The sequence below is a fragment of the Hyperoodon ampullatus genome (genome assembly GCF_949752795.1).
Source record: "Hyperoodon ampullatus genome assembly, chromosome: 17".
Classification (NCBI taxonomy): Eukaryota; Metazoa; Chordata; class Mammalia; order Artiodactyla; family Ziphiidae; genus Hyperoodon; species Hyperoodon ampullatus.
Window position 1 is genome coordinate 41,322,183 of NC_136930.1, and position 143,880 is coordinate 41,466,062.

The window sequence follows — 143,880 nt, forward strand, 5'->3', positions numbered from 1 at the left end:
CAGAAGTGTGCACACCTATGAACTGTGCTCTGACACAAGTCCTAAATATGAAATCACCTCTATAGACACAGAGAGTCTGCAGAACATTGTGTGTCCCAAAAGAAAAGACTTGTGTAAAAGAATCTGCATGTTGGGAAATGAAAAGGGCTGCATTTCTTAAAGAAGCTATTTTTCCCCATTGTTATTTAGCAAAGTGTTATGCTTACGACAGAAAAAAAAAACGAGGTTTTGGGAGAAAATTTGCAGAGCAGCAGACAAGCAGGTGAAAGCAAGGATGACACAGAGAGACGGGGATGTTCTCTCTGTTTCTGAAGATAACAGAGTTCTGGAGACAAGCCATTCCTGGGCGGTTTACAGAGGGAACAGCAAAACATCATCTTTGCAAGATTTAGCTTGAGCACCAGAGACAAAGGTTTTATTTCTGATAATTCTCTTGCATATATATAGAAACAGGAGAGGCAGGAAGAGGGGGCGACTATACCTCCCCCTCCTCGCGGCTTTGTGCTGCGCCCGCCTTGTGGGTGTTGATGGCTGACGTAGAGGTTAAAAGCGACTTCTGGGAGGTTACCTGACGACATTTTGACGTTACAGAGAATGGAGGTGATGCGTCTTTGTGGGAATTAAGATATTGGGGCCAATTATAAAAATAAACCTGCCTTAAAGGGAAAAAAAAGAAAAGCCAAGGTTTTAAACCCTCGGTGTTGATGGATCCCCCTTCTCTCTCTCAGGAGAGGCCTGAAATTAGTGTCTGGGACACAGAGACATTCCTTCACTCTGGCGTTTCTGGCCCGGATCAGGCGATAATGAGATTCCCTGAGAGATTTGGATTTCACTCCAACAACTCAATCCAGTTTGATAAACATTCCTGGAGTGAGTGCTGGGGGCCTGGCACGTCTCTGGACACTCAGAACACAATGTTCTCTTGGTTTCTGCCTGCAGGGAGCATGCAGTTTGGTGAGAGAGAGAACGCATGTGCTCTAATAACTGGAAGACAAAGAGGGGTGAGACCCTGTGGAGGCGTGTATGTGTGTGTGTCTGTGCGTGTGTGTAGAGGGTGCATGGGGAGTGATGTGGGGAGTCTTCACACCAGCCCTTGGAACGTGGTACCATTTAGCTCTGACGGGGAGGGGCACAGACTAAGGCACATGGGAGCTCACTCAGCATTGCCTGAGCAGCTGACCCCTGATGGGAAGTGCACAGAAAGGTTGGGAAGGAGGCTGGAACCATGGCCAAGGCCACCCTGCAGCAGCAACACCTGACTTCCCTTGGCCACCAGAAGCCCCCGCATAAGCACCAGCTGAGGAAGCTGCATCTTGCAGTTGGGCCATGGCTGATGGGAGTGGGAGAGGGTGGAAGGCGACACAACAGTTTGCAGTGGTGGGCATGGCTCAGGGATGGGGGCTTGGCCCTGCGGGGTCTCCCACAGCACCCAGGCAACAGCGGCCGGGCAGCTGCCTGAGGGAGAAGGAAACCACGGTCATCAGCAGTGGCTGCACTACTGTTCGCTCTCCTGTTCAATATCTCTCTGCCTTGGGCTGGAATCACACCAAGTGCTTTCCATGTGGAGCCTAGAGTTGGGGAGCCCGGACTGACAGCCCAGCTCACCCCTCTGGCAAGTTTCTTGTCTTCTTTCATCTCAGCCTCCTTATCCAGAAAGTAAATCAAATAATGACAAAGACTGGTTGGCACATTCTGTATGTCAGGCGGGTAGTTTCTGAGCTGGGCTGTTAGCCATGAAGCTGTCCTGCCTCGTGCCACCCTGCTGGGGTGTAAGGAGGGTAGAGGGAGGTCATGAGGGCCAGGGAATTAGCACCTGGCACACAGGGACTCCTCAGTGTATGTTACTGTTATGGACTGAAAGTTTTTGTCCCTGCCTGCCACCCTCCCATTTGTATGTTGAAGCCCTAACCCCCAGGGTGATGGTATTTGAAGACGAGGCTTTTGGGAGTTAATTCAGGTTAGATGAGGCCACGAGGGTGGGGCCCTTATGATGGGATTAGTGCCCTTCTAAGGAGAGACACCAGAGTGCTTGCTGGCACTCTTTCCACGCTCACACAAAGAGGAGGCCATGTGAGCACACAGCAAGATGGTGCCACCTACACACCAAGAGAAGAGGCCTCAGAATGAAATGTACCTCACTGACATCCTGATCTTGAACTTCCAAGCCTCTAGAACTATGAGAAATAAGTATCTGTTGTTTAAGCAGCCCAGTCAATGATATTTTGTGAGGGCAGCCCAAGCCAACAAAGACAGTTACCTAACTTAATCTTGAATCCCCAGGTCAATATCATTAGACCCACATTCCAGGTGAAAAACAGGGGCAGAGGAAGTTTAAATAATGAGATCTGGGCAACACAGCTACACAAGCTCCAGTTCTAGCTCAGGCTTGGAACCAGAGACCCAAGTACCCCAACTCGGGGAGATGACTTGATGTCACAAAAATAATGTGCTAATTGGCTTCCAAGAGAGCTTCCAATGACCTTTACCCCCAGGTATTCATACCTTATGTAGCCCCTCTCCACACTGAATCAGGGCTGGCCTGTGTGGTGAATAGACAATGGTAGAAGTGACGATGGATGACTTCCAAGGCTATGTCAAAGAGGCATTGCAGCTTCTGCTTTGGTCCTAGGATCACCTGCTCTGGAGGAAGCCAGATTCCATGCCAGGAAGAGACTCATGCAGTCCTGTGGAGAGGCCTACATGGGCAGGAGCAGAGACCCCAGGCCAACAGCCCAGCACCAATTTGCCAGTCATGTGTGTGAACTACTTTGGAAGTGGACCCTCCAATCCCAGCCAAGCCTTCAGATAGTTGCAGCCTTGCCTGGAACCCAACTGTAACTTCATGAGAGAGTCTGAGCCAGAATTGTCCAGCCAAACGGCTCCTAAATTCCCTACGCACAGAAATGATGAGAGAGAATGGATGGCTCTTGGTGTTTAAGTGTCTAAGCTTTAGAGTGATTTGTTATGCAACATTAGCTAACTAATACAGACAGGACTCAAAGGGTAGACTTTCAGACATTAAGACCCTTCCTAGAACTGAGCTGCCCACTCTTGCAGCAAGGCTGATGCCATGTGGTCTGGGAGCATTTTAAAATCACCTTGCTGCCACCTGTGCTCCATGTTGTTGCCTCACTGCTAGCCCTCCCCTTCATGGCCTCGGTGTTGCTCTGCGCTCCCCACGCCTGGGTGTTGCCAGTGTTCCTTGGTGGCTGCTCCAGTGCCCAGCACTGCCAGCACAGTCGGCTCTGCTTGCTGTCAGCATTCTGCCCCCTGCCCCCAGGCCAGCTGGTTTGGGTGAGGAACACAAGGCAGCAGATGACTTTCCTCCTGAGTCCCTCAGGGTCTCCATCATGGGCCACGACTCTTTTGGAATAAAGGACTGAGATCAACGGGATCTTCTGTCTGGAATCTGGAGGGCAGGGCCGCAAATGTTGACACATTTTTAAACATCTTACAAGAGAAATGAGTTTGTGCTGCTCCTAAGATGTTCTAAGCAGAAGAAACTACCCAACCAGACAGCCAGGGCCTGGGGGCAGGGGCCATGTGACATTTCTCCCTTTCTCTCTTTTGTTCATTTGTTCATTCATTCCTTCAACCATGACTTGTAAGTCCTAAGCACTGGTGAGCTGGCAGGAACAAAACAGTAATCCCTGCCCTCAGGGGAGCTTACATTCTGGTTGGGGAAGTGGACAATAACCAAAATAAGTAAAATAGATTCTGTTGAATATTTGCTAGCAAGAGGTTCTGTGAGGAAATGCAAGAAGAGAAGGAGAGAGCAAGTCAGGAGGTGGCTGCAGTTTCAGTTGGCAAGTCAGGAAGGCGTCACTGAGCAGGTGACATCAGGTAAAGGCCTATGGGAGGCGAGGGCTGAGTCCAGTGATTCCAAGGGGAGGAATGTCCTAGGCAGAGGAGCAGTCAGTGCAGGGGCCTTGAGGTGCAAGTGTCAGGAGTTTTCAAGAGACAGCAAGTGGCCTGTATGGCTGGAGCAGTGTGAACAAGCAGGGGAGTCGTGGGGACAGGCCACGGGGGCAGGGGGAGGGCACACACTGCAGCTCTTGGTCATAGGTGTGTACACTTCTTGCCCTGAGCAGCCCGGGGAGGGGGGCGGGCTGGTGTCTCAAGCACCAGAGCCTGTTATTGCAGAGGCCCCCTGCCTGAGTTTGCTTCCCCTCATGTCCCTGGTGGCTCTAAAGCTCCAGTCCCCATCCACTCAGGCAGGGCCTTCAACTCCTCCCTCCCAAGGGGACATCAGGTGTATATATACACCAGGCTCTTAGCCAGGGTCGCAGGTGCACAGGCCCTGTCCCGGACATGCACTCCCTGAGGGCCAGTTGGAGGAGCCTCACCACTGCTCTGTTGCTGCAGCCCCACGTGGGAGCATCATGTGGTGGCCGCTGAGTCCGTGTAACCCTGGGAGCTGGAGAAACACAGGATCCATGCAGGCAAGGGAGAGAGGCCACCTGCCTTTGTCAGTGACAACTTTGGCAACTCTGTGCACAAGCCACGCTACCATGGGACCCAGGTAACCTAGTCTCCCGACCCAGCAGCATTCCCGGGGCTTGGCGCTCACCTATCTGAGCATCATAGCCAGAAGCCAGGACCTGCTCACACTTATCCTTCTTTTGCCCAACGTGATCTCCGTCCTCCTTTTCAATACAAAAAGTCCTGGATTCTGGTGGGGTTGGAGGTGATGGAGTGCTGTCAACACTTGCAGCGTCCGAGGGCCAGCTGGCCAGATGCCCCCGGATCTCTCCCTTGGCCATTGGCGTTACTGCCCTCTGAGATCCTGTCCATTCTCTTTCCTCTTGTCACACTGCATGTCCCCATGACTGGTTTGCACCTCTTGGAAGGTGGCTACTGGGTCCTGTTCTCCTCTGTATGTCCTTCTTGTTTCTTCAGCGCCTACAAGTGTTTTGGGCCCTGGCGGACCTTCAATTTAATGTTTAATCTTGGAGTCACGTAATAGGTGCTTGGTCACTTCTGGATATAGCCAGAGACAAATTTGTCAGATTATCTTCGACACACTGGGTGTTCTCTTTGTGTGCTTGTGGTTTGCACATTATACATGTCATGTGGATGCCGATGACAACATGGTCTCCACGTCCCTTTCCTAAGCAATTTTCAAGCTGGGCTGTTATCCTTGTGGCTCTGGTCTCCTTGCTGTTGTTTTCTTCTTTATTTCTCAGATCTCATCTGAGATAAATCTTCAAGCCCTCCACCCATCCTTGAGCTGGTCTATGACTCACCAAGTCCCATCCTTGAGAATAAACAGGCTGTCCCAGCTCTCCCGTCTCCACCCTCCATGACCCAGCGCTCTCTCTCCAGCAATGATGGACCTTTACTGCAGCGATGGGTCGGGGTTTGGTCTTGAGTTGGCGACGTTATTAAAAACAGATTTAGTAATGTTCAAAACAGTGAGTCCCCCTGTCCAGTAATGGTTCATCATAGTCATAAAGCTAAACGGGACGATTAGGCGTCAACTGATCTCTGCTTTTAAAAGGCATGACCACACCTACGTCATTCCAGAGAGAAGGAATTATCTTTTACTTGTTATTTTTTAAAGACCTCCAGAGAGAGCTCAGCCTCCTGCAGAAAAGCACTCCGGTGATACAGTGTTCCCTAGGCCACGCTGGGCTGAGTGTGCAAGCGATGTGCACACTCCGGGGTTTCTGTGACCTTTCCTGTCCCCACTACTCGCCCTCTGCCCCCTTCTGCAGGCACAGGGTCTGAGACAAGGCAGCAGCCGAGAGCGGAGAACAGAGAAGGGGGGGAACAGCTGGGCGTGTGAAAAGGCTGCAGGCTTTGGTGCCTGGATTCAATACCACCTACCATTGACTTGCTCTGTGACCTGAGGCGAGGCTGATTAGAATCCCTGAGACTCGGTCCCCTCGTCTGTGACAGGGGGAGTAATAACTGGTACTTTGCAATGCTGTGAGGCTGGAAGTAATATATGTACAATGCCTCTTCCCATAGTAGCTGCTCCACAAATGCCTACTCGTATTGGGGATAGAGAAAAATGATGCCTGGGTGAGGCAGTGGAGACATTTGGAATTTGTGGTCTGCATGGACACACTTCAGTCAGGGGTGAATCCTCCTGTGAGTCTCCACTGCTCACAGCACAGGGCTCCCAGGGAAATCCTGAGGCTGCCTGCTGAGCTGGAAGGGGTGCTGGTCCCATGGGCATCCTGGGTACTTCCAGCTGACTGGCCAGTGCATACTTGCCCCAGGTTGTGGAGGTCATGGGCCCACATCTGTGGGTTCTGTGGGGGGTGATACACGTTGCCTGACTTGATGAGAAGCAACCTGTCCCTGTGCTGTTGGTTTCCATGGCAGCACAGGGAAGAGCAGCCAAGCAACCAGGCAGTTATGCTTAAAAAAAAAAAAAAAAAAAGCTTGATTTGGGAACCTAGTGACTGTCATTGCTCTGTGTATGCAAAATACAGAGATTCGATTATGAAACAAATGTTTATTCAGAATCTACCACATACCAGACACATGGGATATATCAGTGAGCATAACAGAGATCCCTGTTCTTAAGGAGCTCACAATGTAGCAGGTAAGGGTGGAGAGGCAGACAATGAACAATAAGCGTGAGAAATACATACGTTGTAGAGTGTTTTAGGAGGTGAGCCATGATATGAAGAGAAAGAGGTATGGGGAACTAACAGTGCTGGGTGGAGGTGGGGTGGTTTGCAATATGAAATAAGGTGGTCAGAGTAGGCCTCCTTAAGGAGGTAACACTTGAGCAAAGACTTCGGTTTCAGGAATTAGCCTGGCAGAGAGACAGCAGCATGTGCAAAGGCCCTGAGGCAGGAGTGTGCAGTGGCGGGGGGGATCAAGGAGTAGGGAGGACGCAGGAGGGGGCCCTCGGGGCAGAGAGGTTGTGGACATCAGACCACATCAGGTCATCTGACTTGGGCTTTTCTACTGAATGGCCAGTTAGAAGTCTATGGTGATGATCCAGTGGGAGATGATGGTGGAGGCAGTGGAGGTAGAGATGAGTCCAGTGAATAAAGAGTTGTAGTTGAATAGGAGAAATGGGACGACACACAGATGACTGTGACCCAAAGTGGAATAACCCGAGAGTTGCACACACACACAAATCAAAATCAAACCAAATCAAATATAGAAGGGATTCTAAGGAGGGAAGGAGCACATCTGGCTGATAAAGTCATAAAAGTCTTCAAGAATGAAGGATGGATAGATTCCATCTGGGAGCAGGTCCGGGAGGGCAATGAGGGCAGGCGCTGCATCTGGGCAAAGCATGAAGGTGGGAAAGGTAGGGACAGATCAGGCCTTTTTCCATCTATGCTTCCTCTCCTGCCTTCGCCGGCCCCCACCCCAGAGCAAGCACAGAGCATGCAGGGCAGCAGAGAGAGTGGAGACAACAGGGCTGACCAGTGGGGAAGCTGGGGTGGTATTTCAGGTGGGAAGTAGGGAGGATCTAAAGCAAGGGCTGCAGCTGGGGGTCTGGGGAGACGGGAAAGGTGGGATGCTGACTGTCGAGTGACTGGCTGTCGGCCAAGCTTGGAGTCGGAGGTGGCCCTGAGGCCCAGCTGGGAGTAGGGAGCACAGGGGTGCCACTCAAAGGAGTAGGTGGTGGAGAAAAGAGGAGACGAGAGAGGCAAAGGCTTTGCCTTTAAACACACTGACAGCAAGATGTCTGGGGGGCAGTGGTCAGGCAGGGGCTGAAATGCCAGTCAAGGAGTTGTGACCACACTTGGCTCTCCGTTGATTTGCACTGATCTGTTTTGTTGGGGGCTCCCAGGATCAGTGGAGAGACTGCAGGATGAGGTTGGGAAAAGAGGCAGTGAAACCAAATGGCTGGACCTACGGCCAAGGTCAGGCTTCTGGCAAATGCTGGATGGCGTCGCTGGCGCCTTTACAACTAGATGTTGGATGCTGCCCCTGCTGGTGGCAAAAGAATACATTTTAAACAGGCCCGTGCTCCAGACTCAACATTCTGGGAGGAAGTGTCAACTGCCAGGGCTTGGGGACAAGGGGTCTTGCTTTTCAGCTTCCAGGGTGTGGGAAGGGTCTGCTTCCCCACAAGGTTCTCACCATGGTCGATTCCCCAGTCACAGCACATGGGGCACATGCTGGGGGCTGAGGGAGACAAAAGTCCCTGTGTCGGTTTGCTAGGGCTGCTGTAACAAAGGACCACTGGGGGCATTAAGTCAGGAATGTATTGTCTCATAGTTCTGGAGTCTAGGAGTCCGAGGTCAAGGTGTGGGCAGAGTTGGCTGCCTCTGAGGGCCGTGAGGGAGCCTCTGTTGCATGCCTCTCGCCCAGCTCCCAGTAGCCTCAGGCGTTCATTCCTAGACTTGGAGATGGCTGTCTTCTCTCTGTGTCTTCACACTGTCTTCCCTCTGTGCATCTCTTTGTGTCTAAATTTCCTGTTTTTATAAGGACACCAGTCATACTGGATCAGGGCCCATGCTAATAACCTCATTTTTAACTTGACTACCTCTGTCAAGACCCTATTTCCAAATAAAGTCCCATTTTGAGGTAGCAGGGCTTAGGACGTGAATGTATCTTTTGGTGGGGGGGACACGATTCAGCCCATGACAGTCCCCTGCAGTAGCATGTTGGTTTGACTTTTTGTAACTTCAGTTCACTTCTCAAGAACAGGATGGTTTTCTTTTTTTTTTTTTTTTTTTTTTTGCGGTACGTGGGCCTCTCACTGTTGTGGCCTCTCCCGTTGCGGAGCACAGGCTCCGGACGCGCAGGCTCAGCGGCCATGGCTCACGGGCCCAGCCGCTCCGCGGCATGTGGGATCTTCCCGGACCGGGGCACGAACCCGCGTTCTCTGCATCGGCAGGCGGCCTCTCAACCACTGCGCCACCAGGGAAGCCCCAGGATGGTTTTCATCCTGATGGTTTTAGGAAGATATTTGTGTAATTGTCAATTTTTAAATTACGGAAATTAAATAAATCTGCTTTGCTGTTTCAATCATTCATAAGAATCAGTTAACAAGCTTCGGTTTGCTCTCAGAAATTTCTGTTGATAGGTTGGAGATTCAATGCGCTGCTTGCGGAGTGTCCCTGGCCGTGGGATAAATGTTTTTTCCATTATTAACTTTATTGTTGTGGTGCAAAAATCAGTCAGGACAGTGGGGCTGTTCTCACTGCTTTTGGACGGAGAAAACATTTTCAGCAAGTGGGCTGCATCAAGGGGCCGAATACCAATTTACAGCAGAGACCCGTCACCCCAGGCCCACCCGGGGGTGGCTGCTTCACCAGTCAGACCTTCTCCCCACACGTATTTGATGTCCCCGTGGTTTCCAGAAAAGACTCAAGTCGCACATGTGTTCAGCCTGACGTCTGGGTGCCTCTGCTGCAGCCATCTGGATTAGCTTTTCCCGTCTGGTCACCTGCGCCTTTGCTGTTGACTCCACTGTCTCGGGAGCATTCTTCTGAAGGCGGATGTAGGGCCTTGGTGGTGCCAGATCTCAAGTTCCCTCTTTCTGCTGTCCCTTTACATGTGTCATCTGCTTTTTCTTCCACATCTTCCCTCTGGGCCCAGCAGGCCAGGGAAAAAGAGCTCTGCTTTATAAACAGGAAAATGGGGCATCAGAGGCAGACAAGCACCCAGCAATTGGCATCCCTCTAAACAGGGAGAGAAAAGGGAGATTTGGGAATGGACCGGGCAACCCCCCAAATAAACATACGTGCAACTAAAGGAAGGGAAATGGCAACAGGGGAGGAAAAAACTCCTCACTTTCAGTGTTCTTTGGAGGGGGCTCCGTGCCCAGATGTCCAGCGGGGCCCCTGGCCCGGGTGGAGAGCAGCAGTGCTGAGTAAACAGGAAACGCCAGGAATCTATTTTTATTTGGTGCTGTCTTTACTTTCCCTTGTTTCAGTGGAAAATGAGTCTGCATTCCACAGACTTCTGAGTGCCCAACAAATAGAAGCGGAGACAGTGCCAAGGCTAAGGTTCCTCTGCGCTGGTTTGGACCCGGTTCTCCTTTGCGGCGACCTTGGAAGGCTCGGCCTGGCAGGAAGCAGGTGGCTTGCTTTAGAGAAGACCCGAGGGAGGCAGCGGAGAGCGCCTGCGCCCGTGACAGATTTCTGTCCGCTCTGCAGCAGCCTGCTTCCCATCAGCCGTTGACAAGGGTCAGCCCCGCTCCTGGCCGGACACCATCTCCGGGGCTGACAGCGGAGGCGGCCACGCCACTGGGAGAGGATGGCCGTGGCTGCAAGGTCTGTGAGGACACCCAAACGGTTCCTGGAGGCCGAGCGAACTTGGCCTAGGGGTGAGGCCAGATACGGGGCTGCAGTGGGCTGGGGGGTGCTGGGCGGAGGGCGGGTGATGCATTGCGGGGTTTTGCCCTAAGGCCCACCTGCTCAGATCTGCAGGCCCTGGAGACAGAGTCGAGGAATGAGGTATTTAAAGGGCTCTTTCGTGGTTGAGCTCCCTGGTTTTTTCCCCTGTCTGTGACTGGGGGTGACTGATCTCTCTCTCCACGTTGAGACGGCTTCACGTGTGTCTCCAGCTCCCCACGGCATCCCTTTCTTCAGCCCCTCTCTCACTCAGCAGATGCCTCGGACATCCTTAAATCACCACATTTCAGGATTACTACACCTTTAAAAAAACAACAAGGGGAGCTTCCCTGTGGTGCAGTGGTTAAGAATCCGCCTGCCAGTGCAGGGGACACAGGTTCGATCCCTGGTCTGGGAAGATCCCACATGCCACGGAACAGCTAAGCCCCTGCGCCACAACTCCTGAGCCTGCGCTCTAGAGCCTGCAAGCCACAACTACTGAACCCATGTGCCACAACTACTGAAGCCCGTGTGCCTAGAGCCCGTTCTGCAACAAGAGAAGCCACCGCAGTGAGAAGCCCGCGCACCGCAACGAACAGTCCCCACTCTCCGCAACTAGAGAAAAGCCCACGCGCAGCAACGAAGACCCAATGCAGCCAAAAATAGATAAATAAAAACAAAAACAAAAAACAAAGTTATGATGTCATCAAGCCTGGGATCTACCAGGGACTTCAGGTCATTTTCTTGGGCCCACCTTCTTCTGCCTCCTGTCTGAAGACTCCCATTGAACGGGTCTGCATTATAATTTGAATACTCAAAAGAATGTCCTCTTGGTTTTCATGAAGCGTTTCTCCAGTGGGCTCATCCTTTCCCTTTCTGTGCCAGCAGCCCCATCTAACGCATATCTTTTGGAAACTCAGTGAGCCCTGGGAAGTCAGGTTCTGGTGGTGGCCAGGCACAGATATGCTCTGCAGCCAGCTGGGAAGGGCTTGGCTGGTGTTTAAGTGTGCTCACAAGTGGAGGTGAGCCTCAACACACCTGGGCCTTCCCGACACAGGCCTGGACCTTGGCTCTCTCTTGGTCAGCCCCTCCTGAGTCTCTGCTTCTCTTGCAGGATCTGCTTACTTGCCTTCCTCTGCTAGCAGATTTGGCTCTTAGCTCTTTTACTCCACGATTCCCTCTCCCCTATAACTTTAATTTACTAATAACCGGGGCTGGCTCATGGCCCTTAGCTGTCATTCTACCTTCACACCTTTCTAGGGAGCCTTCCAGCTTCAGCTCCCACTCCTAACTCCTTGGCTCTCTCCACATCGCCCAATTCAGGCTCTGGAGGGCGCGGCTCTGGTTGACCCAGCTCATCCTCTTCTGGGCACAGCTTTTATGCCCACAGGCCATCTCAGTGGTCACTGTCTAGCCTACGACCCTGTTGCACTTGGTCATCTCTCATAGGACCTGATGTGCCACAAATGCAAAACTTGAATTCGATCATTATTTCTTTTATTTTATTTTATTTTTTTTGCGGTATGTGGGCCTCGCGCTGTCGTGGCCTCTCCCGTTGCGGAGCACAGGCTCTGGACGCGCAGGCTCAACGGCCATGGCTCACGGGCCCAGCCACTCCGCGGCACGTGGGATCTTCCCGGACCGGAGCACGAACCCGCATCCCCTGCATCGGCAGGTGGGCTCTCAACCACTGCGCCACCAGGGAAGCCCGATCATTATTTCTTTTTTTTTTTTTTTGCGGTACGCGGGCCTCTCACTGTTGTGGCCTCTCCCGTTGCGGAGCACAGGCTCGGGACCCGCAGGCTCAGTGGCCATGGCTCACGGGCCCAGCCGCTCCGCGGCATGCGGGATCCTCCCGGACCGGAGCACGAACCCGCATCCCCTGCATCGGCAGGCAGACTCTCGACCACTGCGCCACCAGGGAAGCCCCGGATCATTATTTCTTGAATGTTTATTATGCCATCTGATGTCACTCGTGAATGACTAAGAAAGATACAGGGGAAATGTCTTTAAATTCTGATAGGTGAGCTTTTGAAAAGACACCGATGATGTCCTTAGGTCCACCCCACACCCCCAGAAATTAAGTTAGTGCCATCAATTTACTTCCCAAATCAAGTCCAAATTCTCGAGTCTCTATCAGAGCTGGCCACTCAAGGCCTTCTTAGCTGCCTTTCTAGTCCTATCAATCTGTCTTCCTCTTCATGTGACCCGCATTCCAGATGTTTCCCAAGCTTGCCTTGAGCTATTCAGCTTCTCTTTTGCTCACAGGTTTCCTCTAATGTCCAAATTCTACATGTGCTTCAAAGGCCAGCTCAATACCTGTGTTCCTTTCCTGTGGTTGTCCCAACAAATTACCAGTGGGTGGCTTAAAACAACAGAAGTATATTCTCTCACAGTTCTAGAGGCCAGAGCTGAAGTCAAGGTGTCAGCAGGGCTGCGCTCCCTTCAAAGGCTCCAGGGGAGAATCCTTCCTTACCTCTTCCGGTTTCTGGAGGCTCTAAGCGTTCCTTGGCTTGTGGCTTCAGGCTGTACGCTCTGTCTCTGTCTTCATGTGGCCTTCCCCTTTGGGTGTTTGTGTCTTTTCTGTTTCTTACAAGGATCCTCGTCTTTAGATTCAGGGACCACCCAGGTAATCTGGGATGATATCATCTCAAAATTCTTAATTTAATTACATCTGCAAAGATCCTTTTCCTAAATAAGCTCACATTCATAGGTTCTAGGAGTTAGGAGGTGGACATATGTTTTCAGGGTTGGGGGCCCCATTTGATCCACTACAATCCCCAATTCCCTTGGAAGACTGTCACCTAGCCAAAAGTGACCCTTCTCCCTCTTGGGCTCCCATGCCCTTTATTCAAGACTCTTAAGGCCCTTTGACATTCTACTGTGCAGTTTAGATATTTTGGTACTAGTGGTAAGGGTGTGGGTTGCAGAGGTGTCCTGGGTTCAAATCCCAGCTCTGCCACCTGCCAGCTGAATGGCACTTGTCAAGTTATCTAACTCCTCTTGCCAGGGTCAGGATGCTGTGAGGCGCCTGGGGTACACAGTTTAAGGGGGTCCTTGTTCACAGGGCCTGCAGGTGCAGGGTTGGCCCTCTCTCTAGCCTGAGGGCGAGATTCCCATGAGCTTCCTTACATTTCGTGCCCTAGGTGCCGCTCTTGTCTTACCCTAGTCCCTGCCCTGCCTCCTGCCCTGGTTTTTAAGTCTGTAAAGTAGAGATAGTGACCTCCCTGAGAGAGAGAGAGATTATGAGGACTAAATGAACGGCAGAATTAAAAGACTTACACAGTAAGGGCTCAACAGATGAAAGCTATCAGTTCTCTGACCAGACAGTAAGTTCCTGAAGACCTAGCCTTCATGTCTAATTTGTTTTTATATTTCTAATAACTTGAAACATATTACATTGAAAATAGTATGTGATCAATTATGTTTGAGTACATTAATGCGTATTTGCTGTTTGAGGCATGTGGTAATTGGGTTAGTGTCTATAACCAGGCAGGCAATTCAAGCTTCAAGTCCCTAGATCAAACGTTCCTGAACTGATTCATTTCCTTTAGTTTAGTGTTTAGAAGGTTTAGGTGAGGTGCTTTGGACAGAAGGAGCAGAACCCAAGACTCAGAAGGTTTTCGAGGCTGGTTTTCAAATGAGAACCACGAAGGAAGAGGCTCCAACAGCAGGCTGCGTGCATGCTGGAAGGATGAGCTTGTGTCTGGATAGCAGCAGCTCAAATGTGCAAAGTGGCTTGTGTCCATGCATGCTGGTCCTTCAGGAATGGATGGGCTCCTTCTCCGTTATGCATTTGCCAGCTCCCTGGGAAGCAGATTCTTTCCTGGAACACGGAGGCTATCTTGCATCTTGCCTGGAACTCTGTGAAACTCCAGCTGCGTGCACCCCAAAACACCACATTTATTTGATATTGGGATTGATATTCCTCTTTTACATTGCGGTTGGGACTCATTAACTCTCAATAAGGACCGACACTGAAGGCGGAGTTTCCTCCCTTTGTAGCCAAAAAAAAAAAAAAAAAAAAAATGTTTCCTTGGATGGGCCACAGCTCCTGTAACTGATTTGCTCTCCTGGCACAGGACAGCATGTTGTGTGGTACCCTGAGGCTGGTGAGAAAGGGGAGAGACTCAAGAATTCCTGGGTGGGAAGGTTCTTCCCTGCATTTACCACAATTACTAAAACACTACATTTAATAGCCCAAGACTGGTCTATATTTGCATGGAAACCACATATATGTGGAATTTTATTTTTTTTTACTTCAAGATGGCCATAATAAGAGCCAGACGGTTGATGAGTCTAACAATTAGAAGCAGCTTCTAAATTCCCCACACAGTCATGTTGGGTTCAATTCTGAGATCTTGCTCTAAAAGTTCAAACTGTGTGGTGTTTATCTAGCAACCTCACTAAAGCACTCATATTGGCTAGTGCCAGACATGTGCATTAGGTTTGCAGTTGCCCAGTTCAAGGACTGCTCTATAACCAGCCTTGGAATTTAAATAAAGCAGTCTGGAAGGGTGTTGGAAAGGTTCATTTTAATAACTGGTTATATTTACGTCCATAATATCACTATTAAATTGGCAAGCAGGAGGCAGCCTTCGGTGTGGCCGAGTGTATATAGTCACCACCCCTGGATGAGCTGTGTGCTTTGAAACAAGGAGCATAAAGAAGTTCTTGGCTTCAGGAATTTGGCTCAATGCTTCTATCCACTTGAGCCATGTCCACCATTGCACCTGCTTCTTCTGGAGCCAGACTTACACATTATCACCATTATTCTTCAATAGCACTGAAACTGCACTAATCTATGAAATCTGTCTCTTCCCTTTCTTTCTCTGCCACAAACTTGAATCTCCAGGAGCTTGTGGGAATGGGTTGGGGGGGGTTGAAAACTACATTCTGGAATCACTGCTTGAGACATTTTTTTATTATATTTTTTCCAAGTGATTCTGGTGACGAAAGTAGTATAGTTACAGGGCAAGCAAACACTGAAACTGATAACAATCAGATGGTAAGGACCTCTGCTTTAATCTGCTACATGAGAGGTAACTGCTACTCATTTCTGAGGCAATTATCCACTTAAGAGTGTGGGATTGGAGAGGCCCGTCCGATATAGTTAGTGGTGCTCATAAAAGAACTGCTACCTTCAACAGAGAAGAATTTGGGCACCAGTGATGAACTCATTGCTTTCATTTGTATCTTACGTAAGCAACAAGATCCTAATGTAAATATCAAGACATGGCTAACACCCCCATTGTATCCAGTTTGTTTTTTGAACTCTTGAATGCCCAAGAAATAAAGAAGCAGCAGCACGGCAAGGGCAGAGGAGTCTAGACCAAGGGTTGGAAAACTATAGCCCACCAACTGGCCACCTCCTTCTGTAAATAAAATTTTACTGACACCAGCCACGCTCATTTGTTTATATACTGTCTATGGCTGCTTTCATGCTACAATGGCAGAGTTGAGTGGTTGCCACAGACACTGTATGGCCAACAAACCCCAAAATATTTACTCTCTGTGTCGTTACAGGAAGAGTTTGCAGACCCCCTGGTCTAGACAGTCAGATGAGTCAAGTGTTGGCTAAAGGTCCCCAACTCACAATGCCAAGAGAAGGGCAAGGTTGGCTTTGGTTGTTGTCGCGCAGTGTGTAATTTAAAAAATCTTTACAAGTCAGTACAAGTAAATCTCCTATTCACCTTACCTTGGAGACGCAATATGGAAAGTAAAATTAGGTCTGAATATATTTTATATGTTACCTAAACTCCTGAAGCATTGCTGGATTGTGCAAATGTGCATGTCAATGTCATTTCTTACAACTATTAAAAGAAGCAAATGTTGGCGACCACTAAAGTATTGGCATTATGCAAAATTCTACAACGTGCAAGACCACGTGCTATAGCTATAAATATAGTCCCACTTCAAGTAAAACTCTTCTAATTATTTTCCAAATTTTTGAAACCAGTTTTAAGAGTCACCAGAAATCTGTAGTTTAAGGCACCAGACACATTTCTTAGCTGAGCCTTCCAATGCCAACATGTTGGACCAAGTTCAGTAAAACATGCCATAAATTATATGACTATGTTATTTGAATTAATGGGACGCTTTCCACAATGGCAGGAATTGTTACCAGGAGTTCAAAAGCCAGACATGGGCTCTAGATTATTATTCATACATTGGTGATGGATTTGAATCTCACCTTTGTGGCCCGGTTTGGTTGGTCTGGTCAGGAATGCAGGTCATGACAGAGAACAAAGATAAAAGACCCAAAGCAGTTAAGACTATAGTTTCAATAGTTCTGAGTTATACAACCAAACAAATGCAGGACAATTAGCTGGAATAATATTGGACTGGCCTGTCAGAAGTCATCTGAAGGTTTTGAAATGTCATTAAGGAGGGGGCTTATTATTTGGTGTTGGTGATAATGAAAGCTAGCTCTTTTCTTCTCATTTAAATATTAGGAGATCATAAATAATAACAGATATGATTATGGACTCTACCTGCAAATGTATCTTAGTAGCTATGTCACTATGGCAGCGGAAGAGCCATTCGGGGTATGGTAGCACCTGGGTTTCCTCCCTAGACTTAGGTTGGACCCCTTGGCTGTGTTCTATATCTACAGATTTAAAAAGGCTGAAATCCAGTTCTCTAATCATAACTGTTCTTTTACCTAGAAGAATTTTATTCTAAAGCTTGAAGTAATGCCTTGAGGAAGAAACAGTGTTAGTGAAAATACCACTAAGAATTTAAATGTGATTTTTGAGACGTGTTAAAAGTTAAAACATAAAAACCCACTCGATAAATTATAAGATCTAAACAAATAAAGGCATAGTAAATGAAGTATATGTATATGTATACTATATGAAGTATATAGTATATGAAGTTTGTCTTCAGTTTCAATTCAAGTATAATAGGATCATACAGCTGAAGAAAACATCACCATTCTATTACATTTTTATTTAAAAAATTGGTACTAATTCTTAAATTTTTCCTTTCTTAAGCTTAAAAAAGTCCACCAGTCAAGGTCTTTTGATTTTGGTATACCCCATCATAGAATGGGGTATAAATTCTAATTTAAAGACACCCTTAATTTTCAAAGGATATTTGTGATAGGGCTAGTTTTCAGAAAAGATGATTCACCACTCAATTTGGGAATAGGAAGGTGAAATGTTTTGGGGGAGGCTCATAAAAGGTGTCTCAGGAAAAATGAATGCTCTCAAACCTTTGGTTTAGGAGCGAGGTGCTGGGGCTAAAGTGTCCCCTTAAAACAAAGCAACTGACCTTGCAAGCTGTATGGGAAAAGCAACCGATGTGTTCTGCAGCCAAATCGTGAACGCACATTTTTGTGTGACATTCCTGCTTCGCCAGCCAGGCTCTAATTAAGATCTAGCCAGTTCGATGATCACTAGGGAGAGGTCCAGGGTGTGGGGAACACTTCAAATCACATTCCATGAAAACATTAGACTGTCAAAGCTTAGGAAGGCCCTGATAGTCCATAGACATGGAGGTGGCGTAAAGGACTGAAACAAATGGGAGCACATGTCAGCATAAAATAGCTGCTGACACAAATTGAACATGTGCAATTTTTTAAAAGGTGGTGTCGAATAACAGGCCAGCAGCCATCCCTCTCGGCATTTCAGACCTCTTTCTTCTCTCCACTTGGGCTCTTTGTGGAGTCACTTCCATTAGGCAAAGTTCCGTAGGATAAGCCGTTTGAATCTGGTTGTATTTTGTCCAACGTTTGTTTCCCTGTGGAGATAATAATCACAAAGAATCTTTTGAGCTCTTTCAGCAGAATAAGTCTTAATAATTTCTCCTCTATCTAGGCCACATTTTATTCCCTTTAAAAAATACTAGGTGGTCACCCTCTAAATAGAAGAGATAAAAGTCAAGGAAGAAAGGCCCACGGAACTCCACCCCCCTTGATGTGTGATCATTGCTGTCCACATGACCGAGCTGTCTCCCACCCAGGGTCTACCATGCTGAGCACGGAAATCAGGTTGGATCAGCCAGGAGATTAACATGAAGCATGCACTCATCTCCAAACCTCTCTCCCCAGTGTTCTGTCTCCTTGTCCATGTTTAGTCTAATGCATATAACAACAGAGAAAAACAGTCTTTCATAGTGGCTTCTAAAGCTGTTACTGATCCTATGTATGGGGCTGTGTGAAATGAAAAATAGAGTTAAAAAGAAGTAAACTTTATTCCCTACCAAAGAACCCCTAACCATACAAGGCATCTCTAACATACACCCTTGCCACGAATGCCAATTCTTGCACTGAGTGCTCTTAGCTGATAAGATGGCTCGAATGGGAAAGAGAACACAGAACTCATAGGGCCATATTTTCTCAGTCGTAGGGATGAGGCTTTAATGGTTTTTGCTTCAGAGGCTTGGTCCTAGCAGAATGGTGGAGGAAGCTGTGAGAACATCACTGCTCCTTGTCTAGAAACCTATAGGTCACCCCAGATCCCTAGCAAAACTGGAGATTGTTGGGGGTGGTGAGCAGGGGAGGAGGTGGGGACACTGCAGCCTGTTTCCTTTGTTCTGGTTATGGCTTGTGTTGTCTACGTGACAGAAGCTAGTTAGTCTCAGTGAGAGTGGAGAGCTGGGACAGCGATGCATCCGCTATGGATGAATGAGGTAAGGAAGAGGGGAAGAAGCTCACATTCAGGTGGTCGAGAAGAACGTCTCTCTTGGCCCTACAGTGCACAGGCCACCTCCGTCTGAGCACCTGACTTTCTGGCCTTAGATGTTCCCTGAAAGGCTCTCCAAGCAGCAAGGGTCTGTTCTTGCCACTCCTACTCCTTTCCCTACCCTTTTCCAACTTAAAGAAACCTAAAAAGGAAATTCGCAACATCATCCAAATCAAGAAAACAGGATCAGTTCCTTTCCTAACCCCAGGGTTCTGTGCAAAGCCGATAGTCAAGTAAATGATTATTAACATTTACAGTTAAACTGTCACCTCTGGTTTCATCATTAAATGTACATGTTTTTGAGGGTAAGAATTATGTTTTATATTAATTTAACACCCCCAATCATACCAGCAATGATTAATTTATAAGGATAAAATTTTCTATTTTAAATTAAGGAATATTCAGTTTTACCAGGGACATGTCCAAAATCAATGTAAGACTGTGGCAGATGTTCCTTTCCTCGATTTCTTGTGACCAAAACCACACCAAGGAATGATAGAAAACACCTGTAAGAATAATGGTAACAAACAACACAAGATCACTGAAAGAACACACAGTGTTAAATAACTGAATTCCATATTCTACAGGATGACATATATTCCACCGGTTTTATTCTTTCTGTTTCTCATGGTAAGCTGCCTAGAACTTGTCTTAATTGCTACAGCCAATAATATTTGTCCCCAGAACCAAGACCTGGGCAGCTTCCAATAAGTCTCTGCTTCAGGTTTTTACCATCTGGAGGCTAATTTAGGCTCTAAACCCTTTGGGTAGACACTAGGTCTCATTTTCTATCCATGCATGCCCAGACTCATTACTGGCATGCAACACGAGCAAAAAATAATTTATTCTTTAATTTTCTAAGATATTTTGTTGTCCTTGGCCATAAGAATAGTCATAGTTTCCAGATCCCAGGAGTTTAGCCTCGCCCAAAAATCTTATGAGATTGAATTCTCAAGATAGATGATTTTCTACACTGAAAATAGTCTGGGCTCAAGTTTGCATAACAATGGTCATGCAGGATACCACATCAAGAAGCAACTAAGTATTCATAGAGTGCCAGCTGGAACCAATGGAAGAATTGATACATTGGCGATATTCTGTCAAAGTTCTGCTCTCTGTTTGCCAGAATGCCAGCAGTGACTGTCCTCCAAATCTCTAGGCAGGGTTAAAGCTGGGCACCCAGACACAAGAGAGGGATGGCACCAATCTGATGTTATTAGGTCCAAAGGTAGGGATCTGCCCCAGTCTTGGTCTTTTGTTCTAGGTGATCCTAGAGGCATCTGTGGTTCCCTGATTGAGATCTAACCTAGGGGTTCCCAAGGGTGGGGCAGGTCTGAGAGAGTCTAAAAATGTGGAGTAGCTACAAGGGCCAGTGGATTTACCTTGACTTTGGCTGGAAGAGAAAATCCCCAATGTTTCAGAACCCTCAGAGAGATACTTAAATCACAGAGACACTGAGCCCTGGGTAGGGTGTTAAGTTGAAAAATATGTTTCTTTTAGGAGCTCGGGGAACTGATGTTTCTTATATAATTTTCCAATTTTCTATGCTTCAGGTACAATGCCAAAAACCTCACATAAAAGTAATAGGATTTCACATACCTTACTTCTGAGACATTTACTCACCCAAAAAGATATATAAATATAGTGAGAAAAGCTGCACCAAGGAATTCCTGATAAAATATGATACCTACCATAGAAATAGAAGATAACATTAGTTTTAGGGTAAGAATATCTACAATAGCTACATATTGTTTTTCAAATTAATATATTATTTTTTCTAAGTATAGTTACCCTTAAAATGCACATCCTGTAGTTTAAAAATATTTGCATGCCATACTAACATTTTCAGTGATTCCAAAAGAACACAGATTTGTAGACTTTATATAATGTAAGTATCATGATTAAAAAATCTGCACCATTCACATAGCTTTTGCCAACAGAAATTCCTTATCCAGTCCAAGATTTGTCCCCCTGGCATGTGCAAGAAAACAAAACTCGAGTGATATTTCCCACCCACAGTTTTAAGCCTGGGGTCAGCAAGCCTGACCTGTGCATCTGGGTGGACTCTGGGCCTTTGACACAGCACTCGCACTTCCGGCCAGATGCTCCCCATGCTGTCAGTCTTGGCAACACCCTGCGGTTTGTGGGTCTGGCACATGCTCATTCAGGCAGTGGAAGTTGCTGATGTGCTACCCCAGCTCCATTACTCACTGCCAACCCCTCTCCCATCTCCTTCTGGGTGAAGGGAAATGTGGATGTGTCCTTTACTCTGATGAGATTTTCTTCTCTCCTTGTTAGTCTCAATGATTTCCTCTTGGGCTATGGTCCCAAAGCCTTTGTAGAGTTTTTACTAAATAAGTTATCTTTAAATTATATACTACTTGGAATCAAATTTGTGTGTGTGTGGTGTTAGCCTTGCTACCCTGTGGACAAGTATTTATTGAGAGTCCTAAGTGCCAGCCACTGCTTAGGTGATGCAGATACCACAGGGAACAAGACAGGGGCTTTCTCAGTCTGAAGTCTATCTCCTCACCTAGAGGATAAACTTCCTACAGGAATAAGCCATGTCCCATTCTGATGAATATTTGTTGAATGAATCAACACTTCTGAAGCAGTTTTCCATGTTATTACACATTTCCTTGTGATCATTTAATGTTTTCTTGTTATTCTGAGCTGGTGCCCCATAATATTCATTTCTTGAAGGACATTTTAAATTGTTTCAGATGTTTTGCTTTTGTAAAGTGTCAATAAACTTCTCTACATATTTTTTTCCCAGTATTTTAGGATTTTTTGTTGTTGTCGCTTTAAGAGGAATTTCTGTTAAAACAGAGCAAAAACTAAAAAAAGTGTAGTAAAATACACATAACATAAAATTTACCATCTTAAACATTTTAAAGTTTACAGTGCAGTTGTGTTAAGTATACAGTCGTCACTCAGTACCCACAGGATTTGGTTGTAGGACCCCTCCGTGGATACCAAAATCTGAGGATGCTCAAGTCCCTTACATAAAATGGCATAATATTTGCATATAACCTACACACATCCTCCACAAATATTTAAATCATCTCTAGATTACTTATAATACCTAATACAGCGTAAATGCTATGTGAATAGCTGCTATCATGAGGCATATTAAATTTTTGCTTTTTGGAACTTTCTGGTATTTTTGGAGGGGAGGGGATATTTTCTATCCACTGTTGGTTATATCCACAGATGCAGAACTGTTGATATAGAGGGCCAACTATATTCATATTGTTGTGCAACCAATCTTCAGAACTTTTTATCTTGTAAAACTGAAACTCTATACCCATTAAACAACTTCCCCATTTCTGCCTCCCGCCAGCCCCTGGCAATCACCACTCTACTTTCCATTTCTGTAAGTTTGACTACTCTGGATACCTCATATAAGTGGAATCATACAGTATTTGTCCTTTTGTGACTGGCTTGTTTCACTTAGCATAATGTCCTCAAGGTTCATCCATGTTGTAGCATGTATCAAAAATTCTTTCCTTTTGATGGCTGAATAATATTCCATTGTATGTATACACCACATATTCTTTATCCATTCATCTGTCAATTTATGTTGCTTCTGACATTTGGCTACTGTGAATAATGCTGCTATGAACCTAGGTGTACAAATATCTGTTTGAGTCCCTGCTTTCAATTCTTTTGGACATATACCCAGAAGTAGAATTGCTGGATCATACGGTAATTCTATGCTTAATTTTTTGAGGAACTGCCATAGTGGCTACACCATTTTACATTCCCACTAACAGTGCACAAGGGTTCCAATTTCTTCATATACTTGCCAACACGTTATTTTATTTATTTATTTGCTAGTAGTCATCCTAATGGGTGTGAAGTGGTTTTGGTTTGCATTTTCCTAATGATTAGTGATGTTGAACATCTTTTCATGTGCTTGTTGGCCAAGCACAAGTACATCTTCTTTGAAGAAATGTCTTAATCAAGTCCTTTGCCCATTTTTAAATTGGGTTATTTGTTTTTTGTTTTTGAGTTGTAGGATCAAAGAGTAGAAACATTTTTAAGGCTCTTGATAAAAACTATGACACTCAGTTCTAGGAGGGCGGTACCATGGTACCCGGCTCCACGAGACTGCCTGCAACACTTCAGCCTTGTCAGCATTGATTACTGAGATAAAAAGAGCAAAACAAAAGCTTTACTAATTTAGCAGGCAAAATACGGTATCTCATTTTCGTTTCAAGCTATATTTTTTGATGGGGGCAAAGAGGAGAAGTAAGTCAAGAAGCTTCACCTCCATTCCACACTTCAGTAACATCAGGTGAACTATTATCACTCCCAGAAAGTTCCAGCTTCCCTGATTCATCAATTACTTGGTGTGCTAAGTATTCAGATCCAGCCCTGTTGGTCCTCCTATAAAACCTTCTTTTCAGGGGAACTACATGTTTTACACATCTTTAGCACAGTCATCTTAATTACTATGCTGTATGTCACGCCTATAAATGTTTTTGGCCTTGCTCTTTTCCTTTTTCAATATTTCTGGGGCACACAAGTGTACAATCTTTTGTTACTTTCTTTTGTCAACAAACATAAAATGCTAAAAAAAATTAGATGTTTCCGGATAAAATCTTTCTCTTTAAAAGTATGTTTCAATTTTGGGAAACAGAAAATGCATTAATTACATTAAAAAATTGCCCCTTGGCAGTCACCCTGTTTGCCATGAAATAAAAAAGATGTGTCCATTAGGCAACAGATAATACCTAATTACCTTCCAAATACATAAACTTTGCATTGGGAAATGAAGTCCCAATATGACAAGGTAGTAAATACATCTAATAAGCCAATGAACTAAGGTATACCAGTACCAAACTTACCAATGATATACCTGAATCTACTGTATTTTTGTTTGGACCAAATTTCAAATTTATACTTTTTTAACACTATTGTGTCTGATATATTTTAAAAATTAATCATAGAAAGAAAAAAACTACAATAGTAGAAAAATAGAGGCCAGAACAGCAAAGGTAGTAGTTTCTATTCTCATCTGTCTGGCCTTCCCTGGAACACTGGATTCAATTTTGGACCCCTCTCTCTGATGCAGGTGGTGAGGACCAGGGAGGGAAGAGTTCATCGAACTGGGGATGTTTGGTCCAGAGACAGGACACAAGAGGACCTGCGCTTTGATTATCAGAAGGGCTGGCAAGGAGAAGACTCCAGAAAGCAGAACTAAGATGAGCATCTGGAATTCACAGGGAGGCTTATTTCAGTTCCAATACAGGGGACTACTTTCTAATAATTAGAGCTCTCCAAATTATTAGAGTGATTCAAACCAGGACTGAACTGTCTCGGGAGACAGAGAGCACTGGAGAACATTCACACAAAGTAGAATAACCTCTCCTAGAGGACGTTATGGAGGAAGTTCAGACACTGGGTGGTAGCTAGGAGGATGTGGGTTATACATTCCTTATAACTAAAATATTCCTCGGTTTTCTCATTACTCTGAGGGAGACCTCATTTATGCTTGTTATGGGGATAGAATCACCTCAGTGTAGAAAGCCAAAACTCACCTGCAATAATGGCACTGATTGTAAAGAAAGTATGGTTAATGGGCACCACCGTCGCTGTATTGTAGAGTTTTGTGGCTTGATTCAGGAGCCTAGAGCAGAAGGCACTTACTGAAGCTCTGTCTTTAAGAGACGCTCAAAAATAAGTTAACAATAACATCGAGAAATGCATGTTCTTTAGCTACAACTACAAAGGGAAAGGAAGTGCAGTAAAAGGGCATTTCCAATCAGCAGTCATAGCTTATATGCATCTGATGTATGAGATCAGATGTCAGGTTTTACGGTCTGTTTAAACCAACAACAGTAACAATGAAAAGCAATTAATCATATTTGGAGGCCACAGAAGTTTGAGTTGGAAGCGATTCAAGCTGCTGGACCAGTATCACACTGGGGCTGATTCATTAGGATAGACTTTAGAACCTGTTAAATATCATATCTGGGGAATGGTGTAGCTATCCCTTGACATGCCACGTGCCAAGAAAGAAGATGGAGAAGTAAAGGAATGTTTAATGTTTCAAAAACAATGCTCAGCCCTCCAGCTGCAGAGCACATGTGGGAGCTCAGCTTCCCACTTTGGCCGCCAACATGGTTCAGGTTCCCACAACTGCACTGTGCAGCCCTGTCAGGGACTAGACCTTTGCTGAAGCAGTGCATTGCATTGACATCACCTGGGCACTTTAAAAAGCACTAATGTTTAGGTCTTATTCTAGAGCAATTGAAAAAAAAAATTGTGAGTAGAGCCCAAGTGTTCCTCTATGTGTGTGTGTACATGCATGTACACACACATGCATGTACACCGGCATGTAAGTATATATGTGCATGTATACATATATGTACAAACAAACCTCCTCAGGTAATGAATTGTAATGGGAAGCCAGGGCTGAGAACCATGGTTCTACAGTTCTAGTGTGGTCACATAGTTCTAGGGTGAGAAGTGCAGGGACTGAAACAAGGGTGATAGGAATGTAGTTTACCTTCAGTTGTATCTGGCTTTTAAATTCGTGAAGCAGAGTTTAAAGATAATGATGCTAATCACTAAATTCTGAAAGCTATTGTAACTGTACCGATTAATTCAGAAGAGAGATGAAACAGAACAGTTTCATGATTCAAGCGTTAGATACACACTTGGTCTTATAAACAAACAAAAGAAACAGTTTGTTTATGACAAATGAAACAGTGACAGAACATTGCATTTCTCCTGTAACACACTCCTTGTAACAGGGTCCATGTTCAACCCGTAACAATTAGACTTGACTTCTAGCACCTAAGGAAGGAGCTGCTCTCTTCCAAAATTTGGGCTTTGATTTCCTGGCTGGCACTGGGCTGGTGCTCAGTTTTGGGGTAAACAGAAAACTTTCTGGTGGACTCAGGAGAACCTAGCAGCAAAGGCAAAATCATGATGTGAAATGGAGGGGAAGAGATTGGAGCAGGTGGAGGTGGGGGGAGAGAAGAGCAGAAATTAAAAATGTTCCATATCACCACTGTGAGGTCCCAAGAGAAATGTAAAACAATCATTCTGCAATCCCGTGGGTGCAAAGAAAATTCTGGCTAAAGATGCAAAGTTTTGGGGAAAGGATTTCCCTCCCGGCCAAATGTCTGGTTTTGTCCATCTCTGGGCAATTAATGAGTATGAGCTAAGAAATGAAGGTGAAGGGTTCATGTATTTCCTATATTTAGAATGAAATCCTGGATGTGGACCTGCCCCTTTGATTTATTGCTAATGACAACCTGTGTGCGATGGATATTAATTACAAGCAGAAGAGCATCAGGAAAGTATCAAAGTGCACTTAGCTGGATTATGGCCACACTTTAGAACTCACAAAACATGAAGGCAATGCTTCGTAAAAACTTATTATTGGATGTGAAGGATAAAGCCAGGGATATTGGCTGAGGATAAGCATAGACCCCTCACCCTTAGAAATCAGTTGCATCTAATTTTAATTATCATCTGAGGCCAATAAAGATTAATGGTCATAAAAGCACAGGAATGTTGAAAGAGCAGTGAGTATGTAAGAGCTAACTTACTTGACTTGGAAAACACAAGATGCTATCATGATGATAAACATGATATAGAAGATGGGATAAGTTAGTTGCATTTTATCCGTCACAGAAAAAGCGATCATGCCTGAGACAGCTTTTACTGAAATAACAGTCAATGAGGCTGAAAAAGAAAACACAAAACACAAATAAAATACATACCTTTGATAGAATTACAAATAAGTATCTTTACTTTACATGGTAGAGTAGTAAATACCCCTATTATGCTTTAAGAATGAAGACTGCCCTGAGAGGTGGAGGGTAGGTTGTGATGCCAGCCAAGTAGTAGTACTGTTGCTCAAGCTGTGGCCTTTCCATTTGCTTAAATCAGCTAAAGATCTGCTGTGTGACTGAGTGCTTATCTTTGGAGCAAGATGCTTATTTTCCAGCCCTCACTGTTGAAAGGATGCTGTGGAGGCTATAATTACTAGTAGATGGGAAAGGAAGAAAATAATGAAGGGAGGAGATAAGAAAAGGCAGATTGCCCATGTGACATTAATGGGAAAATAACTATAAAAGTATACTGAAAAAATTTAAAGCCAAATAGATGAGAAGACTGGAAAGTGAAAAGCAACTCACTCCATGAGTTTACTAAGAGTTGTACTAAGTCTACGTATGAGCCCTTTTGTTAGTAAACGCCTAGAAGTTTTCATTAAAAATATTTTTTGACAAGGGAGTTAATAGTAAGCAGGACAGAGTTGTGTATTCATTTCTCAGAGTCGACCCTAAATCTAAGATTTACACAAGCAATGTCTGTTTATTTTCTATGCTAAAGTGGAACTTATCACTATGAGAACAAGTTCCTCATATGTTTCAAACAGCAATGAGGAAAAAGTGATTTGATAAGGTTATGTTAGAATGAAAGCAAGGAAGAATTTTCTGGAAACACAGTGTTTCTGTAGGAAGAAGAGAGTTTTCTTTTTGTCTTAGGTCTCTTGAAACTATTGTTGCATATAATTCCATAATTTAGCTGAAACCCACAGAAAGTTAAAAAATAATTTTTACATGAAATCAAATATCTGTAAGTCAAAGGCAGTGTGAAGAAGAAATACTATCTTTGATCTACTTGGTCGTAATATATCTGAGCTTTATTCCTTTTAGCTTTTGAAAAGGATATATATATATATATATATATATATATATATATATATATATATATATATATATATAATGTTTAAAATAGCAGGTGATGGCCAACTAGGAAAAGCCTAGTTTTCCAAAAACTAAAAATATACTTTGACTTGAAGGATACCAGGGCGTACTTCCAAATTAGGCATTTTCTTTCTGTTAAAAGTCATAATTAACAGAGGAGACCAGGTGATAAATTCTAAAAACAAACTCCCAGTCTGAACAAAGAGGCCCTTACAGCTGGGCCCTTCTTCACCTTAAATGTTTTTTGACTTGGTCATTTTACATATTTTCTATAGATTATGAAAATAGTCATATTTTAGCTAATCTAGAAATGTAAAATACCTATAGACATGTATGTCACTTGGTGGTTTAAGTTTATAAGGTTAGCTCTTGAGGGACCTTGATTTCCTCCTAAGCACTTGGCTTGGAATTAGAGCACAATGTGGTGATGGGCTTGTGGTCTGAACAGCCAGGTTTCCAAAAGAGATCATTCACGGAGAAAGAGTTGAACACACTGTTTCCTTCGCCTCAGAACCTCAGGGTAGCAAAGGCCACCTAATTCAACCACCATCTGATGTTAAATTTACTTAAATACAAAACAAAAACAAAACTAGAATTCTTTATTAAACAGCTAAACCAACTATCAGTTGCTAGAGTTAATCACTATATTTTCAAAGCATGCACAATCACCACCTGATTAATCACTGTTTATTGTATTTCTAAGCTGGTGTTGAGTACTTCTAAATTTTTTTGAGGGTGGGGGTGGTTAATGAGGATGGGTGGGAATACCAAATTGTAATGCAGTATCATTCTAATGCTGTAGATATAAAAGTAGAAAGTACTTACATATGCACAGAAAAAATGGCTAGAAGAAACTACATCAAGATACTATTAGTGGCTATCTCTAGGCAATGGGATTATGAATAAACTTTAAACTCATTTTTTTAAACTATAAAAAGTATACATGCCCACTTACAAAAATTTGGAAAATGCAGAAAAGTCTGGAAAGAAAAATAAAAATCACCTGTAATCTCAACACTCATCCCCAAATCATTTTTAACATTTGAGACTCTTTGTAGTTATTTTTCTATCGCTAAGCACAAATATATTATAACATGTGAATCATACAGTATATACTACTTAGGAACCAATTTTCCATCACCATTAAGTATTTTCTATGCCAGTAATTATTCTTCTAAAGTATGATTTTTATTGGCTGGAGAGTAAGCCTTTGTATGAATGGGAATGCCTTTTGGGAATTCCTTACTCTTGGATATTTTGATTGTATCCATTTTTTTGGTATTAAAAATGAAACTGTGATGAATGTCCTTGAATACAAATCTTTGTATATCATTCTGCCAATTTCTGTAGGAAAATCACCTAAAGGGCAATTACTGTGTTGACAGCCACTGTTCTTCTGAAATCTATTGGTAAACTATCTTCTACAGAGGACCAGACACACTCCCATAATATCATGCTGCAGTGCTCAATTATATGAATTTTTATATTTTATATTAAAATATTTTATATTTTCTTGTTGTCTTTCTCTGTTTTCTTAATTCTCAGCAGTAGACATGTATTATTTTCATCATTATAACAGTACGATTTTTGCCCAACATTAATTATGCTGACCCATGTTTAAAAGTCAGCCTTCTCAGTTTATTCCTAGTTCTTCCTCAGAACTGATTCTTGGGTTTATTTATTGATCCATTGCTTTTCTGCTTTCTATTTCATTAATTTTTGCCTTTATCTTTACTAATTGATCCTTTCTGCTTGCCTCAGCTTTATTTCTGTGCTTTTTTCCCCTAACTTCTTGAGTTGAGTACTTACTTGACTTACATTTAAAGCAATGAATTTCCTTCTGAATATAGCATTAGTCATAAACTATAGGTTTAATATTAAGTGTTTTCATAATAATTTAAAAAATATATGCTGTAATGAAATCGTGGTTTCTGCTTTGGCCCAGCTGCAGTTTAAGCATAGTGTTTAACATTCCCAGGTGGTACGGTTTTAGTGGTTCTATTTTTGTTATTATTTTCTGTTTTTATTTCACTGTGATCTGAAAATGTGGTCTGTACTATTTCAACTTCCTGGAATTTATCAAAAATTTCTTTGTGGCCAATTATAAGATCAGCTTTTGTAAATGTTACACAGGCACTTGAAAGAAGGTGTATTCTCTGCTTTCTGGATTTAGAGTTCAACATTAGAGCTGCCAGATCAAAATTAAGCATTCAGTTTCTCTAATTTTACATATTTTTCTGTCTCCTTATTTCCATGAGCTAAGAGAAGTCTCCTACTCCTCTTATATTTATGCTAATGTAGTTTCTGAAATAGCTGCTGCCCAGTCTACTGAGGGCCCCTGTCCCCTGATGCCTCCTCCTTCCAAGCCCCAGTCCTACCCTGATTAGCAACTAAATACCAATAGGGGAGCCTCCAGGATCCTCTGTTGCATTTAGTGCTTCTGTCTTGATTTTAACTTAGATGGTAATATAGTGACCTTCTGCTTTCTTTTACTTTCAATCTGAGTTACCTCGTTTAGATGAAATTTATGTATGAAGTCAAAATATCTCACAACCAGCAGAGGCCAGTCAGAAAGGGTGCTGTTTCAATAACCCTTATAGAGCTAAACCAGAGGAAACTGGCTGAATCCAATTTCACAATCTTTTTCAAAATCAATATGGGAATTTTTCTGAAGTACAATTTGGAAATATTTCTTTTTTACTTGGTAAACTTACCCCATTTACATTTATGATCAAAGCTGATATGTATGGTCTTAATTCTGTTATCTTACTTTCCTATTTAAAATTTCCTTTATTTTCAATATTTTCCTACATAATGTGCATCTTTTCTCTTAGTTTGCTTTTGTTCTCCCTACCTGGTAATTTGGAAGAAAAAAATATAAAATTTCTTTTCTGTTCTTTTGATCAACCACATACCTGAACATGTTCTAGAGTAAATTTGTTTCTATAAGTAACTATCACAAATGCAACTCTTCCAATTCAAAGGAGAGTTGATGAAATGAAGAAATGAAACCTCCAGCACCTCATGAACATGGGAACTGCAGCTGCCTCAAAGGTATAAATACAATGTACAAAGTTAGAGTAAACAACATGTGATGGATGGGTCATCTTAGGCAAAGAAAGAATTATAAATAAATTTTTGAAAAGGGAATTTCCCAAATGATTAGTGAGATCTCCTAGTGTTGATATATATATATATATATATGTATTTATGTATATGTATATGTGTGAGAGAGAGATACAGAGGAGTGGGGAGGGAGAATAGATTTAAAAATATATAGAGGGCTTATGTAAGCATCAGTTTTCAAATCTTATAAGATGCCTCTGGAAAAAAAGGAAATGGGTAGTTAAACAATGAATGAAAGAAATGTTGTATTCAAGAAAAATCATACTGCTCACATTTGTTTCATATTAGCCATGTTTTAAAGTTTTTTATTTTTCTAAATGTAAACAGGATAGGCCTAGATAACTTCTGATACAAAAGTTTCATTTAGGTTTATTCATTTGTTTCTCTTTTAATATTCTTCAATTATTTACTAAGAAAAAAATCCCCAAATTGTCAGAGAGCAAATAAAATGATCAAGAAGTAAAAATCCTTAAATATATTTAAAATTAAACATATATCAATTGCAGCAATGGACATGAAAAGTATAATTTGCATAACTGAGACTCAGTTTCTATAGATCAGAATTGAAAAGTAGAAACAATGAGAAAAAATAGAATGCTCAAATATTTTCCTTTAAACTCTTTTATGACTCAGCATGGCTAGATTAGATAATGAGAAAACAAAAAATATCCTTACCTAGAAGTGCCACCAGGGTTAGCAGAATCACAATGTGTTTTATTCCTTTTCTTTTATGGAAATATAGGAGAATGCAGAAAATTAGTATTTCTAAAATCTAGAAATGAAAAAATGAAAAAGAGTAAAGTGTAAATTATTCTATACGAAGTCTTCAGAATGTCACACTTCTCTTTTTGATTTTTGCAACAACTATCATATGAGGGTTGAGGATGACTGGAGCTCCTAAAGACAATTATAAATATATGAGAACAGCATAAGGAGCCTTAGTGATCCAGACCCAGAGTTCTAACGTCACCTACATGGCAATAATGCCCAAATCTAGATCTCCAGTCCTGACCTCCCAACTCCAGTCTCATTTATCCAGTTGTCTACCAGACATTTTCACATGCTTTTTTTTTTTTTTTTTTTTTTTTGGCTGCGTTGGGTCTTTGCTGCACATGGGCTTTCTCTAGTTGTGGTGCCCAGGCTTCTCACTGTGGTGGCTTCTCTTGTTGTGGAGCATGGGCTCTAGGCACGCAGGCTTCAGTAGTTGTGGCATGTGGGCTCAGTAGTGTGGCTCAAGGGCTCTAGAGCACAGGCTTAGTAGTTGTGGTGCACAGGCTTAGTTGCTCCACAGCATGTGGGATCTTCCCGGACCAGGGCTCAAGCCTGTGTCCCTTGCATTGGCAGGCAGATTTTTAACCACTGGGTCACAGAGAAGTCTGACACATGCATAACAGCCATAACACACGAATATGGGCAACACTTAACTCTTTTTTTTTTTTTTTTTGGCTGCATCGTGTGGCATGCAGGATATTAGTTCCTCGACCAGGGATCGAACCTGTGTCCCCTGCAGTGGAAGCGCAGAGTCTTAAACACTGGACTACCAGGGAAGTCCCAACACTTAACTCTTTATTTATTTATTTTTTTGGCTGCGTTGGGTCTTCATTGCTGCACACGGGCTTTCTCTAGTTTTGGCGAGCGGGGGCTACTCTTCCTTGCGGTGCACAGACTTCTCATTGTGGTGGCTTCTCTTGTTGTGGAGCACAGGCTCTAGATGCACAGGCTTCAGTAGTTGTGGCGCACGGGCTTAGCTGCTCCGTGGCATGTGGAATCTTCCTGGACCAGGGATTGAACCCGTGTCCCCTGCACTGGCAGGTGGATTCTGTACCACTGCACCACCAGGGAAGTCCCCAACACTTAACTCTTGGTGGCCTACCTTCCCTACCTGTTCCTCCTGGGCCTCCACCCCATCAGGAGATGGCATCACCTCGTGCCCTGCTGCACAAGCTGAAAATTCCTCCTTTTCCCTCATTCCTCGCCGCCCTCTCTGACTAGTGCAACAGCTTCTACTTTATCTCTGATTTGACTTTTGCCTCTTTACAATCCAGACATTCAGCAGCAAGAAGAGTCATTTAAAAATACAATTTGGGGGCTTCCCTGGTGGCGCAGTGGTTGAGAGTCCGCCTGCTGATGCAGGGGACGCGGGTTCATGCCCCGGTCCGGGAAGATCCCACATGTCGCGGAGCAGCTGGGCCCGTGAGCCGTGGCCGCTGAGCCTGCGCGTCTGGAGCCTGTGCTCCACAACAGGAGAGGCCACAACAGTGAGAGGCCCGCGTACCGCAAAAAAAAAAAAAAAAAAAATACAATTTGGATAATGAAATATTTCACTAATAGAGAGTATATATGAATATACATATCAGGTATTTACAGTAATGTGACAAGTACGATTGTGCCCTCTACTCAACCTGAGAAACAGAACCCATCAATCCTGTGAAGTCTCTCGTTCCCAATTGCACTCTCCTCCTCCTGCAACCTCCCCAGGAACCGCTACATTGAGTTTTGTGTTTACCATTCATTTTCTTTATACTTTATCACATTTCTACGTATCCCCAAATGACGCCGTTTATTTTTGCACACTTGTTCTTTATACAAGTGGAATTATACTTGCTTTCACTCGCTTGCTTTTTTTTCACTGTGCATTATGTTTATGAGATTCATCCAGGATGATACATGTAGTAAAAATAGAAATTAGATCTAGTCATTCCTTTGCTTAAACGTCCCAGCACGTTAAGAATAAGCTCTGCTCTCCCTCCTGGATTACAAAGTCCCAGTTAACTTCTGGGACCTCATCATCTTGTACGGCTGGCTCCTGGACGGTCCAACCTGCACCAGCCACAAATGGCCTAGCCCTCCCCGCCAACCCCTGCCACCCCGCTGAGTCCTTTGAGGTCCTCAGATTGCTCAGCTTTGGGACCTTTGCACTAAGAGTTTGCCCTGCCTGGAATGCTCTTTCCCTGAGCTATTGTTTGCACAATGACTCCTAGTCACTCAGCTCCCCAGACAGATCTTCCCAGATCGTTCTGATCTCACAGAGCCACCCAGTCATCCCATCACAACCCCGACTTCAGGTGGCTACTGTGGAGTATTTTATCATGACCTGTTCGTGTGGTTATGTGTTTCTTGTCTGTTTCCCACTAGCACATCTGCTCTATGAGAACAGGGACCTTTTCTGCCTCCAGTGCCTGGAATACTGTTGGTCACTCAATAAGTATTTTTCTAATTAATGAGTAAATCACACCTCAAATTTATTATGAACTTGCCAAAAAACAAGCCTCATGTCTAATAAACTGAGTGTTCAATAAGTATTAACTGACTGAATGTCTAAAAATTTACTACCTTTAAGAAAACTAGTATAATTTTGAGTTCTCAATTTTATTTTTGTTTTAGCTTTTTTTTCTTTTTTGTAGTCCTTAAGATAACCTGAAGCATAGCTTTTTTTTTCTCCCCCCAAAGAGACAGTATCTCTGGACTGAAATCATAAATATGAATGTTTACATTGGACAAATGAAAATACCAGCATTAATTTTTTTCTTAAAAATGACTAGAGTTAGGGACTTCACTACTTTCAGGGCTGCATTTTACTTATGGAGCCGTAAATAAACATGTCTCTTCTGTTCTAACTCAAGGTTTTTCTTGTTGGTTTGTTTCTCCCTTTAATCCTCTGTGGGCATGGAAAGCAGCAGGACCACATCTTCCTCATTTAAAAACCGTTTCATCTAATATGGAAGATTAACTCATCCCTTAGTCTTTTCTTTTCCTGGCAAATTAAACCAATCATTTTAACTCTTCCTTATAGCACTTATTTGCCAGACCTTTAATTTAATCAAGTCGTGCTACAAAAGCTATTCAACTCCTATCTCTTTGCTTTCCTGAAAGCTGCCATCGAAACCGAAACATCCCTCTCGGCTTGGTCTCCCCTCCACCACAGTTGTCCATTTCTCATGTGATACAATTACAGACAGCTCCCAGCAGCTTTCGGGACCACTGTGTTTGTGGCTGGAGGGAAGAAAGCTCTTCCTGCACTAAGGCACAGAGCATGTTAGCTAAATCTGTTAGCATGCTAATTATTAACATTTTGGGGGGGGATGATGGTAATTATCAGTTTTGAAAATCATGTATGACTTTTTTTTACAAACTCTATCTCTGTGGCTTCAGATCTATAAAACATGAGTTTCTATTATTCACAGAATGACTGCAGTTGCCCTGGGTTCTGTCCTGTGGCAAGAGATCACGGAGCTCCCAGGAATAAAATATTCAAGCAGCATGAGTTAATGTTAATTTTTTCTTTTCTAGTAACATTTTCTCTCCTCTCTGAAAAAATCAATATCAAAGAAGCTGTGACTTCTGCAGGTTGTTGCGACCCAGGAAGAGGCTGCTTTGCTGATTGCTATCTCAGAGGCCAGAAATAATAACAGTACCTAGTGCATGCCTGCCACATGCTTTACTTGTACTAATTCATTGAATCCTCACAACAACCTCAGGAGGTGGGCACTATTACTGTCCTCATTTTACAGATGGGGAAACCAAGGCTCAGAAGGGTTAAGTGGTACAGCTCTGGAAGGCAAAATTATGCCCCTCCTCCCACCCCAAGACGTCCACGTCCTAATCTCTGAAACTTGTGTGTATGATACTTTACACAGCAAAGGGGCTTTGCAGATGTGATTAAGGCTATGGACCTTGAGATGTGGAGATTATCCTGGATTATCCGAGTGGGCCCAGTGTAGTCACAAGGGTCCTTAAAAGCAGAGAACCTTCCCAGCTGTGGTCAAAGAGAGATGTAACATGAGAAAGACCCAAGTCAAAGAATGCTGGCTGCCTCTAGAAGCTGGAAAAGGCAAGGAAACAGATTCTCCCCAAGGGGCGCTCGCAAGGAATACAGCTCTGCTAATACCTTGATTTTAGTCCATGAGACCTGTGTTGGACTTCTGACCTTCAAAACTGTAAGAAAATTAATTTGTGTTGTTTTAAGCCACTAAGTTTGTGACAATCTGTTATGGAAACAATAGGAAACTAATTCAGGTTTGGGTACCTGAAGTCTTTCCAGAGGAACAAAATTTTCAGGATGAGTTTTCTGAATTATTCTGGGTTTTCTGGATTCATTCTCCAATTTGATTTAAAGGCATGCATCACCCTGTTTTCAGTGGTAAAAAGAGCACTAGCAGTCCATGGGATCATGTGACAAAAGAGATACACAAAATTTCATCACTGGAAATCCTAGTCTTACTACCAGAATCTGAGCCTGTGTTCACCTCCTTTTCTCTCACCGAGTTCTTTCTGAAAGTATAGCTTTTGATATAGCTGCCTTGTCCAAAAGAAATGAGCTCTGCAAAGGTTCTCTCTAAGGCCAAGCCTGGACAAAGGTCTGATACTCGGAGGTCAGCTTGTATTAATTCTGCTTGGAGAGCTGTGTGGGGAAATGAACTGGAGTGTGCACCCCAGAAGTGGATGACCCGGTTTTGAATTCTGGCTCTGCCACTTAGTATTTAAGTGACCTTAGACAAGCTACTGAACCTCCCTAACTCAGTTTCTCCATCTGCCAATGTCTAGGGCTGTTGCACAGATGAAGGACAGAACATGGTTGGAGTGGGCATAGGGCTCAGACTGCTCAGTGAGGTTGGCTACTGCGGCCGCAAAGTGTATCCTAGCGCAGACCTGCGAGTGTTACTTACATGCAGACAACAAAGCAGATGAACCTCATGCAACAGACACGGAGGCTTTGTACACACATAGTTTTCTCCCTTCAGATTTTAACACCTGCTGGTGGGTGCTTGAAGCAACTTTTGCCAGAAAGGCCAACTTAATAGTCGGCTTCGGGGTGGAGAATTACACCAATCGACAGGCTGGGTCCCTGCTTCGGCTGATTTAATTTTTGGTCCAGTGGAGAGGAAATGAGCACCATGCAGATTATTTTGTAAAGGATTCTGTGTTCACAAGAGAGGTTTCCATCTGAATAGTCTATGGGGAAATCTGGGTGGGCAAAACAGCCACAGTCAAGCCTGCCAAAGAACCCGAACTAACTGAGGCTCAGAGCCATGTTTCCTCATGTGGGTTCTGCAGAGGCATTAATAGTTGCTACTCAACAAAAGGCCCTTCAAGAAAAGGGCCTCGTGGTCATATAAGCCTGGGCAGGGCAGGAGTAACAAGGTTAAGCCTGTCTCTTTCCTAAAGGACTTCTAGTTTTTAACTTGCTGATGGAGATGATGAATTTCTCAGGGGGCCATGTATGTTTTATAGCATCTCTCCAAGCTAGTTTGACCTTGCAAACTTGATTGCTCTTTGTTTTTTGGCAAACAGCAGGTGGGAAAGTCTGTTTTAGTGGGTGAGCAAAGGACACTTCATTCCTCTCTGGCCAGTAGACACCAGGCTCCTCAAATCCTCTTCCTGCCCAAAAGAGTCCCAGCTCAGAGGATAGGCTCCTGGGCCTTGCTTCTGAGGCTTTGACTTCATGTAAGCCTTAAAGGGAAAATGGATATTGACCTGGGACAGGTCAACACATGATACAAGGAGATGCTATTAACTAGTCTGTAATATGACTTTACAATCCCTTTTTGAGACATGTAAAATTTATTCAGACTTAAAATATTTTTATTCATTTTATTAGTTATTTGATCAGTCCCAAAAGGCAGTTCAGGTGTTGCATTTATACTTGGTGTAATACAAAAACTGTTAGATGAATGTACTTCAAAGAATCGTCTTAATTACTGTAATTATGATCTTTGCAATTATGGTTTGCAGAAAAAGCACAGAATCTGCGATGTTGAAGGATTAAATATTAATTACGTAGATGTTTAACAGATTTAAACCAAACCTCAGCTCAAGATCTTAGTATGTAATTGATAACTTCTAGAGTCTTTAGAGATGCAACATATAATGGATTAAATTCCAAACTGAGATAAACTGAGATAATATAGATCTATCCCCCTAAGAGTCTAATGCCAATAGTGCTATCCAAATGTGACTTTATTAAGGGTTTATTTTATGCTATCTTATAAATATCTGGAATTATTTACATTTTTGGCAACATTTACTTTCAAGTATACTTTCATTATTTTACAGGAATATGGGTCTCTCCCAGGACTATAAAATTCCTGCTTCAGGAATTCTCCTCTGTATTCTAGGTGGCTAATAAGTTGAATGAATTGTGAATAAATGAATGAATTAAGAGCTAACTTTGGAAAGTGGAAAAATGCAATTAATTTCAGAGTACTTTTTTCATGGAACTATAAGGTTTAAAAAGGTAGTTTTGTTCTTTTAAAATGTTTTCTATGGTGTTAAAACGATATAAAATACATCATCATCAAACAATGCTGTTTATTCCAGGAAATAAGTCTTGATGCATCTTTAATCTCCAAAGGATTCAGCTCAGGCTTTTAATTTTCTGGTCACAGACTCTGTGACCCTTTTCTTACTGGATGAAGAATTTGTTTTGCTTATAGGCAAAGAATAATAATGTGTTGGTAGGACATCAAGTCTAGACTATCATGAAATGCTCAATGAGCCCTTCTAGTGCTTAGATTTGATTGATGAAAGCCTTAATAGTTAAAGGACTGGGTATGGTGGACAAGTAGAAAGATAAAATAGGGGAGGGGGAGACACAAAGTATGACGGACCTGAGGAAACCTACTCTGAATTGGGAAGACCAACCCTAAAGTTTGATGGAGGGCGGAGGTAAGGGGAACCTTCCAATTTAAGAGAGGAGGGAGTTTAGGGGAAAAGATATTGAGTTCAGTTTCTGAGATGTTACTTTTGCAGAATCTATGGAACATCCAAGCAGGAACGAGTAGTAAGTAGACAGATGAGAACATAGCTTTGCAGCTTAGAAGAGATCTGGGAAGGAGATGCAGGTCTGGATTTGGAAGTCTTTCTAAAGAATGATGGTGGTGGAGTGGGCAATGAGATCACCCTAGAAAACCCTGGACGAGTTTGCAGCACAAATAGATAAAGAGTGGATGGCAGAAGAGAAGAAGTTACCTACCAAGAGCCTGGGATGGACTGATCAGAGAGGAAGAAGAGAAACAGGGAAAACAAACCAAGGAAGCCCGGGAAGAGAGAGATGCAAGGAGAAGAGAGTGGACCATCAGGAAGTGCTGCACAAGGCTCAAGAAGAATAAGGACCAAAAAAAGCAATTCCACTTGGTAATTCGTGGGGAGGGGTCTACTAGCTTAGGACGAGTGAGGAGTGACTAGGAGCTGAGAAAGTGGAGGGGGATAAATCTTTGGTGGTGTTTAGAAGGGAAATAGGATAGTTTATTAAAGGGAGTGTAGAGTATGAGGAATGTTTCTAAACAGTGTCTCTGTTGAGTAAGAGAAAGAAGTACAGTGAGAAACTATAAAAAGAAAAACCCTATAAACACTTGTGTCCCAGTGGTCAGAATTGTATATCAGAGATGGTAAAATAATAGGATTCTTGTCATACGACTAGGAAGGGCCACACCATAGTGTGATACCATGCAGTTCCTGCTGTAATATCCTGAGTTATATCACACTGAGAGCAAAGTTCGCCATGTCTCTGCAAATGCCAATGTCACACGTTTAAATAATAGGTATACAGCAGGATCATACTATTTTACCTGTTCTAATGGCAGAGCACTGGACCAGATAGTTTTTTGAGGTCACTTCTAACCCTAAAAATGTTTGACTCTGTGTGCTTTGATTATTTTTATTGAATTCACAACTCTTGATATTTTACCAATTCGGCTCTTGGTTAAATGCTCATTTAGACAATCCCAGTTTTCTTCTTACTGCCTGCCCTTCCTAGAATATTCTTATTCTCCAATCTAAACTGACTTCCATAACAAGTTACATACCAACCATTTCAATCACATTCTCTGTACCAGGGGTCCCCAGCCCGCGGGCCTCAGACCTCTACCGGTCTGCACAGCAGGAGGTGAGTGGTACGAGAGGGAGCGGAGGTTCATCTGCCGCTCCCCATCGCTCCCCATCATTGCATTACTGCCTGAACCACACCCCCACACCCCGCTCCGTGGAAAAATTGTCTTCCACGAAACGGGCCCCTGGTGCCAAAAAGTTTGGGGACCACTGCTCTATACCCACCGGATACAGCCATTGCATCAAATAAAATATCCCAATTAGTGGCTTCCAATTTCTACATCAGCTCATTCCGTTCTTTCTTTTACACATCTCTCAGTATTGTCCTACCCGCTGTCTGCTTCTCCTAAGACAGACTACTGCATGGGTCTCAAAGAAAGCTTTTTTTTTTTTTTTTTTTTTTGCGGTACGCGGGCCTCTCACTATTGTGGCCTCTCCCGTTGCAGAGCACAGGCTCCGGAAGCGCAGGCTCAGCGGCCATGGCTCACGGGCCCAGCCGCTCTGCGGAATGTGGGATCTTCCCGGACCGGGGCACGAACCGGTGTCCCCTGCATCGGCAGGCGGACTCTCAACCACTGCGCCACCAGGGAAGCCCAGAAAGCTTTTTTGAAGGGAATACCTATCTTGGATAAAATTCAGTGAAGTAAAATGTGTCTTCAGGTACTTTCCTTTGACCTGGGAAGAGAGTTTTTTTGTTCGTTTGTTTTTACTCTGAATTGTCCTAAAATATGTTGCTCTGGAATTTGCCGGATTAAACTCCATTAAATTGTGGAAATTGTTCCAGTGATAGGTCACCCCCAAGGACAGAATACCTGGGAAATGGGGGTGCTTTTATTGCTGATTTAGTGTTTGAAATACTTTAGTACTGGTCAAATATATTTACATTTTAATGAGATATTAATGCTGAGAAGAAAAGATTATATTAGTTTTCCAGCATCTGCGTGTACCAGTGGTCTAGATAATACTGCCTCTGTAACAGTAAAATTTTTAGAATTCTTACCCCGTAGGTCATGAACTGCCAGCCAACAACGTAATACTGTACTGTTCTTGCAGAGATATCCTGAGTTATATTTGGAGCAAAGTTCACCAATAAATATGTTCCTGCAAATGCCAGTGTCATACCTTTAAATAAAATTGAAAAGACAAACAAGTTGAAAGGGACATTTAAGCCTTTTTGTTTATGTAAACATTTCCTATAGACTAAGCATTACTTGTAAAGGTCCATGTCTATTAAAATACGATTCATCAAACCATCCCCAGATAGCATCATGCATTCACCTGACGGCATTACCTATAAAGGGGGATAAGGGCTAGGGAATGGATGTGGTAGGACATAAATTCTGATTTTTCTCTGTTGTTCCAGATGAATCCTGGCTTCTTCAGAGAAGCTTTCCTCAAAGATGGGGAAGATCAGAACGCGTGCATATGGAGACATGAAAACACATCCAACCTGGCTGTTTGTTTCCACGTGGACCAGTAAGTACACGATGAAGCTAGATCCATCTAGATCTAGATGGCAGAGCCCAGAGAGTGGGGAAATCCATCACCTGATGATGATCTACTCTGCACCTAGTCATCTTTGGGTCCTTTACACACACAAACTTAGGTATTTTACACTTTGAAACTCTGGTAAATGAATACCTTAATCATTGCCATTTATTGGAGTCCTTTTAGCAGAAATAACGAAGGTGAAAGATGACTCTGCTGTAAGATTTATTTGATCCAATTTAAAATCTAGAATTCCAGGGATAGCTTGGTAAAATACCACATAGTAAACCTATGTAGGAATGTGTTACTGTCATCACCTTAACGTTACTTATACTGTAATAATGGAGGAAGGGAATGTGTGGGGGAGGAGTGGCCACAGAAGAAGGGGACTTGCCTTCCAAATAACATGGAAAACTGCTTATTTATTAATAATTAACAGCCTGAGAAAAACTGGTTTATGTAGCATTTTCTGGATAGCACACATGAAAACATAATTCAACCTGTTTCACCATTGAGGTCAGCATTGTTGTGTATATAATTTACAACCAGCATTCACTCCAACCTGAAACAATTTGGTGTGTCTATAAAATCTCACAATTGGAAGACATCAATTTCCTGTTGCTCTTAACCAAATGACTTAGAGTTTTTTTTTTTTTTTTTTTTTTTTTTTTTTGCGGTACGCGGGCCTCTCACTGTTGTGGCCTCTCCCGTTGCGGAGCACAGGCTCCGGACGCGCAGGCTCAGCAGCCATGGCTCACGGGCCCAGCCGCTCCGCGGCACATGGGATCCTCCCGGACCGGGGCACGAACCCGTATCCCCTGCATCGGCAGGCGGACTCTCAACCACTGCGCCACCAGGGAGGCCCTAGAGTTTTGAACTCTAGTTTCTGAGACTTCATTTGATTTTTTACACAAGCTGGACAATAGCTATTCATGGTATTGTAGGAGCTATAAAATAAGCTTAATCTAATGCAACGATTTATTCTGTAATACTTTGTGAAGACAGAAATCATATACACAATTTAAAAGCTATTTTCTAATGAGAATTTTTAAAAAGAAAACAATATACATTATTAAGCATTTCAATGAAAGGAAAATAATAAAAACCATACATAAGAACCTGGACAAAATTATTGGTCAGCTCTGTCCTTTCTTTGGAAAAAAAAAAAAGGTCTTATAAGATAATTGTTCAATATTACATTTCTAGGAAGAAGGAATTTAAAAAAACACTTTTCTAAACTTGGTATAGTAAAGTAGAATAAACGCATTGAATACAATTTCAAAGTCTCAGAGACTTCCAATTTACTTTTGTGAAATCCAGATTTCTTATCTATACTGAGTTCCTCTGCCAGTCATTTCTTTATCTCATCTAACTGTATCTAGTGTCAATTAAATTTCTTTTTTAGAACATTTAGTTTTGAATGGGTAACACACGCGTACCACACAAGAGGGATCAGTGAAAAGTTAAATCTCTCTCACACCCTTGGGGTTCACTAGGTCCCCTCCTCAAAGTTAGCTACTGCTGCTGGTTCCTGAGGTTTTCTTTTCAGATATGTTTTAGGCAGGTGTGTGTCAGAGTGCATGTGTTTTTTTTTTTTTTTTTTTTTTTTGCGGTACACGGGCCTCTCCCCGTTGCGGCCTCTCCCGTTGCGGAGCACAGGCTCCGGACACGCAGGCTCAGTGGCCATGGCTCACGGGCCCAGCCGCTCCGTGGCATGTGGGATCTCCCCGGACCGGGGCACGAACCCGTGTCCCGTGCATCGGCAGGCGGACTCTCAGCCACTGTGCCACCAGGGAAGCCCTGTGTTTTGGTTTTTTATGCAAATGATAGTAGCATATTATACACATTTTTCTGTATTTTGCTTTTTTTCTACTTAACAGAACATCTTTGGAGAATGTTTCACATCATTATATGTAGGGCGGCCTCATTCTTTCAGAGTCTGCATAGTATTCCATTTTGTGGAGGCAGTGTTATTTCCAATATGGTCTCTGTTTCACATCCTGACACATCCCTCCCTGTTTCACATCTGCTTCCACATTTGCATACTGTGCCCATTTCCACCAATGTAGGTCTTCACTGCATTCCAAAACTCCTTAAAAACAAATAACATGACTGACGGTTTTACAATTATCCTTTCAAAGTGCTTTTTCACATGTATTATCTCATCTGTACCTCATGTCACTGCAAGACTAGTGAGTAACTCCGTGGCAGCTCAGGAGGTCATACATTCTTTCTTCTTAATAATTTTAATTTCAGCAACTTCCGACATTTACAAAGGCAGTTCTGGATAGCTGCTACCTGCCATTTGCTTGTTTCTTTGGCGTCATTTTTATTTTTCTGTGTGATTTACTCTCTGCTTCATGAGTCATGTGCACATTAACGTAAGTGTTTAAAAGTGTCGAAGGTAGCCATTAGCAAGTCCTTCAATAAATTTCTGTAGAATATATTTGCATCCCACCTTTTTCTAAAATTGGCATGAAACATCAGTTCCTGTTATTTTTATTTCAGTAAAGCCACAGATATTCCCTCTTTTGAAAGGCACAGATTTCTGACTTAGAAAACTTGCTAGTTTAACTTTTGTTGGCCCATTTGACCAAAGGAGTACTCTGGAAGTATAAGATCCTAAAGGAAAGAAAGCAGCACTTGACATGCCCTTGGCCCAGGGAAATGGTTAAATGTCAGGTCAAGACTTGGATAGGAGAAGTCTAATCCAAGCTGAGACTAGCTCCACAGAATTCAAATTTCACTGCTACTGTTAGCTGGAAGGGCCCAGGCAAGTTGTTTATCCCTCTGTGATGCAGTGTCCTCATTTCTAGGTACAAATTAACTTATCATACCAGCTAGACTCCAGGAATTTGGCTCTGTAAGTGGCTTTGCAATGTTTGAAAGCTCATCTGGAGACCTGATGTGACAAAGGACCCTGGGACAGATCCAACTTAGGATGCTGACTGCCAAGGGTCAAAGACCATCTGAGTCAAGCTTCAAACTTAATCCAAACTTGTATCTCTAATATTGTAGTCTAGGGATGACCAGGGACTGTCCCTGGGGCTGTCTCTACAGGGTTAACAACTCAATTTGAGAATAGAAGGGCAGGATAGGAAGGACTTGGCTGGCATCTCCTGACTGCCTAGTGAAGACTTCTCTCCACTGGTCTTAAAGGAAGGCAAAAGAAAGCAAAAGACATAACTGAGATAACACAGAGAAGAAGAAACACTACCAGCACTATGTTTGCTACCCACTGCTAACCTCAGGGAACTGGTGCACAAAGCACCAAGAGCTGGCTATTGGAGGGGACCAAAGGTGGAGCAGTCAGGCAGCAGTGGGTAAGCTGCAGGTGGGGGTCAACCATGGGATGCTGGATACGACCCACGATACAGGGATGTGGCCTCATCTACCACCCTCATGCCCAGACCTGCAGCAAATACATTTTCTCATCAAATATGACTCAAGTCACATAAAAGTCTATAATGATCTGATGGGAGTTTCAGATTTAGCTTGATACAGTACACAAGTATTAATAAAATCTCTTCCTATAAACTTGTCATATGTACAAAGCAGGGAAACAAACTCATCCCTGCTCTTTATAGTAGATAGACTAGGTATCCTGGGAGGGCAAGGGAAGGTATCATTCTTTTTAAGTGATGTTCTTAAAACTATAGATTTCATAGACAATTGTGGCTGACATGAGAGTTATATTATGATCACCGTCATACAGAAATGTGATGATAAGAACTATAATAGTAATAGCTAATACTTAGCACAATTCTAAATGCTTTATACACATATAATAATTCTTACAAAAAAAGCCTGCAAAAAATAACTATACCACCATGTTACTATACTAACATATACTATATGTATATTATGTATTATATAATACATAACATTGGATACTGTTCAAGTATTACTAGCCACATTTGACACAGGAGAAAATTGAAGGAGAAAATTGAGTCACAGAGGGAATAACTCTCTTGTCTGGGATTTTCTAGCTAAGTGGAGAGCTTGCATTGGAACCTAGGTAACTTATTCTCAGTGATTACACTCTTCTACCTCTTGTATGCACAATGGACCGGAGTTGATGAACGGACAACTCACGGCTGTCCTTCACATCGTAGTCTCAGCGAGTGGCACCCAGGAGTTGTACTGAGCATAACCTGAGGCTGGATGAAGCATCCCCACTGGGGATAGAAGGAACTGACTCCTCCTGGCAGTGGTCCCTGGGGCCCCTGACTGGCCCCGAGGTTCCTTTAGAAAAGCGTCTCCAAACTGGTGTTCCCTAGAACCCAGTTTCATAAGATGGACCCTCCACCAAAAAAGGTCTCAAGTCAAATCTATTTGGAAAGAGGTGAGTTAAACCAACTTAAATAGTTCTTTTACTGGAAGACCCCTGAGACCCTCAATGTGTTAGTGTTCATTGTGAAGCTCCTTAGGGAGGATATGGCTGTAATATTTTCTAAACATATTTGACCATTTATATCATCCTGAAGTAGTGTTTTGAGGAATGTTTTATACTCTGAGAAATGCCTGACATTTAACTGGATCCAGCTGTGAGAATGCAGCCTCTGTTTCAAGAGGCTACTGAAGTTCTGTTGCAAAAGTCTCCTATAGATACTTGTGGACTGAAGTTGAAATATAAAAGCGGTGGAAGGGAAAACAGCCTAGAATCAGGCTTCTTCTTATGCTTCTGTTCACCAGCATCTCCAACCTGCTGAGTTCCTCACCTGTGCAAGCCTTGGATTCTAGGGTCTACTTGCACAGTTCTTCCTCAACTGACATCTGGTTTCCCAGCCCACCCTTCTCCTTAAGTAAAACCTGAAATCTCCTTTAATTTTGTCCTCACTCTCCGGCTCAATGCCAGCTAGTGTTAACTGCCTTTTAGCTAGCTTCTAGAATCTGGCTTGACCTGACTTCTGGTAGCCTTAAGAGTTTTAAAAATTCAGCTAACCTGATGTCAACCAACACTGCTGGCTGGTTCTCTTGGAGCCTGAAATATGCCTCCTGATCAATGGGGGTCCAGCTATTGCTTTTGTGGGTTACCAGGAGTCACAGCATAAACTGGACCTTTTAACACCAAAGGATGCCTTCCCCTCAGTACAATCTTTCCAGATTACCCAGGCTGAAGGCAGCTAAATCCTGAAGGAGCCTTGGATTGGGAAGTCTCAATAATATAGTGAATCCAAATAGTTCTGAATCTAGCATCAGAAAGTCTACCTTTCTTGAGGCAACTTTAAGACCAAATAGCCAATCTGTCCTCTCAACCAGAAATGATGGTTTGTTTGGCTAGATCTGTATTCTAGATACTGGCTTCAAACCAAGCTGACCTCTGGTGTGGGAGTAGGAAGGAAGGAGGTGGTCTTTGTCTCACTATTAATCTCTTAACATTCTATCTGGGGAAACCATTTATAGGTGACTTGAAATAATCAAGTTACTGGTCTCTGGAGAGTGCTGATGAATTGACTATAATTTTTCTTTTTATGATGACGCTATCTGGATTAAATCAACTAGGATCTCACAGACTATTAGATTCAGTATTTTTGATGACTAAGGGAGAAGAGGGGGAAAATACTATAGTTTTGGCTGCTTGAAGGGGAGAGAGATTTGGTGCTTTTTAGAGGAAAAATAATCATTAAAATAATTTAAAATTATTAATCCACTAAGAATCAGAGCACAGTCCAAAGCCTGTCATTGAGTTAATAATAGTTGGCGATTCCTTTCAGACATAGCTTTTGTGAGGTCATTTTTTGAGGCTAGTGCTGAAATGCTTCATAGCCACAGAGCAACATTTGGCAATAAATTAATTCAGCTTGTTTCCACATGGTCCAAAAAAATCTTCATTTGTTCCATCATGAAAAACAAACTTTCATTTGCTTGAAGCAGGGAAAAGTAAATGATTTTCTTTTGCATATTTTGACGATTTAGTTTTTAGCATGCTTATACATTAATCTTTCAAAAAATGCCATTAACTACTCTTTTCCCTGTTTGATTTTAGTCCCTGTAAAGAAAAAAAAGAACATTTTTAGCTTTTAACGGAAAGAGCCAAATTTTCTCAAGGCAACAGCAATACAGGCCCAAAGAAAATACAGGTGACTTAACACATTACTGAGTACGGTTGGGGAAATGTCCTTCCCCAAGCACGAAATGGCTTATTACATCTCAGATCATGATAATTGTATGATATTGCTGTTGGAAACATGGGTATGGAATCGGTGACTAAATCCTTTCTTATTCCTGTGACTCTAGATTCAAGAACTGATCACTTTTAATTACTGTATGAAACAAATGTGACATCAGATATATCCCTGCTCAAAAAGCATTAAGTTAAAAGGCTAAAAAAACTCAACCAGAGTTGTGCGAAATGTTACCTGGATTGCTAAAGTTCGTTGGAATATCCTAATCAAGGTTTCCTCTCATGAACCAGTAGCGATGGGTGGTGGTGTTAGTAACAAGGATAATAATAGCTGACATTATTGAGGACTTATTACATGACAGACCCTGTTCTCAGAGATTTATATACATGAGCTCATTTAATCCTATGAGGTAGGTAATACTTCATTTTAAGGTTGAGGAAATGAGGCTTAATTAAAGAGACTAAGTAACTTAGCAAAGGTCACATAGCTCTCTGACACTAGAGACTTACCCTCACCCATTATGCTATAGTTAAATCAGGCTGCCATTATTAGAACACTGGTCCACCACTGACTAATTATTTGACCTTGGTTAAGTTATTTAACCTAAGTATCAGTTCTATAAATGGATTGCTCCTACATTTAAATGAGGTGGTTCATGTAAAACACAGTACCTGAAAGGGGTAAATATTTAATAAATGTTGACTGTTATTAAAGTAAGAGAAATTAGCAAAGAATCAAAGAATTAATAGAGGTTTTTGTTTGCGTATTTTTTTGTTATATGTGTATGTGTGTGTGTTTCCTATTTCTTATGTTTTAGTATTACCTCTTGGTAATGAAGTTGATCACAGAAATAATACCAATTGTATTAACAGGGCTTTACATTTCTCAGAGTGCTTGTATCAATTATCCAGTGAGACCCTTAAACCAGTCTTCTTGGGGCTTCCCTGGCAGTCCAAGATTCCACGCTTCCACTGCAGGGGGTGCGGCTTCCATCCATGGTTGGGGAACTAAGATTCCGCATGCTGCGTGCCACGTGCCAAAAATTAAAAAACAAAAAACAACCAACCCCCTCCCCCCAAAACAGTCGTCTATATTTGTCAGCAAACTGAAGCTTAGAGAAGTTAAGTAATACGTTGGCCACACAGTTGATAGCAGAAGTTGAATACAGATTTGAACCCTTGAGAGTGAGTTTAATTTATATCCTTTGATGTCGAGCTAGTATACTGCTTTTAGCAACGTTTAGTTGATCGGGTTTTCTAAGTATAAAATCAAATCATTGGGGCTTCCCTGGTGGCGCAGTGGTTGAGAGTCCGCCTGCCGGTGCAGGGGACACGGGTTTGTGCCCCGGTCCGGGAAGATCCCACATGCCGCGGAGCGGCTGGGCCTGTGAGCCATGGCCGCTGAGCCTGCGCGTCCGGAGCCTGTGCTCCGCAACAGGAGAGGCCACAACAGTGAGAGGCCCGTGTACCGAAAAAAAAAAAAAAAAAATCAAATCATTGGCACCTATTGATACTTCTGTTTCTTCACTTTCTATAGTTATGACTTTCCTTAATTTTTTTCCTAATCCTCATTGGCAGTGGTTGTAGTACAGTATTACATAGAAACTTGCCTTACTTTTTTGTACCTTTGTCAACACTTCTCGTGTTATTCCCTCTGTATGTCGTTCTCCAAATGCTTGGATGTGGCCCATGTCTGTCCTATTCAGCTGTCAGAACTGATTCAAATGGTACCTCTGCTGTAGAAAATTCTCTCTGAGCTTCCCAGCTAGAGTAATCTCTCTTTATTCTAAACCAGTGGTTCTCAACTGGAGGCAATTTTGCCCCCCAGGGGAGATTTGACAGTGTTTGAAGTCATTTTTGGTAGTCATAACTGGGGCAAAGTGTGCTACTGGCATCTACTGGGTAAAGGTCAAAAGGGATGCTGCTGAACACCCTACAGTGCATGGGACAGCCCCCTAGGATGAAGAATTATCCAGCCTAAAATATTAGTAGTGCTGAGGTTAAGAAACCCTGCTCTAAACTAAAGGCTCAAGGCATTATGATACATATTATCTTCTGCTTTTAAAAAATGTGTTCTTGTATATAGTTTATCATTGACTGTATTATCTGAAGGCAGGGATTCTGTCTTAATCATCTTTTCATCACAAGGGTTCACGATAATTGGCAAGTTTTCCTCTACATCCATCTGTATTACCTCATTAAATACCTTACATTTATTTAAACATTAACCAACCATTAACTACAAAAGATGACATATGTTAGATTAAATGATTTAAAGTTTCCCTAAGACATTTGATAAATGAGAAACATAATGTAGGATCTAATTGTTTTAATCTATAAAACTCAGGCATTGCTCATTCTTATTTCTGATTCCACACAACTTCCCCAAATGAGTCCATAAACATAATATGAAAAAAGAGTACAGAAAAATGATATATTTGAATTCACATATGAATGCATTTGGAAAAACATTTTAACCATGAAAATTTGACAATGTTGACTAAAAACTCTACTAGCAGAATCAAACCAAGGAGGAAAAAGAAAAAGTGAAAACTCTTTCAAGACACTAGGCTCAAGGGAAACATGATCAGGGAAACAAATGTTCAACATACCAACACTGGTGTCACATTTAAGCTCAAAATTTTTTAAAAATGATCTCTTTGGAACCGAGTAGACATAGATTTATTTAAAGTTTCTAAAGTATTATACTCATTATCATATGTCAGCAGTAATTCAGACAGGATTTTGTCAAGGAAGAAAATATGAAGCTCTATAATTCTTCTCACTAATGATATTTCCAACTAGAGGTAGAAGATACAATCAATATGTGATGGCTTTGCCATATAGCGGAAATCTTTTACAGCCAGGAAGGCTACTGTGATTTTCCATTAATAGCTGTATTTCTAAATAAAATTTTGTAGATCAACATTCTATGTTACTTTTGGAAAGGGCTAAATAGAAATTAGGCAGTTATTTGGTGTATCTAATTTTTGTATGTGGTTTTCATTTTTATGTAGTACTTTCATACAACAATCTATCAAATATGTCCTATGAAGTGGAATACTCTATTAGGTAACACAGATGTTTTCTTGGATTTTATTATGTTCATAAAAATTTCGTAACAGTCATAATAATAATACTGTAAAATAATGATTTACTGTGGTCAATGGCATGGGCAGAGGGTATAATGAAGGTGCACGTATTTCTTGTCAAAGAGCAGATGGCAGTTCCAAGATAGAATAATGTTCGCCTCTAGATGAGACTATATCCATTTCAGTAATTTGTTTCCTGTTTTTAAAACACATATTTTTATTGCATAGGATTATTTATTTCCTCATCAAGCAGTGTTTTAATTACATGAATTAAATAATTACTTACCTAGTAAATCTGAGGCTCTCAAATTTTCTTTCAGAAACATAACAGAAATAATGGCACTACCTAGAAAGAAAATGGCCATTAGTGGTGTTTCCAAATATAAAAACATATATTATGCAATGCCATTTGAAAGGAGTGGTAGTCTTGGCCTGACGAGCTGTGTCCTGGTCAGAGACACCTGGTGGCTGGGGCTGTGAAGATGGCCTCTTGCCCCTCATGGTTGAGGATTCATGGAAATTGGCCTGGTTTACAATGAACCTATGACAGTGACTGGGATAGTGCATGGTATACAGTGAGGGCTTAATAAGAGTTTACTAAATGAATGAATGTAGAGAAGAGGAAGGAAGGAAGGAAGGAAGGAAGGGAAAGGCAGAAAGAGATAGAAGGGAAGGAAAGAAGAAAGGATGAAAAGGAGGAAGTCTTAACTTTAAATATATTCCAAACGGAAACATTATTTCCCATCATCTCCTCCCATAATCCCTATTCCAGTGGTACCTCTATTGAGCACCAGGATCCTAAGACTCCTCCTGGTATCCCCTCTCCTTCACACCACACATCCAACAGGCTCCTGGGTCTGTTAAGTCTGGATTTCACTGTCTCTCAAGTCCATCCCCTCTTCACTCCCTTGTCATGGTTCAGGTCAGCTTCACCTCAGGCTTAGACGGTTAAAGTAGCTTCCCTCTGGAGCCTCCCATTTCACTACCACTTCCCCGCAGCACTAGGAGTCATATTTCTAAAATGGAAATCTAATGTAAAACCACAGCTTTAAAACCTGTTAATGGCTTCTAGCCACCCAGAGACAAAGGCCAAACTACTAAGCATGACATTCAAAGAAAACCATGATTTTACTCCTGACAATTTCCTTGCCACATTTGCCCTCGATCTCTTTTATATTCTATGTCCACTCTTACTAAAATAATCATAATTCCCAGAACCCCCATTGAGTTTCATGCTAAAGGACTTTTATACAAGCTATTCCCTGGGCAACTCTGCCTCCATCTTTTCACCCAACTCTAGACTCAAGCATCACCTCTGGATTCCTCCTGACTGAGTGGACCACTCCACCCATATGTGTGATTACCCCTTATAATATATAACTTTTTTGTTACACTTAGGATTTTTTTTGTCTGTCTCCTACAAAAGGTTGTCAGTTCCTTTTACTCTGAGATATGCCTTATTCTTTGAAGATCTCCCATGTGTAGTTAGTGCTCAGCACATAAATAAAAGTGTTGATGGGATCTCCTGCATTTGCTGACCCTTGTGATGTTGAAGACCCTCTTTCCCATTATTGAGGCTACTGAAACCTCAGCCTCACAACTGTGCCATGACCTACTGCTATGGCCTCAGGTGTGTGTGGGGTAAGTTGAATCTGAGCTGTTCCTCTTAATGAGTCATGAGTAGAGGCAAGGGAAGATCCAAATTTGCAATAATACGAAAACAAAAAACAAAAACCCACAACATTATTTGTATTTTAAATATTTGACAAAAACTATTAGTTGAATTTCTTATTTTTTTTAAAGCAAAAATACAGAAAGAAAAACCATTATAAAATAATTTCATCATCTAGGCAAGAACCACAGTTAATATGTTTGTGTGTTTATTTCCCTCTGGTTGAGATCAAACTGTAAGGCAAAATTTCTTTTCTCAGTTTCCTCAGTTACTATATTACCATTTGCCATGTCATTAAAAATTCTTCATAGATATAATTTTAATGAATCTGAATTATGATACATTAAATCAGTTAAGCTTGAATGTAACTATATCTGGTGCTCTGGCAATTGATTTAAAACAAAATAAAAAAATCCACGTCAGAACACTCATTCAAGATAAGCTGGAATCCACATATGTTTTTTCCATCTTTTTTTCAACCTAGCTCTCTCTCATTCAAGTTGAGCAATGTCCTTGCAAATTTTTCCTGAGCAGGTTATTTATAGGAATGGGGGCTTCACACAAAATAAACAGAGCATGGGAAATGTCCACCAAGCATGAGTTTATTGTGTGGCATGGCTTTAAAACATTAAAGCAATATTTTCTGAAGATAAATTAATGTATAGACATGTAGCCCGTTACATTAAGAATTGAGTTTGGGACAAGCATAAAAATGTATGATAAATTTCTATTTCAGATTTGGACCAAATAATTCATGGAAACTAATTTCACATATTAGAGCATTAGAAAAGGTATAAAAATCAAGACCTCACTCCCAACTCCATTACTGACTTCCTGTGTAATTAGGTAAGGAATGTTTTCAAGTGGAGGGAGATAGATTAACAACAAAAAATAGGTGAAGTATCATTACACTAACACATACCAAACGCATTCCATTATAACAATACTTGAAGTGACCATTTCACAGCAAAGGATTCCAGTAAGAAGGTAGACATTGCTTACATGGAATAAGGAAATTTTAGAGCTAATAGCAGACAGAGAGATAATCTACTCTAGGTTCTAAACTTTATAATTGGGAAACTGAGGTCCAAAGAAACTGATCCATTCATCTAACAAACATTTATATTACAGCACAGCTGGAACCAGCATGCATATTTCCTCATTCCAGTCCAGAGCTCTTTCTAGTACACGACACTCCATTTCTCCCTTGGAGTAAGAAAGGCATCATTTTCCTTCTCTTCTTGTTGCTAAGCCACCATCTCATAAATAATTTCACTTTCAGAAGGAAGAGGGAAGTATGTTATGTAGGAGATAATTTCACTGCTGAAAGCAAAAAGGACATGACTGGTAACAATAAACTTGAAATATACCATAAGCATCAAATTATATCAATTGCCATAAAATAGAGTTTTATGAAACATAAATACGCTACCTTTACTTTCTGAAAGAATTTGTATGTCTGATGCATTTTTTTTAAGTTTTAAGAGAACGTGATTTTCTACAAAATTTTTAGATAAGAGAATAAGTTTATCTATCAAAGAAAGTAATAAAAAAGAACATTCTATTAAGGTACATCTACTTATAACTCATTTACCTTGTGAAACATGGTTAAAATGAGAGCTGTGCTGAGAAAAAGACAGCTTCTGAGCAACAGCTAATAACATTACTTCTAAGAACAGAAGTAAATTTTTTAAATGAGAAAAAATAAATAAACTGAAGTGCTCCCATATATATTTGCAATCAGAGATCTGTCAAACTCAACCCTGTCTAGTTGTTGCTACATCAGCAACCAATGCCTAATAAACATGTACAAGGGGGGAAAAACTATTACACTTTTATTCCTATAGTAAAATTTAATATTTAAAAATAGAGTATTTCAAGATCAATAGTTCAAAAGCATTAAAACAGAACACACTTGTAACTTATTAAACTATAGTTTACCACTGAGCACTAACTTCAGCACTCAGAGTTTGGTGTACATTTTTTTTTTTTTTTTTTTTTTTTTGCGGTACGCGGGCCTCTCACTGTTGTGGCCTCTCCCGTTGCGGAGCACAGGCTCCGGACGTGCAGGCTCAGCGGCCATGGCTCACGGGCCCAACCGCTCCGCGGCATGTGGGATCTTCCCGGACCGGGGCACGAACCCGTGTCCCCTGCATCGGCAGGCGGACTCTCAACCACTGCGCCACCAGGGAAGCCCTTGTGTACATTTTTGACTGCAGGCATATTTGGGCAGAGGTTCATGAATCCTTTTCCATCCTGGCCTTCACAGGACATGGGTCTACACAGAAAGTGCTCCCAGACACTAGTCTATACAGCATGATCCTGGACACTGGAGTTAAATTCGTTCCACAGTGAACACAGTGACTCCAGAGGCATTGTGACCACAATGATCATAATGCATTAAAAAAAAAAAGGTAAAAGGTAGCATATGAAAGATAACATACCAAAATTCAAACAGTGGTTATGGGGAAAAATATATAGTAGGGGGACTTCCCTGGTGGTCCAGTGGTAAAGAACCCGCCTTCCAATGCAGGGGACACAGGTTCGATCCCTGGTTGGGTAACTAAGATCCCACATGCCATGGGGCAACTAAGCCCGCGCGCCACAACTACTGAGCCCGCGAGCCTCAACTAGAGAGCCGGTGTGCCGCAAACTACAAAGCCCACGCACCCTGGTGTCCGTGCGCCACAACTAGATAGAAGCCTGTGCACCACAACAAAGAGCCCAAGCCGTGATGAAAGATCCCACATGCCTCAATGAAGACCCTGCATGCCGCAACTAGACCTGATGCAGCCCGCCCCCCCAAAAGAAAGTAAATAAATAAATATAAAAAAAGAAAGAAATGATCAATTAAAAAAATATAGTAGGAATACTACTGTAAGAGGAAAGGACAAAAAAGTTTCTTCTAGTATTTTCTTTGGTTCAAAAGAGTGTGTCCATGGGGCAGTGTATTAAGGTAGTCACTTGGCCTTCATCATAATACTTTATGGTCAGGAGAATCTCAACAGCAATTATAATGGACTGACTCCTACTGGTGAGTCATCTATACTCTTTTCAGCCATTAAATGTCACTTGGTTTAACAACCAGAATGGAGACGATTTCCTGTCAAGGTTGATACAAGGAAACTTACACTTGGGCATTCTGATTCGGATTTCTAGATGAAAACAGATAGAGGCCTAGCAAGATCCCCGTGGCTTCAGCTGAACGAGGTTCAGGCATGGGGGAGGCGCCAGTCCCAAGGGTAGACATGTGCCCTGATGTTGAGCTCCCTAATGCTTCCTGATCTACGTAGGAATAAGCCTTAGTTTGTTCTTCATTCACCTCCACTCTGACATCACAAGAGCTGGCTGTAATTATGGAAGAGTTACTTACCTTAATGTGGCATATGAGAATTCAGATAGGATGTACAAACTTGATTTAGATTATCTTCTGTAATAGCTACTAATGGGGATTAGTAAACCAGAAGTTAAGCATCAACTTTCTATATGTTAGCAATTAAACTCAAGGGTAGACTTTTACACGTGAGTTTAGATTTTTGTGTCTGTAGAATAACAGGTAAATTGGCATTCCTTTTTTCAATTTTCAACATTAAGATATATGTGCACATTTTACTTAAATTCCCTTTCTCCCCAAATAATAATTTTTTTTATTAAAGGTTTAAGAGCACAAAAGAGACTTCAGTAACTATTTAAATGTGTTATGGTATGGCTATTTTTAAATGATTTTGTTCACATTTATTTACTTCCCTCCATTTTTTACCCTTTTATGACCACTTCTAAAAAGACAAATTTAATCCAAAGTTTAAAAAATCAATTACACTTTACTTAAATGTGATTATGGATATGATATTCTTATCTGATAAAGCTGGAAAGAAAAAAACCTTTGGTCCACAGGTCACAAACTCAAATGCCTCCAGGGGCCAGTTAGGTAATCCTCTAAAGAAGAAAGAATAATGAGGGTGGTGGGCTGTAGCGATGAGGGGCTGTGGAGCCGTGGTGACCTGGCGTGCACAAGATCATTGAAAGGCGGCAGCCAGAATTCAGCCCTAGCCAACTGCAAGTCCAGTGTTACCAAATCTGATACTTTAAGACAAAAATCCAGTTTTTGTGTATCACTATCCAATTTTTAAACATGGGAAATTAATTTGTATTTTTAAAATACATTCTTTGAGCCAAACAAAACACAACAGTGGCCAGATCTGGTCTACAGGCCACCAGCTTGTAAACTCTGATCTAGTCCGCAAATGAAAATTTCATCAATTTTTCCTGCCTGAATATTCAATTTATTGTTTAACCTCTATGATCTGAAGAGAAAGTAGGGTATATGTTTATAATATAGGAAAGTAGAAGACAAAGTAGGAAAGAAAGCACTCTTTTATAAAAAGAAGAACCCATGACATGAAAAGAACATATTTATATAATACTACAAACAGATACTCACATGTAAATATCTGGCTTGTGGTTTCTGACCACTTATAATGGCAACTTTATTGTACTGCTGAAAAGCAAACCACAAAAGCACTTTCATGTCAGTCACAATCAAGCTTCAAGCACATGGACACGCTGAGTGTGCTCACGGGCTCAATCAACTCTAGCCGTTTTGAGGTACTGACTTCTCCAAAATGACCGTTCCCCGTTAGTTGTAGAATTGGAGGGGAAAAGTATGTCAATTACAGTGAATTCCACAGAATTAGGATTTGAAAATCTGAGGATGTGACACTTTGAAAAATGTTTCTTTATAGAGAGAAAAGTTGTCCTACCATCCATACTGGCAGGAATGAAAGTGTCCAGTAATTCATGTTAATTAAAAAATAGCTAGAGGGTGTGGAGAAAAAGGAAGCCTCCTACCCTCCTACACTGTTGATGGGAATGTAAATTGGTACAGTCACTACGGAGAACAGTATGGAGGTTCCTTAAAAACTAAAAATAGAGTTGCCATGTGATCCAGCAATCCCACTCCTGGGCATACTTCCAGACGAAACTATAATTCAAAGAGATACGTGTATACCCATGTTCATAGCAGCACTATTCACAACAGACAAGATGTGGAAGCAACCTAAATGTCCATCAACAGAGGAATGGATAAAGAAGATGTGGTATATATATACAATGGAATATTACTCAGCCATAGAAAGAATGAAATAATGCCATTTGCAGCAACATAGATGGACCTAGAGATTATCAAATTAAGTGAAGTAAATCAGAAACAGAAAGACAAATATTGTATGTTATCACTTATTTGTGGAATCTAAAAAAAATGATACAAATGAAATTATTTGTGAAACAGAAATAGATTCACAGACATAGAAAACAAACAAAGGAATAGCAGGGGGCAGGGGGTAGAAGAGATAAATTAGGAGTTTGGGATTAACATGTACACACTACTATATATAAAACAGGTAAACAACAAGGACCTACTGTATAGCACAAGGAACTATACTCAATATCTTGTAATAACCTATAATGGAAAAGAGTCTGAAAAAAATACGTATATATTATATATATATAACTAAATCTCTTTGCTGTACACTTGAAATTAACACAACAATGTAAATTAACTATACCTCAATTTTAAAAAAGGGAAAAAATTGCTATTGTCATTTATTGAAGATAATGAAATTGTAGGTAAAGTGCATAATTTCAAATGAGGAAATTTGCCTGGATTAAGAACAATAATCTTTTTTAAAAAATAAATTTATTTATTTATTTACTTTCGGCTGCGTTGGGTCTTCCTTGTTTTCTCTAGTTGCAGCAAGTGGGGCCTACTCTTCGTTGTGGTGTGCGGGTTTCTCATTGCAGTGGCTTCTCCTTGTTGTGGAGCACGGGCTCTAGGTGTACGGGCTTCAGTAGTTGTGGCTCGTGGGCTCTAGAGCGCAGGCTTCGTAGTTGTGGAGCATGGGCTTAGTTGCTCTGCAGCATGTGGGATCTTCCCGGACCAGGGCTCGAACCTGTATCCCCTGCACTGGCAGGCGGATTCTTAACCACTGTGCCACCAGGGAAGCCCAATCTTTTCTTTTCTACATTTTTCTTGACGTACATTAGTGATTAAATTGAAAGGAGTCCAAAAAAGTAAAAATACTGTCACTGACAGGATTAACTCTGTATTATAAATGTAATAGTGCATTACATCATCATTAGCAATTTCTTTAGAAATACTCTGTGGCGTTCTCCAAAAATAAGGATGGGTGGAAAAGATGTTTCAAATAAAGTTTTTTAGGTTTTAGGAATGCTTTCAGCTGAGAGTGCATGAGCAGACACAAAATGAGAACTTCAGAGATTTATTTCACACATCTTATTTAGGCTGGTTTTGAGACAAATGTGCTAAGGCAGACAACCCAGCAAGCCACTGAGAAAAGGGATATTTTCTGCATATTTCCAACATTAAAATAAACGTCCATGTAAAGTGCCACTATCACAGGCAGCCCGTGAGGTTTAGAGCTCCAGTGACTTCATCCAGGCTGGCATCAAGCACAGGGCGCTAAAGGACTGAGAGAATCCACAGCATCGAGGTTTGTGGAACACTACAGGTCACTTGCTCATTGGCCTGTTTATGTTTTCTCTCATTTGTTTCTAATAAAAATCTTGGAGACCAAAGTTTCTGCTTGAGATGACTTCTCTGGAATTCCAAAAGGCCTCACCAGGGCTTTCTGGCTGTGCTATGACCATCATTTAATGGAATACAGACACATTTCAGCTTACAGCTTTGTAATGGCACACAGAAATACACGAAACAATGTATATTCCACATCATGAATTTCAATTTGAGCAAAAGCCAGCATGTTAGGGAAAATGAGAGATGGAAAAGACTTACCAGTCATCTGCCTCATTCTCACAGTGCAGTCAGCTTTCCAGCCTTAATTCAAATTAGCCCAGTCACAGGGTGACTACTTCTCTTAGGAAAGTATTCCAGGGCCAAGGAGACCTTCACTGCTATTAATTTTATCATTCCATATAAAATTCCAAGTGATTGATCTCATATAATTCATCTCAAATTTAACCTACTTATTACTCACTTCTATTCATCTGAGCAGTAATTAAGTAAAATAACAAGGTTGTATGTTTCATACAGTACCTGGCAAGGTGGATGCTCATTCAATATTAGTTTCTTATCTTTAACTATTTCTAAACTGTTGCCTGAATTTAACTTGGAAAAAGGTGATATATTCTCTGAACTCTTTTCTAATTACTTTAAATCAATATACTCAGAGGCATAGAACTGAAAAATGTCCATCACATTTTTTTTGTTTTTTTTATAAATTTATTTATTTATTTTTGACTGGGTTGGATCTTTGTTGCTGCACGGGCTTTCTCTAGTTGCGGTGAGCAGGGGCTGCTCTTCGTTGCGGTGCATGGGCTTCTCATTGCCGTGGCTTCTCTTGTTGTGGAGCATGGGTTCTAGGCACGCGGGCTTCAGTAGTTGTGGCACATGGGCTCAGTAGTTGTGGCTCATGGGCTTAGCTGCTCTGTGGCATGTGGGATCTTCCCGGACCAGGGCTTGAACCCATGTGCCCTGCATTGGCAGGCAGATCTTAACCACTGCACCACCAGGGAAGTCCTCTATTATGTTTTATTTCTCCCACCCTCCCTGCCCCTGCAATAATCTCCCGTCATATCCCATTCCTTTGCCACCCCTAGCCAAGTCAGTTTTATGCTGACAAAGGTCTACCATGAACCTCTTTTAATTTTTTGTGGCTTCAACTCTTTGGATTGTTGATAACTTTATTATTTTTAATCATCTCAATGTTGACGCATAGCACAGATCACAGTGATGGGGATGAACAGAAAAATGAAAACATTAAATGTAAAGTCATGCTTTGTAGATACACAAATAATATAACTCAACCCCCCAAAGGACAAGTTTATAAACCTTTAAATATTTACAGGAATGAGTATTCACAAGTTCTTTTCAATGAAATGTTTAGCCATTGTGCTTCATTGGGAATTGAAATCTTTTAAACAACACCCTAGAACAGAACAGAACCCTTCTCATCCAGCATCCTAGAACAGAGCATCCTAGAATGCCCAATCCTCATTTTATCAAAATTCAAACTCAAACCAATTCTGTGAGGTTGTATTGTGTGATTTCCTGCACCATGCTCTCCTGGAAAGAGCAGACAGCAGGCACACACAGTCACTAGTCTCCTGGGTCTCAGCTGAATGGCCAGAATGCATTAAATATGTCATTGTGAACATGATGAGAGTTGCCAAAGGGGAAGTATAGGATCAAGACTGCTACATGCAGTTGAGCAGGTTGTGCACTGCACAAATACACTACACCTGAGGGGGTATCACCCACATGTCAGATCTTGGTGACTTGTATAGTTCTCAGGACAATTTTCTGACAGATGGCACCAGAGTGTCCTGCTCTAATGAAATTATTGTATTATGATAATTTGCAGGCAGACAGACAGAAATAGAGTATCATGAGAAAGGATGCCTTTTTCTAATTCACAAAAAGGCACCAAATAGCTGAGCAGAGGGCCCGTGTAGGGTGCTTAGGGAGCGGAGAATAAGCCTGTTTAATTTAGTGTAGAAGCCCAGAAAGGCCTCCTGGGGAAGTGGGACAGGAAAGATTAGCAGTAGTTTAAAATTTTATTACAAACTCCTCAGAATACCCAACTTATTTCTTTTTATTGGATTTCTGGTATAATAACTAGTTTCTCAGAAAACACTTTCTCAAATTGCAGTTAGACCTGAAAGCCTCTCTGAAGTTAATTAGCAAGTGAACAAAAGTGCTTTGAAGCCAGAGCAAGAAGACAGAAAGTTGCACGCATGTCTCAGACTGCTATGTTTTTCCTTGGACAAATTTCTGTGTCTGTTTTTTAAATGTATTTGGTATTGGTAGGTTATTTGGAAGTTTTGGTATTTTCCAACACGTTTTGGTGGGGAATATGTGGAGAAGTCAAAGGGTAAATGCTGCTTAACGGCTGAACAAATGAGCTGTGAAGAGCCTACATTTCTGCTCCCTGAGAATTAATTACTGCATGGATAAGAACAATAAAAAGCATTTCTTGAAGTGGTTCATCCATTTTCGATAATTTAACCACCAGCTACCTTCAGGGCCATGGAAGTAAACTCCGTTATAAAGAATAAAGTATTGGACTTCCCTGGTGGTGCAGTGGTTAAGAATCCGCCTGCCAATGCAGGGTACACAGGTTCGAGCCCTGGCCCAGGAAGATCCTACATGCTGCAAAGCAACTAAGCCCGTGCGCCACAACTACTGAGCCTGCGCTCTAGAGCCCATGAGCCACAACTACTGAAGGCCGCGCGCCTAGAACCCGAGCTCCCCAAGAAGAGAAGCCATTGCAATGAGAAGCCCGTGCACCGCAACAAGGGGTCGCCCCCGTTTGCCGCAACTAGAGAAAGCCTTCGCGCAGCAACGAAGACCCAATGCAGCCAAAAATAAATAAATTCAAAAAAAGAATAAAGTACTTTGTTTCTTTTTAATAATGATTATAAATCACAGTGACAATGGCTAGTTGTCACTGCACTATGTATCCAACACTGCACTATGTATCCTACACCGTTCTTTTTTTTTTTTTTTTTGCGGTACGCGGGCTTCTCACTGCTGTGGCCTCTCCCGTTGCGGAGCACAGGCTCCGTGGCCATGGCTCACGGGCCCAGCCGCTCCGCGGCATGTGGGATCTTCCCAGGCCAGGGTACGAACCCGCGTCCCCTGCATCGGCAGGCGGACTCGCAACCACTGCGCCACCAGGGAATCCCTCCTACACCGTTCTTAAGTGTTTGTGTTTACTCAATTCTTCCCCATGACAACTTCTGAGGTAAGAACTATTTTTTTCTCCACTTTACAGATTAGGGAGCTGAGGCATATACCCATTTAAATAACTTGCCCAAGGTCGCAGAGCTTTCCAGGGGCAGAACTGAGACCTGAAGGCTGGCAGTGTGGTCTTAGAGCTTGCACTCTTCACCATTCTACTGCCCTGTAGAAGAGTATCCAGCCGAGGCTTTAGACGAAATTGAAAAACCATCCCTTAAGCTTTCTTAATTAATGGAAAAACAAACACAAGTCAACATCTAGAATTAATCATACTGCCAGCATATAACCAGCATTTTAGTCAGAATAAGCTTTTGTCCTATTACTCACTGAGGAAGCCCTTCAGTGAGAAAAAGAGCGTAAAAGTATAAGGTGATACAAGGATACAAGGGCTCTGATCCTCTTTCTCCAAAAGCTGGGCCCAGGCTTGGGAATTCAGATCCGCCTATACACCAGGATCACTCCCCATTATCCACCCCCCACTGCAGGCACCAGCCAGTTATCTACCCTGTTTGAGTCTCTAGGATGCTGTGACTGCTTGTGAGCATTGCTTGAAGAACTCTAAAGGGTTTTCTGCAAAACTGTTGTCCCTTGAGATACTTCTTATAAAGGCACCTTGTGGACAATAGGTTTGGGAAAGCTGGCTTACTGCATCTGCCTCTGAAAGACTGACAGCATGCCTGGGCCCATCCCAGGGCCTCAAGAAGTCCTCCACTAACAAAACCTGTGTCACATTTTAAATCCAATATTGCGGAAACCTGTTTGCTTACAGAATTCTTTGTTTCTTAGAACACCTATGAGACCATCAGTAAAACTAGTGCTTGAGAAATGCTGTCTCCTGGTAAGCGTGTCAGTGTAGAGCAGCAGGCCACACAGACAGAGGGAAAGAAAGAATAGAAAGGGAGATGGTTCAAGGCAGGAACGTGGGTAGAGTGCGAACTGAAATATCCATGGTGCTTACTGTAGTGTTAGTCCTAAAAAAAAAAAAAAAGACAAAAAAAAAAAATCTGTTCCACTGAAGTGTACAAAGGGAGGAGGAATTTTGATTATGTAAGACAAAACAGTGGGACTGACAATATTAGCAGCCTGGATGTAGTGAGATGGTGACTCACACAATTTATCCTTACTTCTGGAGAGGAGAAAAGGAACACAGTGTGTTGGTATGAATCAGGCTGCCCAAGGAGAATGAGGAAAATGGAAGAAAGTTCCTTAACTCAGACTTAAGAGCTAAAACTTTTAAAAAACTGTTCTGGACTTCAGTTTTCTTCCTTTCTTATTTTTTTTCCTTTTCAAAATTTGAAAGCCAGGAAAGAATATGCAATCTCTCATGCAACATTGCAACAGACATTATCTTTAAAAAAAAAAAAAATTCAAAGAAAGGTTTGATTTCTTTCTTGAAGCTCCCAAGAAGTAATAGGGAAAATAAAATTTCTAGCTCAGTAAAGTGTAGACACGCTTCTCCCTCATCTGTAGACATAGCCATAAGATAATGTATTTATTAAAAAATACTGTCCCTTTTGCTTCAAGTTTTCTAGAGTTTCTAGAATCTTTATAAAGAATTATAAAAGTGGTAGGGGGTTGTTCTGGGGAAAATTCTCAATCACCAGCATCCCTCACCCACCCACAGCATTGCACAGTGACCTAAATTCAGTGCAAGAGTGCTGTGAGAATATTATGTATGAGCATATATTACTGTTTGCAAAGATTGTAAAGCAGGAAACAATTTGTGTTTGAGGCTATAAGTTTACTTCTTGGAATCATTTTAAATGGGCAGAGAGGGAGGTTGCTAAAAATGTTCTAAAGTTGAAACATTAATCCAGGCTAGGAGCAGACAAAGAAAAATGATCTGTAGCATTGAGAAAAGCCCATCTCCAAGTTTGAAGGTGGGTGGACTGCTCCCTGCCCCCAGGGAGTTTGGGGAGGACAGGTCACTGTCCAAGGGGAAGGTGGTTAAACTTAAAACTTCCCGTTATTAATGAGAGTTTTGAGCAAGTCATGCCAAAATGAACAGCTTCACAGGCGTCTTCATTGAAGGTCTGTGACGAGTATCAAGGCTGGCCCGTCATCTCTGGCAATTTCCGAATTCTCACTTCAGGTCCCAAGAGGTCTGGCTAATATTTCATTTCTGTGAGATCGCTGATCTTTATAATAAATCTAGCACATCCCCCTTTCTTTGTGTTAGTTGGAATGGCTCTTTTCTTCTCATTCCCAGAAAAAAAGTTTTCCCAGGACTGGGGGACTAGAGATAAATGGAGAATTTCAGTAAAATGTGGCTCACACACTCAGCCCTCCCGCCCCAGGCATCTGTTTGATCTGCACGGACACTTTTGTCTTTGGATATTGCATGGAAACTGAGCATGAAGCAGAATAAGAAAAGAAACGAAAGATCAGCTCTAAACAGATACTCACTGTGAAAAATAATACAACATTTTCAGAACAATTGGGGCCTGTAGAGGTCCCAAGGTGACAATGTGACAATACCTTTTATCTATTATTTCTCAAATTTTGAGAAGAAAAAAGTATCCAGAATGTCCATGTATGCAGTATGTGCGGTAGTAAATAGAAGATAAGATATCCTCAAATTGCTGATTTTATCTGAATGTTAAAAATGTCAAATGAACAAAAAAAAGAAAAAAAAGTCAAATGATTACATAAATTGTGTGCCTATTCAGAGTAGGGTGATTTTAACTGAACAATAAGATATTTTAAATTATTAAGAAGGGGAAACTACTTTCAAAATGAAATAAAATTCTCTTTGAGTATACATTATTTCAGTTTAAACTATGCTTTTTTTTTTAAGACTATCATATAATTTTTAGGAGAAATATTACAACTGGGATATGTGGGTGCACATTATGCTTGATCTAGTTGCTACCAGACAATAGCCATCAACTTGTTTCTATGTCAATGAAGATTCCAAATTCACAGAAACTTAGAAACATGCTGTTTCCATAGCAGCAGATAAAGGGTGAAACGCAAAAGATTTTATTGATTTTAACATGGCTTAGAGAATTTGTTCTCTTTTTTAGCAGTAATTTTTGCTTTTTTTTTTTTTTTAGTCTTTACCAACATCTCATATTTTCTTTTCTAAATGTATTTAGTAAGTCATATAAATTTTGAAAGTAGGATAATTGTGACATTACTGTAAAATTACACATTCTTTCTTTTTTAAAATTTATTTATTTGTTTTTTTCTTTTTTTTAAGTTTTGGCTTTGTTGGCTCTTTGTTGCTGTGCGCAAGCTTTCTCCAGTTGTGGCAAGCAGAGGCTACTCTTCTTTGTGGTGCGCGGGCTTCTCTTGTTGCGGAGCACAGGCTCCAGGCGCACGGGCTTCAGTAGTTGTGGCACACGGGCTCAAGCTGTTGTGGCTCGCAGGCTCTAGAGCGCAGGCTTAGTAGTTGTGGCGCACAGGCTCAGTTGCTCCATGGCATGTGGGATCTTCCCGGACCAGGGATTGAACCCGTGTCCCCTGCATTGGCAGGCGGATCCTTAACCACTGCACCACCAGGGAAACCCTAAAATTACACATTCTTATAGTAACGTAGAATAACCAATATTGAATTCTCTTTTTTTTAACATCTTTATTGGAGTATAATTGCTTCACATTGTTGTGTTTGTTTCTGCTTTATCACAAAGTGAATCAGTTATACATATACATATATCCTCATATCTCTTCCCTCTTGCATCTCCCTCCCTCCCACCCTCCCTATCCCACCCCTCTAGGTGGTCACAAAGCACCGAGCTGATTTCCCTGTGCTATGCGGCTGCTTCCCACTAACTACCTATTTTACATTTGGTAGTTTATATATGCCCATGCCACTCTCTCACTTCGTCCCAGCTTACCCTTCCCCCTCTCCGTGTCCTTAAGTCTATTCTCTATGTCTGCGTCTTTATTCCTGTCCTACCCCTAGGTTTCTCAGAACCTTTTTTTTTTTTTAGATTCCATATATATGTGCTAGCATACGGTATTTGCTTTTCTCTTTCTGACTTACTTCACTCTGTATGACAGATTCTAGGTCCATCCACCTCACTACAAATAACTCAATTTTGTTTCTTTTTATAGGTGAGTAATATTCCATTGCATATATGTGCCACATCTTCTTTATCCATTCATCTGTCGATGGACACTTAGGTTGCTTCCATGTCCTGGCTATTGTAAATAGTGCTACAATGAACATTGTGGTACGTGACTCTTCTTGAGTTATGGTTTTCTCAGGGTATATGCCCAGTAGTGGGATGGCTGGGCCATATGGTAGTTCTATTTTTAGTTTTTTAAGGAATCTCCATAGTGTTCTCCAGAGTGGCTGTATCAATTTCCATTCCCACCAACAGTGCAAGAAGGTTCCCTTTTCGCCACACCCTTTCCAGCATTTATTGTTTGTAGATTTTTTTGATGGTGGCCATTCTGACCGGTGTGAGGTGATACCTCACTGTAGTTTTGATTTGCATTTCTCTAATAATTAGTGATGTTGAGCATCCTTTCATGTGTTTGTTGGCAATCTGTATATCTTCTTTGGAGAAATGTCTATTTAGGTCTTCTGCCCATTTTTGGATTGGGTTGTTTGTTTTTTTGATATTGAGCTGCATGAGCTGCTTGTATATTTTGGAGATTTTTCCTTTGTCAGTTGCTTCATTTGCAAATATTTTCTCCCATTATGAGGATTGTCTTTTCGTCTTGTTTATGGTTCCTTTGTTGTGCAAAAGCTTTAAAGTTTCATTAGGTCCCATTTGTTTGTTTTTATTTCTAATTCTTAATGTAAAAGAGATGCTAAACTATGGATCAGGCATCAAGGACTCTAACTACGTGTAATGTCAGTTTAGCATATGAATAAAACATAACATGTTATTACAAATGCTTTAAGATAATTCATTATTGATTAAAAAGTATAACATTTTCTGCTACTGTTAATTTCATTTATTAAGGCTCAGACACTGGGAATCAGGCTTTTAAACATAGATGTTACAGCTACAAAATGCAAGTTTCTTTGTGGTTAATGTGGCACCATGACAATGAATAACTGAAATTGGTAGTATAATTGTTCCAAGTTAACATGCTAAGAAAACAGGAAGCGACTTTTTTCTTTTGTGCGTGTGTTGTTTAAGTTGTATTTTTTTTTTGCCAACTATTTTGATCTCTTAAAATTTCTATTTGTCAAAACACAGAAAAATGGCTCACCTGTAACAGACATACAGCCTAATGGAGCAATGAGAGTAATGGGGGCAAATCCATAGGCTGCAAAGTTTCCTGTCTCTCCCACAGCCATCAGTACGCCGCCACCCCACCACAGCACGCTCTTGAAGTACGGCCTTGGGTGTTCTTGGTGCGCCAACTGAAGATGCGAATATTTCTGGAAGTACACCACGATGTAAATAAGAAAATATTTCCACCCAACCAAAACTTGCCTTGAAATTTTTGGTCCTATAAAATTGCTTCATGGCTTTTAAATTTATTTGCAGATTATTATAGAGCAATTATTATGGTTTTCTGTTTGTTCCAAACATATTAACAGAAGTGAATCATACTGCTATAGCATTTTATAGTTTAAAGGGCCTTCTCACATATTGCTTAATTCTCATAACAACTCTGTGAAGTAAATATCATTGTTACTATCTAAAGACGGAGTGTGTGTTAAGGAGTTAAGTGACTTTTTAGTCCACCACACCAAAATACTTCTTTTAGATTGTCAGAAAAATTCAAATGCTGAAATAAAGATAATAAGTTACTAAAGAAACACGTTTGGAAAAGGGATTCAAATCTATGAGTCAAAGTTGCTACCACAATAAACATAACAGGGCAGAAAGCTCTGGTAGCAGAGGGATGGGGGAACTCATTTATATCTGGTTTGAGTATTTCTTTGTATTGGAAATGTATGAATTCCTGAAAAACTGGCCATTAAATAAAGCTCTATTTTCCTATTGATTTTATGATAACTGAACTTACTTCCTTAAGAAGTATGTACATTTCTAGATTACCTTAAAATCTTTTCTTTAAAATTTTTAAAAAATTTCAGAAGTTATTTAGAAAATAATAAAAGTACTATAAGAAAATGTAGAACATTAAAATACATCTTGGCTTATGCCAAGATATGAACATCTTTTTAAGTGTGATACAAATTCACAGGTGCCTGGTCTGGGGTACACAATACTATTAAGAGGCTCACAAAACATTTAACTTCTTTTAAAATCAGAAGACGAAAAAAGATGGACACAATCTAGCCTGGATTATATTTGTCTTTATATCAATGAGGTCATAAGATATACTTTCTTTAATGGAGGAGGAAGTCCAAGAAGGCAAAAGTGCCTGAGGCTCACTGAAGTCATAATGTGTCCCTGGATCAAACTACAGAGTTAGAAAAATAAGCTTCTTCTTACCTGAATATTTAGGGAAATGCTGATTACCAAGTTTCCTAAAATGGCCAGCAAAACTCCAAAAAGGTGAATCTATAAAAGAAAATTTTTTTAAATGGTACTTTAAATAGTACTTGTAAGATATTTACCAAAAAAATTATGAAAATTTAAGTTGATACATTCATTCATTTGTTCATTCATTCAGCAAATATTTACTTAGCACCCATTTGCCAGGGTCATTTGGAATATGCATAATGGTTTTATTAGGATTAATTTTTCACTTTAGTCAAATATTATTTTTTATAACTAGTTCAGTCCTTTACTGAATTCCCTAGATATGTGCTTCATTCACTAAAATAAACAATCAGGTTCTGACTTTTTCCCACTAAGATGCTTCTATTTATCCTGTCTGCCAATTTCCTCAGCAACCTCTCTGATTGGGGTGTTCATTGCCTCAAGTATGGACTATATAATTATTTCTGTTCTCCCTCTCTTCTTTCTCTTAAGATATTCTGGAAGGCTGTGGTATGAAAGAAAGATCATTGGCTTTGGGGTTAAAGGATGAACCTGAGATTCAGATCTGCTATTTTCTAATGGGCGACACTGAGTAAGTTATTTCAGCTCCCCAGCCTCAGTAAACAGGGGATGTTGGATAAGATGTTTCCAAAAATCCCTTTATCTCTAAACTGCTATGAACCTCACTGGAGACAGACTAAATTTTCCCACTACTCTGCTGGTCAAGAACCCACAATGTCTCTCTACAGCCAACTATATTAAATACAAAACTACTGTACCAGCTCCCCATAGTCGGTCCTCATCCTGACCATCCAATTGTCCACAGCACATTTTAATGTGCTCCCTCTACCTTGGGTACCTGGCTCCTGACTTCTCCAGTCAGATGTCATACTTTTTCTCATGTAATTCCTCTCACCCAGACAGAGTATCTTCTTTTCTCAGCCCATTTCAATCAGACCTCACCCTCCTGGCCATCGGAGCTCTACCTCCTTACGACCTTCTCAGACACCACAGCCCATCTTTACTTTCTCAGACTCTAAACGGTGAACATCCCTATTTCTTCTTTTATATTGTCAGTTGTATCATTAGGCTCTATACATAGACAGCAAATTCTCTGAGGGAAGGGAATCATGTCTAAGACTTCCATTGGGTTTTCTACATCATCTACTATACAAAATGAGGGGTTTAAAAAAATACTTGCTTGAGAAAGTATAGAGTGGTTTAAAACAAGAACTACAGAGGTTAAAAAATTAGTTCTGACACATTGCCCAAGATCTTTACTATAGATAGCATATGTATTATTTGATGACTTCAAAAGATGCATATTCTGTTCCTATCTAGGTACAAAGATGTAATATCTTCTAGCAGTAAAAATTAGCAATGATAGAAGGGCTCTTCCCCCTTCTTCTTCTACAGTACATAACTTCTAGCTAGCCTCAAATTCCAAGGAGTTATTTGAATTTCAAATGAACATTACAACCACAAGGAACCCTTTTCAGAATGCAAAATGTCTTTGAAGTTTTAGAACTTCATTATATGTGCTGAAGTGAAATTCAGTATTTCTAAAAAATGAAGCAGAAAAGTTGAAAACCCATTTAATAGTTGACATATAATATCCATAGTCTTTAATCAGTTAAGAATTTTCTTTTCCTAATAAAAGCAGTTGGCAATAATTTTGATCACTATTCCTCATGGGGAACAATTGTATCATAATATAATGTGCTATTTCCATGCTTTCGATTTACAATTGACTGCATTTGGCAGTAATCAGGAAAATAAAAATTCAGAAGAAGTTTGGGATTGAATGGATAATTATGAAATCTTCTATAATTATAAAAGTAAATTGTTGAATAGAAATAAGTTACTTCAAAATTCTTTAAATGATTCACTGAGTAGTTTAAACACCACCAGGCCAAGTGTTTAGAAATTGGTTAGCAGGATTTCACAATGATTTCTTGGATACGACATGAAAAGCACAGGCAACAGAAGAAAAAATAGATAAGCTGGACTTTATCAAGATTAAAACCTTTTGTGCACCAAAGGACACTATTAGCAGAGTGAAAGGCAACCCACACAATGGGAGAAAATATTTGCAAATCATATATCTGATAAAGATTGATATCTAGAATATATCAAGAACCCCTACAACTCAACAACAAAAAAATAAACAATGCAACTGAAAAATGGTCAAAGAACTCAAATAGACTTTTCTTCAAAGAAGATATATAAATGGCCAATAGGCACATGAAAAGATGCTCAATAGCACTAATCATTAGGGAAATGCAAATCAAAACCACAATAAGCTACCACTTCACACCCATTAGGAGAGCTACAATTTAAAAAAAAAACAGAAAATAACAAGTGTTGGTAAGGATGTGGAGAAATTGAAACACTAGTTCATTGTTGGTGGGAATGTAAAATGGTACAGCTGCTGATCTCATAACATATGCAAAAATTAACTCAAAATTAACCAAAAGACCTAAATGTAGGAGCCAAAACTATAAAATTCTCAGAAGAAAACATAAGTGTAAATCTTTGTGACCTTGGATTTGGCCATGGATTCCCATAGATAAGACATCAAAAGTGTAAGCAACAAAGAAAAAATAATTGGACCTCATCAATATTAAAAAACTTTCTGTTTCAAAGGACACTATCAAGGAAAGTGAAAAGATAATCCACAAAATGGGAGAAAATATTTGGAAATCATATATCTGACAAGGGACTTATACCTAGACTATATAAAGAACACTTACAACGCAATAATAAAAAGACAAATGACCCAATTAAAAATGGGCAAAGGATCTGAATAGACATTTCTCCAAAGAAGACAAATGGTTAACAAGTATATTGAAAAGATGTTCAACATCACTAGTCATCAGGGATTGCAAACCCAAACCACAGTGATATACCACTTCATACAAAATAATATAGCTATAATCAAGAAGTCAGATAATAACAAGTGTTAGTAAGGATGTAGATAAATCAGAACCCTCAAACACTGCTCATGGAAATATATAATGGTGTAACCACTTTGGAAAACAGTCTGGAAGTTCTTCAAAAACGTAAGCATGGAATTTCCATTTGACTCAGCAATTCCATGCCAAGGTATATATCCAAGAGAAACGAAAATATATATCCACACAAAAACTTGTACACAAATTTACATACCAGTATTGTTCATATGACAGCTAAAGGCTGGAGGTAATGATTGTACAACTCAGTGAACTGTACAGTTTAAATGAGTGGATTATATGATATGTGAATTATATTTCAATAAGTTGTTATACAAAATTAATTTTAAAAACACAAAGCATTTACATCTTTTTTTTTTTTGCCCGAAGAAATAAAATGTTACAAATGTAACTAGCTCTATTTCAGTCTCTTCTTCCTCCCAGAGATGTGACTTTTTTTTCTGAAGTTGATACAAATATATTTCTTTCTTTCCTCGATTAATTTTTATTATCTATTTTGTTTACTCAGCTTTTCTTTTTTACATCTTCTTCGTTTGGACTCTTAACTCATTAGCTTTTTCTGTTTCTTTCTATCATGCAAATAGGGCTTTACATTTCCCTCTAAGTACACCCTCTGTTTTAGCTGCCTGCACAGTTTTGGCATGTACAGTTTTCATTTGCATTTAGTTCTAAATATTTTCTGATTATCTCATCATTTTTATCTGAGCCTTATATTATTCAGAGATGTGTTTTTTAATATTTCTAAATGAATGGGGTGCTGATTATCACTTTATTACTAATTTCTAATTTTACTGAGTTGTGGGCAGAAAATACACTGTGTGTATATTAACATTTGCTTTTGACCTATTATATAGTGTAAATTGGAATTTGTTTTGTGACCTGCTGGTGTAAGGTCAAGTTTATAAGTGTTCCATGTATGTTTGAAAATAAAGTATTTAAATGTTGAGTTAATACATTTTATATATCCTTCCTATCTATCTATCCATTCATCTATCTCCATTAAGTCATTGTTCAAATCTTTGATATTCTTACTAAATTTTGGATTGCTTTGTCTATCAATTGCCTAGGGAGCTATGTTAAAAATCTACTCAAACATGTATTTATATATTTTAAGACTATAGTCCTAGGTGTATACAGGATCAGGATTGTTTTATCTTCCCAGCTAATTGTTCCTTTTTGTAAATTTTATTTTTATTTATTTATTTACTTATGTTTATTTTTTATTTATTTTTTCTTATTAGTCATCCATTTTATACACATCAGTGTACACATGTCAATCCCAATCTCCCAGTTCATCACACCACCACCACCACCACCCGTAATTTTTCCTTTTATCATTAGGTTTTTTCTTTAAAATCTATTTTAGCTGATATTACTGTAGCTGCTTTCTTTTGATATTTGCTACTTTCCACATCACTTTAACATTTCTGCATCATTTTAGCCAAGTCTCTTATATATAGAAAATAACTAGATTAAAAAAATCCTGAGACTTTGTGTCAGATGGGGAGGTTAGTCCATTTTGTTTATTGTGATTATAAATATATTTTCCTTTATTTCTATCTTTTTTGTGTTTGTAGTTATCTTGCTTTTTCTTTGCTTTCTAGTTTCTCTTTTCCTGAATCCTGTTGAAATGATTGAGTTTTCTTTATTCTTTTCTTTCCCCTACTCTTCTGGCTAGGAAGTTACACATCTTATTTATAGTCTTTCAGTAATTACTGTTAAATGTTTTTAATTTTGAAATAATTATGGACTCACAGTAGGTTGCAAAGAAATGTCCAGGTAGGTCCATGCACTCTTCCCCCAGTCCTCCCCTTGATGTTAGCATCTTACACAACTACAATCCAACATCTATGGTTCTCTCTATTCTCTCCACGTGGAACTCCTCTTACAAGTATGTTGGACTTTTTAATTCTTGTTTCCTAAAATAGCTCTCATATTTTCCAACTCTTTATCTCTTTGTACTGAGTTATGGATAATTTCCTCAGATCTATCTTCAAGTTTAGCTTTTCTGGCCTCCTTTTGAATTGAGTCTTTATACATGCCTATCAGTACATATATTAAACTGTACTATAATTATGTTTTACAAGTGCATTTCCCCTCTAGACTATAAACTCCTTGAGGGCAGAGCTATGACTTATCAACTCATCTTTGTAACCCTAATGACTAGTAGAGGCCTTTGGCACAGAGAAGTTGTTTATTAAATGCTACTTGAACTGAAATAGTCTCAGATTGATTATACACTGTCTAGAAATAGTAAATTTTGACCTTTGGCCCTAGGAAGATGACAAACAGTATTTTATAATCAACTGGGGTTTGAATACAGCAAACACTCTGTTTTGTGAGAGAACAAGCTTGTCCCAGAATTCAGATTTCAACAATTAAGTGTCCACTAGTGTGCAATAGAAAGCTGCCTGCTGGGGCTTCCCTGGTGGCACAGTGGTTAAGATTCTGCCTGCCAGTGCAAGGGACACGGGTTCGAGCCCTGGTTTGGGAAGATCCCACATGCCGCAGAGCAACTAAGCCTGTGAGCCACAACTACTCAGCCTGTGCTCTAGAGCCTGTGAGCCACAACTACTGAGCTCGCCTGCTACAACTACTGAAGCCTCTGAGCCCAGAGCCCATGCTCCACAACAAGAGAAGCCACCGCAATAAGAAGCCCATGCACCGCAATGAAGAGTAGCCCCTGCTCGCCGCAACTAGAGAAAGCCCGCACACAGCAACAAAGACCCAACACAGCCAAAAATAAATAAATAAAAGAAAGTTGCCTGTTGACCTTTTTTTTTTTTTTTTTGCTGCGTTGGGTCTTTGTTGCTGCGTGTGGGCTTTCTCTAGTTGCGGCGAGCGGGGGCTAATCTTCATTGCAGTGGCTTCTCTTGTTGCAGAGCACGGGCTCTAGGCACGTAGGCTTCAGTAGTTGCAGCATGCGGGCTCAGTAGTTGTGGCTCGAGGGCTCTAGAACACAGGCTCAGTAGTTGTGGCACAGGCTTAGATGCTCTGCGGCATGTGGGATCTTCCCAGACCAGGGCTCAAACCCGTGTCTCCTGCGTTGGCAGGCGGATTCTTAACTACTGTGCCACCAGGGAAGCCCCTGACTTTTAAAATCTAGTGAATTCATATATACTAAAAAACCAGAAATATATAGGTATAAAGCAGGTGTCAGAAACAGTTTCCTGCTAATAGGGACATACCTCATTTTCTTGTGCTTCACTTTATTGCACCTTGCAGATACTGCATTTTATACAAATTGAAGGTTTGTGGCAACCCTACATCAAGCAAGTCTATCAGCGTCATTTTTCCAACAGCATTTGCTCACTTTGTGTCTCTGTGTCACATTTTGGTAATTCTTGCAATATTTCAAACTTTTTCATTATGACAGTATTTGTTACGGTGATCTGTGATCAGTGATCTTTGACGGTTCTATTGCAAAAAGATTATGACACATTGAAGGCTCAGATGATGGTTAGCATTTCTTAGCAATAGAGTGTCTTTTAATCAATATACATTGTTTTTTTAGACATGATGCAATATGCCATATAATTGCACATTTAACAGACTACTGTAAGTGTAAATATAACTTCTACATGCACTGGGAAAACAAAATATTCATGTGACTCACTTTGTTGTGATACTTGCTTTATTGCGGTGGTCTGGAACTGAACGTGCAATATCTCGGAAGTACGCCAGTACACGTTATAAACTGGTATATTTTATTCTTTGTTTTTCTGAAAATTTACCTAACTATCCAAGGTTAATTGAATGCTCATTAAATTCATTTGACACATACCTGTAAAGAGTAGTAATTCAGTAAATCCTCATTAATGTCCCGAATTGTTGGGGAGGGAAGGTTCAAATTTGCAATGTTTTTTAAAAAAGGTGGTTTAATTACCTTCAAGGACACAGAGTGACTGAGGCAAGCATTACTAAATGCTGTTTCCAGTTAGAGGCTCTGTAAATGTGCTTTAATGACTACAAGATCCTCACCTGCAATCAGAAGTGTCATTTGCATACAGTGAGCAGCCCTTATAAACTTGCCATTTAAATTAAAGATATCTAGTTTACTTCATTACTTTATTCAGAGTGTTATCTGATTTCTAGCATATTAGAATTAGTGGAAACTCAGAGCTTCTCTCTCCCCCGCCCTCTTATTCCCCCCTCCCTGTTGATCTGGAGACTGGTGGTCAGGAAAGAGAACAGAGGGCCAGAGAAGGAAAGTGACTTGTGCAAAGTCACACAGCTAGATAGACACCAGGCAAATTCTGGCCCCAAGGCACCCAGCTCATGTCTGAATCACCATTTCTTCAGACTGCAATACGTAACCATCTGGCTAGTCAATGCCAATTTACCACAGTTTTAAAATTAGCAGGATCTGTTTCTTTTTCTCAGTGCAAATAAAATAAAGCAAAGACAATAGTTAGAAGGAAAGGTTGCTCCACATCTTAACAGTGCAGCTAGAAGTACAGACCAGAGACACAGAAAGATGGCCTTAATTTTTGCCGTGCTCACTCCTGTCAGTACTGTAGCTCAATTTCTGGCTTTTCCAGGATGGCTTGACAAATAGATGGTGGGAGCCACAGCAAACAATTTATGGAGAATGAGGTTCAAAATATCAGCACTAATGAGTACTAAGGATGTTTTTGTTTTATTTGGAATAACAATCTTATCTCCTACTTTTTGGTGCCAGAATGTTCTTTAGACATTTCACATAAAGTTATTAACCTATAATCCATGGGTGGGGCAGTTTGGCCAGATGGCAATGGGATACGATAACAGGGATGTGTGGAATTGGTCACAGTCTATCCCAGTTTTGGCTTAGAACTCAACCATATTCCAGGCTCTGCCTTCAAAACATAAATCTGGAATCAGACCCAGTGGAGCTAGTACATGGTTCAAAAGAACCATAGATTCAGAGCTAGTCTTGAACACTGTAATAGTCATATTCAACTCACAACTAGAATAATGCTACCTCCTGTTCCAGGCAGTAAAATATCCCTGAACATGGATGTGAGCGATCCAGTTTCGAATACCAGAAATACCATAGGTTAAGTGATTTAGGTCAACTAATCACTGCAGGAATGATCCTAAGAGCCTGAACCTGAAAGGGAATGATATACCTGAGAAATGAACATTCAGGTCACTTCATCTCACAGGAAACTCTTAGGAATGAGCTGGGGTTGTTTTTTATTTGCACCTAGTAAACAGGTAGACACAAATCTACTTCCAGAAAGTTGGGAGGGGATAGGAGGACATCAAGAATCTTGGCGATACATCCTTCAGTTTCTAGGAGTGAAGACTCATAATGTGTGCAACTTACTTTCAAATGATACATGACAATATAAAATAAAAAACATATGTAAAATTATATATGCTTAGAAAATTCATGCAGAGAAACTTAAAACATTGTTAACAAGGGGGGTGGGAGAGGGTAGGGGTGGGAGTTTGGGATTAGCAGATGCAAACCAGTATATGTAGAATAGATAAATAGCAAGGTTCTACTGTATAGCACTAGGACCTTGGGGAAATATACTCAATACCCTGTGATAAACCATGATGGAAGAGACTATGAAAAAGAATGGATATATATGTATAACTGAGTCACTTTGCTGTACAGCAGTAATTAACACTACATTGTAATTCAACTATACTTCAATAAAAAATAAATTAAAAAAAAACAAGAAAAAACAGAGGGAGAGAGAGAGAACAAACAAATATTTCACAGTGTTAACAACTGGTGAATCTCCACGTGAAGGACATATGGCGTTTACTGTATTATTCTTCTTAATTATCTATAGGTTGGAAAATTTTCAAACTAAGGAGTTAAAAAATTCTGCTTTATAGACTCAATGAAATTAAAGAGAATATGGATTCATTGAAAAAGAGTTAAAAGAGGAGATGATAACAAGGAAAGAAATAAAAGCAAGAAATATAAAGGAAGCTGGCTGAACCAAGAAAAGAGATTAAGTAGAAAAATAAAACCACTGCACAGCTGAAAACCACAGGTAGACACTGCTTGGGAAAAACACACAAGGTGGAGGAAAAGGACATGAAATGGAAGTGATCAGAGAGAAGATGGTAGATACGGGAGACAGACAACTCGAAGCCCACCCCAGAAGCTATTCACTCAGTCATGCACCCATTTGGTATTTATTTAGTAACTGCTAAATATTAGGTCCTATTTCAGGAACTAAGGATGCAAAGTATCCTCGATAAGCTCAGAAGAGGTAGAAAAAGCGACCAATAACAGACTACCACCTGTGACATCTATAATAGAGGTATGTTCTGTAGAACCCATGGGAACAGAAGGGACAAAGTACAAATCTGCCTAGGTTGGAGAGTATGTTAGCTTCCTGTGACTGCTGTAACAAATTAGCACAAACCTGGTGGCTTAAAACAACAGAAATTTATTCTCTCACAGTTCTGGAGCCCAGAAGCCCAAAATCAATTTCACTGGGGTGAAATCAAGATGGCAGGGCCCACATACCAAGAAGTTCAGTTGCTAGTTCATAGGGTATGCATATGTCTGGGTTTTATAATTACTCACAAAGATTTTTCCAAAATGTTATATAGTAGTAAATAACATTTCCAGGTGCCTCTCTCCCCCTCCAACACTTGGTATCTTGGTATTGTAATTTTTTTTAAGTTTAGCTATTCTGGAGAACCTCACAACTCATTGTGGTTTAAATTTCTATTTTTATAACGACCAATGATGTTGAACCTTCAGATAATCTTATAAACCACTTGGCTCTCTTGTTTCATTAAATGTTTTTCCAGACTGTCCAATTTTTAATTTATGGTGGCAGTCTTTTTGTACTTGATGTGTAAGAGTACTTTATCCCCAATATGATTTCTTTTTGAATATATGCATTCCGTACAACTTTTCTCACTCTGTCTTGTCTCTTTTTGCATAGAAACTTTTAAGTAATAAACGGACTTAAATATACTCTGTTGATGAAGTAAACTTATTGATCCTTAACTTTATGTGTGGTACCCTTTATATCTGGGTTAAAAGGTCATGAGAAAACTTCCTACATTTTTTTCTAGAAGGCTTATTTTAAAATAACATTTTGCATATAGGTGCACAGACTGGAACATGTTTGCCTATGCTGTGATATAAGGCTCTTTTGCTGTTTCCAACTTACTGTTTACCTAATCTGTTTAGTTATTAATTTCAGTCATTAAAATTTTTATTTCAAGGATTAAAGAAAAAAAAAAGGCAGGGCCACACTCTCTCTAGAGGCTTTAAGGGAGAATCCATTCCTTGCCTCCCCCAGTTTCTGGTGGCTGCTGACATATCCTTGGATTATGGTTATATCACTCTAATCTCTGTCTCTGTGGCCACATTGCCTTCCTCTTCCCTATGAAATCTCCCTGGGTCTTCCTCTTATAAAAAGATACATGTGATGGCATTTAGGGTCCATCCAGATAATCCAGGATAATCATCCCACCTCAAGATCTTTAACTTAATCACATCTGCACGACTCCAGTATAGCTGGACTGGAGAGGCAGGCAGGAGCCTTTTCATGCCATGGATCTGCTGGTGGTGCTACAACACGCAGGACTCGAAACCAGAGAATGTTAGGTCCAGCCGTGACTTTTAGAAGACTCATCCTGGCTACAGTATGGAGGATGGACTAGGAGGGAGCAAGACAGGGAACAGGAAAACCAATTAGGAGACACTTCGGGATCTCAGAGAAGAAGTAGGGGAAATGTGGAGAGTTAATTACAACAGGGCCATAGAGGAACAATATTCATATTCATCGCAGCAAACATTGGAGGCAACCTGAAATATGAAATGCTTTTTAGATTACCGAATGGGTTGGACTATTCTTACCACTAATCTCCTTTGCCCTTGTAGATAATTGCGTTGTCTGCAATACTAACCCAAACTAAGTTAAAACTATAATCCCATACGTGAAAAAAGAAGAAAGAAAAAATTTCAGTCAGGAACAGATTTTTAATTTGTTATCTTGGTTTTTGTATGTTATACGGTTATTGCCTTTCTATCCTGAGAAACTCTCATGACACTGGATCCAAATCTGGTGATTTAGAGCCAACAGAAAAGGTCAGGGTTACATACCACAGTGTATCGTTGCTGTTCTACAAGCTGTCCCATGCCAATTTTTAATCAACCTTAAAACCTAGGCAGAAAAGCCCAACGTATTGCCTTTCCATACAATTAAGCACTATTACATTTTGTCTTTTACTCGGGAACACATTTACTTACATAACTGTACATTCATTATTTTAAAAAACTGAACTCCATTAAGGATAAGCCTTACTAAGCTTACTAAGAAGCCACCATGTTTTTTTGCTTTTGAGAAATTTAAGTTGCAGCAGAACAAATTTATGGGAAAAATTTAATAAGACATCCTTGGGGGGCTTTTAACACTTTGTTAAAAGGAGAGCAACAATAGTCAAGGAAGGTGTGATATCACTTAAGGAAATCTTAAACTTGGTTCTATTACAAAACAAATCAACCCCGTTTAACATTGGAAAGGCGAATCTTTGAAACAAGGACAGACATGCTGAACACAAAGAATGCTATTGTTTGCATCCAGATCAAGATGAGGTCCCATTACTTTCAAATTTTTCAAGAACATATTCATAATAATAATTTAAAAAATCTGTCATCTTTTGTTTCCAAAGAAGCAGGATTGCAAGCTGCCTTTTGCAGGGCCAGCCCAGGGTTTACGAGAGGCTTCCTACCCTAAAGTTGGAAACTTGGGAGCTCACTGAATGACAGCTCTTTCCCCAACACCTGCTTAGGTTTCAAGAGTACATGTCCGTTTTGAGAGCAATGCCTGCCTTGAACTCTGGCTGTATTTTGCCAGCTCCATCCTCCTGGAGACTAAACTCTATTGTCTATGTCAGGCCCCAGCCACTGGGTGAGTTTGTGCCTCAATGTGGGGGAGGGATCATGACATTGCCACTCACTGACACGCATCTGCCAGGCCACCCACCAGACCAGATCTTTCTGACATCAAGGCAGGAATCAAGTTCAAATTTTCTCCTCTGGGACACTGTGACTTGGACTCTTCATTGCCTCTAAAGGGTCAGTCCTCATAGCCAAGATAATTTCCTCCATTCCTGGCAAAATTCTCACATCCCACTGGTCCAGCAGGCAGGTTCCAAGATACTTTATGATCATCCCACATATGATACCCATAGGACTCATTGATGGTGACTGTGATTTGGGTCTGCAAGTATAGTTCAAAAGACTAATAAAATGCTGTACATGTAATTCAAAATTATTCTCTATTTTATGGCTGTGGCAGCTGCTTGTAACATGAGGTCGGCTCGTACCTTGTTCACAAACAATCACTCATTTCTCCACTGCTGTGACTCAGGCAGCCATATCCAAAGGTACATCACACTATTTCCTCTTCTGCTTTGGCTCTCTTTATTTACAATTACATAACTGTACTATGTTAGTCCTGGAAGCACAATGGAAGCAATCCATCAGATTATATAAGCAAGGGTAGCTTCACACCAGCCCTTCAAATGTTGTTTTTCAAGTATTTCAAAAGCAGTCTCTCTCTCTGTCTATCTCACTTTCACACATACACATTGTACATTGTATAATGTACACGTGATATAATTTATGTATATCACACACATATGTATGGCTACAGTCTGAGGACACAGTCCATGTTTTCCAATTTCTTTGATATCACTACCCAACACTGTTCTGTTGAGAATGACCCTCTGCTTGTGATTTTTATTGAGTGGAATGTTGATTGCAGTTTGGGCCCTCATTGTCGATTAGCTGATCAAGATTAATGTGGGCTGTGACGAGAGGGAACATAGTGCTGCTGTCTCCCAAACAGCCCCAGAACAACCAGAGCCCTGCAAGTCCAAAGGCTGAAGAAGAAATAAAGACCCCCCAGAATTCATGGGAGTCTCCTCAAGCTTGAATGACATACCAGCAATGCTGACATGGCTTCTAGGACTCCATACAACATTGCACTCACATACCACACTATTTCACCTAAATCCACTAAACTTTTAGGAGATCCCTACCGAATGAAGAGAAGATTGTTGATGGTAAAGAAATCGCTAAGCAGGTAGAGGCAAGATTGAGACAAAGCAAGGGACACTGTCTTTGCCAGTGGATACCCACCTTGTCCAGGCAGACTAAAGCCGATGTATTTTCAGTGTTGGAGAAAGTCAAGCTTTCCTTCCTGGAAGTGAAAGGGAGAATGTAGGCTGGAGGGTGAGCCTGCAAAAAGTGGAAACAAAAGCCCTGAGGAACAGAAGTTGAAGAGGAGAGTGAGAACCCGAGCATTTGCCATGCTGTTGGAGCCTGTGGATCAAGGCTGGTGTGGACCCAGAGTTCTTCCGGCCTTCCACGTCATCCAGACTGATTAATTTCCTCTATTACTTAAGCCAGTTAATGTTAGGTTTCCTGTGACTCGAAAACCAAAGCCTCTTAACTTACAAAGCATTCTTGGTAGGGAAGCCAAGTTCAAAAGCCAGAAGAGAGATGGACTCCCGTTGCAAGCTAAAGAAGTCAGGCCAGGGGTCCAAGTTACTGAAAGGAGAAAATTTGAGAGGTGCCGAGAAGGTGAGGGGGTGCCTTAGGAAACAAGAGCTGGGGCTGCTGGCAGGGCCTCAAGACGACCTGCCATGGCCAGGGTGGGTCTCTGGAGGAGTCACGCCAGGACAAATGCAGTATTTGGTGGTGTGGAGCTCATGACTAAACATGTGCTAGCCTGTGTTTACACGAGCCTGTAATTTACTCCGTGTCTCCCGACAGGTGCCAAAGATGACAGGAGACCATGCTGGGAGCGACCAAGGGCCAGGCAAGTGACAAGGTGAAGCAGATGTACAGGTATGCACATGCTGAGAATTATGTGGAGGGGAAGTGGAGTGTTATCTGCCAGCCTCCAGGCAATTAGGACACTCTGGTGGACCAGGACAGACCGGCAAAGAGCTCTGACTTTATGTAAAATGTAATTCTGTTGGACGGAACAGGTGGGGTAGGTTAGAAAAGGTGTAAACTGAATAGAGGAACGTTGGACCTTCAGAAAACAAAACCCAAAAAACACTCAAGCTAAAATAAATAGCATTTAAGTCTTAACGCTAACACTGCATGAGCCTTCCCAAGCTGGGGTGCTGGTCCTGCTAGGTGGTTAAACTATAGTCAATGTCTGAAGACAACATCACACTACTGCCACCAAAACCTGTCAGCTGTTCCCAGGGCTACACACCCATCCACCCCAACCCTGAATTCTGGAAAGTGGCATCAGACATGGGAGGAATCTTCACCTTAGTACTTCAAGATATCAAGTGTTCCAACTGGAAATTACTGCCATCAGGAAGTGTTCTGTAATGTGAATATGTTTGGAGAGTGAAGGGGGAGGCAAACATCAAAGGGAGAGAGGAAGGCACTGGATGTAGAGAAATCCGTGGTTTTAGATGAAAGAAAACAGAATTCCATCACATAACTGACATGATTTCTCTTATTTCCATTTGTAATAAGTACAATAATTATTAATTATTAGAAATATGTATTTTATGACATTTCCTATAATATAGGTTGACTGTAATACTTCTAATAATAGCTAGTGTTCATTGAGTGCTTTCTATGTGTCTGGAACTGCTAACGATTTGATATACATTATCTTATTTTATTCCTACATCAACCTTATAAGGTATGTAGTGTTATTATTATTACCATTTCGATAGAGAAAGCCAAGATTTGGAGAAACTAAGAAAATTGCCAACGCACCCAGTAAAGAGGCTGAGCTTTTTAAACCACACTATCCTTGAACAAAAAGGATAGCTTAGGGGAATGTCATCCTTTCCATGGTAAACGCTCAAATGCCAATTTGAAAAATCACCAACATTTTAAAAAGAAGTTTAAAAAATTCTCCTAAGGAAACAAAATGAATATGGCATACCATTTCCCACACCATCTGGGTAAAACATGCAAGTTGAACAATAGCAATCCTAATATTTTTTAACATTTTAAAACTGTAGAATATAATAGATACAGGCAACTGTAAAGAAAATGATATAGATGAACAAATTACTAAAATGAATTATTATAAGGCAAATACCCTCATAACAGCATCCAGATCAAGAAACAGAAATTGGGCGCCCACCCAAAGACCTCCCTTTGCCTCATCCCACCCCTTCCCCTCCCTTCCCCTCCCTTCCCCTCATCCCACCCCTTCCCCTCCCTTCCCCAAGGAGACACTGGCCTGACTCCATGGCAATCACTTCCTTGCTTTTCTCTATAGTTTTATCACCCAAGTGTGCATCCCTAAACACTGTGAACGAAGGCTGTCTTTTTTCCTAATAGGTCCTTTAGGTGCATTTTAATCCACAGGTTCTTCCTCTATCCTTGCTCTCCTTTTTTTTTTCCTTGTAAAAATGATTTTTGAAGAAACCGAGCTACATAAACCTGTAAACTGAAGTTTCCCACAGCCTGAACTTAGCTGATTGCATTAATGCAAATATTATAGCTGGTTAATATAAATCAAGCCATAAAGAGGATATCAGGTAGATTTAAAGGCAAACACGTGGTGTGACAAATTCACAACAGCATTAAGAGTCTGTTCCTCTGATAAGGACCATGGGATGATGATGATGATAATGATTACAAAAGCTTTGATACAGTTTCTTTGAGGTAATCCTTTTCTTCCTTCCTTCTTTTTGCTGCCTTATACATATATCTCGAAGAAAATGTGGTAAAGGGAAAATGCCATGTTGGATACATAAGGAAGGCAAAAAAAAAAAAAAAAAAAAAAAAAAGAAGGAGGGCTTCCCTGGTGGCGCAGTGGTTGAGAGTCCGACTGCCGATGCAGGGGACAGGGGTTCGTGCCCCGGTCTGGGAAGATCCCACATGCCACGGAGCGGCTGGGCCTGTGAGCCATGGCCACTGAGCCTGCGCGTCCGGAGCCTGTTCTCCGCAAAGGGAGAGGCCACAACAGTGAGAGGCCCGCGTACCGCAAAAAAAAAAATAAAAAAAAAAAAAAATAAGGGCAGTAAGTATAAACAAAACAAAAAAGGGATTTTTCTTGGGAAGGAAATGGAAAGGACCAGCAACCTCTACCTGGTCCTTTGGTTATTCATAAGTTTGGCACTTTTCTTTCTCTAAGAGGCAATCAGATGCAGCGACCAGCAGAAAGGAGATAAACGGTAGCAAAGCAAAATCAATAAAAGGGCAATATAAAACTCAATGTGATTTGTCTTTAGTACAGTGAGACAAGCCATATTCATTTTCTCCTACCACATTCTTTTCAAGTCTTAGTTTCTAAGCAATGGCCTTCAGGCATGGAATAAAAATAGCTTTGCAGTTCAATCTACTTGCTGTAAGATCTGGGGGCAAGTTATTTAACACAAGTTTCCTTATATGAACAGTGAGGATAATATGTACCTTACGAGGTTGTTCGGGGCTCCAATGAGATAATAGCTATAAAGTGTCACATAGTAAATGCATAACAAATGTCTCTTCGATTCGCCTCTTCCCTGCCAAGTTGTATCAATTTTCCTCTAAATATGTTGACTTTAAAAATTCAAGCCATTGAACATCAAAAGTTCAAATAAAGGACATTAAAAAAATCTAAATGTTTCATTTCACCCTATGCGGAATAAACCTTTCTGACAGTGTCTTTGTGAATTTAGATATTTAGCAACATGGATAAACTTAAAGAAACAGCCTCAAAACCCCTCCTTCACAATATTCCCACGTTCATCCTTTCCTGTCCATTCCCTCTACAGCCTTGCCAGATTGGCACTTATTTATTCAACCAGATAGCATGAAAGAGCCTGGGGATCTTCTATTTTAAGCCTAATTTTACCAGTAAGGAAAACCGAAGCCCAGTGTGACGCCCACGTGAACTCCGCTAGTTGATGGCAGAAACTAGACAACAGCCTCTAACGTGCTGGTTGCAAATTAAGTGCCTACAAGGCGAGTAGGTAAAAGAGATGAGAGCAAAGAGAGGGGCCTAAGTGGGGAGCACAGTTGTTCTAAACAGTGAACTCCCCCTCACGGTTATCACGTGTGAAAGAGGGCCAAGTTGCTAGCACTTCTAATATTTAAACAGATCATGGAAACTTGAAACCTTATATATAATCTACTCATTTTTAAACATTGGCAACGTATTAAACATTTTCTAAACCTCTCTGCAGTGTGACACAAGATACGTCTACCGGCTGGATTCGGTCCATAGCTAGCCAGTTAGAGGCCTCTGCATCCTGCTAACCCTAATTTGTGTGTTCCTTTTTTTTCCTTTTGGCTGCGTTGGGTCTTCGTTGCTGCACGTGGGCTTTCTCTAGTTGTGGTGAGCGGGGGCGGAGCACGGGCTCTAGGCGCATGGGCTCCAGTAGTTGTGGCTCGTGGGCTCTAGAGCGCAGGCTCAGTAGTTGTGGCACACAGGCTTAGTTGCTCCGTGGCATGTGGGATCTTCCCGGACCAGGGCTCAAACCCATGTCCCCTGCACTGGCAGGTGGATTCTTAACCACCAAGCCACCACGGAAGTCCCTGACCCTAATTTAAATGTCTTTAATTTGTTTTGATCCTTTTACTCCCTCTTTGAAAAACCTTCAATGGCTCCCCACTGTCTACCAGATATAGTCCAAACTTCTTTACCTGTTGTCCTTCACGGCAATCCATGACAATATCTAAGACCCGAAACTGTATTTCCACCTTCCAGTCAGTATCAGTTTTCCACTGCAATCAGAATGGCCACTGACTTCTACTCTAGGTACAAAAATGTTCAGAAGGGCACCTGCTCAGATAGCGTGGGCTGCTCCTTGGTCTCCAGACTTTTCCCTTTCTTGGAATGCTTTCCACCTGTGACTCCCATCAATGAAACTCTGTCTTTAGGTGTCCAGCTCAAATACTACCCCTCCACAAAACATCCTTGATGGCCCCTGCTAAAAGCCACCTTGCTCTGGATTCCCAAATGACTTTATATTCCTCACACGACACTTAAAACATACTGCCTTGTTTTACAGTTACCCGCATAGCTCGTTTCCCCAAGTACCTAATAACATTAGGAAGGAAGGAAGAGGTTGAGTCTAAAGACCATGTTGAATATCCCACAGTGATCTGTACAGAGCACGGAGCTCAATAACCATCTGAGAAACATTATTTTTTATACTGAAAACTTGTGGATGAAACATAAAGAAAATACCTTTGTAGAACTTTATTGCATCTATACTTGTATGGGTAGACTCCTAAGAGATGCAGATGGGGCAAAGGCCTCACTTCCCTGATTCCCTAAAACATTTTCCCCACTGAACTTCTACTTCCCACTTGTTTTGGGATTTCTTCCTCTAGAAGCACTCACATCTTTGCCTTAGACGACACTGATTCTAAGCGGGCACTGTTAAATATCCATGTCACCTGAATGTGCTTCAGGGAAGTTGGTCTTTTTCTGTGAGTAAGGTTAATTTATCAGATCTGATGGTTGTCTCTTGGAAAGACACAGAAAGCTGGGCTATCAGTGAACAGACACTGTTCAAACATTTCCGTAGTGATAAAACTTATTAAACTCTGGCTATCCAGCAATCAAGGTTAGTTTTGAGTCCTAAACTTTCATCTCTTATTTTGTTTTCCTGGAGCCACTCCCATTTTCAGCCATCTGTATTCAGTTAGTGTCCAAAAATAAAAGAAAAATTAGATTCTATTTTATTTCTACTGGCCTGCCCAGCACTAGAGGCACTCAATAAAATGTTTGCTGAATGAATTTTTAAAAATCAATTTTTACTTTTGCTTTAAAGCAAATGCAATTGCTGACAGGATACAATACCACAATCTTATAAGATAGTCTAAGTTTGCATAATAATGGGAAAAGCTGATATAGTCTTACCTCAAACTAGCTATGCTTGGGTGTCAGCTGGGTAGTTTCAATTAGCATATCCTGGATACACCCTTTCTAACCTGTACAAATCTATATTGTCAAAGGCAAGTTAAGCCTTGCAAACATAAAAGTTAAATTTTCACATTTATATCACATGATAAGCTGTGTTTGGTGTCAGAGAGCCAAGATTATCTTGAATTCCAGGAAACATTAAAGAAAACTAATGACTGCAGGGGCTTCCACTCTGCAAACAATGTTTTCTCCTGTTTTGCATGATGCCATGGTAGGTCACATTTACTCTTTAATTCCTTTACCGAAAGAATTTACCGTTTCATTCTTAAACTTTTATTGGGAGTGCTTCTAGCATAAGCATATTATAATATGCTTTATAACATATGCTAGCATAAGCATAGTGTAACAGATACGCTCAAAGAACTTCCCATAAAAAGCAGTTCTTGTCTTTGTAACTCCTGTGGGTGGAAGCAAGGAGAAATGGAATCCAATAGGCTCTGTGCCCCCCATTTTTTCTATTTTATTATGTTTTGTGGTAAAACAGACTCAAAGTGATACTGTCTCCTCTGTTGAATACTAATAACGTGAACATGCTTATTTTGTCTTTATATAAGTAAATTACCTTCCTTGTTGGTTTTGAAAACAAAATTTTAACATTTCAGAAACTAACACTCGAAACACTTTTCAAGAATAAAAGGCTTCTAGGCCTTTGATTATTGGTAAAACCCCTGATGTAGAACAACAGCAACAAATATTTTATAATTATATTGTTGTAAAATAAAAAGAACCATTGATTTGTTAAAGAACAAGAACAAAGCAACACCCATATGAAAACAGAAGGAAGCTTGGAATCGACCATATCAAGATCACTTGCACCCACTAGAAAGAACAGAAATACGGCTAGAGGAAGGGCTTTTTTCCTGATCTTAAACCAAGCCCCAAATAAATGGGCAGCTCTAATCCTCTTTGATCCTGTTAAACGTGTATTTCCAGCGTACATGCACGTTGTTGAGGCTCTCGACGTTTCCCCAAAGGGTCGGTGAAAAAGGAGTCTCGCAATCGCAATCGCAAGCTGAGAGCATCAGCGATCCTCTCGCCGCAATGGAAGAGCTGTGCTGACACATTGGGGACTCACACACACGCACACGCTCAGAGCCTCCGCACAGAGGTGACATTTGGCGGCCCTTAACGAGTTCTCTGATTCGGAGAACAGAGTGTCAACTTATTTTTTTTGAACTGTAAAATGATCCTGGCGGGGGGGCGGATATGGGTGGAGGAGATTCGCCCCGCACTCCTAGAATCATTCCGGGAGAAGAAGGCGGATTCAGGCCGGAGAGGCGGGATGGTTGGGGACCCAGAGGCCCATGACCACAGACCTGTGCGACCCGCTCCCTGGAATCGATGCCCAGGAGGGGCAGACCAGGGCTTCCCGCTCTCCCAAACGAGGGGCAGTGAAGTCAATGTGTGGTAACATCATGTCAGCTCTGCCCACTTGGACAGCGCGGTGTCCTTCTGAGAGTCGGCGGGAGAGCGGCCGAGGAGCCGGAGGCGCCGCGGCACCACCCCGGTCCCCACCAGGCGGCGGGGCGGCCGGCCCTTACCTGGTTCCGGCGGTACCAAGCGCCCGACAGGGAGCCATTGCCGGCGCCCAGCGCCCCGTACGTGAGGTTCCGGGACAGCTCGTCCAGGGCGGCCGAGGCGGCGGCTCCGGGGCCCCCGGGCGCAGGCGCCGCCATTAGCTCTCGCTCCCCGCGCTGGGACTCGGGCTCCCGCCTCCACCCGGCCCGGCCGCACAGCACGGCGCCACAAAGGAGGCGCGCCCTGCGGAGGCCGCGCCCGGGCCGCGCCGCAGCCACTTCCTGCTCGGTGCCCGGGCGAGGCGGGCGCGCCGGGGCCACCTGGCTCCCACCCCCGCGCGGCGCCAGGCTCCCGGGGGAGCCCCACGCTCTGAGGCCTCCCGGGGCGGCTCGGCTCGCTCCGCACCGTCCCGCCGCCGGGCACGGGCGCGCAGAGGCCTCACGGGCCCGAAGGGGGAGAAGAGCCGCGCCCCTCAGCGCGCCGGGTCCGCACCTGTCGGGACCAAAGCCCTTCCAGCCCCAGCGGCGCTGAGTCAACACTTATCGAAGTGAATAGGAGTGAAAGGAGACATTGGCGAACCCAAAGCAGCCACCTTCACTCCGCCTGTACCTGGCAATCCAGCTCTCTATCTCAGATGCAGTGTTTCTCACTTGTATTTTTTAAATGGTTTGCATATGGAAAAGTCACGAGTTCCCGGAAAATATTGTAATCGACATGAGAATAAAGATCGGAGAGATTAAATCTCAGTGCTAACACTTGATAGAGCCTTAGCAAATATTCCTAGAAAGAAAGAAGGACTCTCCAGTGGTAGCTGGAGGACCCTGACGTGTTTTGGGGACTGGATGGGGTTTCCTTCAGATGGAACCAGAAGGACATACTGAAAAGTTGCCAGCCACTGCATATAAGAATTTAGGTTGGGAGATACTTGTTAATGGTCTTAAGGAACTCTAACCAGATGTTCTGGTTTTATCTGTATTCAAATTCTACTGCGTTACTACAGATGATGTTAAGTACCTCTCACCTTGAGAACTCTGTGATTCTGTATTGTTGCTCGAAGCCCTGGAACTTGCAGTTCGTTTGCACGATGCTGAGCTTCTTCTTAAATAATGTGCTATGACTGCCATGACTTCATGAAACAGAGACCTTCAAGAAGAGAGAATTGCTGCCTGGCGGGGAACAGGGAGAAATGTTCTTAGGGAAATGTGCGAATGAGAGAAGAAAATGAGAAAAAAATCATTCCAGATAGAGAAAAAATAAGACATCTCCGAGGTTGTATAGTTTCTTGCTTGAGCACCCAAAATGTCCAGTGAACAGTTAATATGGTAGCTATTTCCAATTTTGTGGCTCATTTATTTCAAATAAGTATCTGAAGGAAAAAGTGTCTATTTTTAATATTTTCTATAACATTGTATTACATTGTATATTGGAGGCTTTATTAATGCTTCTTTCCTTGAGGTGGTGTAGGGTACAAGTAACAGAATATCCAAGTAAAAGTGGCTTGAACAATAAGCATCTGTTATCTCCAAAGGGAAGGTGGCTCTGTGTGGTTCTATGACGTCGTCACCTCCATCTTTCTGCTCTGCCATCCCTGAGGTATTGGCCTTGCCCCTATTCACGGTGGCAGCTCCAGGCATTACATGCAAACACGATCATATTTAGAAGAGAAGTGGGGCTTTTCTTCTCACGCATCTTTTTATTAGAGAGGGAAACCTTTTCCAGAATCCCCTTAGCAACCTCTCCCACCAGGTCCCATTAGCCAGGACTGGGTCACATGCCCGTATTCTACCTGCCAGGGAGGCTGGGAAAGTGATTGTTAGGCATTTCCAGCCTTCGGAGTGGGAGGCAAGCTCTGCCGGCAGGGAAGAACCGAGCTGGGGTAGGAAGGCACCACCGGCAGAGCTTGTCACAGCCAGTCTTTAGGGTATTCTATCACCCATATTGTAACCAGTCATACAGTCTGTAACGATCAAAATAATAAAGGGTTCGTGTTACTTTCCTGTTTAAAAGACTTCCAAACCTGCTCACTGACGCAGTGAAGTTCACACTTCTTAAGTCTGTCAATATGAGACCCTTTATGACCTGGCCCACATTCAGCTCATTCCCATTTTATTTTTTAATTAAAAATCATTTTCAGTTTCTTGGCATTTGTTTAAAACCCTTTAATTTTGGAGGAAGATGGCACTTGGTGCAGAATAGGTATGATGTCTAGCCTGTGATGTGCTAGTCTCCAGATTCCAAGATGTCACTCCGGCTGCTGTGACTGTCCTAGCGTGTGCGGGTAGTTGAAACAAAGAATTCGTGACCAGTGTTCCTTCCCACACAGTTCACAAGGAGGTGGCAGGAAGGCCGTGTGAGCTATTCTGGTCCCAGCAGTGTAGGCAGAGCTGGAGGCTGTTCCGGGCATTGTGATGGCCTCTGCCTTTTAGAGCGTTTCTTCAGGGGATATTCTGTTCACTTTACAAGATGCCAAAAGCCTTTGATCAATCTTCTGTCCTCAGCTCTGGAACGGTGGAGGTCTGCCTTCCTCAGTTAATTCAAAGAATTCTATTCTGGGGCACATCATTTGAAGCTCAACTTCACTGTGAACTTCCAGAGCAGGGTTACATTTTGCTTGGGATCACTCTCTTGCAGTCTCCACGAAATAGGTTTGTTTTTTTTTTAAGTTGAGAATTATGTTTTTTTTTAAGTCTTTATTGAATTTGCTACAATATTGCTTCTGTTTTATGTTTTGCTTTTTGTGGCCCCGAGTCATGTGGGATCTTAGCTCCCCATACCCCCTGCATTGGAAGGCGAAGTCTTAACCACTGGACCACCAGGGAAGTCCCTAGGTTTTTTTTGAATTCATCTTTAGCATGAATCAGTCAACACTAGTTTCACTAATGATGAATGTCTAAGGGGATAAAGTAGTTATTAAAGATTAATTCAGGTATCTTACATCATATACAAAAGCCAACTTCAGATTAAATACTTTAATGAGAAAGGTAAAACTCTAAATCTTTTGGACTAACCAGATGATCTCTACAACTGGAAGTATAAACAGTCTTTAAAGTGCAAATGCTAAAGGCAGATGGTCTGGGTTCAAATCCTGAGTCCACTGCTTATTTACTGTGTGACATTGATCAAATTGCTTAATTTCTCTGTGTCTTACATTCATCATCCATGAAAGGGAATTAAGTACTCAGTAAATGGTGTTTACTATTTATGACCTTAGGATAGGGAAGGATTCCTTAAACAAAAAGAAAAAATGCAAACCACAGAGGAAAAGACTGACACATACAATTACAGTAAAATTAAGAACTTTTGGAAGTGTCACAGAGTCGCTAGTTGGCGAAGAGTGTGCTGCCCGCCCAGTCCCCGCGTCCCCGCATCCACCGTGGCCATAGCCAGCGAAGAGCTAGCGAGCAAGCTGCAGCAGTGACTGAAGTGGGAGGAGGTGGACGGCGGGCTCTAGCCTGCACCCCGAGCCGCCCCAGTCCCCAAGCCCCAGCCGCAGGCGTCTGCCTGGGCACCCACAGCCAGAGCCCACGCCGAGCTGAGCGCACAGCTGAACCGACGGCTGGACGTCAACGAGGGCGCAGTGCAACCCCGCCACTGCAAGGTCTTCCACCCCTACTCCGAGTTCCCGGAGTTCAGCCACCGCCTCATCAAGGACCTGGAGAGCATGTTCAAACTGTACGATGCCGGAAGGGATGGCTTCATCGACCTGATGGAGCTGAAGCTGGTGATGGAAAAGCTGGGGCCCCCCAGACCCACCTGGGCCTGAAGAGAATGATCAAGGAGGTGCATGAGGATTTTGATGGCAAACTCAGCTTCCGTGAGTTCCTGCTTATATTCCACAAGGCCGCAGCAGGGGAACTATGGGAGGACAGTGGGCTGATGGCACTGACGAAGCTTTCTGAGATCGATGTTGCCCTGGAGGGCGTCAAAGGTGCCAAGGGGGCTTCCCTGGTGGCGCAGTGGTTGAGAGTCCGCCTGCCGATGCAGGGGACGCGGGTTCGTGCCCCGGTCCGGGAAGATCCCACATGCCGTGGAGCGGCTGGGCCCGTGAGCCATGGCCGCTGAGCCTGCGCGTCCGGAGCCTGTGCTCCGCAACGGGAGAGGCCACAACAGTGAGAGGCCCGCGTACTGCAAAAAAGAAAAAAAAGGTGGCAAGGACTTCTTTGAAGCCAAGGTCCAAGCCTTGTCCTCTGCCAGTAAGTCTGAAGCGGAGCTAAAAGCAGAGCAAGATGAGCGGAAGCGGGCAGAAGACAAGAGGAAGCTCCACCAGGCAGCCTTCCGGGAACTCAAGGCCACTTTCAGTACACAGTTGGGCTGAGCTGGACCTGTGTCCGCAGCTGTGCCTCACAGATGCCCCGGGGAGAGCTGGCCGGGCATCCTCGCCCCTGCTGACCCTTTGCCCCAACAAGCCTCCACAACCACCACCCAGCGCAAACTCCTTAACCTCACTGGGGTGGCGGGGGGCGGTTCTCGCCTTCATTTGGGAGCCCCTCCCAGAGGGTCCAACTGCCCCCCTCAAGTCCCTCTCCTGCTCACCCTTCTCTGTAGCCGGAATGTGCCTCTACTTGGCAACCTTTACTTCTTCCTTTTATCTTTCCCCCTCCACATCAAAGAGTGGTCTGCTGTGTTAATTTGCACAGATACTTCTTTCTTTGGTGGTCCTCAGAGGAGATAGTCCCTGGAGGCCTGTGATGTTAATGTTGCCCATTTTCTTGGGTAATCCTTTTCTGTGACTCTTCCTGTCATGCCCCTCTCTCCTTTGTTTCCCATCCAACTTCCCTGTTCTCATTCTTAGCCTGATCCTGCCAGGTGCTTTTGCATCTTCTGTCCTTTGATGATGCTGAGGTTTAAGGCAGACCAGGCTCCACCACTGCCTGTCCCCTCTCCAACAGGGGGGAACGGCATGCTGCTGAGATGACACAAAATAGTCAAAAGATAGGAGATTCTGTTCCTTCCCATCACCTTTCTCCTGTCCTCTTAGCATTTCCCCTAGGTCTATCCTTTTCATTCTTCTTCCCACTTCAGCCTTTTTTTCCTACCCCTAAATACTGTGCTATTTAACTGTAAGAATGATTATAAGTAATATTAATGAGTAGAAGAATTCCTGTTAACTCTGACTTCATGCAAATTATATTACAGTAGACCCCTGACATTCCCAAGTGACAAATCCAGAGCCTTTCAAAATCCCAAAAGTCATGACCCTCCTCACCATCTAGCCAGTATCCAACATCTGCTCTAAGATGCTGAGGTGAAACTGTTTTTCAGCATAAATTTTTATATGTTATGAGTTCTTGGGATTGCTCACAAATATCAGGGGTTTGTTGTATTTTATAAAATAATTTCTAACATTGGATTTATTTCTTCTCTTTTTTAACTGCTGTCTCTACAAAAAGAGAACATCTTTTTGTACCACCAAATGTTGGTAAAAATGTGGAGCATCAGAAACTACTATTCATTGCTGATGCTATAGACATTGGAAATAGTTTGACATTGTTTGGTAAAGATGAAGGTGCACATATGAATTTCACCCTTATGAATATATCCCAGAGAAACTTCTGTATGTGGATAGCAGAATTGTACAAGGATAACAGCACTCTTTGTAAAAACAAGTAAACAAACAGACAAAGCTGGAAACAGCTCAAGCATCCATCAACAGGAGTAGTGGACAAATGAACTTTGATACATTTATATGATGGAATACAATACATTGTTTGAGTACGTCCATACATGGGAAAATCTAAAGAAAAGCAAGGGAATGATAAACATAAAATTTGGGTAGTGGTTCAAAGATATTGACAATGTTCTATTTCCTAAACTGGGCAATGGACTACATGGGCATTCATTTTATTATTATTCTTAAAGATATGAATTTATGTGTAATATGACATAACTTTTGTACTATTATATATTTTATAACTAATACAAAAGACTAATTCAGGAATAAAAGCACGGTTTTGTGGTCAGAGTTTCCAAAAGTTCAAGGTCCATAGACCTAGATTTAAGTTCAGTCTTCTGCTCTTTATCAGCTACATGGCTTTGGAAAAATTCCCTGAGATTCAGTTTCCTAATTCATAAAGTGAAAATAATCATATTTATCTCAAAGTCTGCTGCAAACTTTCAGTGACAGGTAATATGAGTGAAAAATCTTATAGTTCAGTTCAGTTCACCAAATATTTACTTTGTGCAGGAGCCAAAGACACAAGGATAAATGAAACATGGGCTCTGTCCCTGGGAGCTTGCATCGTAGTGAGCGGATAGGCAGGTAAACTGGTAAACTCAAGTTAACTTCTGCCTGAGAGCTAGGAGAGAGCAAAGAAGATGCACTCAGCTCAGCTCAGGAAGGCACGTGCAAGCCTGAGATGGCTACCTGGAGGGAGGTGATGTCTGTTGCGAATCCTGAAGGATGAGTTAGCCAAATGAAAGAGAGAGGTAGGGGGAGAACAGGGCTGGAACAGCATAAGCAAAGGCCAGAGGCAAGAAACAGCATAGTTTGTATGTTTTCACATTAGTCTTGGGTGAGATGAGATATACTCTAAAATAAGGATAGAGAGACTGGCAGGGCCAGGAAATTGAGGATTTTGCCAGTTGGGCTGTCAAAGTTGGACTTGACTCTTTTTTTTTTTTTTTTTTTTTTTTTTTGCGGTACGCGGGCCTCTCACTGCTGTGGCCTCTCCCGTCGCGGAGAACAGGCTCCAGACGTGCAGTCTCAGCGGCCATGGCTCACGGGCCCAGCCACTCCGCGGCATGTGGGATCTTCCCGGACCGGGGCACGAACCCATGTCCCCTGCATCGGCAGGCGGACTCTCAACCACTGCGCCACCAGGGAAGCCCCGACTCCTTTTTTTTTTTAAAATTAATTAATTTATTTTTGGCTGCAGTGGGTCTTTGTTGGTGTGCGCGGGCTTCGCATTGCGGTGGCTTCTCTTGTTGCAGAGCACGGGCTCTAGGCACGCAGGCTTCAGTAGTTGTGGCTTGTGGGCTCTAGAGCGCAGGCTCAGTAGTTGTGGCACACGGGCTTAGTTGCTCCGCGGCATGTGGGATCTTCCCGGACCAGGGCTCGAACCCATGTACCCTTCATTGGCTAGAGGATTCTTAACAACTGCTCCACCAGGGAAGTCCCGGATTTGACTCTTAATGGGAGTCATTGAGTACTTTAGATAAGGGAGCTGCAGGACAAGATTGGGGCTGTAAAAGATCCCCTGCTGGAGGGACAGGTGGGAAACAAGAGAGATAAAGAGACAAGTGAGAAGACTGCAATGGCTCAAGTGAGGATATATGAGAAAGGCTGGAGAGGAGGAGAGAGAGTTTGAGAAAAGTTTAGAAGTAAACCCAGCACAACGTGTTGATGGGGCAGGGCAGGAAGGCAGAAGGAATAATCTAGCTTGGACTGCTGGGTGCAAAGCCAGCACCATTACTGATGGGAATTGGAAAGAGGAACTGGTTTAGGGGGAAAGGATGAGTTCAGTTTAAGTTAGAAAATTATTGAATTTGAGGTGCTTGTGGGGCATCCGAGCAGAAAAGTTTGTGCAGAATTATCCCAAGATGCAGGGTGAGGTCAGGGCCAGGGAAATAGATTTAGGAGTCACAAGCTCGCAGGTGGATGAGACTGGCTGGGAGAGCACATGGCCTCCATCTTTTGGGGTAGGGCTCAGCACAGTTTTTCTGTAAAGGGCCGGGTAGTGGGCCGGGAAGCCCAAGCCACTGAGATTTTGAGAGTATTTGTTACACAGCAAAACTGATTGATTAAGGGTACTCCCAACCAGCTTCATTTAGAAAATCCTAGTGAAAAACTGATTGGCCTGATTTGGGACATGTGACCCATCTCTGGACCAATCACTGAGGACAGAGAGATTTGATATTGTGATTGGCCAACTTGGGTCATGTGCTCACTCTATTCAGGGAGGTGGGGCACTTACCAAGGTAAGGAAAAGGGATGCTGAGCGGACAAAAGCATGTTGTGGAGAGCGAGCAGATAATAGTGCCATGAAAACTTAGGCAGGAGAGAGTAACACAAATGAGGGTATGTTGAATAATGCCATCAGCAGCAAAGACGACACCAAGACAATAAATGAAATGTGTTCCTTGGTTTTGGCAATAACGACCAATAAAAGTCATTGGTGATCTTTGCCTGAGCAGTTTCAGTTGAGTGTTGGGATGACAGCCAGATTATAGGTAACAATAATATTTCAGTAAACTCTCATCCGCTCTAGGAATGTTAGTTGTAACTAAAAAGGGCCTTAGATAGGAGCAGGTTAGAAGTCTGTTAAGCGAGAGCCAGGAGTTTTACCTAATTGTACATCACTCTGAAGCCACAGGAGGCTTAGGAGAGGGAGTGTTGGGATCATCTACATTAGAGGGACACGATTCCCAAAGTGGGAGAGGTCCCTCGAGGGTGGAACCAGGCTGAAAGGTGGAGCACAGTCCTGGTGTGACCCTCAGGGCCTGTGGCAGAACTGCATCTTGGGTATCAGACGTGAAGACAGGATCCAAGCAACAAGAAGTTTAAAACAGCAGAGTTTAGTGAGAAATCATGAGGAGGTGGGAGAGGCCAAGGGAGGAGAGAGCTGATAAGAGTCTCTGGCCTGGAGAAACAGGTACAGAGCCAGTTGCTGTAACACTGGTGTCCAATTGACAGAATGTTCATCCAGTGCCCACCCCTGTGGAGGAGTCTGACCCTTCCTTGACTTCTTTCAAGACCTCTTTCTTGGCCCCTCCCATCCTCTGTCCTCCATCTGCACCCCATCCCTCCTGCTTTTACTGACATCTGACTGTGTACAACTTCCCAAGGCTGTGTCCCACTTGGGCCGGTCCTCCCCAGACAGTCCCCCAGCATCTCTCCCTCTGCCTCATCTGAAATTGTACCACCTTGTGTCTCAGTCTTTTGCTCTCTGCTTTCATCTGGGAAAGAATCCATGTCAAGATATTAAAGTAATAGATCTTTTGTGGTTATTCGCTTTCTAAATAGACCCCTGGTAATGTGATGTCTTAACCCAAAGGAGTATTTCTGTCAAAGGAATAAGAATGGGGGCCAGTGGAGTTGGGACATGCAAAACCGTCCCTCAGATCGTACCACGAGAAGAGTTGATTTTGCAGTTCAAGTTTGAAGACAGGAAAAAACTGATGTCCCAGCTCAGCAGTGGAGTGGTGGAGTGGGTAGGAATTCCCTCTTATTCAGCCTTTTGCTCTACTGATTGGATGAGGCCCACCTACATTAGGGAGGGCAATCTATTCTACTTAGTTTACCGATTCAAATGCTAATCTCACCCAGAAACACTCAAAATAATATTTGACCAAATGCCTCGGCATCCATGGCCCAGTCAAGTTGACACATGAAGTTAACCATCATAGTGGGCTCCTCCAGGAAGGGAATAAGAAAGACAGCCCTGTGTTGTTCTTAATACTAATAAAATGGCCTGTGAAGCCGGAGGTGGCAAATGCGGCAGGCAGAAGTTTCACGGACATAAATTTGATGATTTCTACCATTTTCCTTTGGCCTGGAGTCTGATCTCTATAGTAATGCAATTTGTTTTGTAGGTTTCTGTGAGCTTTCTACCTGAATAGAATTTCTTTTCTATCTTTGTCTTCCTCTCCTTCTCCTCCAGCGTCATAATCATCATCACAGTCGTCATTGTCATCAACATCCACGGTTTCTTGAGTGCCTGCTGCTTATATGGCTCTGTACCAGGAAGGAATTCGGAATTTGCAGGGGAAACTAGATCTGTCCCCTGTTTTGAGTGGCTAAATTCCAGTTTAGGAGACAGAACATGTACACAAAGAAGTACAAATCAAGTATAAATCAAGCGTGAACTAGGTAACAAAGTGCTAAATGAAGGAGGATATTCATCTTAGATTCCAGAAAAAAGGAGCGATTAGCAGACTGACCATGGTCTGGAATAGCTTCAAGGAGGTCGGGAACCTTGGGTAGGGCCTGAGGAAAGAGTGTGACCAAAATAAGTGTTGGGAAGGAGAAAGGCTATGACAGGAATACAGAATGCTGGATGCAAGTGGAGAGTGCAAGTGTGTGCGGGGACAGACAGTGTGCGGTGGCTTGGTGGCACCTGTGCCACTGAACAGCTGGACGCCTGAAGCGCAGCACCCAGGAACAGCTTTAGGCCCAGCTGGCTCATTAAAATTTTTTGACTGTGTGTGAAGTTTTCCAGGATCAGCATGGAGCCTCCAGTCTGCATCTCCTGGAGGCGTCTCCTCCCAAACACGCCTTCCTAAACCTGCCCAGACGGTCAAGTGTCACTGCTGCACCACTGAGTTACGCACACGTCCTCTGAAAAGCCCTTCTCCTGGATTTGCACATGATCAAAAGCAAGAAAAGCAATTAAAGCAAAAGCCTCAACTTGTTTTCCTGTGCGCAGTTCGTGCTGGTTTTATACTGCTAGTCCTGTGTATCTGGGTCCACAGCACTGTAGGTTCTTCGTGAGTGCTTTGCGGACATGATAGAAACTGCGTGAGCTAGAAGACTGTGTAAACTTTGCTTCCTGCCGCCAATAGGGCAGCCCTCCACCACCCCTGAATTTCCCCCAGGCCTTCCTTTGTCCTCAGGAGGCAGTGTGGGTTGTGGAGAGAGTCATGTTCTGTGAGAAACCACACGCGCTCCAGTTCTGCTCTGCCACTAACCAGCTGCATGACCTTGGGCAAGTCATTTGAACTCTGTGAACCTCATTTTCTCATCTGTGAAATGAGAGGTTTGGACCAGATGATCATGCAGAATGTTTCCAACTCTGAAGGATGAGACTAGGAGAATTTTTATCTTTTTTGGATTATATCACACTGCTTTTTTTTTTTTCTCCCCTGTCTACTTAGCGGAAGAGAGAGAAGCTTTAGAAGGGACTAATCCCTCTCCCTAAAATGTCTTGAGATGTCTGACAGTCTCTAATCAAAGAGGGTTGGCTTTTACCTACCAGCCACATTTAAAAAAATATCTTTTATGGGTAATTTAGAGAAATGGAATATTTAGAGAACTTTAAATGTTCAAAGATTTATTTAAGATTTATTTAAGATTCAAGTAATGCCATAATTTAGTTGCTATATGATCTTGGGCAGGTTACTTCACTTTTCTGAGATTCAGTTTCCTTTTTTGTACAATAGGAATAGCAATAACAACAAGAACCACATCCCATAGGGTTATTGTGAGGATTAAATATGTAAGAATCAGGTGCTGAGGACAGTGCCTGCACATAGTAAATCTCCACAAACTGAAGCCATCAGGGTGACTGTTACCTGTGTATTTGTGAGGAAATGAGGTGTGATGTATAGTGGTTAGCAGTGGGACGCTGGAGCCAGGCAGATCTGAATTTCACTCTGCACTTTGTCCCTTTTGTGTGTCCTTGGGCAAGTTAATTTTACTTCCCCAAGCCTCAGTTTCTTCCTCTTTATGGGAACAATAATAGTTCCTGCTTTGTAGGATTATTAATGAACATTCAGCGAGACAAGGCATCAAAAGTGCTTAGCCAGCTTACAGAGTAAGCATTCAACAAATTTAATCACAGTAACAAACAAAAATAAAAATAACAAATGTCGTGCTTCCCTCCTCCACTGGCTTTCCTCCAAGGACAGCAGGAGTGGAAGGAAAATCTCCTGACTGGGGAGAGGACTGAATCATGTGGCCAGATAGCAAGGTTCATGAGTGTAGGGCCATGTCCATCTGGTTTATCCTGAAGCTCCAGTGCCGAGCACAGAGCCCAACAAGTAGCAGGCACCGGCAAGAAGCCTTTACTTATGGTGGAAACAAGACAGAGATGCTCATAAATCACCCTACTTTTACAAGACAATGCTTAGCTGCCAAGCTTTCAGGCCTGTTCCATCCGCTGCCTTAATGGCTCCACCCAGGAGGACGTTAAGAGATGTCTAGATCTTCTCTTAAGCCTAGACCAGCACTGTCCCAAAGAACTGTAAGGTGAGCCACACATGGAATTTAAAAAATCTTAGTAACCATGTGAAGAAGGTAAAAAGAAATTAATGAAATTAATTTTAATAAGGTATTTAACCCACTATATCCAAAATATTAGCATTTCAACACATAGTCAATATAAAAATATTAATTAAATATTTAATTTTTTCATACTAAGTTTAAAATCTGGTATGGATTTTACACTTGCACATCTCAATTCAGACAGCATAGTTCAAGGGCTCAATAGCCACATACATCTAATGGCTGCTGTATTAGGAGGCGTAGTCCAGATTAAGCAAGATGAAGCCTCTTCTTCCACCACCCTCAAGCTCACCCCTCAGTTCTACTTCCTGTTCGAGGACCCAGTTCTTTCCCAGGTGGCTGCCCTGGAGAAAGGCTTCAGGCTTCTTAGAAGACACGTCCACCACCCACATGGGTGTGCTTTAGCCTTACATGTCTTACCAGAAAAATCACATGAGAATACAACACCATAACCTCAACATCCATTTCATAAGATACAAATATGCCACAGGAATTAATTTTTCAAGGCACTTCAAGCTTGTTACTTGAAGTATCAACTGTCATCAAATATCAACTATCAACCTCTTTTTCAGACAAGGTTTTAGAGCTCTATCTACTGTGATGTTGCCCACATTCAAGCTTCTCTGATAATTCAATTGTTCATTCAGTTTTTGAGTACCTACTATGTATAATGGAGTTAGGAATGTAACAATGAGCAGGAAAGATTCAGTGCCTGCCCTTGGGAACCTTAAACTCGAGTTGAATGGACGGATGAGTAAGCTGGATCTTATAACACAGAGTAGTGAGAGAGATTAATACTAAATACCCTGAAAGCTCATAGAAGGGCAATTAACCTAACACAGGAGTGTGTGTGTGTGTGTGTGTGTGTGTGTGTGTGTGTAAGGGGGCAGTCAGGGAAGAAACATCTAAAGTAAGACCTGAAGTGTGGAGAAAAGGGAACCCTCTTGCACTGTTGGTGGGAATGTAAATTGGTACAGCCACGCTGGAGAACAGTATGGAGGTTCCTTAAAAAACTAAAAATAGAACTACCATATGACCCAGCAATCCCACTACTGGGCATACATCCAGAAAAGATAAAGTAAGACCTAAAGGTTGAGTTGAAGTTGGAGTGTGAGTTATTGGGGTGTATGGGGCTGTGGAAAGGAAAAGAGCATTCCAGATAGGTAAGGAAAGAGCAATCACATGTCCCAGAAGGTGCAAAGACCAAGTAGGGGGTCTGTAAATCACCCCATTCAGCTCGAGTCCAGGAAAAGTACATCTTTGGCTAGGGTAGATATAAAGAAGACATAGTCAATAGTTTGGACTTTATTTAAATTCTATAGTAAAGATCCTGGAAACTTCAGCTTTGGTTCTGATTTCTCACCTACTTTCTTAAACTGTATTTCTAGCTGTTTACAGTGTAGCTCCATGTTTCACTTAAAATCAACATGCTCAAAATTACTCGTCACTTTCATTCCTCTACTAAATATTCCAAACTGGTTCTCTGTCTTAATTTCTCTGTCTCTCATAATGAGATTAGCATAATTCTAGTCTCCTACCACAGCTAAGACATCTTTTGTCTCTTCCATATCTTCACCCCCCGTACCAAAACTGTCACTAAATCTTGCTAATTTTTTGACTGAATAGCTGAAAGCTTTTGGTTCAAGCACTTTCTGGCTTCCTTGAATCCATCACTCATCTGTCTATAATAGCTTTAAATTTTCACCAAGGCTATCTAAACTCCAAGTGGTATAACTTATACTCCTTTGAGATATCATTTTGGAACAAACCAGCAGTTTTAAAGATCACATCAGATTATAAAGTAGGAAAATAATTTCTGCAGTCCAGAAAAGCCTTAAGTAATTTTTACTGGAAAACAAAAAGACAATTCTTAATGTCTTATTTATTTTTGATTCTGTCTTCTTCTATCTTAAAAAAATTCAGCAACCTTCCTCCTGGAATCTCAAGGTTTTATTATCTGCATAGAGAATCCAGAAACAGGGATTTTTATTTGTCTAATAGTGTCCCTCCCTTTCTATTCAAGGCCTTTCCTGGATACATTACCTGAATGGTCACTCACCCTAAAAAAATGTTCAACACTGTTTAAACTTGCCCTGATTACCAAGTATCTTACTTCATACTGGCTTAGCAATTCATTATAACCACACCCTGAGAACTGGAAAACTTAAAATACAAGAACCAGATTGCATTTCGTGTCTCAGGAATAAATGAGAAGAGAAATGATAATTTCCCCCAGTTGTATTTTGTCATATTTTAAACAAAATGTCCACTGGCTGGAAATTCCATTTCAATCAGTTAAGTATTTAGTGAGGTTTAAGTACTGTGTTCAGCATGAAACTACTTGTTAGAGTTACAGTCACCATGTTTTCTACAATTTAAAATGAGGACACATGGTGTGACAATGGGATGGAGCATTTGAAATCAATACTACCCTGGAAAATTTGAGTTATGTGATTGCCATAGTTACAGAAAATGCAAGGGAAATATTGTCGCTCAAGTTTACAATTTTATTGGAAACACAAGTCTAATACACATTCATTTATTTCACCACTGAATAGTTAGTGAACACCTAGTATAGGAGGTACTTTGTCAGGCAGTAAGATTACAAAGATGAAAAATACAGTTGCTTTAAATGCTTTCTTAGGGCTCCCCTGGTGGCGCAGTGTTTAAGAATCTGCCTGCCAATGCAGGGGACACGGGTTCAAGCCCTGGTCCGGGAAGATCCCACATGATGCGGAGTGACTAAGCCCGTGAACCACAACTACTGAGCCTGCGCCCTAGAGCCCATGAGCCACAACCACTGAGCCCACGTACCACAACTACTGAAGCCCACGCGCCTAGAGCTCATGCTCCGCAACAAGAGAAGCCACCACAATGAGAAGCCCGTGTATTGCAAAGAAGAGTAGCCCCCGCTCGCCACAACTAGAGAAAACCCATGCGCAGCAATGAAGACCCAATGCAGCCAAAAGTTAAAAGAAAACAACAAAAAGCTTTCTTAAACAAGGTAGGCCCTTGTGAGGTTAATTATATGTGTCACCTTGGCTAGGCCAAGTTGTTTGGTCAAACGCCATTCTAGATGTTGCTGTTACGTATTTTTTTAGATGTGATTAACATTTAAATAAGTAGACTTGAGTAAAGCAGATAATCCTCCATAATGTGGATGGGCCTCATTCAATCATTTGAAGGCCTAAAGAGCAAAGACTGAGGTTCCCCCCAAGGAGAGGGAATTCGGCTTTCAGACTCAAGACTACAAGATCGATTCCTGGGGGAATTTCCAGCCTGCCAGCCTACCCTGCAGAGTTTGGATTTATCATTCCCCACAGTCATGTGAGCCAATTCCTTAAAAATAAATCTCTCTGTCTCTGGAGAATTTTAATACAGCCCTCATAAGAATTGTTATTTAAATAAATAACATTCCTGAGGTGTATTTTTAAGCATACTTGTATAATCTTTTTTTCCCCACAAACAGTAACATTCCCCTTCACAATATGTCTTCTAGCAATGTTTTTAAACATATGGCATTCACTTTCAAGGCCCAACTTGCTGCTCAAGAGAAAATTTAGAAGCTGATGTGTAATTATCTGATGGAACAAAGTTGCCTAATTTCAAGTGGAATGGAAATAAGGGAATGCAGAGAACTTGAGGAAACCCGAGAGCGTTCAAGTCAGAGAGACAACAGGAACAAAAGCACAGAGAAGGCAGCTTTCTGATGACAGAATTTGGAGACAAGAAACTGTCTGCATGATAGGGCCAGTGTCTGTGAGTATCTTTACAGGGGAAAAAGATACTGTGGCAGGTGGTGGTGGGGGAAGAGGACAGTAGAGCGAAGCTGGTCAAAGCAATTGGGATAATAATCAAAATTGCTCGTGGGTAAAAAATGAGCAAAGAATGTCATTTAAGGTATAGAACTATGAGTTCAACACTAGATAGTTTGGGGGCTTTGGAGTTTCTATGAGCCTTTCCAGTGGAAAATGGTACAGGTTGATCTGTTCTAAAAGGAAATGTGGGTGCTTTGTAGCAAGACAATTTTGGACGGAATAAGTGATAATTGATTTCCACACCTGATTTGAGCACGTAGCGAGCCCACTTCTCTGAACTGGCGATAGAAACCTCTTGGAAGGGGGAAATCTTATAAATAATTAGACATAATTTGGTTGTCAGCTCATATTTCATTATGTCTTGCCTCTCAGGGATGTTTTGAGATTAATTAGTTAATGTTTGTAAAATAAGTTCCAAGTGCCATGTATCATTGGCATAGAATTGATTTTCAGTGTGATAAATGTAATTAAGCCATGCTGATTTCACATGAACATTCATTGCAGGGTAACGTCTGTTCTGGAGTATTCTGAGGGCATGGGCGCACTGGTTCTCATACTTCCATTTCATCAAGAAGAGCTCTGACACTGGGAGCACTGTGGCAGGCATTCTGCATCATGTGTGATACACATCTCAGGCGAGATGAGGCATTTAAGGTGTCAGATGAGAATTGTGGCTTCTACTGATGAATAAATGTGTTTGTAATGATACCCAGCTTGACAGTACAGTGAATAAAAGCAAACACTTTATTTATTTATTTATTTAACATCTGTATTGGAGCATAATTGCTTTACAATGGTGTGTTAGTTTCTGCTTTATAACAAAGTGAATCAGCTATACATATATATATATATCCCCATATCTCCTCCCTCTTGCATCTCCCTCCCACCCTCCCTATCCCACCGATCTAGGTGGGCACAAAGCACCGAGCTGATCTCCCTGTGCTATGCGGCTGCTTCCCACTAGCTATCTATTTTACGTTTGGTAGTGTATATATGTCCATGCCACTCTCTCACTTCACCCAGCTTACCCTTCCCCCTCCCCATGTCCTCAAGTCCATTCTCTACATCTGCGTCTTTATTCCTGTCCTGCCCCTAGGTTCTTCAGAACTTTTTTTTTTTCAGATTCCATATATATATGTTAGCATACGGTATTTGCTTTTCTCTTTCTGACTTACTTCACTCTGTATGACAGATTCTAGGTCTATCTACCTCACTACAAATAACTCAATTTCGTTTCTTTTTATGGCTGAGTAATATTCCATTGCATATATGTGCCACATCTTCTTTATCCATTCATCTGTCGATGGACACTTAGGTTGCTTCCATGTCCTGGCTACTGTAAATAGTGCTACAATGAACATTGTGGTACATGACTCTTCTTGAGTTATGGTTTTCTCAGGGTATATGCCCAGTAGTGGGATGGCTGGGCCATATGGTAGTTCTATTTTTAGTTTTTTAAGGAACCTCCATAGTGGCTGTATCAATTTCCATTCCCACCAACAGTGCAAGAAGGTTCCCTTTTCTCCACACCCTTTCCAGCATTTATTGTTTGTAGATTTTTTGATGGTGGCCATTCTGACTGGTGTGAGATGATACCTTATTGTAGTTTTGTTTATTTGTTTGTTTGTTTTGTGATACACAGGCCTCTCACTGTTGTGCCCTCTCTTGTTGCGGAACACAGCCTCCATATGCACAGGCTCAGCGGCCATGGCTCACGGGCCTAGCCGCTCTGCGGCATGTGAGATCTTCCCGGACCGGGGCATGAACATGTGTCCCCTGCATCAGCAGGGGGACTCTCATCCACTGCGCCACCAGGGAAGCCCTGTTTTACATTTTTAATAAATATTTTAAAAGTCTATCTTAATAGAAAACAGCTGTAGTTCCATATCTGCTTCTGCATCCAATCTGATATGATACATCATTTGGTTGCAGTAGATGAAGAAAATTTGGCCTAACACAAATATGTAACTGGAAAGGGAGGAGTATTTTAACAGCCTTCTTAGATAATTGTGGATATTGCTTTTTTGACTTGACACCATAATGCAAAAAGGGATAGGTTTTGTTTTGTTTTAACTTTTAATTTTATATTGGAGTATATTTTATTAACAATGTTGTGATAGTTTCAGGTGTCCAGCAAAGTTATTCAGTTATACATATAAGTAATAGTTTTTAAAGGTTGGTTTCTTAAAAGTTGGTGGATTCTAAACCATATTAATGACTTTTTATACTCCATTGCTTTAAAAACCATTGGTCTATCTTGTACTTGTGTCATGCAATGGTCATTTGGAAAACATTTATTCACTGGTTATGCAGATCTTCCAAATCTTGACACATTTCATTAAACAATATCAAACAATCACTTTGGTCAATATCACCACCGATTTCATCCTAAAATTCTTTAAGTATTGGTATACTGTCAAGTTTTCTAAAATTTTCATTTTTGCTATAAAGCTGGAATTTTATTATTGTTAATAAATAGTTTCAGTTGTTTTCCTTGAAGTGATAGTCTCACTTTGTTCATTTTAGAAAAAAATGTCTGCTAAATACCCACATCTGAATAAGCATAGTTTGTTTTCAAGTAAAAATGGTATTCCATTAAAAAAGCAGCTAGCTTAGCTCACAACCATCATAATTGGTATGCATCGAGGTCTTGTTAGAATGTCCCATTTCTCACACAAAATATTAAAATGATATGTGTTCAAGGGTTGACATTTAATAAAGTGAATACTTTCTACTGCCTTATCAGGATCATTGTTAAGTGAAATTGGCACTTTTAGAAAAATCCAGGAGGGCATGGCAGTGCCATATACACTGGCTGTTACAATTTGGTGCCACTGCCTCAACTGGTGCTAGGGCCCCAGCTGTTTTATCCATTTTGCTTTTGCTGCACCAATGCAAATGTCAGCACAGTGAAAATACAAATAACATCCTCATCTTACAATGAACTTGTAGATTCCTTTCAGAGATCTCCAGAGTCCATGGACAGCACTTTGAGAATCACTGGTATAAGAAATGCACTGAAGGTGGAGCAGAGGAGAGAGACGGCGTATTTTTTTAAAGCAGCTACTTCAAGAATAGGTATGATGGGGCTTCCCTGGTGGCGCAGTGGTTGAGAGTCCGCCTGCTGATGCAGGGGACACGCGTTCAAGCCCCGGTCTGGGAGGATCCCACATGCCGCGGAGCGGCTGGGCCCTTGAGCCATGGCCGCTGAACCTGCGCGTCCGGAGCCTGTGCTCCGCAACGGGAGAGGCCACAACAGTGAGAGACCTGCGTACCGCAAAAAAAAAAAAAAAAAAAAAAAAAAAAAAAGAATAGGTATGACGATGTAGAGCAATATAATTTGATGGAATTTGCTGCTGTCACTGTTTTTTATTAAGCAGCAGGAAGCATAATATACTGCCCTAAATCAGTTTTTCAAGCTTTTTTGACTGTAATACACAAAAGATATATTATCTACACTGTAGCACAGTGTACAATACATACAGATATATTATATTTACTGAATAAAGATATCCTTACAATTTATGATGAACTCTAACATTTTATGTTATTCTATTTCATTTTTTTAAAAAGTGTTGGTCATGACCCACTAAATTAATCTTGCAACTCACTAATGGGAAGCCACAGTTGGCAAAAATCTGGTTTAAATAAAGATGCTTTTCTTTCGTAATGCATCAACCCTCCTAAGGGTTGATTACCTTTGGTTGGAGACTAAATGTATCCAGGAGTTTTTAATGGTTGCTTATTCTGCCATTTCTTGATTCAGTTGCAAATGAGTTCAGATTTTAATGTGTAGTCAAATGAGAAATACTTCGTTTTAAGGATGCAGCATGTATACTATTACATTAAATACCTGTTTGATTTTTTAAAAAATAAATTTATTTATTTATTTATTTTTGCCTGCGTTGGGTCTTCATTGCTGCGCTTGGGCTTTCTCTAGTTGCGGCGAGCGGGGGCTACTCTTGGTTGTGGTGCGCAGGCTTCTCATTGTGGTGGCTTCTCTTGTTGCAGAGCACGGGCTCTAGGTGTGCAGGCTTCAGTAGTTGTGGCACACGGGCTCAGTAGTCGTGGCACATGGGGTTAGTTGCTCCGTGGCAGCTAACGGAGCTGTGGAGTCTTCCCGGCCCAGGGCTCGAACCCACGTCCCCTGCATTGGCAGGAGGATTCCTAACCACTGTGCCACCAGGGAAGCCCGATACCTGTTTGATTTTGTTTTCTCTGATAAAGTTTAAATGTTTACCTGGGGTTGATAAAACCTAACACTTTCCCTCGAGCATTGGTGGTTAAATATACTCACTACAGTCTTATAAAAGATATTATGTTGAGACTGATACAGTAGTAACTATTACTCTCATAAAAAGAACGCTTTAGTACATTCCCAGGATCTAGTTTTATATCCTATTTAATACTGCTCTGACTTCCTACTCTGCCAATATTTTGAGAATCATTACTTTGACGGGTGCAACTAATTGTAAATACCAAAATGAAGTGGCTATCAATTTTGGGTTTTTTGCTTTAACAGAATTATTTCTTGTTGGTGATATAAGAATATAGATGGTAAGAAAATAGAATGTACCAGAGATAAAGAAGTAGCTTCTTTGACCTCTTCAGTATTTGGTCCCTCCTTGCTTCTCCTCCTTGGCTTTCAGGATATCCCTTCAGAATCAATCTCCCTCTCTCTCTCTCTCTCTCTCCCTATATTTTCCAATAGTTTTTAAATACTGATCTACTGCTCTATTCTACCTCAATCTTTAAAAGTCAGTTTTTAAAAAAAATTTTTATTGGAGTATAGTTGATTTATAATGTTGTGTTCGTTTCAGGTGTGCAGCAAAGTGAATCAGTTATACATATACTTTTAAACATTCTTTCCCCATATAGGCCATTACAGAGTATTGAGTAGAGTTCCCTGTGCTATACTGTAGGTCCTTATTAGTTGTCTATTTTATAGTCACGTGTATATGTCAATCCTAATTTCCAATTTATCCCTCTCCCCCCTTACCCCCATAAGTTTCTACATCTGTAGCTCTATTTCTGTTTTGTAGCTAAGTTCATTTGTACCATTTTTTTCAGATTCCACCTATAAGCGATATCATATATTTGTCTTTCTCTGACTTACTTCACGCAGTATGACAATCTCTAGGTCTACCCGTGTTGCTGCAAATGGCATTATTTCGTTCTTTTTTATGGCTAATATTCCATTGTATATATGTACCACATCTTTATCCACTCATCTGTTGATGGACATTTAGGTTGCTTCCATGTCCTGGCTATTGTAAATAGTGCTGCAGTGAACATTGGGGTGCATGTATCTTTTCGAATTATGATTTTCTCCAGATATATGCCCAGGAGTGGGGTTGCTGGATCATATGGTAGCTCTATTTTTAATTTTTTAAGGAAGCTCCATACTGTTCTCTATAGTGGCTGTACCAGTTTACATTCCCACCAACAGTGTAGGAGGGTTCCCTTTTCTCCACACCCTCTGCAGCACTTACTCTTTGTAGATTTTTTGATGAGGACCATTCTGTCTTGTGTGAGGTGATACCTCATTGTAGTTTTAATTTGCATTTCTCTAATAATTAGTGATGCTGAGCATCTTTTCATGTGCTTTTTAGCCAACTGTATGTCTTCTTTGGAGAAATGTCTATTTAGATCTGCCCATTTTTTGACCGGGCTGTTTGTTTTTTTGATATTGAGCTGCATGAGCTGTTTGTATATTTTAGAGATTAATTCCTTGTCAGTTGCTTCGTTGGCAAATATTTTCTCCCATTCTGCGGGCTGTCTTTTCATTTTGTTTATGGTTTCCTTTGCTGTGCAGAAGCTTTTAAGTTTAATTAGGTCCCAGTTTTCTCTCTGTTCAAGGTCAAGGTACTTACTTAGCCTTGCCTCCTGTGCTTTGGCATCATTTATTCCCTGGCTTCAAGTGATGTATAGGAATGATTGGGCAGGAAGACAGGATGTGAGAGAAAGAGTTAGCTACCTATTGCAATTGTTCAGAAGAGAGATGAATTAGGGAGGTGCCTCTGGGAATGGAAAAGAAGGAACAGACCTAGAAGATTTGTCTGGTGATTACAATGGGGATGCAGGAGAAAGAAAGATTACTTTGAGACTCTCACTTGGAAGAACCTGGTATGGTAGGAAGAGGACCTGATACAGGAAGATGATTAGGTCATTTTAAAAAACATGTTGCAGACTTTAAACAGGCACCAGAAAATATAATAGTGGAACTAGAGAGAGTGCAGGCCTAGAGACTTGAGCTAAATTATCTACACAGGAGCAGTTGTTGAACTCATAAGTATAAATGAAGTCGATGAGGTAGAGAACACAATAGACGAAGGTGACTGAAGATAAACTTTGGGGAATTTTGAAATTGGAAAAAACAATGAGAGACCAGGAGCCTCCAAAGGAGACATTCAAGGAGCAGAGAACCAGTTAGAAGAATGGAACTTATAGAGACAAAGTACTTTGACATCACATGAAATACTAAGTTACAGTTCTTTGGGGAAAGGACAGCTTCTTTCTTTTTTCTGAGCAAATAGTAACACAGAGCAATGTTCAAGGAGATGCGTGATGTGGAGAGAAAGATCCTAGAATTTGGAGCCAGCAGCCATGGGTTTTCATTTCCCCCTAAGTGCTTACTAGTTATGGGACCTTGGGCAAGCCACAAAACACAGATATGAAGCCACTGGAGAACAGCTGCAGGATAATCTGCATGCGATATATTGTCAAAAGTATATCAAATCAAATAAAGACACACATGTAGATAATGGACTTGAGGACATGGGGAAGAGGAAGGGTACACTGGCACGAAAGAGAGTAGCCTTGACATGTATACACTACCAAATGTAAAATAGGTAGCTAGTGGGAAGCAGCTGCATAGCACAGGGAGATCAGCTCAGTGTTTTGTGACCACCTAGAGGGGTGGGATAGGGAGGGTGGGAGGGAGATGCAAGAGGGAAGAGATATGGGGATATATGTATACGTATAGCTGATTCAACTTTGTTATACAGCAGAAACTAACACACCATTGTAAAGCAACTATACTCCAATAAAGATGTTAAAAAAAAAGTATATCAAATCAGAAGGAGTATAGCTTTCTGGTCAGAGGAAGACAGAGAACATCACTGAGTGTGCAGAACGTGAATAAAGTGTCAGAAGATGAATATGATTTTGGCAGATACAATAGTGAAGGGAGGATATATGACTCAGAAAGATGAAGGTTCATCATCTGGAGAAGAGAGAATGGAAGACATAAATTCTCCCAGAAGGGAATTTTTGTGCTTTCCTTTCCCTTGTTTTGGAACTTAGGAGTCTTGTTTATTTGAGATGTTGTTATACTGTAGTTTGATGCTTGATGGAAGAAGAAAAAGAAAAGAAAAATTACACACTTATATGAAAAGTCTTCCTTTAGGCTGAATGGGTTAATCTTCATTTTACTTTATTCACTTTCATTTTAGAAATGTACCCTGAAAAGTTTTCAACAAGATGCTTCTTATGTTATTGTTAAGGAGATTAATAGCACTTTATGTAGAAAATTCAGCAGCCACTTAAAGGTCGCTCCATTTTACACGTTGCAGGTACAAATAAGCAACTCATTGTTTAACCTCAAGATCAAAAGTGAGAGTCATACAATAGGGGTCTGGGAGATGCATATTAGATGTGATTTGAAAGTGCGTCTTCTTGGATCACAATAATAGAGAAAAACAGGAGTTGATTTCAAACTAAATAGAGACACAGAGGGAATACAATCCAGAGGAATAAACTGTTTAAGAGTATTGTGACTTTAAGATAAAATATCAGTTTGGTAGTAAACCAACATTCTTGGGCCATGATGCTTGTTCTTTGGGGGGGAAATTAAATCAAGCAAACATAAAGGCGTTTTATTCCACTATCTTTGGGGAAAATACAGTTACATATTTGACCTCTTAGAATCTGTTCCAGAATCCAATGGGCTTTATGGACCATGCACTGGAACAGGATCAGCAGTTAGGGTGTGTGGCAGGCACTCTGTTTGTGGCTGAGAATTGTTCATTAGGCATTACCAGAGGCTTCAGAAATGGTACCCGTGTGGTTCACCTTGCTTTAAACGAAACCAGTGAGATCACCAGTGCTCACTTTAGTTGAGGACAAGCTGAGGATTAGCAGCTTTACAAAATAAAAACCAGAGAGTACTAAATGTGTCCTCACTGGGAGGCAGTGCTCTGGGTTTAAGAGGATTTGGACACATACAGAGATCATTACTATGTTATTAAGCATTTAGAAGTTAGTTTATATTTGCCAAATACAAATATAAAAATCATTTCTTAATTATATGGGCATTAACGTCTTGCATCATTAACCACATATGTAAAACAGCTTTGTATCACTTACAAAAACAATTTAAAATATCAGATTATTGAATTTTCTCTGTTCTAATGGCCAACTGCCTTACAGCCGGGATTAACCTGTTTATTGTCTTATAATTAAATACATTAAAAAGTGTTATTCTCTCATTTATCAAAAATTGAAGTGCGGGGAAATGAAGCAATTTGTGCATATGTATTCATCAATCCAGTGTTCAAATTCAAGACTCAGACTCTGATTGTTTTTTAACCTGGTCTGTATTTGTACAGTATGTCAGGCAGGGAGCATACTGTTAAGAGAAAAGAAGGAAAATCATAAAATTTTAAAAAATTATTAGCTTTGAGTTGAATAACAAAGGAACACCAAATGGAAACTCATCCACTAGCCAAGAAGGGCTATAGTTCACTCCCCCATCCATCACCACCAGCTGGCAGATGGGCTCAAGAGTAATGCAGTCCTCCTTAGATGCCAAGTTCTCTGCTTATGCAGCAGTCTTTGTCCTTGCCATCCAGAGAGGGAGAACAGGGAGTGGCTGGAGCCTACAGTTCCACGTAGCAGTACATCCCACTGTGAAGGAAACTCTTGGGGTTAGCCAACAAAAATGGAATTCAAATTTGGAACCAGATCTCACCTGATATATTTTAATTGATTGCCATGTGATTGGCCATCTGTTTATAATTTGAGTGTCTTTTCTTTGTGTGAGAAATGCTTTTGTACAGGGTGGGACCCATGCGCCTCTCAATTTCTATATGGAAAAAAATATTTTCTATCTTTTCATTGCTTTGCTGAGTAGCTTTCAACAAGTTTTTGGAAAAAGTCTGGATCCAGATTTATAAAGTATCAACTGATGCTATGCTAAAACAATGGGGTATTTTATGGATTGTAAAGCTCTTATTATTAAGTAATTTTTGGTTGTGATAATTTTAATAATAATAGTAATAAACTATTTGAGAGGCTGGAAGGCTGATGAACCTTGAGGTTGTTTAAATTCACTTTATGCCTTAAGAACTAAATCTTAAGTATAATTTGGCTATAGCTATAGTTCTATAATTTATTTGAATGTCACCATTTAGATGATATGTAGAAATTGATGTTAGCTAGAATTATGGATCAAAATGATCAGTCCCTAAAATTTCCAGAAATGCAAAAATTGTTTTATTTTTACAATTTAAAATATGCTAATCTTCATTGGGCCAAGTTTGAGTCTCTTCTCTAAACCTCCCTTTTATGAGTCTCTCATTAAAATTGTGGTGGTTAATATAGGACATCGGAGCTGCATTTCTTAAGGGAAAAGAGCAGAGGTTCTCTAACTTTGGTGCCTCAGAATAATGGTGAGAGCCCCCGGCCCAGCCCAAACCCATGGAATCAGAATCTGGGGTCTGGACAGCTTTTGTTGTCACAAGTCGCTCAGGTCATTCTGATGCACACCAAAGTTTGAGAACAACTGAGCTTGAGGACAAGATCAGCCCAAAGGCCAAATCCACCCACTGACTGTTTTTGTAAATAACATTTTATTGGAATACAGCCATAGCCATCATTTTTGTATTGTCTATGGCTGCTTTCCCGATACAATGACAGAGTTGAGTAGTTGTGACATAAACCATATGGCTCACAAACCTGAAAATATTTACTATCTGTCCCTTTACAGAAAAAGTTCGCCAACTCCTGAACGAGATGAATGATGTAAAAAGAAATACGTTTTTCCAGATCTAGTTGTTTCAGTTCACCCATTCATTCATTCCTTTGCCAAGACAAATAGGAACTAAAATTCATAGAATCACTCAGGGGGTTAAAAATGTCTTTAGATATTACCTTTTAATTTTCTTCAAACCTTTCAGTTGTTTCAAACAAAGAAAGGAAAAACTAAACTGAATAATATGTTTTTTTTAAAAAATTAGCTGTATTTGATTAAGATTTTGGATATTTAATGATTTTCCAACTTACTGCAAAATGATTCATTGCTAAGTTAAAACTCTGTAAAATCATGAATTTTAGCAGCAATTCAAATAAAATTCAAATATAAGAAAAAAAAACATTTTCATCTCAAAAGGTGGATAATGTTAAAAGATTAAAGGGGCTTAGAAATGTATTTGGATTCAGCAAGACAGTGAAATGGGGAAAAGGGCTAATGCTCTTTAGGGCTGCCTAGCCAAAAGACAACCATCATAAAACAAAGATGCTTTCTGGTGATACAGTACAAGAATGCTCTGTACACAGTATGAAGCATCTTGAAATGTGAATAAATTGGATGAAGTTCCAAAAACAATAGATATGCTCAAGTGAATGGGAGGACTGAGATGCAGCAAGGCTTTTGATTTACATAGCATGATTGTTTCAAGGCACACACAGCCCTTCCCAAGAGCTGGGATGGATTTTCCTCCCAGCGCCTGTAGGAGATGTTGAATTGACATCACAGAAAATTGTCAGCAGAGAAGAGAGACAGATTGCTGGGCTGTAGGAGGGAGTTGGAGAAGGGAATTAGGTTCCTTACACCTTGTTCATCATGTCATTCACTCCCTTCCTCAGAGATCTTCAATGACTTCTTATTACTTAAAGGATTAAAGACAAATCCCAGCTGGCATTTCAGGCGTTCTCTAATCTGTCCCTTATGTGGTATCGCAAAGCATTTTCATGCCTATTACTTCATTTGATCTTTACAGTACCCTCATGCAAGTCAGAGGGGATGTTTGCATTCCCATTTTACAGATAAATAAGCTCAAGTATAGCTGGTTTAATAGACCAGCTAAAGGCCACACAGCCGTAAGGGGCTGAGTCAGGGCTGGAACTCATGTCTCCTGCATCACAAGACATGTTCATGAATCTTTTCTTCTAGGTTAGACTTGTTCCCAAAACATGCCTGATGCTTGCCTACCTGATTCTTTGCTGCACCACAGAATGCCTCCCTCTTCTCCATGTGCAATGCCACCTTTTGAGTTCCAGTTCACTTTCTGTCTGCTAGCAAACGTTTCCTGAGCTCCGGTATTCCGTGCTCTCTTTCTCCTCCTCTGAGCTCACACGCTTTTTGTTGACACCATTTCCTTTTCCTCAGAATCCTACCATGCTTTGTGGCACCTCTACCTTGTTGGGTGTTTGTCTTGTGCACTGAGACTCTTGAATTTCTCCTCGACTTTGCCCATGTGTATGCCCCATGTCTCCAACGGAACTGTATGCTCTTTGAGGGAGCATCTAGCTAGCATATATTTCTTTTCTCCTCCACAATGCCTTCTGTAGTGCATTAAGAAGGCGGGGGCCCAATAAATATTTGTTGGACAAACGAATGATTTCATTCTCATGCCGTCTCTGAATATGATTAAGAGAAATGAGATGAAACTAAAAAACGGAGACCAGGTTGTCTTTTTAACAGCAAATTCTTTTCTAATGAATCAAAGTATTCCAAGGACACCCACTGATGCTCCATGTTTAGCTGAGGGCTGGAGTCATAAGGGCTGAGTGATCCTAAACTGGGCATAACAGAAAACAGCCCACAGGAAACTAAGACTTGGAATATACACTGATAAGACAATTCTTTCACAACTTTCACTTAAGGCCAGCAACTCATAGACAGTTGGCATAACAGGAAGAAACAGGAATGGTTTTCCCCCCAAAAGGATGGCTTTGCCATTTCCCCACCTTCCTGAGGTTAGTGCAGCTCTGTGCTTTCCTGGCCAGAAACCAGAGGCGCAGCTGTAACAAGGCAAACCTTCTTTGGAGCTTTGACAAGGTCTTCTCATCTCTCTTTGGTTGTGGGATTAAGAACTAAACATAGTCCCTTTGGAAAATCTGAGAAGTGGGAAATACAATTCATGGTGTGACACCTCACAGGTTTGGTGCTTGCTCCAGAGCAGGTTTGGTCAAGCCTTCATCATGCCCACTTCCTGCCACTCTCAATCATGGGCAGGGCTTCCCCCCCATGTTGCGCATTTCCTGCCCAGTTGCACTGATCCCACCCCACCCCCCCACCCCGCGATTAGTGCATGAAACGATTCAGGGCTAATCTCACCTCCTGTGCTGACCACACCTGTAATCAGCATTCTCTGAGTTCAGAGCCTCGGCCAGGTCAGGAGAGCTGTGTGGTCTATACCATTCCCCTATTTCTGGAGGAGGACATTGACCAAGTTACAACTAAATTCGAGGTTATACCTCTTTACATTGATGACTTCCTCTTGATTTACTAGATCTTCCTGCCCCAGAAGGTGAGTAGATTAATCTGAGTGCTACCTGGGAAGTTGAAAATTTATGTGGTTTTTATTACTTCTGCAAGAGTCTCTCAATTATATTCTACACACATATTTCTTCACTTAAGAGTAAAACAGAGCTGTGTAAAGTGAGCAGCATGTTTACACTAGATCCCTATGGCTTGCTATCAAATTAGTGGCAAATCAGTATTATAGTAAACAGAGGTCAAAGATCAAACCCACAATTTCACATAAAATTCAAAACACAAGACACAAAACACAAAATAGAAGGCTCGTGTCATGAGACCATCAACTACTCTTAAAAAATAATCAAAACCAGGAAAAGATGAGAGGAAACAAAATTTAAACATGATTTTAGTCCAGACTCTGATGCAAAAGCCAGACCTTACAGAGATCTTTTAAAAACCATGACAACTGACTACTTGTCACTCATCTTAAATGGAAACACACATCAAAAGGTGGCAAGAACCAAGATTTAGTAACTCCCGGATTCTATTCATGGATTTGACACTGACTTTGGACAAGTCAAAATCTGTCTTCATTTTTCACTCTGAAAATTCGGGTGGAAACTATTGTTTAACTTCCCTTGATGGACAACTCTGGAGAGAGTCATGCTAATAAGGAGACAGTGGTAATTCTCTCTTAGATTTGATTAGATGTGTTTTTCAAAGGTCAAATGATTTAGTAGCATAAAATTGTACACACCACACCCTATTTTTACTGTGGGCAGCTCTCCACTCTTGGCTTCTAAGCAGGAAACTAGAATAATCACATTCCATGTTAAAGCATTCCTTGAAACCAAAAAAAAAACCCATACAAATTGATTACTGTTTAGCTCTTACTGTTGAAATTGGAGTCCTAAATTAGTCAACAGTTCACACCTATCATTATTAATTTAGGTTTAATTCACCTTGAGTTAAAACATAATGTTTTACTGAGTGTCTTAAATGAATGGACTAAGCCAGTTGATAAATATTATCGGGGAACAGCAAAGCCTTTTTAAATAGAGTTTAGGAAAGCTCCAAAGGAATGCTGAATATTTAAAAAGAATTCAGTCAATAATTTTAATTACAATGCTTATTAATTCATAAGTATTTGCTTAATCAGTGCCACCAGATGTCAGTATACTCTGTATGATTAGCACTGAGTTCTCAAAACCAGCCAGACTTTTCATTCCAGTTAATGAAAATGATGTAGTGGCCAAATAATTAAGGCTCTCTAGAGGATTATATATCCTATTCCTCAACGTTGGTTATGTTATGGTTGAGGCCCCTCAGTCTAGAAACAAATTCCCAACTTACCAATAAATCTTGGCACTGAGGTTCTTGAAAGTAAGAATGCCATTCTCTGAAATTGATGCATGGTCTTCGAGCTCAAACAGCATGTTGAAGAACATAAACTTAAGCACAGCTTAAGCTGGGCCAGCTCTAGACCTGTACTTCTGTGTTTTTTCCTAGCCTATTGACCTGTTTTTTGCATTTGGGCAATGTCTTATTGGCATTTGATGTTTAAACCAAAGGGTTATCAGCTAGATAAGGGGAATTTTATTAATGGAGGAACAATTTTTACTGAATTCCTAGATATGTACTAGGAATTTTACCTGTGTTATCTTATTGAAACAATAAAAAATTGAGAAAGAAAGAAATTTAAAATGCTCTGGGGACTTCCCTGGTGGCGCAGTGGTTAAGAATCTGCCTGCCAATGCAGGGGACAGGGGTTTGAGCCCTGATCCGGGAAGATCCCACATGCTGCGGAGCAACTAAGCCCATGCGCCACAACTACTGAGCCTACCCTCTAGAGCTCACGAGCCACAACTACTGAGCCCGCATGCCACAACTACTGAAATCCGTGCACCTAGAGCCTGTGCTCTGCAACAAGAGAAGCCACTGCAGTGAGAAGCCTGCACACCACAACAAGGAGTAGCCCCCGGTCACTGCAACTGGAGAAAGCCCGCACGCAGCAATGAAGACACAGCCACCAATAAATAAATAAATAAATAATAAAATAAAATGCCTGAAAGCTTATTGTGTGTTTCTTTTTGACAACATGAAAGACTTAAAATGAGTTCTCAAGCCTTTCAGCATTTTCATTTCAGTTAACAAAAGTGATGTCGTGGTCAAAAAATTAACTAAAACTGGCAAAATCTTACATTTTTAGGTTATTATTAAGCAATGACTGGTTGATTCTTTAACTGGATAAGTCTGGAAAGCATTTAAGGAACTAGTAAGGATAAAATTTTAAATGCTATTTAACAGTATGCCTTTGTGAGATATGTGTGCATTTTGTTAACTGTAAGCTTTAGAAATACTCAAAGGCTCTGGCACTTTGCTATGTTTTCAGAAGAAAAAAAAGAGAATTTTGCATTAACAAAGTCCATGTTGGAACTTCACATTATGAAGTCTTAGTGTGGGAGGGTCCTGGGCCTGGTCCCTAGGGACAGCATGGCAAGGTAGCTCCAGGCTTCTTGCTGCATAATGAAGAATGAACATTTTAATTAGGAATAAAGAAGTTGATATTGCTGTAGGCTTTGCCCTTGAAGAGAAATCCTTTGAAATATTCATCTTTATTATGTGAAAAATTGTTATAGTCTTGTCCTGTAGGACAAGAGGAAGAAAAGCCAGACAAAATTCCTTGGACTCTTCTTACAGAAACATTGAGACACCTGCCATTGTGCTTGTGAAAAGATAACTTTGAATTTTTTAAAAGCGTTTCTGACTTCAAAGTGTTTGTGAAGTTCGCTGCAAACAGAACTCCCCTTGTCTCCAAATGCACGTGCACACATTATTTCATTGGCACATAGAGAATGCTGAACCAAATAGTTAAGATTCTCTATTGGACAATGTCAAATGGGGGAATTTTACTTGGTAACATACATGTCTCATGAAACAGACCACTGAAGTCATTGTATTTCAATATCTGCACTCACATACCATCACCATCATAAAGCCTTAGAAATCAGAACATTTTACCTAGTGACTAAGAGAAGATGCTACAAAAGCCACTCTTAGACAAATCTTACTTGTCCTAGAATGTTTCCTTATAAAAATACTTTCCACAGACTACAGAACTAGTCATTGGTTGAATCAAAATCATGCCAGCTGGGGAGGACTTCAGTCTTTATACAGTGATAGTCAAACCCACTGCTTCTCCCAGCCCCACTTTTCATTTTGGGGACACTGATGCTCAGAGGAGTAACTTGCTTAGGGCCTTGTAGGTCAGCCGTGGCATGTGAATCCCAGCCACTCTCAGGTCCCTGGGCATTTGCACTATTTAATTCCTTTTTATTGAAGTATAGTTGATTTACAATGTTGTGTTAGTTTCAGGTATACTGCAGAGTGATTCAGTTATACATAAAACTGAAAAGAATACATATATATATTCTATTTCAGATTCTTTTCCCTTATAGGTTATTATAAGATATTGAGTATAGTTCTCTGTGCTATACAATAGGTTCTTGTTGTTTATCTATTTTATATATAGTAGTGTGTATATGTTAATCCCAAACTCCCTCCCCCTCCTTTTCCTCTTTGGTAACCATAAGTTTGCTTTCTGTGTCTGTGAGTCTATTTCTGCTTTGTAAATAAGTATTTTGTATCATTTTTTCAGTTTCCACATATACGTGATATTGTATCATATTTGTCTTTGTCTGACTGACTTCACTTCACACGAAACTCTCTAGGTCCAGCCATGTTGCTGCAAATGGCATTATTCTTCTTAATTTTTTAAAATAAATTTATTTATTTATGTATTTATTTTTGGCTGTGTTGGGTCTTCATTGCTACGCACTGGCTTCCTCTAGTTGTGGCGAGCGGGGGCTACTCTTCATTGTGGTGCGCAGGCCTCTCATTGCGGTGGCTTCTCTTGTCATGGAGCATTGGCTCTAGGCACGCAGGCTTCAGTAGTTGTGGCATACGGGCTTCAGTAGTTGTGGCATGCAGGCTCTAGGGTGCAGGCTCAGTAGTTGTGGTGCATGGGCTTAGTTGCTCCGCGGCATGTGGGATCTTCCCAGACCAGGGATAGAACCTGTGTCCCTTGCATTGGCAGGCAGATTCTTAACCACTGTGCCACCAGGGAAGTCCCTTCTTAATTCTTAATAATCGTAGTTTTATTGCAAACTAATTTATTTTACTCACTAAAACTGGTTTCTAGGCATTAACGAACCTTAACTAACCTTCCTAATAGATCATTAGACAAGTAGGTAGCAGGTATAATTCATCTTTTAAAGTTGGAAAAAGAAAACAGGAGGAAGTGGCAGGCATTTTACACACATTGTCTCGTTTATTCTTCACAAAACCGTATGAGGGAAGGTAACCCTCTCCATCTGACAAACAAGGAAACTGGTTCAGAGAAGTTAATTAACATGCCCAAGGTCACTATAGAGCCAGGATTTAAATCCAGATCTGTCTGGTTCCAGAAACCATGCTCTCTGTCCAGTCCAAGATGTCTCTGATTAAGTTACTTTTCCAAAATGACATGAGGAAGGCTAATAGAATTGGACACGAAACTCACTGCCAATGCACTGGATTATGTTTGAACAGGATCTTCACAATAAAGTCCAACAGTATAACTCTTAGCACTAACCAACAACATCCTAAATTTTTCTCTCTCTTTTACTACTAGTCCTGATTTATTCCACATTCTCAATATCTTAACTAAATTACAGGTTTGCTTTTCTCTTGCAGTCTGTAAACCCCCTGAGGAGGACAGTCCATAGATCCCCAAGGAAATAAAATATAAAGAATCCCAGCAAGGAATACTGTTCAAATGTGGCTTTAAATGCAGATATGTATGGTCAGCAGGCTTCTGCCTGCTCATGAACTTCAAATGGGGCAGGAAGAGGGAACATGGACTCAGAACCCTCATGCTGGCTCAATGCTCCAAATGTCCTGTTCTCATCCTGTAGCTCATCTTTCCCTCATTTCTCACCTCTAACTGAAAACATCATTTCCAAAACAGAAAGAAAGAGAAAGACAAAAAACAAGAGTTGATAATACCTTTATGATTTTATTATCATGTTATGAGAGACTGATATTGTGTTGACAAGTTTAGGGTCTAAAAATGGATATATCTTAAAATTCAGCCTTGTTTATCTAACATGGGTCTCAATAAGCTTAGGTGGTACAAAGTTCTTAAACAGACCTCAATACCAAGGACGCAATGGGAAATCAGCCTCTTCCCTAACCAGATAGCTCTGTTTGTTGTTAACTGAATGACTGAGGCAGTTTCTGCTCTGGTGTCTGATTGATGATCCCCAGTGTTTTGGAAAAGTAATACGATCCTTCCTGGGGCCAGTTTGGAGCCAGCCCTCAAAAGATCACAAAGTATTGGGCCAGAGAGGCTCCTAAGGACACCAGCACTTGCTGAGTAAACACTCATGGCCTAACGGCTGCCATTTTGTTCTTGGGTACACAGAGAACGTGTGTAACCAGGGAGAGTGGAAAGGAAAATAATTTCACAAGATTGTGCAAGTATTACTTATAACTTTCCACTGGGGAAGTTCACAGGATTTAAGAAACCATCTTTTTGGTGTTCACTCACCAGGTGGTCCTGGGGGGTGGTATTCAACACTACATCTAACCTTGAAAGTCATCTCATAAAAATTCCAGCTGTTCTGACACAATGGGAGAGAAACTCTTACTCTTGTGTGTTTGCATATTCTGTGCAGGAGATGAGGCTTTACTCTGGTTTATCCCTCTGCAGATCCTTTGGTTATGAATGACCCAAGCCTGGTCATAGTCCTAGAATCACTCTGGAGGGCCTTTCCGTAGCAAAGTGGCTCTTCCCAAGCTTGGCTGCAGAGCTGCTGTCAGAGGGCACCCTGAGTAGAGCCAGAGATTTTAAATACTGCACATCTTCTGCTTTGTTTTTTAGGGTAAACATACCTCTGTGTGCAGGTAAAGGAAAAAATAACCAATTGACATTTCATTGACCCCAAAAAGGCAAGCTCTGAAACCTTCACGAAACAAAAAGAATCTAGGCTAGAAAGAAGAGACTGACTTTTGCAAAGATTTGCACTGACAATATAGTCTATGTATTAAAAAAATTTTTTTAGCATCCTCAATATCAGAGTCTGAAACCTATCAAATCATTTTCACCATATGCCTGTTTTTTTGTTTTTGTTTTTGTTTTTTTTGCGATACGCGGGCCTCTCATTGCCGTGGCCTCTCCCGCTGCGGAGCACAGGCTCCGGACGCGAAGGCTCAGCGGCCATGGCTCACGGGTCCAGCCGCTCTGCGGCATGTGGGACCCCCCTGGACCGGGGCACGAACCCGTGTCCCCTGCATCGGCAGGTGGACTCTCAACCACTGCGCCACCAGGGAAGCCCCTGCCTGTTTTTCTTAATCATATCATAATATTTCAAAGTAAATTGGCTAGCTTTCTTACTTCCAACGGTTCTGAAACAATGAAAAAAGAGCTTCTCTTTTTTATTTTTGGAAAGTGTTTTTATCAAGTTTGTACTCACCATGACATTGTGGACAAGATTCCTTCCTCTGGCTCTCCACTGTCATAGCACTAGTTCATGATCTCAACATTAATTCAGTTAGCTAGTATTTTGTTGAGGATTTTTGCATCTATGTTCATCAGTGATATTGGCCTGTAGTTTTCTTTCTTTGTGACATCTTTGTCTGGTTTTGTTATCATGGTGATGGTGGCCTCATAGAATGAGTTTGGGAGTGTTCCTCCCTCTGCTATATTTTGGAAGAGTTTGAGAAGGATAGGTGTTAGCTTTTCTCTAAATGTGTGATAGAATTCGCCTGTGAAGCCATCTGATCCTGGGCTTTTGTTTGTTGGAAGATTTTTAATCACAGTCTCAATTTCAGTGCTTGTGATTGGCCTGTTTATATTTTCTATTTCTTCCTGGTTTGGTCTTGGAAGGTTGTGCTTTTCTAAGAATGTGTCCATTTCTTCCAGATTATCCATTTTATTGGCATATCATTGCTTGTAGTAATCTCTCATGATCCTTTGTATTTCTGCAGTGTCAGTTGTTACTTCTCCTTTTCCATTTCTAATTCTATTGATTTGAGTCTTCTCCCTTTTTTTCTTCATGAGTCTGGCTAATGGTTTATCAATTTTGTTTATCTTCTCAAAGAACCAGCTTTTAGTTTTATTGAGCTTTGCTACTGTTTCCTTCATTTCTTTTTCATTTATTTCTGATCTGATCTTTATGATTTCTTTCCTTCTGCTAATTTGCAATTTTTTTGTTCTTCTTTCTCTAATTACTTTAGGTGTAAGATTAGGTTGTTTATTTGAGATATTTCTTGTTTCTTGAGGTAGGATTGTATTGCTATAAACTTCCCTCTTAGAACTACTTTTGCTGCATACCATAGATTTTGGGTCGTCGTGTTTTCATTGTCATTTGTTTCTAGGTATTTTTTGATTTCCTCTTGATTTCTTCAGTGATCTCTTGGTTATTAAGTAGTGTATTGTTTAGCCTCCATGTGTTTGTATTTTTTACAGATTTTTTTCCTGTAATTGATATCTAGTCTCATAGTGTTGTGGTCAGAAAAGATACTTGATACGATTTCAATTTTCTTAAGTTTACCAAGGCTTGATTTGTGACCCCAGATACGATCTATCCTATAAATATCAATGAAGTCCATCTTGTTTAATATGTCATTTAAAGCTTGTGTTTCCTTATTTATTTTCATTTTGGATGATCTGTCCATTGGTGAAAGTGGGGTGTTAAAGTCCCCTACTATGATTGTGTTACTGTCAATTTCCCCTTTTATGGCTGTTAGCATTTGCCTTATGTATTGAGGTGCTTTCTTTTGATTTCCATTTGCATGGAATATATTTTTCCATCCCCTCACTTTCAGTCTGCATGTGCCCTAGGTCTGAAGTGGGTCTCCTGTAGACAGCATATATACGGGTCTTGTTTTTGAATCCATTCAGCCAGTCTATGTCTTTTGGTTGGAGCATTTAATCCATTTTACATTTAAAGTAATTATCAATATGTATGTTCCTATTACCATTTTCTTAATTGTTTTGGCTTTGTTATTGTACATCTTTTCCTTCTCTTGTGTTTCCTGCCTAAAGAAGTTCCTTTAGCATTTGTTGTAAAGCTGGTTTGGTGGTGCTGAATTCTCTTAGCTTTTGCTTGTCTGTAAAGGTTTTAATTTCTCTGTCGAATATGAATGAGATCCTTGCTGGGTAGAGTAATCTTGGTTGTAAGTTTTTCCCTTTCATCACTTTAAATATGTCCTGCCACTCCCTTCTGGCTTGCAGAGTTTCTGCTGAAAGATCAGCTGTTAACCTTATGGGGATTCCCTTGTATGTTATTTGTTGTTTTTCCCTTGCTGCTTTTAATATTTTTTCTTTGTATTTAATTTTTGATAGTTGGATTAATATGTGTCTTGTCATGTTCCTCCTTGGATTTATCTTGTATGGGATTCCTGCACTTCCTGGACTTCATTAACTATTTCCTTTCCCATATTAGGAAAGTTTTCAACTATAATCTCATCAATATTTTCTCAGTCCCTTTCTTTTTCTCTTCTTCTTCTGGGACCCATATAATTCAAATGTTGGAGCTTTTAATGTTGTCCCAGAGGTCTCTGAGACTGTCCTCCATTCTTTTCATTCTTTTTTCTTTATTCTGCTCTGCATTACTTATTTCCACAATTTTATCTTCCAGGTCACTTATCCGTTCTTCTGCCTCAGTTATTCTGCTATTGATTCCTTCTAGAGAATTTTTAATTTCATTTATTGTGTCGTTCATCATTGTTTGTTTGCTCTTTAGTTCTTCTAGGTCCTTGTTAAATGTTTCTTGTATTTTCTCCATTCTATTTCCAAAATTTTGGATCATCTTTACTATCATTACTCTGAATTCTTTTCAGGTAGACTGCCTATTTCCTCTTCATTTGTTTGGTCTGGTGGGTTTTTACCTTGCTCCTTCAACTGCTGTTCCTCTGTCTTCTCATTTTGCTTAACTTACTGTGTTTGGGATCTCCTTTTCGCAGGCTGCAGGTTTGTAGTTCCCATTGTTTTTGGTGTCTGCCCCCCGTGGCTAAGGTTGGTTCAGTGGGTTGTGTAGGCTTCCTGGTGGAGGGCACTGGTGCCTGTGTTCTGGAGGATAAGGCTGGATCTTGTCTTTCTGGTGGGCAGGACTGCATCCAGTGGTGTGTTTTTGGGTGTCTGTGACCTTATTATGATTTTAGGCAGCCACTCTACTAATGGGTGGGGTTGTGTTCCTGTCTTGATAGTTGTTTGGCATAAGGTGTCCAGCACTGTAGCTTGCTGGTTGTTGAGTGGAGCTGGGTCTTAACATTGAGATGGAGATCTCTGGGAGAGCTTTCACCGTTTAAAATTAAGTGGGGCCGGGAAGTCTCTGGTGGACCAATGTCCTGAACTTGGCTCTCCCACCTCAGAGGCAGAGGCCTGACACCCTCCAGAGAACCAAGACCCTGTCAGCCACATGGCTCAGAGCTAAAGGGAGAAAAAAAGAAAGATAGAAAAAAATATATAATAAAGTTATTAAAATAAAAAATAATTATTAAAAATAAAAAAGTTAAAAAGTAATAAAAAAAGAAAGAAAAAATGAAAAAGAAAGAAGAGAGCAACCAAAGCAAAAAACAAGTCCACCAATGATAACACCAAGTGCTAAAAACTAACTATACTAAAACAAAACAGACAGAACCCTAGGACAAATGGTAAAAGCGAAGCTATACAGACAAAATCACACAAAGAAGCATACACATACCCACTCACAAAAAGAGAAAAGGAAAAAAATGTATATATTGTTGCTCTCAAACTCCACCGCCTCAATTTTGGGATGATTCATTGTCTATTCAGGTATTCCACAGATGCAGGGTACATCAAGTTGATTGTGGAGATTTAATCCGCTGCTCCTGAGGCTGCTGGGAGAGATTTCCCTTTCTCTTCTTTGTTCGCACAGCTCCCGGGGCTCAGCTTTGGATTTGGCCCCGCCTCTGCGTGTAGGTTGCCTGAGGGCATCAGTTCTTTGCTCAGACAGGACGGGGTTAAAGGAGCCGCTGATTCGGGGGCTCTGGCTCACTCAGGCCAGGGGGAGGGAGGGGTACGGAGTGCGGGGCGAGCCTGCGGCGGCAGAGGTCAGCGGGATGTTGCACCAGCCTGAGGCGCGCCGTGCGTCCTCCCAGGGAAGTTGTCCCTGGATCCCGGGACCCTGGCAGTGGCGGGCTGCACAGGCTTCCCGGAAGGGAGGTGTGGAGAGTGACCTGTGCTTGCACACAGGCTTCTTGGTGGCTGCAGCAGAAGCCTTAGCACCTCATGCCCGTGTCTGGGGTCCGCGCTGATAGCCGCAGCTCGTGCCCATCTCTGGAGCTCACTTAGGTGGTGTTCTGAATCCCCTCTCCTCCTTCACCCTGAAACAATGGTCTCTTGCCTCTTCGGCAGCTCCAGACTTTTCCCCGGACTCTCTCCCGGCTAGCCGTGGCGCACTAGCCTCCTTCAGGCTGTGTTCATGCAGCCAACCCCAGTCCTCTCCCTGGGATCAGACAATCCGAAGCCCAGCTCCCAGCCCCGCCCACCCTGGCGGGTGAGCAGACAAGCCTCTCGGGCTGGTGAGTGCTGGTCGGCCCCGATCCCCTGTGCGGGAATCTCTCCGCTTTGCCCTCCGCACCCCTGCTGCTGCGGTCTCCTCCGTGGCTCTAAAGCTTCCCCCTCCGCCACCCGCAGTGTCTGCCCGAGAAAGGGCTTCTAGTGTGTGGAAACCTTTCCTCCTTCACGGCTCCCTCTCACTGGTGCAGGTCTCGTCCCTATTCTTTTGTCTCTGTTTATTCTTTTTTCTTTTGCCCTACTCAGGTACGTGGGGAGTTTCTTGCCTTTTGGGATGTCTGAGTTCTTCTGCCAGCGTTCAGTAGGTGTTCTGTAGGAGTTGTTCCACGTGTTGATGTATTTCTGATGTATTTGTGGGGAGGAAGGTGATCTCCATGTCTTACTCTTCTGCCATCTTGAAGATCTCCCAATGGATAATTTTATGTGTCGACTGGGCCATGGGAGGCCCAGCTCTCTGGTTAAACATTATTTCTGGGTGTATCTGGGAGAGTGTTTCTGGAAGAGATTAGCATTTGAATTGGTGGCCAGAATAATGCAGATTGTCCTCCCCATGTGGGTGGGCATCATCCAATCCATTGAGGGCCTGAATAGACCAAAAGGGTCCCCAGATTGCAGACAGAAGGCTGTGGGACTTCTCAGCCTCCATAACTGAATGAGCCAATACCTTTAATAAATCTCTTTCTAGTTCTGTTGGGTGGTCTGTTCTGTTTTCCTGAAGAAGAACCCTGCCTAATCCACTATATATCAAACATTTTACTGTTTTACATTTATTAACTCATTAATCCTCTTTAGTTATATATGGTAGATTTTTATTCATTTTACCTTATTGAAAGACTATTATACTTACATTATAGTTGAGTACAGATACCATCTGCCAGGCTCAGATAGATTCAACATCTTGGCCCAGTTTCGCATCTGGACTGTGACATTAATTTCCAAAACGGTGGCAGTTTCCCCTCTTGCCAATCCATCCTTCAGAGATATCAGGGTTAAAATCTTCTTTCCCTTAAATCCTTCATTGGTTTACCACTGCCATTAGTATGAATTCCAAATTACTTAGCATGGCATTGCAAGTCCAAAAACGTTTGGGTGACCTTGATTCAATTTCTACCATTCCCTCTGGGCTGAAGCCACGTTATGTGGCATCCCTCAGCTCCACTGTATTCTTTGGTGCCTATGGGCGTGTGCATGTGCTACTTGGGTCACTTCTCCCCATCTCTACCTGCCATTACCACTCATTCTTAAGACCCCATTTTTCATTTGAATTACTGCAGCCAGCTCCCAACTGGTCTTCCTGTCTCTATTCCTTATCCCCTACAATTCATTTTCTACTTGGTGGCCAGACTAATCCTTCTAAAATGCAAAGATAAACATGGTATGCCCATGCTTAAGGCCTCAATAATTTCTCATTGTCAGAGGAATAAAGTCCACATTCCTTCAAGGTGCCCTTCAAGATCTTGTCCCAGTTTATCTCTCCAGGCTCATCAATAACTATCCTCTTAAATGGACCCTTTCTTCCCAGACATTTGCACAGAAGAGCCTCTTTGCTAAAATATTCTGCTTTGTCCTCACATGGCCAATGCCTCACTTGGCCAACGCCTCAACCTTCATGTCTCTGCTGGGATGTCACCTCCTCTAGCACACCATCCTCTACTCTTGCCCTGACCCAATGCCCTCCAAGTTGGAAGCATACTGTGCCATCAGTGTACAATAGCACACTATGCTAATTACTTACTAATTATGCTAATTACTTACTTTTGTTCTTGTCCCACTGTATGGTCACACCTGGTTCTCATCAGCTTTTAGCACTGGACTCTACCTAACTGGCAGGACTGTCATCTTATTCATTATCACTGACCCAATCAATGCCTGCCACTTAATAGGAACTCAATAAATATCACCGAGCAAATGAACAAGTGAATGGCTGTCTGGTTGCCTGTCTTGTCTTCACTCCCGGATGAAATCCCTGCCTTCCTTGTTTGGCTCCAACTTCAGTTCTTCTCTAAAGCTGTCCCTTCTCTGTCCCCTCTGTGGAATTACCATGCCCTTCTCCATGCCCTCCTAAAAATGTGCTACAAATATGGTCCTGCTAAATTGTAAGCTCCTTGAGGGTAGGGATTATATTTTTGCCCACTTTAAGCTTAGTCTCTGGCACAGGACCTGGTGCTTAGTGGATTGTCAGTAAATTTTTGTCACATGGAATCCTGTATTCATTCTTTGCCTCTCCATTCACATCAGTTGAGAGTTTTCATTAGCATTGCATCATGAAAAATGAAAAAAAAAATAGAGGATACACAGAAAAGAAAATTAAGGAAGGATATAGCATTGTGATGAAACAACGCACACCCCCAGGCAAATAAACACCCAGCGCTCTGTGCCTGGGGCTTTCCACTCCCCCAAGGTGCACCTGGGGCACCTTGACTTTTGCCTCTACCTCCTCTCCACTGACTCTTCTTCAGTGCATCTGCAGCCCAGCCCAGCCCAGGCTCAGCCACCCTGAACACACATTGTGTTTTTTCTACCATATTAACATTCATTGCTGAGCAGAAACTACGTGAAAGTGGATGGCAAGTGCTCAGAGGGCTAAACCTTGATGTCATCTGACACATCAGTCTGGGTCTTAACCATTCAAGGAGGCTTCTCCTCAAAAAGAACCAGATCAGGACCTCCCTGGTGGCACAGTGGTTAAGAATCCACCTGCCAATACAGGGGACACAGGTTCGAGCCCTGGTCCGGGAAGATCCCACATGCCAAGGAACAGCTAAGCCCGTGTGCCACAACTACTGAGCCTGCGCTCTAGAGCCCGTGCTCCGCAACATGAGAAGCCACCACAATGAGAAGCGTGTGCACTGCATCGAAGAGTAGCCCCAGCTCTCCGTAACTAGAAAAAGCCTGCGCGCAGCAACAAAGACCCAATGCAGCCAAAAATAAATAAATAAGTTATAAAAAAAAGAATCAGATTACTCCTTCACCTTGACCTTGTGTTCAGTCTAATCTACACCTTCCATTCAGCAGGAAATCCCCTTTCCTTGGCCACCCAAATGCCAGCCTGGATACTGTCCCACCCGAGAGTCCTCCTTCCACATATTTATAATACTGCTTCTGTCCTCTTGAGAATTCCCCTCAGTAGATGCATTTTCTAATTGCTGTTTCTGGGAGTTCTCCATCCTCACTAGTTATCTGATTTTTCCTCAGAACTCAGTTTGTATAAGTAACTTCCTTCTTCTCTTTATTCCTATTCCCACTGGTCCACTCTTCCAGTTCTTCTGCAGATGGCTGTTCAAGCCTCTCCATCCATTTCCCCCTCAGTTTACTTCAACAAGCATTTACAGAGGGTCCACCACTTGTCAGGCACTGAGAATAAATAAATACCACACAGTGCTTATCCTCAGAGGAGCTATCTGAAACACACAGAAAAAAATAATTACAACACAGAACAGACACATGATAATGGAAGCTTGTATGGGACTGTCTTAGTTTGGATTCTCCTAAGATGTAGATCTTGTGACAGAGATTTGGGTGCCATTCATTTATTTGAGAGGTGATCCAAGGAAGTACAATGAAGGCATGAGAGAGTAAAACAGCGAAGGAGGAAGAGCCAATCAAGAGTGTATTAATAAGTGGGTAAAGGCTGTGGGTAACAGGGGCTCGGACCTACCAGGAACCATCAGAGACACGGTGGAGAACATCCTCAAAATGGTTTCTTTGTAAAATAAGGAATGAATTCCCACCCCTCAATGGTTAAGGGTTGCTTCTGAGGCAACCTTCCCCACCACTCTTGCCTACCACGTGTGGGGATGACATGCTCTTGTGGTCAGAGAAAGTCCTCAAGTCAAGAGACACAGCATCCTGAGAAATGAAGTCATAGACATGTATAGGAATTGTCTACTGAATCTCCAGGTGGCTTCTGGGTTTGTCCCAGGGAAGAAGAGTGAGGTGTCAACAACACCTGCTACATGGACACAGAAATATGTTTGTGGGGGGGGAGGGTATTATAGGTCAGCAGAATATTCATAGAGGTGCTGTCATAGCAAGGTTTTGAAGGTGAAAAATTCTCCAGGTGAACAATTAGGGAAAGTGCTTCAGAGCAGTAAGACATTATGAGGGCTTGGGCATGTGAATTAGCACGCTCTTGTGGGTATCTGGGTACAGATGAGTCGCTGTGGGGTGGAGGCAAAGAGACAGGGGCGAGGTAAGATTGGCGAGACTTGATAAACATTTGCATTACATCTTTTCAATGCCAAGAGACAAAAACCCACAACAAAATGATGAGAAGATTTTGTCAGCATTGGCTCTGTGACATGGTCGTATGTTGCAAGGAGAATTGGGTGGAGAGCAAGAAGGTCCAAGCCTAGATCGAGGATATCCTCCAGGTTTGTGGAACATATCTTAAACACTCTAAAAAGACATTTCAGCTTCTGGCGTCTCGTTTGCCTTTGGTTTGTTTACTCACTTTAACGGAGGGAGAGACTTCCTGTTCCTGAACTTCTCAATTTTACTCTAGCCATTAGCAAAGTCATGTGGAATAAAGATCTCAAGGAAAATGTGACATTTTCCTCTCTTATGAGGAAGTGTAACACGGGGCTGAAGGAAAACTGAGCCTGGGTTATTGACAGAAGAAATATGACCCTCTCAGGGGAAAATAGAACAACATGGATTGGGATATTCTTACTTCAAACATACACCACCGTGTTTAAATAAATAAATAACCCAGAAATACCTACCATGGGGGAAAGCACAATTAGCAAATCATGATGATCATATGCCCCCTATGCATTTCATCTCTGTCTGAGGCGTTTGACTCTCTTGAGTAGTTCACATAAGCAAGGCTTTTGCTTTGCCCCATGAGCCGCCACTAAGCCTCAGCAGTAGACTTTGGTGATCTTCTTTCTCTCTAATATTGTGTTTTACTCCATCAGCAAAGAAAAGTAAAAAAAAAAAAAAAAAAAAAAAAAAAAGCCAACGACATAAACAAAGGGTATTTTGGGGTGGTTCTTGTTTATTTAATTTCCCTTTAAAAAAAAAAAAAAACTGGAGGCAGGGAAGGGAAAGGCGGGTGAGAGTATTTAAAGGCTAATTATAGCATAAAAATCATCCAAGAGCTCTGTTCCGGCGTCTGTCAAAGTCCCAGCTTTGTCCTTACGTGTGAGTCAGAGCTGCCCAGGGGTCAAGCTTGTGACTACGAAACACCATTACTGCATTTGATTGTTTTTGTGGAATTTTGGAATGTAGTTAGTGTCCATCCCACTCCCTAATACAGGGCAGGATTTCTCAATCTCAGCACTACTGACATTTGGGGCCAGATAATTCTTTGCTGTGGGGTCTGTCCTTGCATTGCAGGATGTTTAGCAGCATCCTTGGCCTCCATCTGATAGACAGATGCCAGTAGACCATCCCTCTCTGAAGATGTGACAACCAAAAATGTGTCCAGACATTGCCAACTGTCCTTTGGGGGGCAAAATCGCCCCTGTTTGAGAACCACTGACGAAGAGTCACAAAATCACTGCTCTGGAAGCAAATATTCCACAAAATCTCTCTAAGTGGCTTGTTCAACTTTTTTTTTTTTCTCAAAAGGATAAAAGAAACAGGTCTTCACCTTTCCCCGCTTTGGTCTGTTGTTGCTTTTCTAGTTCTGGTCTCTTTTTATTGCCTGAAAATAACATTCCCCTATAATACTTTGTCCTTATTTGATTTTCTCAGTCCTCTCAGGCAGACTGTGGCTGCCAAACAAAATCCAGAAACCCGTGGCTTGGGAACCTTAGGCAAGCTGATAATCAAACATTTTGAGACATGAAAAGGGAAAAAAGAATTTTTTTCATGCTTTTTCTATTAAAAATGCTGTGTTGTAAATGATGTTATTTTTAGTTTCCAGAAAAATTATCAAGGTTTTCATCTCCTTGAAGACTGAAACCTTTGAGTATAATTGCGTATTTTTTTGGAATGCTCGGCACATAGCAGATGCTTAATGAATCTATTGATATAATAATTAACTGATTGATTAAGATTGATCTACTAGTAGTTTGACTGCTACTAGCCCCAGTCATAGGGGACCCAGAAATAAGCAGAACTTTGAGTGAGTCACTAGTGAGGAAATAAGTATCCCCCAAATCCACATCCTCTTCTCAGTTTGAATGTGTTCAGGAAATATTTACTGAGGGCTTGGTGCGGTAGGGCTGGGACACAGAGGTGAAAAAATTCAGTGGCCACTTTTGAGGAACTTAAAGACACTTAAAAACACATACAGGGGGGCCTCCCTGGTGGCGCAGTGGTTGAGAGTCCGCCTGCCGATGCAGGGGATACGGGTTCGTGCCCCGGTCTGGGAGGATCCCATATGCCGCGGAGCGGCTGGGCCCGTGAGCCATGGCTGCTGAGCCTGCGCATCCAGAGCCTGTGCTCCGCAACGGGAGAGGCCACAACAGTGAGAGGCCCGCATACCACAAAAAAAAAAAAAAAAAAAAAACACATACAGGGGCTTAACGAGTCCTGTGGATACCCAGTAGAGGGGCATCAACCTGGCCTTTGCCGTGAGATAGGAGCAGGGTCAGGAAGTGGACACCTGAGCTGAGTGTCAAGGGACAGTCAGAGGTGGTCATGAGAAGGGGGTGAACAGTGAAGGGGCGGGGTGGCCGCAAGGGCGTCCAGGAAGAGGGGTAGCATGAACAAACACACAGAAGCAAGTGATCTGATATTACTGAAACTGGGGATGATGGGATATGGGTATGGAGAGATGGACAGGCAGGCCGTAGAGTGGGAGCTTTCTTCCACATGGGGAGGAGTGAAGGGTTTTACAAAGGGTAAGGCAGCCTGATTTGTGCTTTGCTTCAGCATGAAGCGTGGGTTTAAAGAACAGAGGCCGCATGAGAGAATAATATGACATTTGAGGGCAGAGGTGGTTGGGGCCTTCTCCAGGTAATGAAAGGAGGAAAGGCACAAAGTCAAGAATCGGAACAGAATGTCTCAGAATAGGCTGAAACACAAGTGGCAACGCTCTGAGCAAGGGAGAATCCAAGGGTGGTTGGGTGGCCTTTGAGAGATGTGTCAGATCTGCAGAGATGTGAAAAGTATTTCTTCCTCACCTCTATGCTACTCCTGTTCAGATTTTTGTGTCTTTTTAGGTAGAGAGGGTCAGCTGTTTTGCAGATATTCCTAATAGAGGCCTTTGTGTTTTTAAAGTTCTAGGCTCATCAAAGAACTAAAGTTGGTTGTCAAAGAGGGAACAGATTTTTTCCCCAAAGGGTGATGTCACAGCAATGAGAAGGAAAAGGAGATTCAGATTTTGAAAGAAATGGTGGCCTGGGTTTCCCAGGCTCAGTGCCTTAGCTGGCAGAGGGCAGGAGGGCAATGGCCCAAGTGGGCAAATAATATTTGATGTGCTGAGTGCCCACAAATTCAGAAGTACTAGTGAAATTCAGGGCAATGCTAAAATCTGGAGTGCAGGTGAAGGTACTTGGAATTCAGAAGGCCAAGAACCCAAAAAGGCTAGTATTGTGTTGGGTGGGACACTCACAAAGCCATTGAAATGTCCTAAAATACAGCAGGAATTTAGTCCACCCTTAAGATTTGTGCAGCTTTGGCAAGAGTGCAGATGGTGGTGCCTTCCTTCTCTTCTCAACCCCAGCCCTGTTCCGTTCCCAGATGGAGTCAGGGTGGGGGGATGGGAGGGGGGGTGTGCTCTCATAGTTGTGTGACCTCAGCCTGTGCATCCAAGCTCCACCCACACCCTTCTAACCACAGCAGCGCTGTCCACCCTCTAGAGGGAAGAGGCCCTTGAAGTGGGTTCAAGGCCTCTTGAGCATGGATTCCCAGGGTCCTAGATACCCAGAACATGGACTTGAAAGAGGGAGTATGGACTCCCTATGGGACTCTTCCCTTGGCTCCTTGGATTCCTTGCCCCATGGGAAGGGTGATGGCTGTAGGAAGGTCACAGCAGGGTCCTCTAAAAGAGGGGGTCCAGGGCAGGAGCCCTGGTGGACTGGGTCTAAGGGTAGTAATGGCAGGGATTGGGATGAAGAAAAAGGCTATGGGTCAGGGCTTTGGTCTTCCTTGAGTGTGTGTTCCTTGAGTGTTTCTGTGTGTGTTTTGGGGAGGTGGGTGGCAGTGATGACACATAGAAGGTGAGGAAGAAAAACTGTCCTTCATCCAACTCTATTGCCTTAGAATCAAATGAAATATAAAGATACTATTCCAGCAGATTGATGCTCTCATTTCCTCTGGTAACCTTTAGCTCCTGCAGAGTTCAAAGCCAAGCAAGCAGAGTGGGAGATGCTGGGAGATGACATGCTGAGAAGTGGTAGCTGGCAATAAAAAAAGAGACAAAAGAATCCCCGAATAGAAAAACACATTAGTTGGGGGTCATTTAGTGCCAGGGAAAGCTCCTCGGGACACAGCTCTATTACAACATGGAACAATGATGAATGTGCTTTTAGAAGTTTCCATTTTGGGGAAGAAGCATTTGCTTTCAGTTGTCTAAAAAATGCATCAATTTAGAGCTCCTATTCTCCAACAATTCAGGGTAAGTTGGGTATTGCTGCAGTTCCCACTTAATCTGAGACTTTCTGTCCTCTGGCTCAGAATGGCCTGAGCAAGTTTTGTCATTGCCCTTCTTCTTGCCCTTCTCCCTCCTGGAGGATTCCACACAGAGCTGCATCATAGGGCCCACTTCAGGGTCAGGCAGCATAAAGTCAGCTCAACTCATCTAAGCCTGAAAATGAAGTGACAATTCTGTTGTTAGGCCCTAATTCACAGCCACATCATTAAATTGGTCATCACAGCCTCAGATGGGACTTCTAATTCTCTTACAACAGTTGGCAAATGGCAGAAATAGACGCACCCACTCAACTAGCACAGCTTCAGCAGGGGCAGGGAAAAGAATGAGGGTCATGGACCATCGCAAAGAAGGTCCAGCTGCCCCCCTTCTCCCCAGCTCTCAGCCCTGGAACATCTGGGCTTCCATGGTGGGGGGTTCGGCGCTGCTCTCCAGGAGTAGGGTCGTAGCATGGCTCCAAGAGATCCATGGGTTTGGGAGAGCCCTCATGCGGCCTTGAAGAGCTTGTCTCATCTCAAGGCAGATTTCCACCCTTCCTCTGCTCTCAAGTCCTCTCCTTTGAAGGTTAGAGTGAAGATGACAGCCCCACCTCATGGCAACTCAATGCTTAGCCTCTTTCCCCTGAAGAAAAAGGCATGGGTGGGCCAGCCTGACACCTCGACCATTGTTTATAGTATAGCTTTGAAGGACAGCGGTTCTGAGTGCCAAAAAACTGACTTGCAAACAAACTTGAGTAAGATGGGGCTATCTCGTTTGTACACGTGCAGGCATTTTGTGCCTACTTCTCCCCATCACTTCTCTGCAGAATCAGCAACCCAGGCTCTGGGGCAAGTCATCTTCTGAATGGGTGGGTGAGATATGATGATGATGATGATGACTGTGGGAGGAGAAGAAGAACTAACGTGCTTTATAGCCCTACTCTGCAGTACCGGTGCTTGAGAACAATCATGCCATGTAGTGTCTATGACTATTCCGTGAGGCAGGAATTACTAACCCCCTTTTAGAGATAAGGAAACTGGGCTGGGATTCTTTAACTTTCCTGAGGTCACAAAGGTGAGAGGTCAAAGAACCAGGATTCCAACCCAGACCATGCTCTTACACTTTGTACTTTGTGGGCTCAGCTTCACTCAGTTTTCCTAGGACTTAGTTCTGATCTTGTCCCTTGATTCTAAAAACTAGGCTCTGTCTTGTTCCCTATGACCAGTCTCCTTGTTTTAGGCCCCATTTCTGGTCACTGCATCCTTTTCTAGTTCCCCTGCATGGAGTGCCTGTCATAGCCAGAACCTCAATTTCTCTAGGACAAAATATATGCCTTGATCTTTCCAGTACTGCCCATGAGTCCCAGCCTACTGGGTGGGTGCCCCAGTACCTTCTAGGTTTGTAGATAATTATCACTTTCTCGTTGCTCCTAGTGGACCATCCTGTTGTGAAACCACACTGCCTCTCTCTGGCCTCCATACTCTTCTCTATTCTAGGCCCAATTGTAAGCTTTTGACCACCTCTGATCACTGCTAATACCTCATCAAATTTTCCCATCTGTCCCCTAGGTTTAAACCACTCCAGATGACACTGAAGCATTTATAAGGGGACTACAAGCAAAACTGGATTTTCCTAAAGGGGTGCCACACACTCAGCTTCTACAACAAGCAAGGTCACTCTCCAGTAGTCCCTTGGAGGTCTGCCCTTTGGAAGCCCTGCCCATCCACTGGGGTGGCAATTAATGACTTTGCCCAGTGTTAGTCCCCTTCTCACCACTATCACTGACCCCAGGGGCTCGTTTGGAAGCTTTCTCGAGTGTACTTTCCATAATTGATTAAATATATAAAGGAGGAGAGCTGTATTCATTAGTAATTCTCCCCTGGACTTACACACAAAAAAAACATTCAGAGCAAGCAAAGAATATAATTCCCAGTGGTCCTGCCACCTTCCCTCAGGCAACAAGGGAAGACCAGGGAGTAAGGAGCCACAGGTCTCCCAGCTTTTCTAGAGCAGCCTGGAGGTGTGGTAACCCCTGTGGCAATTTCTGGTGAGGCAGCAGGGCAGAGAATAACGATAGTGGAGAAAATCATGTATGACGACCCGCAGGATGGATGTCAGGGAAAGTTTTGGAGAAGACTGAGTCAGTTAGAGGCTATGGAATAGCTGTGGAGTGAGAGAATTGGAGATGAGTGAAAATTTTGCGGTACACTGTGTTGCCTAGGATTTGAAATTGGATCCCCATCTTTGAGAGATACAATAAAGACTAGTGTGATTTTAAAATTGTTTTTAGTTTCTGAAGTGCATTTTCTTTGAATGTGATTTTGAAAAGAGACCGGGCCATGTGGGACCCTAGAACCATAAAAAACCCATTTGGACATTGTTTCAGGCCACTGAAGAAAACACAATTGTTTTGCAAATCATGTGACAAGTCCTTAGAAAGGCCCTGTTTACATCTGGAGATAAAGTTTGCCCTAATTCCCCCATATTTTCCAATGCCACATTCCCCTTCATCTGGGAATCCAGCCCATTTCCTTCCTTGGCTCCCTATAGCTCTGGTGCCATGGACTCCAAATGAGACACGGACAGTTACCTGTAGCAAACACTCTGAGAATCCCCACAAAGTCAGTCTGCCAGGAAAGCCCAATAGCCCAGAAAGAGAAAGATTGGGCAACATGCTCAGCATAGTTTAGGCATCCTCACTGCTCAGTGTCTTTTATCACTTTGGCAAACAGCCTGGGTTTGTTTTCAGGAGTGGGATAGACAAACTCAACTGGGAAAGGCAACATGGCCAGAGCAGGAGAACATGAATGGGAGGTTTGGGACTCATCAATTTCTGACCCTGTGCTGCTAATCCTATCGCACATATTAGTGAAATATAGGGTAGTTGAAATCCTGAATTGCATCTCCAAGGTCATTACAGGAGGCATACCATAAAAGATCTATCAAATATTTTGAGATCCTTAGAAGCACAGAATGTTAGAACTGAGAGTCCTAGGTATCAGTGAGAATGTGGAAATAGGCCATTTTAATTTAAACAGAACAAAATATTGTAAGTTACTGAGCCTGAAGTAAGAGATCTATATATACTGGATCTAGAAATACATACCCAAACTACTGCAGGTCCTCTTGACTCTCATAATGGAAAAATGACATCATATTTATTGAGTAGAAGTAAATAACGCAGCTCTTCAAATACTAACACCATTCCTTTACCCTCAGCACCTACACTGAATGCACTGGATAACCTCCTAATGCTTTTCTCCATTTCATCTTAGTAGGACTCCTATCTTTCACTCCCCTTTCTTGGTTTTGGTCTGTCTAGGGCTTTGCCGATGGGGAAGAAACTCGTTCAAAATGTCGTATGCCAGATACAGAATCTTTGGGAAATGGTGGTGGTCACAGCAGAGCTTTTCAATCTGTCTGAACCCTCTCATAAATACAGTACAAATACATAGCAAGACTGAAAACACATGGACACAAAACTAGGTGACAACCCAAAATGCAAGCAGATAAAGGCAAACCAACAGCAGCCACAAAACTGCACGGTATCAAGAATCTGCACAAGTGGAAGAGGAAAGAAGCAACTTGGCAGGGTTTGATGGGCCCAAGAACAAATACCCAGCAGGTACACACTGGAAAGCAGAGTGAGCCAATTTGAGAATGGCAGATGAAACTGGGAGGGCACTGTTTCTTCCAATACAAGTGAATAAAAAGGGGCCCTGGTAAGAATGACTGAAGAGGCTGGATCCATCTAACCCTTTGAACTCTCAAAACTAACCCAGAGCTCCTTTCTAGGACAGGGCCACACAGTTAGGAGAAACTTATGGGAATGGAATCAAAATTGGTCAGGACATGGGTAATGAGAGAGGTTGAAAGAAAAAGTCCAATCTGACATGGAGGGAAAGAACAGAGCCTGCAAGTGTCAGAAAAGAAGCTCATGTATTTATTAACTCTACACAACAACAGAAGATGGCACTCTGAGCGGTTAGAAAAGTATTCCCGAACCTCATTTCCTACCTCATTCTACATGCCTAGGAAAACTAATGTCACATAATGAGCAACAGTCAAAGCCCATACAGAGTTACTATTTAAAAACAGAAGTCAATGAGAATAACATTCCTATAAATAATAAAAAACACACCAGAAAGACGTGTCCACAAAACATATCAACATTACAACTTATTACTTCAAAATGAACCAAAAGACATTAGGAAGATAATTTAAGACTTGAAAGAACAACAAAAGTCAGAAATAGAAAAACCCAGAAATGAGCTGACAGAACTCAGGAAAGATGTTAAAAAAAAAAACCCAAACATTATTTGAGAAATGAATACTAGGACTTCCCTGGTGGTGCAGTAGTTAAGAATCCACCTGCCAATGCAGGGGACATGGGTTCGAGCCCTGGTCCGGGAAGATCCCACATGCCACAGAGCAACTAAGCCCATGCGCCACAACTACTGAGCCTGCAAGCCACAGCTACTGAAGCCCGTGTGCCTAGAGCCCATGCTCTGCAACAGGAGAAGCCACTGCAATGAGAAGCCCGTGCACCACAGCAAAGAGTAACCCCTGTTCGCCACAACTAGAGAAAGCCTGCGCACAGCAATGAAGACCCAATGCAGCCAAAAATAAAAAAATTTTTTAAAAAAGGAATGAATACTAAACTATAAAGCTGAGAGCAAAAAACACAACAGATAATGTCTAAAGAAAGGTAGACATGAGAAAGAGGAAAAAAATAAAAATCAGAAAGAAGTGAAGAATGGAATAAAAAGAATTTGAGAAAAAAGAACAAATATAGAAGATAGGCAAAACAAATCCAACATATAGATAACAGAAATTTCTGAAGATGAAAATTAAAACAACGGAACAGAAAAAATACTAGCATGCATAATTCTGGAAATATTCCTGAAAAAAAAGGTTGAAAAGCACATCACTCTTCTGCTTCAGGCCAAGATGGAATAACAGAGGCTGGATTTACTCTCCAATATGGAAAAGCCAAAGAAAAACTGGACAAAATATATGAAACAGTGGTTTCAAGACACTGGACATCAAGCAGTGAAGGACAGTGACCCCTGAGACATGGGAAACAATCAAAGTAAGCCCTATGATTGCTTCAACTTGCTGCCTTATGAGAGTTTCCAGGTTTGGGTGCAGAGATGGGAAACCAAGGAGGAGTCTGGCAGATTCCTCAAGTTGAGGAGACAAACCTATGAGCCTAGGGAGACCAAAAGGAGCTAGAGTTAGCAGAACAGAATGCTGAGAAGAGAGCAGCACAGAAAAAGAACTCTAGAGATCTGAAGAGGGCCCTCTTAGGGTATTCAACAGAGTACTGATCAGTGCTACCCAAAGCTGGGGAAAGAACCACCTGAAAAGACTGAGGGGAAGAGTACCTGATGCTTACACAGGGTTGGGAATAATGCTTATTCTGGCCAGGCATGCAAAGAGGCAGGAAAGCACAAGCCATAATGAGGAGAATAATTAATTATTATTGAAACCAACCCAGAACTGGCATAGACATTAAAATTAACAGTCAAGAACAATAAAACAGTTCTTTATAACTACGTGCAAAAAGTTAAATAGAAAATGGAAAATATGAGAGATCCAAACTGAATTTCCAGAAATGAAAACTATAATTTCTAAGATGAAAAATATACTGCATGAAGGTCATGGAAGCAACCTAAATGCCCATTGACAGATGAATGGATAAAGAAGATGTGGTACATATATACAATGGCATATTACTCAGCCATAAAAAGGAATGAAGTTAGGTCATTTGTAGAGACATGGATGGACCTAGAGACTGTCATACAGAGCGAAGTAAGTCAGAAAGAGAAAAACAAATATTGTATATTAATGCATATATGTGGAATCTAGAAAAATGGTACAGATGAACTGGTTTGCAAGGCAGAAATAGAGACACTGATGTAGAGAACAAACATACAGACACCAAGGGGGGAAAGTGGGTGGGTGGGGTGGTGGTGGTGGGGTGAACTGGGAAATTGGGATTGACATGTATACACTAATATGTATAAAATAGATAACTCATAAGAGCATGCTGTATAAAAAAATAAATAAAATTCAAAAAAAAAGAAAAAGTAAAAAATTTAAAGTGAACAACCACAAAATAAAAAATATATATACTGGGTGAGACAACTGGCATTGCAGACTAAGCATTGCCAAAAGAAAAAAAAAAAAGATTAGTTGAACTTGAAGATATAAGTATACAGACTATCTAAAATAAAACAGAGAGAAAAAATAATTTCAAAAAGTTAACAGAGTATCAGTGAGCTCTGGGACAACTTCAATAGCTTAATAGAAGTGTACTTAGAGTCCTTGAAGGAGAGGAGGGGGCTTGAAAAAACATACGAAGAAATAATGTCCTAATTGCTTCCAAATTTGATGAAAGCTGTGAACTCACTGATCCAAGAAGCTTAATGAACCCCAAGTACAAGAAACATGAAGAAAACTACATGCAGGCACATCAAAATCAAATTGCACAAAACCACCAATAAAATCATAAAATCAGCCAGAGGTAAAAGACATTTAACATACAAAGGAATAAGATAAGAATGATAGTAGATTTCCTTTGGGGAGCAATGGAAGAGAGAAGGTCACATCAATCTATTGATAGAATTCTATACTTACCAAAAAGATCTTTCCCAGAAAGTGTAAAATAAAGATTTTTTATTCAGACATAGAAAGCTGATAGAATTAATAATCAGTAGACCTGTATTATAAGAAACACTATGGGAAATCTCAGGCAGAAGAAAATGATACTAGATTAAAAAATATGGTTCTACACAAAGAAATAAAGAACACTGAAAATGGTGAGTACATGTGCACATGTATAAAATTTTTCTTATTATTTAAATCTCTTTAAAAAGTAATTATCTGTTTAAACAAAAATAATAGCAATATATTTCAGGATTTTTAACGTATGTAAAAGTATGTAAGTAAGATGTATGTCAACAATAGCCCAAAGGCCAGAAAGGGAGAAATAGAAATAAGGTTCTTATAATATGTGTGACTATGATACATTAAAGACATATATTATAAACCCTAAAATAAAATCTAAATAATAAAGCAGAGTTATAGCTAATAAGCCAACAAAGGAGATAAAATCATAAAAAGTACTCAATCCAAAAGAAGGTTAAAAATAGAGAAAAATGGAGTACAATACAGACTTGACAAAAAAAACAAACAACAAAATGATAGATTTAAACCTACTCGTATTCAAAATCACATTAAATGTAAATGGTCTAAACACTCAATTAAAAGGCAGATTGTCAGAATGGATAAAAAAGCAAATAGATTAAAAGTTAAAGGATGGAAAATATATAGCACAGTAATAGTAATCATAAGAAAGCTGGACTTCTGTGCATCAAAGGATATAAACAACAGAGTGAAAAGGCAACCTATGGAATAGGAGAAAATATTTGCAAATCATATGTCTGATAAGGGGTTAATATCCAGAATATATAAAGAACTCCTACAACTCAATAACAATAACAACAAAAAAAACTTGATTAAAAAATGAGCAAAGGACTTGAATAGACATTTCTCCAAAGAAGGTATACAAATAAACACATGAAAAAATGCTCAACGTCACTAATCATTAGGGAAATGTAAATCAAAATCATAATGAGATACCACCTTACTTACATTAGGATGGCTACTATCTGTAAAACAAAACAAAACAAACAAAGCAACAGGAAATAAATGTTGGTGAGGATGTGGAGAAATTGGAACCCTTCCTTGTGCACTGCTGGTGGGAATGTAAAATGGTGTAACCACTACCGAAAACAGTATGGTGGTTCCTCAAAAAATTAAACATAGAATTACCATGTGATCCAGCAATTCCACTTCTGGTATATATCCAAAAGAATTGAAAACAGGATCTCAAAGAGATATTTGTACATCCATTTTCATAGCAGCATTATTAACAATAGCCAAAGGATGAAAGGAACCCAAGTGTCATGACAAGTTGAATGGATAAACAAAATCTTAA

General features: G+C 41.5%; 1 protein-coding gene, 1 long non-coding RNA gene and 1 pseudogene across 4 annotated transcripts; 2 read left to right on the plus strand and 1 right to left on the minus strand.

Annotated features, from left to right (window-relative positions):
• The first annotated feature begins 10,175 nt into the window (after positions 1 to 10,175).
• Positions 10,176 to 66,962, plus strand: LOC307065463. The gene is made up of 3 exons (XR_013811338.1): positions 10,176 to 10,202; positions 40,997 to 41,109; positions 66,950 to 66,962. It is a non-coding gene; the product is annotated as an uncharacterized lncRNA (long non-coding RNA).
• On the minus strand, positions 17,188 to 88,696 carry NIPAL2 (NIPA like domain containing 2; the record flags this gene model as incomplete). 2 transcript variants are annotated; one of them, XM_079722289.1, is made up of 11 exons in its annotated part: positions 17,188 to 18,005; positions 19,361 to 19,455; positions 20,573 to 20,636; positions 24,496 to 24,584; positions 26,518 to 26,653; positions 31,483 to 31,579; positions 40,634 to 40,755; positions 50,627 to 50,686; positions 66,963 to 67,134; positions 68,159 to 68,227; positions 88,547 to 88,696. In XM_079722289.1, 11 exons carry the CDS (start codon positions 88,679 to 88,681, stop codon positions 17,893 to 17,895), a joined length of 1,152 nt encoding a protein of 383 aa, XP_079578415.1. In that variant the 3' UTR covers positions 17,188 to 17,892. The 2 variants fall into 2 exon arrangements, with proteins under 2 accessions (XP_079578415.1, XP_079578414.1); XM_079722288.1 differs by lacking the exon at positions 19,361 to 19,455 and having other exon boundaries at positions 88,547 to 88,681.
• A 3,071-nt stretch (positions 88,697 to 91,767) lies between these two features.
• On the plus strand, positions 91,768 to 92,838 carry LOC307065342 (EF-hand domain-containing protein D1-like; annotated as a pseudogene). The gene is made up of 2 exons: positions 91,768 to 92,451; positions 92,669 to 92,838. The product of its transcript is annotated as an EF-hand domain-containing protein D1-like (transcript).
• Positions 92,839 to 143,880: the final 51,042 nt, after the last annotated feature.